Source organism: Gymnogyps californianus, chromosome 12 (genome assembly GCF_018139145.2).
Source record: "Gymnogyps californianus isolate 813 chromosome 12, ASM1813914v2, whole genome shotgun sequence".
NCBI classification, from domain to species: Eukaryota; Metazoa; Chordata; class Aves; order Accipitriformes; family Cathartidae; genus Gymnogyps; species Gymnogyps californianus.
The window spans coordinates 16,114,046-16,258,224 of NC_059482.1; the positions used below are offsets into that span (position 1 = coordinate 16,114,046).

Consider the following 144,179-nt stretch of genomic DNA (forward strand, 5'->3'; position numbering starts at 1 on the left):
GCATCTTTGCATTTGTTCTTTCTGCACATCCCAACATCCTCAAATGGCTTGAGAGGGCTGTTCAATATATGTGGCTTGGCAAAAAATAAAAGATAGGAAAGAAGATATGATGCTCTCTCTTTCCAAGATAGCGCTGGGTCAACCTCTACACTTGCTCAGTCAGGTTTTTTTCTACACACCTTCCACTTGCAATCACCAGCCAGCACTCCGGCACCGTCAGGCTGTTCACCCATGCACTTGTGAGAGCAATTTCAGTGCACAGATTTAAAGGCTGCTTTTGAAAACAGGTCCGGCAAAACTGACATGTAATTTCCTCAGTAGGGCCAGGCAAAGCTCTTGCAAGCTACTGACAAGCACAAGCATTAGGCTAAATACCTTACAAACACAATTTATATACATCAGGGTTTCTGTGCAAGAAGATGGCGCTGGAGCACAAAGGGCACGAAAGCCAGAGGTGGACACAGCCCACAAGCTTTGTATCTACACAATGCCCCACTCCCTGCGGAGGAGACCAAATTCATTTCACCTCCACACAGCTCTGGGAAGCCGGCTCTGATGGTATTAACGTTGTCCACAGACAAGGCTGGGTCCCCTCACTCCCTGGTGGCGCAGGGCAGCAGCCAGCAAGCGCCGAGGGAGTGAGAGGGTGCGGGTCCAGCCCCAGCCATGCTCTCGGTTCAACAGCTGGCATTTCCTTCGGCAGGAGTGAGGTGAGACTTTTGAAAAGGAGCTTGAAGGAGGTGAGGGGAGCCCCAGACATGGCCCCATCCCTGCTGAGCAACGTGAGTGGAGAAGTCAGCAGCGTGGTACAGCTGTCAGCAGCAGCAACGCCAGGCACCAGCACAACCGCCCACCCACCATGAACTGCAGAAGTCCAGAGGAGAACAGCAAAAACCATGAGCAGCTTAAAAACACGACCTAGGAGGACAGGTTTAATGGTATGACTGTATTTGGTCTACAGGAGAAGAGGTTCGGGGAGGACACACTTACAATCTCCCTGGAGGTAAAGGGTTTTGCAAAGAGGAGCAAACCACTCCTGCTCCAGGTCCAGGGCAAGGACGATGCACTGTAACAGCAGCAGGGGAGATTCGAGCCTGGCATTGAGGAAGAATTTTTCCATTAGAAGCGCAGGAACAAGCCATCTCCAGAGACACTCCAGTCCTTTTCTCTTTATCTGTTTTTCCCTACCAGGTGAGCCAAGGAGCTAGCAATAGTCTAGGTACACCTGGTCCTGTGTCACAGCGGGGAGCCGGACTGAGCTGTTCCCAAGATCCGCTCCAAATCTGCACTCCTGCAGTTATCTGGTCCTAAAGCTTCCCAAATCCTTTCATGTCAAATTTTATCAACACAACTGTTTGACTTTTAAGTGGATAATCCGCTCAGCCCTGCCAAGCAAAGTAGCACATTTGAGAGAGTTACAGGCTCCTCATTCAGGAGTTTTTGAGACTTGCATGTTCATGTGCTTTCTGCATAAGCAGGGTGGCAAAGACAGACAGCACTGTGACGTGAGGGCATTGCCAGCAACGAGCTCCAGAGCTCACCTCACACAATTTACATTTCCCTGCAAAATTCAGGTGCTGCCCCAGGTAGCCAGAGCACCCCACTACCACTGCCTGCCAGGAGCCAAGGCTTCACGAAAGGAAGGGATCCCAAGGTGGCTGGGAGGTCGCATGTGCTCACAGGCGACAGGCAAACATGACAAATCTGGAACAGAGCTGATAAATCTTCCTCTGCATAGACAGCACAGTTTTCTGTTTTGCCTTTGCAAGCTCCAGTAGACCGCCTCTCACATACAGTATAAATGAGTCTGCTTTTTGGGGAGGATCACTGCAAATGAGCTGAGCATCTGGAGCTCCCATGACAGTCAATGGCAATCACAGGCACTTAGCTTCTCTGGAAACGGACGGCGTTTTACCTTTCCTCTCTTAATGGCAAGAAGTTAACAGGGAAACCAAGAGGATAGTCCTTACACCCTCCAAAGTGCATTTACAACCTGATCGACAGGTAGTGGACAGAGAGGACTCCCAGCCCCTGGGTGCCTCCAGCCCCCGGGTACTGGCAGAGGAGGTGCCGCAGCCGTTACTGCCAGCAGTCTTGCTGCAGGAGGGGAGGGCACGCTGCCCACCTGACCCAGTATTTCTCATGGCATGTCACGTTGCCGCTGTTAGCAACCCAGCCCCTGGGCCAGCACGGCCATAGACCTATTGGGCACATCCTGCAGCTTCTTCTAGCTGTGACAGATCTGTTCTAAAAACACATTTCCTCCTTACAGAACTGTTTAGCGGTTCTGAGTAATTATTCCCTGTGATACTATTTTCCATACTTTTAAGAGCCAGTGATTTATTTTACTGCTGTCCATCTATTAGATTTTAATCTCCTCAGGAACACAAGTGCCGAGAAAGGAGATGGTGTAGACTCCCTGTGATTGTACATGAAGCATCGGCAATAAAAACTTGCAGCAAGTTTTCATTTTCTGCTTTCTTGAGCTAAGTTTCTGGAGAACTGACATCCATTTGTCACAAGGCATTATTATGAAGCGATACCTATGAGCGCTGATATTGACTTACTGTCTCTGTGAAATTTCTTCTCCTCTCTTTCTAACAGAGCTGAACACAAAGCTGGCACCGTCTCCAGGGAGCAATTCAAATAAACTTTTAAGCTAGTACCAATGCACCATGCACTTCCCTCCAGGACTGGCAAGACTTCAAGAAACTCGCCAGGAAGAGCTGCGCAAGTGCCACTGTGGAGAGCTGTGAGATGCACTCCCCTCTGATCCAGAGGGGACGATGCTCCGGGGGCCATCATATGATGTCTGGGTGGTGGTCACCCAGGGGATGAGTTATCGCTTTCACCCACATGCAGATCTCCCAGGAAACAGCAAAACACCCTCTGCAGCACAAAAGCATCCTCTAAATTAAGAAATTGAGCTGAAAAAGGGACATAGCATTTTCAGGACATGAAGCCAAAGGAGGCAATTACGCAGCAGAGGGCAGGGCTGGCTCACAGCACACAGATGTGTATTTCCCCCCTTTTTGTATTCGGCAACCCAATGCCTCGGCAGAGGAACAGAAAGCCGAGAGTGGGGCAAACCTAAGCTTGCCATCTGCTCTGGGCAGGCCGGGCTAATTCGGGTGTGTAATGCCCTGTGTCTCCTGCCATGTCCTTCGCGCGGCTAGGCTGCCGTCCCCGGCAGGCAGTGGCCAGGAGCCAGCACACCCGTGCACCAAGAGCCTGTATTATGGAAATGGCAGTCTGCGATCATAGGCAGTCTCCTGCCACAGGGGCGGGAAAAGTTTTGGCTGTCTTTTTCCCTTGTCATCTCTGCCTGCCGTTATCCCTCCTTGTGCTGGAATAAGGAGGTCAGCCAGACCCACACAATTAGAGGAAATTGTATAAGGTTGACCTTGTACCCTGCCAGGTCCTTTCAAGCGTGGGCAGTCTTTATCAGTAGCAGCACAGAAAACACAGAAGAGATGTGCTTATAGGTGGGAGAATGAGATTGTTAAGACATTTTTTCCCCTCACTCTCTACAAACTAAGATAGTACCTCTGCCACTTGGGTGAACTTAGGTTATTCCCACTCATATCTGGCAGCCCATGGTTTCCTCCTTCATCTTGACTTCTGCTATTTTCATTCTGTGATGTCTGTACTTTTGCACTATTGGGAGTGGATTGTGTGTGGATCACTAACTTTTGGACAGGTCAGCTATCTCAGCCTGAGCACCACTAGATGGATACTAATAAGAGGAAACGAATACATCAAAGAAAATTCTCTCTTTTTCTCCTCATATCCCTCTCCCAGGCACGCTGCTTTCTTCTGCTCTTGTTGTTGCTGCCCTTTCTCGCTCTGCGTTTATGCTCTGATTTCTGCAGATGGTGCTGTACCAAGAGGTGAAGATTGACTTTTTAGGTCTGCTGGAACTACACGAATGAGCCCGTGTGGAGCCTCCTCTTCAAAAGGGACGATGTAAAAGAGATAATGGATGCTACAAACTGCACACAAAATTTAACAAAACAATAAGAGCTGTGGCTGTTAGGAGACAAGTGACAGCGCTGCGGGGAATGCATCGGTGGAGTGTGGAAGTGGCTGTTTGAAGGAGAGATCTAAACCCTGGAGCGCATAGGGGCCTCCAGTTCAATTAAGTCATTTGACAGCTGGACGTGGCTGTAGCTAATATTTGGCCCAGATGGATCTAGATAAGCATACCATGTTCGTCACCTCCTTGGCAGAAGATGAGGTGCAGGAGCCCTGTAAGAGCTGAGCAAACACTCCTTCATTTTGTACAGCTTTAGGAGACCAGAGAATGGAATCCTGGAGGGTCGCTGTGGTTGCTACAACAGTTTTTCTGAGGACATTGTCCAAACGTAAGATCAATTCCCCTTTAAGTAGTGGAAGCTGGTACAGGGCATGACTGACCATTATGTCCATAACAACTGCATACTTGCCCTACCTGCCAACAGACTGTATGTAACTCAACCCAGTGACACTAGTGAGTTGGTTATGCAGAAGCGTTGGGGACCAGAGTCTCTCTGGCCACACTCATTGCAACTGGAGACATGCACGTGTCTCAGCTGCATTGGCATCGTGGTCTCTGAGGGCCTAATTTGGCTGGCAAAATCTTTGCTACCAATGGCAGTCCCTGAAAAGGAATCGCTCCAGCCTGACTGCCCGGCTGGCTCACAATGGCCACAGTTAGGAAAACACATCCCTTTACCAGTAAAAGGAGTAAATCGGATTTGGAATCAGCAAGATACAATAAACCTGGATTCCCAAAACCCTGTTTCTGCAGTGCCGGCACTTTGAGGACTTCCAGGGCAAAAAGCAAGTATCTCCCACGGCAGAAGGACTGCGCTGGGTGAGAGCTCCTGTTTCTGCTGCACTGGCAGATTACAGGAGACCAGGCTCTAAAGCTGAGAAATTTGGTGGTTTGGACCTGTGAATTCAAAGTAGTTGGGCCCTGGGAGCTTTGTGGAAGTCTACCTGCATCGGGACCCAGGATGCTTTCCTAAAGCAGTTTGGTTACCTTCTTTGGAAATACATGAAGCCAAAAATTCCCCACATGGCAAAGGTCTGCCAGGCCACCGAGCATTTGGTATGGCCTGGGGAGAAGGGTGGCAAACCTGCTGATTTCCAGCAGCAGAGTCAGTTTGTGGGGTAGTTAAGGACGCACAGAACACTTGCCTAACCCCTTCCTGATCTCCTGGCTTTTGCTTTTTCTTTTTTTTTTTTTCCTTCCCCAATTTAAGCATCAGCCGTAAGAACAGTGGTGTGGCACAAGGAATAAAGATACATGAACTCCACCCAGACCAACCCAAAGTGCTCACCCTGCCTTGGCCACATTATTAACAGGCCTAGGCACAGCAAGCAGTTGCTGGGAGGTGCTGTGATCTGCAAAGGAGCCCTGAGACATGGCCCACATCAGAGAGATCTTCCCAAGCTTGTGATTAGACACAGTGGAGAGAAGCAAACCAGAAGTGCATGACAAATTAATGGCTTTGCAATTTGTCACTACAGCAATGAGAGTTTGGGTATGCAGACCAGGCTGCCTGGTACCAGCCTCAAGGCACTCTGGGCAGATAATGTGTGCAACATGTTCTTGAAAGACACAGACTTTCAGAAATAGCTTTCAGATCTGTTTTCAAAAACTGTAAGCCCTTATTAAACTAATTCTTCTTCTAATTAATTAAGCATCATTTGTATTATCTTAGCAAACAAGTGAGTGCAGAAACACCAAGGTTCAGTGACTAGTTGCTTCCTAAGCTCCTTTATGCACAGGGTATTTGTTTAAAGCTGTTTTAATGGCCACACCTGCCTGTGCTAAGTAAAACGGAATGATCCTTCCATTAGTGCAACTCGGAGATGCCATCTCACTTGTGGTTTCCGTTTTTCAGATGCATTAATAACTACAGCCCATATTAAATCCCAGCATCAAGGACTCGCTCCAGGTCCGGTTATTAACAAGCCAGTGGGAAGCTCTGCCGACTCCTGCAAAGACAGCCTGACCCCTGCACATGGAGGCAGCGGGAGATGCACCCAGGACTGGTCCATGCAGCCCTGTGCCCCTGGGCCACTGCTGGGGATGGGAGCTGGCTGTCTGCTGGGGCAAGCTCGGGCATCTCCTCCCAGGGCTGCACATCACCTTACAGATATCAACAGGCAGCATGTATATAATTCTATATACACGGGTCAAATGCACGTGTGACCTGCGGCAGCGCAGGCTGGCAGGGGCACGGTCGCGGGTCAGGGCACCAGCTGCACTCCCAAGGAGGACACTGCCAGCACATCCCGTGGCTGTACGCTGGTACATCCGAAAACCTCATGCCCGTGCTGAGGCTGGCCAAGCAGCCAGTCACCAGCTCATGCTGCGGCCGCCTGCCATCACCCACTTCAGCACAACAGCCCAGCAGCCCCAACCTTTGCTCCGTGCTCTCGGCTCATGTTTGGGTTTCCAAATACATGTTTCATGCAGTATTTCAAAGACTAAACACCAGCCACCTCTGACACCGCTTGTCTTTAAAACCTCATTTGATATTTGTATGTGGGGCTGTATTTTCCCTGGTGGTTGTACCGAGAAATTACGGTAGATTTAAATTTTTCCAACGCAATTATTTTCCTGAATGTTTTCTGCTAGCTGAAAAGTAGTACGTGGGGAAAAAAGCAACAACAAAAAAATCAAAATCCTAAAGACACTGGGTCAGGAAACATCCTCCCGCATGGAAGGGTGGTCCCACCCTTGTGCTGAGGAGCACACAACCACCCACCCACAGCAGATGTCTCAGCCCATCCATCTTCCTTCGGTCGTGATCTAACACTGCTATTGCACCAAGTGTGAAATTGGGATACCACCGTTTGCTGAAGGTGATGCCCAACTTTGTCAACAGCACTGGCGAAAATGTTTCCACCTCCAAAATTTTTCTGTGCACATCAATCCTTCCTGCCCAAAGCAGGGAGGTCCATGCTGTTTTCCAAACATCTCTGGGGAGAGATGAGGCAGGTAGAGATGTGCAACCTGAAATGATTTTGGTGCAGGTGCCAGGGAGACCTTATGAGGACTGGACCTCAGATGAAGAACCGTCTCTGATCCCCGCAGTACCCGCAGGAAGCATGGCTGGCCTCAGCTGTCACCATGCCGCCAGGACAGGCTGCCAGCCACCACAGTCCCTCATTGCTCAGGCAGAGACAAGCCAAAACTGATGAAAACTAACCCAGACCACTTTGCCCCAAAGCAGCATGGGAACACTCATACATTCCTGTACGCCATTGGGGCCCCTCTGGGGGAGTGAAGGGACATCAAGGAGTAGGAACATTGTCCCCACTGCAAGGAGATGTCAGCTGGGATTTGCCCCCATCCTACCAAGCCATAGCTCACCATTTCTAGCAGTCGTTTTTGGACGAATTGGCCATCTTGGGGCTGCCCGCAGCAAGCCCCTGCATCCTGCCGAGCCCCCGCGGTGGTACAGCCCTCCTGCCGGCCCATGCTTGGCCACCCCCGCGTCTCCGAGCTCTCTCCGTTTGCTAACATCCCCATTAGCTGGTAATGACTAACATTTAGAAAACATATTTCCTCCCACATGGTTCCAGAGGGGTTTGCAAACTGAGCGACAAGAGCTCGGCGCAGGGACTGCTCTGCTCTCTGGGGCGAAGTGCCGCGGCAGCTCCAGGGTGCACCACAGCCCAGGAGAAGCCCCACGCACCAGCACTGCTGTGGGACAGTGCTGATGCCAGCAAGGGGCTTGGCACCAGGGACAGATTCCTGCATGCAGAGCCACCCCTGCAGGGGACATAGCCCCCAGATCAGGCCAGCATCTCCCAGGCATCAGCGGTCACTTGTGTCCCCAGGCAGCACTGCATGCCGGCATGGTCAGTTCCCAGTGGGTGAAGGCTGCCCAGGGACCACCAGCACCATGGGGGGCTTTGCACCACCGGCACCCACTGCCCCACACCTGCCGTGGGGGCTGGGAAAGCTGGTGAGACAACAACTGTGACAAACTTCTGCTACTTTCCTAATTTTCTAAATGTTTGGCCATTAAGCGTTTATTTCAAATTCCTTGCCACGGAGTCATTACGCATTCAGGTGGAGAGGAAAGTGAGCTCCGCAGGAGGCTGACAGTAATTCTGCATTAGTTAAGCATTAGCTGACAGATGTATAAAGCAAAGCCATTACTCCCGTCAGCCGCTCTGCCCCAACTCCTGTCCCTATTGTGGGGCTCCTCCAACCAAAAGCTCCAGAGTGCCACATAAACACGGGGACGAAAGCCTGGCAAGAGGGGGGGTCAGTCGTAATTAGAGGTGAATGAAAGTGAGGGGAAGGATTTTGTCTGGAACACAGTTTGGCAAAGTGTTACTGTTGCATTTATTTATTTCAATGCTTTTTGGCTGAAGCAATGTTGCGGATATAAACCTTTCTGAATGCACACGGGCCATTTAGAGTGGGCATGCCAGAAGTGATGCTTACATAGACTTCAGGTTGCTAAATATTAAACAAATTTGAGTTTTTGAAATTGAGCCCATTAGTAATGATACTGTAAAACCGCAAGAACTCCCTAGAAAATTTCGCCTCCAAATAGCTTTGACTAAATCACTTACTACATACTAATCATTAAGTACTATTAATAGGAAAAGAAATACATGAAGAGATCACTGGGTACAGCCAGGATCCAGAATTGTATAAAAGATCAATGCTGCTTTTCTGCAGAGTAAACTTTAAAAAACATTAAATATGTAGATAATTAATGCAAATTACAATTCCCTATGATTACTGTTGTTGGGTGCAAAATCAAAGATAAATGGAGTAAAAAATTAATTCTCTGTGGTATTTCTGTACCCCTCCATCATCAGCCTGTCTGAGCCCTGCACAAGCCTGAGCACTGTCCCGTCACCAGAGACAGAGACCCTGCAGTTAAGAAACATGCTGAGGGCTATCAGGAAGAAATTTCCAGGGCGGTAGAAAATCAAACTGGTGTCTCAGACAAGTCCTTGTCTGACAGGCAGACCAAGTCTTAGACAAGTCCTTCCTATCGCATGCTATTTAATACAAAATTATGTCCAGGAACCTAAATAGCATGTTATGAAGTGCTTAAAGATATAATAAGACAAAAAAACCCCACAGCCCTCTATTCTTGCTCTTTACCAGATGATGTCCATGTTAAAAGCTTTTGAACAAGCAAGTGCAAAGATACAGTGGGAACAGGACCCACACTCCCTGTGTGTCAGTCTGTGTGAGGTCCCCTCCAAGCACAGAAAATAAGGTTCAGGAAGAATTAAAATTTACCACTCTCTATGATCCTGATGAGACTCAGCTGAATACTTATTTTCAAACATCTGAACAAGATCTGCTGAAGTTTCAGTGCAATTAATTCCTCCTGGTACGAGTTCTTGCTATTTTTGCCCCCAATACTGTCACTGCTGTGCAGTTTCAGTCCTTTCCCTCTCTGTGGACAGACAGTGTCAGCAGTGAAGATGTTTCCCTTTAACGCACCTCAGAATAGCTTTTGTCTGCTTTTAGTTTCTTCCACAAATGGGCCATACGACAAGAGGGAAGCGAGGATGGCGGGCGCAGCACGCGAGCGGGTGGCGTCTCGGTGGCTGCGTGTGCCTGAGCCCCCCAACAGCGCCCGGCCGCCTGCAGGGCTGCTTTGGGGGTGTTCTGCCCCAAGTCCAGCAGCTCAAGCCAAAACAAACCCTTTCTGTGAACTAATAGCAGAGGAGAAAAGAATAGTGAATTTTGAGAACCAGAAACCTCCTATTGTATCTCTTCAGTTTTAAGTTTAAATCTAACTCACAGATGAAAGATCCTATAAGCCCATCGTTCCCTTTCGGATCTGCATGGAAAGGCACAGAACAAAGTTCACACCTGCTGGACTTTCTAACAGTCCTGCAGTGCTTCTTGCCCAACACACGAAGCCTGTCTTACCTTCTCTCTCTCCCACCCCACCTTTAACTACTTGGACATCACCCACCTTTTAATGACCGGCTTCAATATTTTATTGCCCTGTACTGCTTTCTGTTAAGCCATCCTTTATCATTTCCCTCCTGCCCGTTAGATGCTCCTCCTTAATAAATTATTAAAGCATGTATTTAGATCACAGAAGCAAAGAAATTAGATTACATTGATCCACAGCAATTTGCTCCCACACTGTTTCTTCATAACAGAACATCCCTGCCATGCTTCATTCACATCAGACCTCACCTCACCTCCTCACTCTCACCTCCAACATTTTCATCAGCTCAGCGTGTGGGTAACCTGGGAGCCAGGGTGGGCACAGGGCAGGGGGCACCCTGTGTGGCGGGGATGCTCAGGGGCTGGCATGGCCATGTCCCCGCTGGGTGGGTGCTTTGCAGGATGAAAGGAGGCCCCCACAGAGGGGTTATCAAACTTGAGAAGGGGTATTTCCTCTTTCTTGCATTCCTTTTCTCTTTGGCAGCGTTTTTCTTAAGGAGACCAGATGGATTTTTAATTATTTTCAAGACTTTCGTGAAATACCAATGTCTCCATACAGCCCTGCGCTGGCACGGGCAGCTGCGGTACCCTCCCAGGGACAGTGTGCCACTGCAGGCCTGTGATGGTGGCAGCATAACCATGTCCCACAGCACTGCGGTGGGGACAGGCAGCTGTGGAAGGGGCTCCCAAATGCAAATGTGTCAGGAAGAGATTGTAAGGAAACTTCTATCCATTTTTATCCATAGACAAAAAATTTTTAACCCCCCTCCCTGCCCCTCCCAAACCTGTTCCTTCTCCAAAACACTCCAGTTATCCTGCTGTGTCACTTTTTTGACACAACAATTTACTTTCAAACGGAAACCAGCAAAACAGCCAGAGAAGTGTCACCTGCAGGGTACCACAGATAAACACCACCAGTACCAAAACCAGCCTGCGCCTCCAGGGAGCTTGTAGTTCTGCCATCAGGAGGGGTCGAGGTACCCCATCCCATGGGGAAAGGCTGTGACAGGCAGGCAGGGGCGACCACCGGAGCCCCCCGGCTCTTCCTACACAGGACTGGGGTCCGCACAGAAGCTGAGGAGCACAGCTGAGCCCAGCACTGGCTCCCGAGTGGGGCACTGCCCTGCTGGCTAATTGCAGACAACACACAACACAGGCAAAACCCACTTAGCTTAAACAACTTGCCTCTGTGGGGAAATTCATCTGGATCCAGCTCAGTGTATTCAAAGCAGAATAGCTATTTCTAACCAACTGAATCCATTATCAACCTTATTCCAAGCTCTAAAATTAGCCCAGGCTGAAAGTACAAATGAAGACTAACATTAATCAGGTAACTCGGTTTGTGTCTAAGCACAGGAGGTGACTTTGCACACCAGTGAGACAGAGGATTGTTTTCCACAGTGAAAAACTATTGCACTTCTGAGGGGATGCAGTTTCCCAGGGCAGACAGAGCCAGGACATTGGCATGAGGCACCCTGCTCTGCCCAGGCCAGCACATGGTACACCAGCAGCATAGGAAGGTCCTGCCTTTGTGGGACTGTGGTGCCAGGTCTTGGCCCTTTGCAAGGGGGATGCTGGATGTGTCAACCTCCCCAGCAGCCCCGGTGCACCCCTCGGCCAGGTGACCTCCCAGCCACAGCCATGCTCCACCCTGTAGAGAAAGAAGCAGGTATTTTTCTCCTAAGACTTCTCAGTTCCCCAATAAGATATTAAAAGGGATCAGTTTCGTTATCAAAATTGGCAAGAATAATCGCACAGTTCTACAAAATAGCAGCAGCCAGGGCACCTCGCTTGCACAGAGCCTAGCACCATGTGGCTGGCTGCCCTGCACAGCACTCACGCTGCAGAGCCTGATAACACTAATTTTGTTAGCTTCCCATATCAAAAAAATGAAACTAAACTCTTTCCTTCAGAGTCTCATTTGAGGCTTGCAAGCAAAGAGTTTTCAAGTCTGCTTTGTCGCTGTGGGAAGGCAGGAGAGCGCCCAATGTGCAAAGGGGACTTTTCTAACTCAGGGAAGTTTGGAAAAAAAAACCAGCTGTTTAAGTGCTGTCACATTTATCAAATCTTTCAGTAGCATATTTGGGAGATTGTGAATAGACAAGCCAGCCCGTGTTTGCTACGTATTATCATTGCAAATCAAAGTAACACACAATTTTCTACAGGTTCTGTAATGTCTAGGTGGGTGCAGTGCTTTTTGCACAGGAGGTGTTATGCTCCTGGATACCCACCGGTTGGTCCCACTGCCCCTAAACACGGGGGTCGCCCCTCCGGGGCAGGCTGGGGCAGCGGGCAGAGGCAGGGGTGTTTGTTTCTGATTTTGAGGCATTTTTGTCTGCTTGTTTCTCAAACTCAGAGGCAGCTGGCAGAGAGCATTCCCCTTTCTGACCCAAATCCATGTCAATGTTTGAATGGAAATTTCCACCTTTTTAACCAAATTTTTCATTTCATTACATGTTCTTGTTTATAAACATTCCAGGTAGGAAGCAGAACAAAGAAACAGCAAGGAAACCCAGAAACAACTTTCTGCCCCTCTCCTCCCCAGTTCAGCTACGCAAGCTTTCAGTGGCAGAACAGAGACGGAGGACAGATGCAGAGATAGACGACCTTTAATTTTCCCCAGATAAAACAACTTTAAATCAAAACTCCAGTTTTAATCGAGTGAGGGCTGGTGACTCTCCTAGCCTCGTGGTATTACTGAGCCTTCCTGCGCCTCTTGCTGCCGAAGCACGGGTGCGGGCTGCTGCAGGAGCACAGCCTCCGCAAAGCTGCTCCTCTGTGCCCTGCCTGAAGGCTGCGGCCCCCGTCCAGCTCTCGCCCATCGCACCCCTGACCCACCACGCACAGCCCCGGCTGTTCGGATTGCTGCTTTCCAACATACAGGAAGGGGACTGTGCGAGATACCGCTCAGTCTGGGGAAGAAAGTGCTGTCATGCAGCTCTACTTTTCCTTTCTGTTCTTTTCCTCAATCATCTGCCAGAACAGGCTTCATACTGAATGGATAAAAATACTGTACAATACAGTACTTATACAAATCGGTATCAGTGAAATGATCAAGAAGAGCATATTTTTCTGACATAAACATCCCGACCTACATGACAGCCATCCCGACCTAGCTGAGCAAGACTCAAATGCATTACTTTAATTTCTCTCCTTGCTTCCCCCCCGCCTTCCCCTTTTTGAAAGCTTCCAGAAGCAACTCCGACCTACAACGCCAGGGTCCCACCCGTCTGCCGCCAGCACGGGTCTTGCTGAGCCTGCCTTCCCCGCGCCCTGTGCTGGCCTGGCCAACCCCCGCCCGCGCGGACACCCTTCGAACAGTCCTGCCGGGAAAAATAAGGTCTTAACACGCGGGATTTAAAGCCACGCCGGCAGCGCGGCCCTGGGCCCCCCCCGCTGCCGCCGGCGCGACCGCCCCGCTGCCGCCCGCACCCCGCGGCGGCTCCGCCCCCCCGCCCCGCCGCGCGCTCCCCGGTGCGCCGCTGCCCCCTGGCGGCCAGAGGCGGCACCGCCGCAGCGCTCCCCGCGGAGGCAGCGCTGGCGGAGGGGCCGTGGGGCGCTGGGGAAAGAGGGGGGATTAACGCTGCGAACACCGGCACTGCTCGGCCCGTCCAGGGCCAGGCCTGGGAAGAGGCTTGCGGGGCCAGGGAAGGAGGCACAGGGAGCGGGGTTCTCCTCTTTGTCCAGCTGTGAGGGGACTTCCCCCTTCCCCAGGGCTGCATCCGCGGGCTCTGGAGAGCCAGTACACCCACGCACGGATCTCTGAGGACACGGGTGGTCTCTGGGTTTCATGCAGGTATCTGTCTCCACCAGCAACAGCTGAGGCAACTCAGCATCTCTGGGCTTTCTCAAACCCCTGAGGTAAAGCCGAGCCCACACAGGTGCTGCTCCAGCCTGGGAATGCCTATCAAAAACTTTTAAAATAACCCTCAAGCTTCCCATTTGTCCTTACAAGCCACTCACATCTCTCATTCGCTTTAAAGTCACAGCTTTCCTAACGCTCACAGCCCCTTCCCACAAAGCTGGAAAACTGGTACCAGGGCCCCTGCAAGCAGGTCAGCCAGAGGAAGCAGAGCACAGAGAGGTACGTTTGTGGGTGAACAACTTAAAAAGTCACGGAGCAGAGTCTGGTGTAGAAAGGGCTATTTTTCCCTTCCCTCACCCCTTACATCACTGCTTTAGGACTCAAGGCATGTGGCATCACTTTGAAGGAAAGGCTCAGCACTGAAGAAAACAAAGGCACTGAAGGAACTGATCAGCAAGCTCAGGAGAGGTGCAACAACCCTGACAGGAAAGGCAGGAGCTGCAGGCAGAGGCACTAGCTGTGATGGCTAACCAATGGCAGGAGTAATTAATAACACCACCTCAGCTATTGCCAGGGATGTAAACCCAGAATTGTTGGATTATTTACTCTGCCCATTCTTCTAGATGACTTCTCTAAAGCAATTAACCCCTTGGAGCTCTAAACTGTAGAAAAAGCATCAGAGAAACCAATGTACCAACAGTGGTTTTGCGAAGCCCCTACAAGGACAGAAGAAAAAAAAAAAAAAGAAAAAAGTTGTTGATTCAATGGGTAAACCTCTGGAACTTGGGGCACATTATATCCTTGTCAGCAAGGGTAAAAAGCTTCCCAGTTATTAGATGTTTTTCCTCTGCCAAGGTACCTGGACACTCATATCACATCCAATCATCTTTTTGTGAGAAAAATCAATCTCTTAAAACTTAACAGCACAAGGCTTGTTTTCACAGCCACAGCTCATTTCTGTGGTCTCTAATAGGCTCCCAATGTATCTCCAAACCCTCCCTAAAACATGAACTCAAACCAGGCAATTCTAGTATTTTTTCTCCGAAAACAGCACCAGTAAAAGTGTTCTCCCTTCTGCTAATGGAACCAAAAGAAAAATAAGCCATGCAAGGATTGTATTTATTTCTTTCACTGCAGCACAGCACTAAGTCTTCCAGCTGCAGCTCCAAAGCACCATCTCCCACCTGAAACAAAACTTGCCTTCTTCGTACCCAGATGTGCGGCAAGAGCCAGCTCTTGCCTGTGGCTGTGTTTGCTGATTGAGTCCACTTAGCCAACCGAGTCAGACAGAAACAAAGTCTTTGTTATTTACTACCTTGCTGCTTCGCTGTTTGAAAGTTTTGCCAGAAAAAGGGTTTCTATCACTTAGAAGTGCTCGATCTACAGCAGACAGGCTGTGCTTGGCTTGACAAACCAGCTCATCCTGCCCACAGCCTGTCTCTGCATCCAGCCTTTCCACACAGTTGTCAGTAGCAGAAATTTCAGTAAGATTTAACCCAAGAGCCCAAATACTTGCAGCGAAAGATGAAGAGGATTGAAACCTCACAGCTTCCATGAGAAACAAGTTATCTGCTGTTGCAATTTCAGTGTAGCTCACAAGAGGCAGCAGATACATTTCCAAGAAGAGTTTCTACTTCATTCATCCCATTTGCATTAAGTGTCTTGCATCAACGCATCTAATTAGTTCACATAAATTACACAATCTAGCGCTCTTCCCTCCAAAAGTCAGAGAGAAGACCCAAGCAGACGTTACTAAACTGTTCCACAGCTGGTTTGCACTGAACTGCATAGGAAATTGCTACTAAAGTAACACAGTAAAGCAATACTGCTACTAAATAAAGCAATACAAAGATGCTTCTGTTTGCTTTTCATACCCTAGGAAGCCTCACAAAGCTTTATGGATGCAGAACAAAGTGTTCAGGCATTAGGACATGTCTGAGTTGAAGGTGTATGGTCCACCACGAGGTCTCTCCAACACTCATGTGTAGTATGGCACATCCTCCGATTACAAGATTGCATTTTTAAATAAAGACATACCACTCCTCTAATTGAGTGACTCTGATACGGAGCAATGCATCATTTTATTTACCATCAGGGTGGGTTTTGCTTTTTTACTACAGGGAGTATAACTGAGGGAGTGCCTTTGGTTACCACCCAGCATTTAGCACACACTGCACGCAGCCTCCTGTTTCCCTCCAACTTTTCTCTGACATTTGTCCCTTGACACTGAGGTTTGTGGTACCCATTGCCAGCATACCAAATTGGGTACTCAAAATAAAGAATCTTTACACAAACAGGACCCAGTTACAGAAACCTTTTACACAGTTTGCCTAAAGTTATACGGACAGGCAAGAAACTCCAGGAAGAGCATTGTGATTTTTGTGATCTCTCAGCTCTCAGGTTTAACACAGCCTTAGAGGATTAGAGTTTGTTGCTGACTTTTACCTATGAGGAGCCTTCCAACTTCTGCAACACCCTCTGCCTTTATTACATAAGGCAGCTTTGATTTTAAAACACTCCAGATATATTGGGACAAACATCCCGCGCAAATAAGTGAACAATGATCAAACACAACAGAGGACAACCATAGCTAAGGAATACAGCCTAATCATCATACACATCAGGGATGGGATTGAACTGGAGCCTCAGTTCAGCGTCTTCTAAATTTTTGATATTGCAGCTTTAGCATTGTTAATGTAGCCCAAATACATAAAACCAGCACTAAACACAGGTTACATACCTTAAATCAATCAGAACTCAACAGTTTTCAGTTACTGATAGTTGAGTCTAAGATTTACCCAAGAAATCAGGAATTATAATTAAAGGATGCTAGAATTTGGCAGTAAGCATTTCTGAATGATTAGCTCTCACTGAAGGGATATTAAGAAGCTGCTAAGGCATCAAAGTAGCTTAAGTACTGTCCAGCCAATGCTATATATCATTTCATTCATAACAGACCTGAGAACAGAAGTTTTCTTCCCTCCACACGTTCCACTTACATCCCCAACAGTGTTACACCCCATTAAACACTATAAAAGGATGATGAGGAAGAAGTACCAAAGAGGAAAATACCCAATAAAATATATACTTTTACAAACATCATCAGAAAGTTTACAACACACAAATGAGCACAAAAGAAAGGATAAAGGCTTTAGGCTCACACCATTTATTCAGCCCACAGACCAAGGAAAACCAAGCACCATGTAAATAACTTATTATCACAAGAGGAAACATCTTCCCTAGTGCTCACACAGCATTCATCTTTAGCAAAACTCATTTAAAAAAGCAAACTAAAAACATGTCAAAGTATTTGTGTATGCCCAACCCTAAGTATCACAGGTAACCATGAAAAAAAGTTTGAGAAAGAATACAGAATTAGTAAATGCTTAAGAACTATCTGAAAACATTAAAATAGTTAATCATCAATCTTCCATCAACATGCACTCAGACAGTAAAGCAACAGCACTCATCACTCAGCAATTAACAAGCCAACCAATATTTGTATTTTTCAACACATCTGTTACTACGACCAAAGTTTATTGCCACTGTACCAGTCAGATACATAACCCCTAGCCTTCCTACTCACGCTCTGCATTTGAAGAACACTAGAAGCCACCTTCATAAACCAATAACTTTTCTTTCTCAATCCCACAGCTCGTGTGAGTGCTTGAGGGGGACTGAGCAGACAGGTATCCCCACAGCCCACCCAGGATTCACACCATGCCTGGGCACCACAAGGCACAGAAACAGCTAAGCTCACTGTGCCCAGGTTTTACACACAGCCTTTTAACAATATGCAGAAGCAAAACTGCATTAATTGAAGCCTGCTTTTGCAGTTTATAGATTACTTTAGACAAATGTATCATGAAGAAGCTCTTACCTGCAGCAGGACCCTCCTCCCGACACACTGCCAGCAGCAGGCAGACCTGCCAGGTGGAGCAGGTGAGCTGCCCGGCCCTGGCACAAGGCTCACCTGCCCACCACTAGCTGCCAGCTGGTGAAGCAACAGGATAAAAGAAAACACAGGCAAAGGGAGCAGTGCACTTTCCTCCCCGGTCTGCAGTGGGTAGAGAGCAGGCCACACTGGTTTTGCCCATGGAAGTAAAAGGCAAAGCGAGGGCACTGTTTCCTCCCCCTCAGCTGGGCTGCAGCAGCTCCTGGGCTCTCTGTGGCACTTTGATCTGCTCAGGCAGGAAAGCAGCTTCAGATGCCTCTTCGCCCTCCACGATTTGTGTTCAGTTCCCAGGCTCCTGGTGAAGGACTGGCAGCAAGAGCTGTTTTCCCCCCCTCAGCAGCTCTGACCAGCAAGGCACAGTGCAGCCGCCAGCCAGGGAGCTGGGCAGCCTCCTGCTCCCTTCACCAACGCTCCTCTTCCCGCCTCTGTTGCCTTAGGTGCATGGCACAAGGGAAAGTATCAGACTGAAACACAGCCACGATGTTGGTACACCACAAAAAGGTTATAGGCCCCAAAATACATATTCTAAATGAGGAACTCACTTTCTCTTACCTTGGTTATTCAAACTTTGCCAGACCTCTGCCGAACGACTACAGCTCAACGTTTTCATTTACTCCAGATACAACATTTAAGTTCAAAAGCAGGTCAGAGTAGCACCGGTGTTTGAAAAATACTTTAAATCCAAGTTTTCTGTCAGAAAAGTAAATCCAGCTAAAGATGTAAGAGCGCAAGATGAAAAATACAGTGCCTTTAAAATATATCACCACACGAGCCCTGAGGACATCTAAATCAACCGTAGTACTGGTGATATGAAAAGCATTCAATAATTCAAGCACTCTGGGCCACATGTCAGCCTTAACTACAGATGAAAGTTATCTTTCCTTTTTCTACTTGATCACTGGAGCAGGATTCTGGTTAAAATCTCATCTGATATGTTTTCTTCTTTGTAAAACACGACATAGGCCTCAAGTGACTACTGCACAACTAAGCAGTTCAGAAAATAAACAGCAGATTGATGAAAGGATGCATTGAGAGTGATTTGGTGTCCACAACACCCCTCCTGTGGGCCTCTGATGCCAGCCACGCTTTGTATTTATTCCCATCCTCAGGTGCAATATGAAGTTTTGAAGACCAGGAGACAGACAACTGGTAAAGTTTGTCTTCTCCACCCCTGGCCTCAGCAAGCCGGCTGTTTCATGTAGCCCTACATTCCACACACAACCAGTAGCTCTGAGAACAGACACACCTCCAGAAACTCACAGGTGACTAAAAAATGAGCAGCAAAAGCAGTTAAGTGGGAATTCAAACTCACAGCCAGCAGCCTAACTCTGTACTGGAGCGGTTGTTCTCCCACACCTGAGGAGGCCCCTCCCCTCTGGGCTACACTGCATGGCGGCAGCAGGCAGCATCCACCCCTGCCAAGGGACTCATGCTTCGCCTGCATGGCGGCCAGCTCTGGGACACTGGTTCAGTTCAGTAACAGAGACAGATCGACTGGCTCCCCTACACCATGCCTCAACGACTGGGCCACTACTTCTGTAAGGGAAGCAGTATCAGCTGTTTTAAAATGCAGTAGACTTAAATATTTACCTGTTCAAGGTTCAGTTTGCCTTTTTCTTTACTCACCTGTATGGTGCTGCACATCATCACTCTGTTCTTGCACGCTCCTCAGTACTGTGAACATTTGTTAAGGACCATTGGCCTTTTTAACTAGTTTAAAATTAAGCATACCTCAACCCAAACACGTCATTGAAGGAGAAACAAGCATTTTTATTTGTCTGTAATAAAGTTTAAGACCACTTCCGAGAGTCTGCAAATAGCAGGTCAATGAAAGGAGTAAACTACTTTAAGCTGCTCAGAAGTTTCCTCAGGAAAATAAAGTCAAAGTTCACAACTCATTTAGTTGACAACATTCTACAAGGCTTGGGTTTGGGTTTGTGTTTTGCGGGGGGAGGGGGTTTGTTTTTGCTGTTTGTTTTGGGTTGGTTTGGTTTTTTGCTGTATTTAAATGAGTGAAGTTTCAAACATGATTTCCTTTGTGCACAGGCATGCTGAGTTTAGAACTTTTGGGTTTTATTTTTCTCTAATTTTACATCAGTAAGACTACTAACTTAAACCTAATTCTCTTAAAAAGTAAACATCCACAGAAATGCCCCACTTGTATCCAAATGGAGGTGTAAACTGGTTTTGCCTTGGTTAGCTCCCTTAAATTTCCTTTTCACACATGAAGTCAGAGGCTCAAGCCGACTCCTAAAATGGCAACATAGGACCCCTTTTCACATGCCTCATTTCTGTTCTTCACAGTGCAGGTACGTACCTCTTTCACTCTTTATTCCTTTAGGATATTTAGTTTTAGCACCTTCCCCGTGACACAGAGGGATTAGGGTTTATGTGCACAAGGTACCAGCTCTCCATTCATGGCTGGAGCCCACCACAGGGCCAGCAGGACCTGATCAGTCCCTGCATATGCCAGAGCAGCACTGCAACTTCCCACTCCCTGCCTTTGAAAAGAGAGATTTTACACCATGACAGGCAACTCTTTAGCAAAGTTCACCTCAAAACCTCAACCTCAAGTGTTAAAAAAGAAAAACCCTTAAATGATACAAGTTATTACATTTAATCCCATTGGGAGAAGTGGGGAATGATTTTGTGATTAAGGACCTACTGTGGGGCTCAAGAGAATTAGTTCAATTCTAGGCTCCAAAACAAGCTTCCAGGTTCCCGTGGGAAAGCCTATGCAATCTCCTATCTCACATGGACACTGGCAGGGTAATTTGTAAGCGCATGCAGCCCTCGAACACTGTAGCATCAACAGCCAAATAAATGCATAGGTAGGAGTTAAGTGGGTTGCAATCATTTTGAGGACTAGTTAGCTATCCAAAGAGGGCACTATCATTAGACTATCACTTACCACAGAAGTCATACTTACTTTTTTTAAAAACAGATATAGGGAGTCTTGAAAAAATAGTAAGTTATATTATTACTTACTCTTTGGCTGACAGCTAGTTTCTAATGGTTTTAGCTAATATATTAAGTGAATGAAAAAAGCTGCAAGATAAAAACAAGTTGGCAGGTCTTGCAGAAAGACACTGCTTAGTTGTCAAGCACAGGACTATTTTCCACAATTTGCACTGCAGGGAAATTTTGCTCAATTAAGATCTATAATTGGTATTGTTTCTTGGCAAAATTAAATTTATGAATTGATTTAATTCATAGAATGAACAAATTCAATAATGAAAACTCATCTGACAACATGAGTTATGATAGAGCAAATCAAGCAAGCGCTATCAGAAAAACATAATACTGAAGTCACTGTGTAACCTTCTAGACAGCAAAGTGCTCCACTACACAATCCACAGGGAAAGCATTAGACAGCCTGTCTTGCAAAAAGAACAAAAAGATTTACTCTGATATACTGATAAGCACACATATTAGTCAGTTCTTCGCTATTCACTACCAGCAGAAATTTTCCCCTACAATTATGAAAAGCAGCTGTCATACACACCAGAAGTATATAAAATAGAAACTACTTCCCATTATAAGACATTGCAATCATTTAAAAATTTTACTCCTTTCTGAAAAAGTATTGTGCCTATTATGGTTGCAAGTAATACCTATGATGTATTTAATACATTACAGAAGTTACTTTCAGTAACTTAATGTGTGCTTCATATACATCTAAACTATTTCCTCCATGAAAGTAACTGCCTGTTTCAGAAGGTGGAAAAATGCACATAAAGTTTCAAGATCAGTGTTTCTGGTACTGTTTCTTTATGCTCAATCTATAAGCAATAATTTAACCTTGATATTAAGTACTTTTGCAGAGCATCTACCATTTATTTTGCATGTATTAAATCCAAGTATACTTGATATTTCTGCAGAATGGCTGTTAAAAATATTTTTTAAATCTGGTATTTGATTGGCTTGTATGTAACTACAGATTAAGGTGGTTCTTCATACTAATTTACTTGACTGCTTTTCTAACTACAATTATCTCAATAGTTTCCTTGATTTTTCCAGTGTTATAACAGAAGTGAAAACAGTTGAAATACAAAACAACCCAATCCCAAGCAAATTCAATATTCAAGAGATGAATATAAAACTGTTTCAAAGCTGTCAGTTATTAGGTGAGCAAGTAACACCAACAATCCTGGTTGAGGCTAAAGTCAGTTCTTTCACCTTCATCTCTTTGTAAGGTAAAATGCAAAAACAACTGATGGACTTCCATGAATCTAGAGAAATTCCATCCATCCAACATGCACTGAAAGCCAGGTCTGACCAGACCTGCCCATTCTAACTTGAATAGTCAGATAAAGTTCAACCACAAAATGAAACTGGTGACAACTGTGTAGAACAGGTAACTTTATTTTGTGACTGTTTAGCAGCTTCTAATTTAAAATTACAAAGCTACAACACTGACACTTAAACATTTGTTTTAATAGAAAAGCTTTCTTAAATTTTTCAGAAGTTCTCACAGGCTGGAGTGCGATAGAAGGTGCAATGCACATGTGATTACAGGACTTCCACTGTTGCCAATGTTGTCAGCAGTGTCTTCTTAGTTAAGCTCCCCATTGGTGCTGTACTGGTTTAACATGAATAGCTGTGACAAAATACAACAAATACTGTAAGACGGTTGTAGTTTCTGTATCTGGTCACCCTCCACACATCTACTTATATCTAAAAATCAATTCCCCTCTATCAGTGAAAGGCTAATTGCCATCTCAACATTTCATTTTACTGTATTATCAAACTTCATGATTTGCTGTAAACTTTTGATTGTTCCTTGTCCTCAAAACATCTAACTTCTCACTTTAATGCAAAATATAGTCCAATATCCTATTCCTTTTAAGTATCCTGCATACCTGAATCAGGTTTCAGGCGAGGGCCCACTGCAAAGCTAACATACTCCTCCAGCTGATATTGTGCTGCAGAACATTAAAATGAAGAGGTATGTCCTGTCCTAATGTCTGATGCAGAATCATGTATACCTGTTTTACCACTGATAGGTGCATGTCTCAATTCTTGTTCCTGTCCAGGCAATACATTTCAATATTAACTGGCCACACACTTCTTCCTCACATATAACCTAAATCTTTATCACAAATTAAACCAATTATTATTCTATTTACAACACACACAGAAAAGTTGTCCTCTTTATAACCTTGAAAGAATCAACCCATACTCTTGAAAGAATCAACCCATGCCAAGAAGAGCTCTGAAAAAACACGATTCCTCTAATAATCTTTTATAGTTCTGATAACACCTTTCAGATTATGTCAGCTCACACCTACTGCGCACTCTCAGATAACCCCATAGCACTGTATGCTTAATAAGCAGTAAAAACATCCACTTCCATTTCACAACTAGAAAAGCACATCAGTACATTTTTTATATTATATTTTATATGTTTATAAAATACAGGGATGGCCAATTACTCACACATTTAACCATCATGCTTGGTTATTACTGTAACTCCTACCAAGGAGGAAAACCTTCACTCCTTAAAAAGGCTGAAAAATACACTCAAAGCAACAATCAGCTTGCCTTGCAAATCAAATCAATGTGAAATGTCACTTGTCTACTCCTCTCTAAGCACTGGCTTTCTACTGAGTACAAGCTCAAGCTAACTCTAAGCCCCTTCCTTCCTCTCCCTCCCCTTGTGACCATGGCTGCTCCAAAACCTCTTTTCTAACACAGCAGCCAAATTATTGACCAACACCAAGAAGCTCACAAGTACAGAAAGCAGCTGACAGGCACTGTAGCTAGATTACCAGAAACCATTACCTGCAAGAGACAGTCACCATGGGTCTAATCCCCTTTTAAATTAGTAGAGAAAATTGCTTTCAGTGTCTCATTTTCCTTTCCCCACCCCCCCATGTCTACAAAAACAAAGGCAAAGCCCTACAGAAAAGCTAGCTAGCCTTCCTACAGGCCAGAAGGTATTTCCCTCTCAAGGTCTGCAACCCTGCAAGCAGGGCACATAACAGCTTAGAGTCATTAAGTACTTCATTTAAACTGATTGTGATCTACCTTTTCAAATCTACTCTCAGTGAACTATGGGGATCCAGAAAGTGATTTTTTTTCCACTCTGGAAGAGTTTAAAATGAGAACTTTAAACTCAAATGGTGATGTAAGAGAATTATTTATTTCCAGTTTAGCTTTCATTTGTTTCTCCAACTGTCTTAGAAATCAAGCTTTCTTTTTCTCTCCCAATAAAAAAATATTTAAATCAGGAAGTACACTTTTTATACCTACAGCAATATCTAATAATTTTTTCTACCTATTTTAAATTCTAAATACTCTAATTATAAATTACATTATTGTATTTCTACTGTGAATAACATTTCATTTTGCTTGGATGACAACAGTAACAACCACACAGGCATCTGTGTGGTAAGTACTCTGGTTACTATGAAAATGCCAAAGAAACCCACTGGACTTGTATGCTTTTGAAATAATTAGATACTGCTTTCCATATAGAAACAGTATCCTTCAGGCTGAGACTGGCTTGAAGAAAGATGGCCATTGTTTTCATTATTTAAATGAAATAAAGTTCTCCAGCTAGAATAGATGTATTGTTGTCAGCATCATGAAGGTTTTAACCAGAAATGATTTACAGTTATTAAACCAAACAGCTACAGAACTTTGTCACTCTCACCTGGCATTAGCAAAAGGCCAGGTGTCCCTCCAAGCAGTGGCCATTTTGCAGGTTGATGTCAAGAATATCCCAGAAGTCCACATCCCTTAGTAGGTGCTAAAAGAAGAGGTGGAAGATTATCCTTTGCATCCGACAGTCCTGTTTGGAAATGGTTTTTGGTTTTTTTTGTCAACTGTTTTAAAACAAACAGTAAAATCTGCTTTTGCTTGCACAGGACACTCTTAACTGTAAGGGTCTAAAAACACCAGGCTTAAGAAATGCCAGTTACCTATCTGAAAGCAGGTATAGAAACATATAGAAACAAGCACTGCAGACAAAGCAGTGACACCACACACCAACAGCTACAAATGCCTTAGCCTTTATCATTCATAGTGCCCTACTTTAAAAGATGTACAACCACTGAGCTACAAGTATAACCTTCCTGTACGCATTTAACAGAGCACACTGACTTGCAGTGTTACTAATCTTAGCATGAGCACACTACAAAGTAAAACTCCCTGATATTAACGTTAACCTGCACACGCAAATCAAAACGAACTGACAAATGAAGTACAATTGGTATGGAAAGTTAAAGCTAGATTTTATTTCTGAGTGATTTTGTCATGACAAACATATTAGATGTTATCTGAGGCTGGTTCTAAGCAAGGATTTAATCCACAACCATAATGTACATCACTAGTTTTGATAGTTTGTGCCTAGTATTCATTCCAAGGAATCAGACTCAGCACTAACATTGATAGCTGTCAACAGTGTACATGTGGTTTCTTTTTACACTACCATTTAATAAAAGAAAATAATCCAATTAAGCAGATGTCAATATTTTTTGCTGACTTCTCTATTTCAATCATTAAAGTAGTATTTAATTTACAACAAAGCACCATACTCTAATCCTATGCATCCAAGAATATTCATGTTTAAAACCTGAACCGCCCTCGCCGTTTCTGCTGTCCCTTTGGTTTTCAATGAGCTTCAGTAACTCAAAAGAATTGCAACCAACTTGGTAACCAAAAAAGAAAGCTTTGTAGAATGGGAAAAGTTCACACCAGGGGAGGAAAAAAAGCCTTTCTAAAATAGCCAGGTGTTCACCTCAACCCATACCAACTTCAAACAGATGCAAGGACAGTAGTTGAATCTGATTTCAGACTAAGGACATGAAAGACAAGCTTTATATTCTTACGCTTTTATAATGTTAGAACGAATTCATTTTTAGATAAAGAATAGTATACTCCCCTACTCTCCTATTCTTTCACATAAAGTTTGCTCTGAAAATAGCATGGCTGAGTTCCAGTCTTTCAACTACTATTTGATCACTGCTAAATATTTGCAAGTTCAGATTTTTCCACATCCCACCCATCTACTTGATTGTGGTTCACGTAGTATCTACTATGTTTTGTTCTACTTTTGAGTAAATGTACTGCGGCAAGTGATCAAGTCAGTCATGAAAACAGAATGAATTACTTTGAAATACAGAACTGAAATAGTATTGGAAGAAGAGCCCCTGACAGTCTATCACCCAAATGAAGGTTTCACCTGAGGAAGGGGTGACTGGCCTAAGAGAGCAACCCTGCTTGGCAGCAGCAGAGGTGGAGGTTTACTTAAGATATGGATGGCAATGCTTGTACATGGTCTTGCATCCTCATGACACTTTGTCTTCAACTTCAGCTGAAGGATCAGTTTGTTCAACAAGGCTTAGTCTAAATGAACAAAAGTGATAAGCAATTCTTCAAAAGACATTAAGAGCACAAGTAGAAGCCTGCAAGAATCTCACTATCCCCTTATCACAAGGGGATCCAAGAATTTTCCGTAGAATAGCTCTTAAGATCAAAATGGCACAGATATTCCAAGTCTATAATTTACATATGTGGCTGGGTTTGTTTTTTTCTTTTAGAGATGTTCTGCTGGGTTTTAAACTTTAATTAAAATAAGTTTATACACCATTATATTACTGAATTCTGTTAAACCAAGGGTTGCATTCTGCTTAATGGACTGATGGATAACACTAACTTAAATGCCTTTATGTGTACAGTGTTATTAAAACTCAAAAACTCAACAGTATTAGCAGATGATTAAATACTCACTTTGCAACCATAACCTATGAGAGTACAATTGCCCATTAGGGGACTTGTGTGTATGTCCTTGTAACATGTCTAGTTCTGTGAAGAATATATGCACCCTACTTCAGCATGCACATGCCCATTAATACACACACTGGCATCTTATACATGAACTTCTGATCTCTAGTGCCTATCATTTATTTACAGATTATTTGTGGAATGTACCCAAGCTTATTTATATCAGATTGAAGAGATGCCTGGAGTTGTATTTCAGTGGGAAAAAATATTAATACCTTCAATCATATCTTTTCTGGTTTTTGCATAGTCACTTACTGAGTTCAACTCCACCCAATCCAAGTATTTCCCTGCACTTAACAGAAATATGTCTAATGCCCAGAGGCACACTGTACATCTCAGCTCCCATGCTAGGCAGTCATCTACCAGATCAGCTGCCTCATGTGAAGCCCTGGTACACTCCTGTTGCTCACGCTCAGCAAATAGATTCCCAAAAGCTTTAACTATGAGAGCCAATGCATCCTCCACAGACATGTTATGATGCACTACAGAGAAGAGATAGCTGGCTTTATCAAGCCTGTGTTTTCATCTACTTCACACATTTACAAAAAGATAGAAAAATATAGATGTTAAGTCTGTGCAATATAACTGAGAGATTTTTAGAGCCTTCAGTTCAGTATTGATATAGCCCTCCTGTAGCTGCAGAGGTTAGTTTTGATTTAGCACCAGTATCTGAATTTCATTTGAAACAAATGAAAAGTTGTAATTTCTTCTTCTCACTGTCAAAACACTATTGGCCATTCATGATCTAAAGCTAAAACTGAGATAAAGATTCCCAATTCCATACAAAGACTTTCACAAACAACTACACCTGAAATAGGATTAGTACAGATTTTCTTAATTTCAGAATATTTTTTACCTAACTAGAGAACAGGGCAGTTACTTTCCCTCCAGGAGAAACTGCCTTTTTACCATTGTGTTCTTGATACAAGAAAAGATGCAAAATTTACAATAAAAAGTTCTGAAACAAATACAGATAAAAACTTCAAGCATTTTGATTCATTTACATAGAATCAATGCAAGAAAGTAAAGTTTTAATTAAGCAATTTCTATATAACTTCCTATCATTCATTATTATGTGTGACAGTTTGTTGCATGCATTTTATGGCATTTAAGCAGCAATCCAGGACAGATTTTTAATCACTCCATGTATTATGAATTATTAGAAATTCAGTGAACTATTTCAAAGCTGTCTCATTTTAACTAGGTCAAATTCTGTTACCCAGAAGTGCAATGAATCAGCATTTAAAATTTTAATGGGTTGAAAGAAACTTAAACTGCAGTTCTGAATGGGGACTATTTTAAGTGACATCTCTCATGCTAGACTTTCTTTTGATAGAATAATGAAGCATGATTACAGTGCAAGAGGAAAGTGCTACATTGGGCTGTTCGAGAATACAAAACTGTAATTTTTAACTTCTTGGAGTGCATGTGTGAGATCTGACTTATGTAAGGTATATTATTTCCACCACGAGACCAGGTTCTTGTAACTGATTGCCTATAACTAGCATATTCCCCTGAAAAGAAAAGTTGGTTATGTACAAATAAAAGTCTGTTTCCCATTGCTGTGCTGTTGTTGCCATCTTGTATGTGCCAGAAGCCACAACTTAAGTCCAGTGTTGTGAGGTGTAAAACACCCACAAAACAGTGTGTTCATTGATCAGATACACTTTCTACAATATCAGAAAGTAACTGTCATCTCTATTTTAAGCCACACAGAAAAATTTGAAATTATTTGTCAAAGTATAGTAGGAAGCTATAATACACATAAAAGGTAGTTTTTTAGTTAGTGATTCCTGCTTGGTCATGCTTTAGTGCTAGATTTGAGTGAAATACACTAATTATTGAAATTATTTATATTCAGCATTTGATTTTATCTCATCATCCTAGTATACTGGGAAATATTAAACTGAAAAGAATATAGTCTATTATGAACTATTACAGTGGCATTAGTGTAATTTTGTTAGTAGCCTGTTTTTTGAAAAAATACTGAAGATAGAGGGCACAAAAATTAAGAGTAGTGATCCATATGTTCTGAGGATAGATGCTAAACATTATCCTTTAAGAACTTTACTGATATCTTGATTTTAGTCTTTCAGACTTGGAAGATCACGTTTCTTACTGATAGCAATATGGAGAGATGAGAGTCACAAGCTCCATTGCTTCACCAACACAAAAGCTTGCTAACACTGATCCTGAAATTACCAATGGGACAGTAGACAGTCAAGGAAGAACTATGGTTTACTTTTCATATACTGTAGTACACCTACTTTTTTTAAACAGTTCTAAAAGTGTTCCATTTACATATTAAAGCAACATATTTGGGCTTAAAACAACTGAAAACAAATTGATTTGTCAGCTTCAATTATTTTTAGTTGTTTCAAAAAAATTAGAAGTCAATTTACAGCCTGCTCTGATTAACCCAGGTGCAGCAGCTGTAGTTCTTCCTATCTGGATTTCAAGTCTCTACTACTGACTAAACATTTCAATAGACCACTAAACCATGCTAGTGGCAGAGAATTTCCAACTTACATTTGAAGAGATTATGTACCACTACACTTCTGCAACACTCCATGAACAGAAAATCTCTGGTGTATTCCCAATCATATTTGAGTATCAGAAGGGGATGCATCAAATATGGAGGTCAGTGAGGAGAAAGGGAATTAAATATCACATTTACAGCACCAGAATTCAATACAAAGAAAAGCAACTGTCTCAGCTTAAAATAATTGTTGATTCTGTTATTAGATGTGTGAAGGCAGAATATATGGTCTACATTTCCTGTAAGTTTCATATGGATTAAATACATAGGAAAGTGATACCAATAACAAATTTGATATAAAATACTTTGCTACAGGGAGGAAGAGAGAAATGAAAGTTAGAATATCAAAGCAGCAATAAGGAATTTGAAGGAGCTACAGTTTAGATTTCCAGTTCTCTAGATAGTCCACTTACAAGAAGAATTAATTCTGTGTATTTGAGTGGTTAAGATCTCCATACTCAAGTTGACCCAGCTCGCCTCCAGAAGATGAACAGCAATATAATGAAAACTAACTCTTTTCCAGGATTAGACACACTTGTGATAGAAGTTTGTCTTCTGTTTAACAGAATGGTACTCTAAGAATTCATTTTTCCGAAGTGTTCTTCTAGTTTTGTTCAAGTACTAAGAACTAGAGACTAGACAAAATAAAGTTCTGTGCACTTGAAAGTCCTTTTTATATAGCCAACTTCCATTTTTCCTTCTGTTCGCAACTGTGAAAGGAATCTTTCAAATTAGAAAGGTATCTGACATGCATCAAAACCTGCAAAGATTACTCAGGCAAAAATACTATCTGAAGCTACCTTTAGTACATCTAGATTAAGAGACCAAAATCCAACAAATGCTGCAAAGTGGTGTTTAAAACAGAAAAGAGAAATTAAGATTGGACTAAAATCAGAGTTAATTCTCAAGTAATTTTTAAGCACCTAGACAAGTCCCTCATGGCTGTCATACTCCAAAGCCTGGGAGATGCATAAGAAATTTTAGGACTAACTAGAAGTATAAAGGAGATCCAGAAACATTAAATAGGCATAATCTTCAAACATTATCTACATATTTGCAGGGTCATATTTCTGAACTGGGTTACACTTACCTATGTCATTACCATCTCTGTAATAGAAGTAGCTGAAAAATCTTAATAGAAACCTACTTTTGCTCCTTGCTGATGGCAACAATGACAGTCAGAAGGTGTCTCATTCTTTCTGCATCTGTTGGTAAAACTGCAGGTATAGCTTCTCTCTACAATCATTCTTGGTGCAGTCATCTGCAACCAAGTGAAAAAATCAATTAAGCAACAGCACAGACTGCAAAACTGTATTAGAACATCACTAAGTCTTCACTACTTTACCATTTAACAATACTGTCAAAAATGATAAACACAGTTCTTTGAAGCAAGGGGGTTCTTTTCCCCTTTGCCTTTTCCCTGAGGAAATTTGTTACAGACATGCAAGAAGGCATAAGAAACATGGTTAAACTTGGCTGCAGACTTCTCAGAATTAATCTACTGAGAACAACCCATTAATCTATTCCAACCCACAGAGGATTATTTTTGTCCCATTGTCTCCAGAACTTTCTTCCATTTTGATGCTGGGACTCAAATCTCACTCCAAGGGAAGGCAGTGAGAGACTAGGAAAAGCCACCAGACTGCTTTTTTTTGCTATAGCCAGACACCAGGAGCTAAACTGGAACATTTTTCAGCTGTGTTACAGAACATCTCACCTAAATACTTTAAGAGCCATGTTGAAAAAATACCCACACTGGACACACACCAATGGAGGAGTCACCAGAAATGAGCTTGCTTGCCTATCTCCAATATATAGCCACCTTCCAATTTTTTTGGATCTGCAAAATATACACACAGTTCTTCCTCACAGGATGTTTTGCACTCCCTAAATAACTCAAGAGATTTTTGTGGGTAAACATTAATTCTCCTCTCTTGAGCTGAATGTAGCATGTTCACATCACTAATTCTCAAACACAAACCACTTCTAGCTCCTGGTTCCCAGTCACATCACATCTCACAGCCCCACCTCAAATAAATGGACACTCATGAGCTGAAGCCCTGAGAAATAAGCCCTGCTGTCACAGCCTGCTCTACAGCCTCAGTGCCAGATAAACCCACTGACTGTCAGAAGAGATGATACTGTAAACAAATCTTTCAGAATTTTGCTTTGGTGCAAGGTGGTAGTAATACAGACCATCTACTGCCTATTGTAATACACACCTTCCACTTCTGCTCCTTTCAATAACTGGCTGAATTTTTCAAATGCTGAACATGGATATACAGCATTTTATTGGCATGACTGCGTCAAAACAAATTAAGAGCCAAAAACACCAGGAAAAACAGTAATTGTCACATTCTGCTAAACATTTATCTGGAATTATTAGTCTTCACAACCTTCCTAGCAGTCTTAAAGGAGGAATAAAGCAATGAATATAATTCCAGGTCTATTGCTTACTGACTTGCCTGTGCAAAAAACCAGGTAGTTAATCAAGCAATATCCCTCTTGTACCTTCTTGGAAGAACTCACAGACTGAGCACACGTAAATCCATAAGTGATCCTGCAATTCAGTTAGCAATTATTCCTCACACAGATCTTCCCGCATGCTACAACACTCACACCATTTACTAACTTGTCCTAGATATCATGGGATTAATAACTTCTTTAGATAGTGACAGATAACTCTTTCATAAATATTCTTCTCTACCCTGAAGGGAAGTGCCTATGTATTTTTGCCATTGAGTTCTATCAGGGATTAAACTTATTTCTCACATTCCTACACTCAGCTTCTTTCTATTATCCCAGTTCCCTTTTATTGGGCAGATCTCCCCATACAGCTAATGCAAATATGGGTCTGTCAAAACCTTTTTTCCCTCCACCACAGGTATCTATAGTAAGCAACATGAATTCTTAAAGTATCTGCCTTCCCTGAAGTTCCAGCATAATGGCCTGTGATAAACATCGACCTGGTCTGCTGGGAACCCAAGAAACCCCTGGTGATACACAAAACTGCTGCAGTAGAAAACCAGACCAGAGATCTTTCACCTAATCCTAGCATAGTCTGTAATGCTAGCTCCCCAGTAATGGGCTCCTGCCATACTCCCACATTTTATAAATTTGCTGGATTGCATCCACATATTTGAATGCAACTCATTTTCTCAAGTGTGCTGCTATACCTGGATATACCTGCCAGCTTTCCCCAGGACATGGTACTCTGTCCTACTGGCCATGACAGCTTTTTTGCTACACTAAGAATGAATCTTTCTATCAGCTTTCAGAGGCCACAAAGCAGAAACATGCTTATTCAATAATCTACACAATTTTTGTGAGCATCATTCAGCAATTCAAGCCTCAACATGTATCCCAGATTCACCAAAGAGTGGTAACTCCTGAAGATAACCAGAGTTACGATTTTTCCATAGTGATTTAAGGCTACCACCACTAGACCTTGAAGAGACACCAACAGATATGAACTTGTCTGTCAACTATAGACAGAAGTGCATGCTCTAAGGAGGAACAGGAGCTAGTTAAAATTCTTACCTTTTTAGGAGTACTTGTATCTCATACTGATCTTCTTTCCCTGTTGAATGCTCATATTGCTGCCCAAATATCTCTTCAAAGCTAAGGAGAAAACATGTTTTGAACACTCTTCTCCAAGTTAAAATAAAAGGTCAGTTCATGCAAAATATTTTTTCTTCCATGCTTATGGGGGCATTTAAATAAATCAGACATATCAATTTTCAAAACACTAAGTGTAAGCGAATGCTACTAATTGAATGTATGTTTCACCAAAACTGAACCAATGCAGAAGACTGTTCCCCACAACTCATACAAGCTCATTTTGCATTATCAGCTAGTTGCTTTTCTTGCTATTCTGCATTTTCTGTTCCTCCTGGCATCTCCAGTTATCTCGCCACATAAGTTCTCCATAGTTCATGGGGATATAAAGCATCCTTTCACTAAATACAGACCAGGCTAATAAAATTATGTTATTTAAATTTATTTTGCACTTTCCTAGAAGGGCAAAAGGCACATAAGCCTGGCACAATGTTTTAACCCCAGATTTTACATAATTTAGTGTTCTTTAGAAGACTACCTTCTTCAGCATTGAAACTTTTCTTTTAGCTTAAAAATTCAGAGACTTAATCAAAACGAGAATATTTAAAACAACTGGCAAAATCATTAGCTGCACTTCTAGAAAACTATTTTGGCAAGAGAGATTAATCCAACACACCACCTACATCAGACATTCATGGACTAGCCAGTTAAATTGCTAAAGAGAGTCTATATCTTAGTAAGGTCCTTTTGCTCTTGAAATTAAGTATCCTATTTTGAAAACCACTCTCATACTTTGGATTGTAAGCACCTGCAAGATCTTTGGTAAACAAAGAAGACAGAATGGGTGAAATAAAGCCTTATATTATATCCCTATTTTTTATATCCGTGTATTTTTATTCCTATTCTACAGACTGGAAAATAATCAGCAGTAGTTGATGGTTATTTGTTGTAACTATTTGTAATAGTCACAAAAATGGACAGGTATTTCATTTCATATGGTTATTCTTATATTTAAAGTTAAATTTTGAGTAACAATTTAAGCCAAGAAAACCCATTTGGAGATGTAAAATCAAAAGAATAATACTTAATATCACAGGTTAGAGATCAAGTTGCAAATAGAACGCCAACCTGTTAAAATTAGGCCAAATGCAAGTTAGTTTTGTCAAGCTGCATATCTCATTCTTTTAAATAACTCCCTAGTAGTTCATTAAAAACCCTCACCTTCCTACAACAGTCACTATAACAAAGGTTCTTAAGGGACCACATCACCTAATCCCATTCCAACGTTTTTCTGAACTGTATGAATAACAAATTAATAACATGAAATTCACTTAACCATAGCTTGACCTGAGTTGGATGTTAAAACTCTTGAGAACTTTTCAAGCTTATTTTTAGAAGTATAACTATGAAAACCAAAGAGTTAGAAAATAGTAATTTCCAGGCAATTTGATTATGCACTCAGCATCTTCTATATAGCTCGATTTAATCTCTGGTGGAGAGTAAGCTTCTCTTACTACTAATAGAAAGAAAAGAATTATTTAAGGAAAGAAGTAACTTAATGACAAAATCCTCAAAAATTGCAGGATGACTCCAGAGCAGATAATATGCACATATACATTCTGAAAAAGAACAGGAGAAAAGCCCTGTTGGCTCCTGAAACAAAGTATAATATGGGACAAACTTTTCAAAAAGTATCTAGAATCAAGCCTGTACACCTTAAAAGTTGTCAGTTCAAATCATTATAAGAACATCCACTCTTTTTGCCAACGACTTAAATTCAGTAGCCAGGTACCTGTAACAGACAGCACTTTGGAATTCAATCTTGAAGAGCAGAGTCTAGAATTGGTAGGCTTCGAGACATGAGATATTTTTTAGATATTTTATCTATTTATATGACCAGATTACTATTAAAATTAATGTATATTCCTGCTATAGCATTACAAATATTTTTCTGTTAAACACATAGGATGTTCAAAGCCTTAGAATAATTTCTATTTATGCTACTGAAAGTTTCTTACCTATTCAGATCTTCAAAATCCTTTGAATAATCATCTGGGAAGAATGACTCTTCTAACATGATTTGTGAGGATTTATACTAAAAGAGGTAAGAATATGAAGTTAGGTATATGTTACCAGAAAAGTCTTTTAAAAGCTAGAATAATCCAAAGTGTTAAACAATGATAAAATAAGCACATTTAATAGATCTTCATGCTACATTTGTTTTTTAAAGAGTGTCATTATATCAAACAGAAGTGATGTACTATTTGTCCTTCATCACTCTTTCATTAACAAACTCTAGGGAGATGTGAAAAGGTCATGTTTCCTTGTTTGGGTTTGCCTAACCTACTGAATGCCTTATGATACACTATACAGCAGCTCAGTCAGTTCCTCCCGACATTGTTTAAAGAAAGCCTAAAAAAAGTACACTGATATCACAACAGTCATTGCAAAAATTTGCAGCCAATGTGGGACATTTTAAGCCAAGATTTCTGCTTACACAAGATCCTTCTAAAACTTTTGCTTCATCCATTTTCCCTTGAGTAAAGAGGTACTGAACAGTTTACAGTAGTGCCTTCGTTAAGCATCAGCAACCTACAGGATCTAAAGTGACTTATGTTAATATTTTGTTTATTTGCTTCTCATAATAAGATGTGGTACTTGTATATCACATTCTAAATTAAGCATGTTTTTCAATTACAGTAGACTTTACTGAAAAGCTACATCCTGAACTCACCATATAAGCTTGCCGTAAGACAAACCTGTACATACTTGCTTACTTTGGCCTGTACGAAGAGATGTCTTTCATGAGTACAGCTTTGTTAGGAAAGAAGTCAGTTTTATTTTTTTGTTTTCCCTCCTCTTTTTGTGTTTCTATTGCAGTGGTTATAAGGCTTCTCCAAAACAGAGCTGGAATATGTTCCATTCTATTTGTACTAATTGCTGGACTTCCCAAAGATCCTATGTTCTAAGACAAGAGACATACAGAGGATGGTGCAGAGGAAGATTATCTGATGCATGTATTAACACAAACATATGATAGCCCTAGGGGTGTGTGTTTTGTTTGGTTTTGTTTTTTAAAGGTACTGATAACCTAACTGAGCATAGATAAAGACAATCCATTTAGCTTCTGTATTTTGTCTAGAAACATTGTTGTTTTCCTCAAAAGGTGATTAACCAAAAGCCTCAAGAGACATTATCTCCCACTTCTCTGGTGTAACTGCAATACTAGAGGGAAGAGCAAGGAAAGTTCACTTAACAGAGGGATTGTAATATTATTTCAGAATATGCTCTTTTGGAAGCAGGTATGGGATGGAGCAATGTGAGAGAAAACCATAACCAGACTTGTGTGCTTGTGGTTATTTTGTTTGTTTTTAATGAGCAGCACTTATGCTTGGAAGGAATCGCTGTTTTGCAAAAGTAGTATCAAACATTAACAGTACAGGACAAGCAGACAGCTGAATGCAAACAGCCCTCAAAGCAGCTGCTGTGAACAGGATCTCAGGCCGAACAAAAAAATGCCCAAAACCATGGTTGAAAACAACAAGAAATACAGCATATACAGCTGGCAAGCCAACAGGGTATATGGCTTATCCTTTCAAAAGCCAACAAACTTCCTACTCCCATGTCTAGCACAAAGCAGACGCAGCAGAAGAGTTCAAGCAAGTGATCAGATGCCAGCTTTCAGGAAGCTGTCAGCCATATGAATGTAGCTGTAACAGCACCACAACCTGTCCTACTGTGCTCTGCACCCATCGCAGCTGGTATTAACACCTTTAGGCTACACGACTCAGCAGTGGCAGCTGCCAGCCAGGGAGGGAGGTGGGGACATACCCATGGGGAATGACCAGGCAGATAGGAACAGTGGCCTCACCACCTCTCAAGGTCTGTCTACCCACAGCAAGGATATGACACTGCTATAGCCAAAAGGAAAGAAACAAGCTCTGCTTTCAGTCTTGGGTTCTCTACATTGTTAATAACAAACAGTTTGGTTTTCCTATGAGCCTTTATTATTATGGTGCAATATCTTTGCCATAAATCTAAGATTTCAAAGTAAAATATCCTCGTTCTCAACACATAACTTGCAACCTGAAAGTCAATAAAAGAAAACAACTTTATCACTCAATAGTATCATATGAGGAAAGACATTTGAAGAACTAAGGTACCCCTCAAACCAAGGAAAAAGCAGAAGAATACATCTCTTCCCTGTCAGCTTTTTAGAAAACCAAATACAGAGTGTGGGAGATCATGAGGAATGACAGAAGAGGCTGAGAAGACACTACTTGGGAATTAAATGGGAAGGACTAGGAACTGGAAGAGCTGAATACACATGACTCAAGGCTGAACAAGAATCCTATCCTAATACAAAAAACATGACAAAAAGTGAATAAGAAGTTGCTGAGGGAGTTTTGTTTAATTTAATATTCTATGCCCAATATTCAAAGATTCACTTTTTTCCTAAACTGCTTCATAGCAACATTTTTGTTACATATTATTCACTTCAGAAGACATGGAGTCTACCTAGATCTATGCCTGGGCTGAAAGTCAAGAAAGTTTGGAGATTAATATTGAAGACAAACAGCAAAGAACAGTCACCACAGATTAATAAAACACTGTGCTAATTAGAACACAGGACTTGCACAACATTCTTTTAGGCTACCCTAAAATGTGTTAAGAGGAACAATGAACTAAAAAGGAATTAAGTTATCTTGGATATAAGAAGCCTGTCTTCTTAAGTGCTCTAAGGAATAAGAAGGTGAGTTTTACTACCCCTGTCCTAAGTACCTAAAAGTACATAACATCACTTGCTTCAGTTGCAGAAAAAGAGCAGAGGAAGACAAATTAGCTTTACAGACTACCAAAATTCAAACCACTTCTAGCATCTCAAGCCATAACTTATCACATTTAGTGTGGCAGAACAAGTTTCATACTACTATTCTAAGTGAAAAATCAATCTTCTATTACATCAAGACACAAGCAAAATGTGTATTTCTACACTATGCATACATTGTGTAGAGATGATCCTGTGGATTTTGCTCAGATGTCCAACAAAAGGCTTTCTCTTTTCTACTGAAGATGCTGCTAGTTGATAAAGCCTGTCTTCCAGGATAAACTTTGAAATATTTTCTATAGGCCTGCTACAAAGAAATGTAATGGAGCAAAAAAATTTTCTGACCAGAATTTTTTTGTTGTCTAAACCAAGAAGTCCTGAATATGGATCTCCTTACAGAAAAACCCCAGTAGTTCTGTGGATAAATAACACATCTCAAGGAAAATGAGATGGAATGAAGAAAAAAAGAGGAGAGTTTCTCGGTAAGATCTTAAGCTTCCAAAATCTACTTAGAAAAGGAATATAAAGCATGTAAACACTATCCTTATATCATGTAAGTTACATAAATGTAAGTTGAGATAATACTCTTCAAACCTGGAAGGTAGTTATTATAATAAACAGATTTATAAAAATACAGAATTAGTAAATTCAAAAAGACTGAATTTTTAACAGCCTTAAACATTAACACAGTATCTCTGAAGTAACATGTTGCCTCAAGAAGGAGGGATTGTTTAGAGGAAAATGAGCAGAAGGGATTACGTAGACGAAAACGTGCAGGAGAAGGCTGGAAATGGAATCCAACTAAGAAACAAGTGACCCATCCTAATTATCTCTGATAGCAGATGCTGCTAACAGATGCTCTCACATTATGCTCAAAGTACAGCTGTGAGAACCAGAAATAGATACCAAAGATGCTAAACTCAAAGATGCATCCCTTGCACCTTGAAAAGAGATACCTGAGATATCATTCTAAGCTGACAAAGCACATTTCTTCCAATCACCTCTGCATTGTGAAGCAATCCAAATGTACCCTAAGCCCTTTTACTTAAGCTGTTAATTTTAAGGCTTCACAGGTGTTGGGAGAAAAAGATAAAGGATTATTAATGGATGCACTAACCCTAAGAAACAGTTTATTCACATCATAGTTGTAGTATGATAACAGTTACATTGTCTCATTTACCTTAGCTAGTCTCCATTCAGAATTGTACAGAAGACAGTAAAAGCTATTTGGAAAAAAAAAAATCAGGGAAATAAAAGCATTTTGAACAGCCCAAGAAGTTTTACATTACAAATAATAAAGGAATTATAATTTATTTAGATATCTCAAGGGTTATTGCTCTTGGAATTTTTTTCCTGGTGTAGGGTCAGCTTTTAAGCATCACAAATCATGAAAGCTTGAATAGAAGCCAGCTTTAAGATATCTGTATCTGTTCAGAAGTAAACCTAATAGCTAGAGCAAGATAAAAGAGATCAGCAGGAGATCTGCACATCAACAAACTCAGAGAAGTATAAATAGCCTACTGCAAATGACAACTTCCTGATACTTTCAGGATGAAAGAAATCTCCAAGGGCTATGCACAGCACACCATTTTTTCAGACCAGCATCTAACTTCTTGGGGTCTGATTAATTTAAGGTTCTACCAACTGGAAGAGTACAGTTGTAGTAAGGAAGAAAACATCTACTTCCCAGACTCCAGTCTTTTGATTCAGTGAAATATTCTAGTGCTAATATCTGATATAGTCTTTATCAACAGCCAGAAAAAACACCACTGAGGTGCTCAGCCTTTCCACATGGCTGACAGAATTCCAGCCACCACCAGTGGGAGTGTTTCTGTTGTGTCTACACTAGCAAAACCAGTGTAAACTAGCTAGGCAAAACTATAATAAGCTGGACTCAAACACTCTGAAGAAAATATTACGCCATCATCTACATTCAGTGGGCCATCACCAAAGCAAAAGTAACTTAAGACTTTCTAGAAGACGCAATTTTTTGTGATTACACTTAAAACCAATGAGAGCAAAATGACTACAAATCATATTTTCACAGCTTTTCAAGTTCCCTTTACGAAAGTCTTTGTACACAAGTAATGCCCTGTGCATGCTCCACAAAAGGAGAGAAATGATACCACATCCCGCCCCTGAGAGCACTGCAGTTCTCAGTGACTGTTTTGAGAGGACAGCAACACAAAACTCCTACTGGACCACAAAATACCAATCCAGCCTCCAATATCAGTTAGCTGAAAACAGATGGCAGTGCAAAGAGTCTTCGTCCCTGGAGAGCTTGCTAATCAAGTTATTCTAACTCAAAAAGCTTTCATTTAGGAAAAATAACAGCTCAGTTACCTCTGTATCCCAGCTGGGACAGCAGGGAACAGCAGTAACGGCCATGGGATTATGATGGCTGATCTCTGTACGTCCAATGGGACACTTACAACCTATAAAACCCCCCAACCTTTAAACGCTGCTTTCAGACACTCACTATTTCGGATGTTACCATCCCGCAGACGATAGTTACGGCCGAAGCACAGCTGGGACGAGCGGGACCCGGTCAGGTAGCACGGCAGAGGCCCCACCGACACGCTGCTGTTACGGCCCCCATCTAAAGGCCATTCCTCCGGTGCCACACTGCTCCCCGCCAGCAGGCGGAGGCGCAGCCGCCGCTTCAGGAAAACCCGCTCTTAAATAAAGCCGGGGGCGGGGAAGGGGCGACGTGTGGAGGCACTTCGCACCCCTTCTCCCGCCAGAGATAGGGGCCCCGCGCCCGGGGGCAGCGGCCCCGGGAGTGCCCAGGCGCTGCTGGGCTTGTGAGCCTCATGTCCTGAGGGGACCAAAACTCGGCAAAACCCCCAGAACTTCCCGCCACGCGCTACCGGCCCCGCCGGGCACTCACGGCCGCCCCGCTAGCAGCAGCAGCACCGCTACTCCCGAGCTCCGCACCGTGCCGCCGCCGCCCTCAAATGGCTGGAGCCACGCCCGAGCCACGCCCCTTCCCTCTCCGTAACCAATGTGGACCGCGCTTGCTGAAGGAGGCGTGGCGAGTGGGAGGCTGGCCAGTAGGGCGCGGTGTTGTTGCGGAGGCGGGGCTGGTCGGTGTGTGGGGCGGGCTGGGCGGCGGGCGGCCGGTGGCTGCGGGGCTGTGAGGGGCACGGCCGGCGCTCGCTGCCTCCGCCCGCCCGCCATGAACTCCCTGGACCAGGCTGAGGGTGAGTGCGGCGGCCCGGAGCTGCCTCTTCAGCGTGCTGGAAGCTTCCGGCTCCGCGCCTGGGCTGCCCGAGCGCGCTGTCTCGTCTCTCTGGAGCGGGCCTTATAGCGGTGCTGCACTGAGGGGGGTGAAGCGGCAGCGGGAGGCCTCGGCTCCCTCTCCACTGCGCTCCTGGGGCCGGCGCTCCTCCTCGGCCCAGACAGGCGAGCCGGGGCGGCGTCTCTGGGGCCACCTCCGCATCCTGAGGCTCGGGGGCGGGCTGCTGCTGCTCTCCGGCCGCCCCGCGGAGGCGGAGAGCGGGGCCCGCAGGGAAGGCCTGTGCCGAGGGGCTCCGTGTGCGGGCCTGCCAGCTGCCTTTCTCCCCTGGGAGGAGGGAGCTGCCCTGTGGGCTTTCCCTTTCGATGCCCCTTCTCGACAAAGCTTCTCGACCTTAGCTTATTAAAATCTGCTTGTGCTGCGGTAACTACTTCTCCGCTCACGGGTTTTTACGTGCAATGCATTTCTTACAGCTTTGAGTCCTATCTAGCACACTAGGCATTACAAAATGCCAAGGCTCCTCTTGCATTTGAAGAACGTGACCTCAAGTAGCCCTCTCTTGTCTGAGAACATCGATGGTTTGGGTTACAAGTTCTTTGAAGTTACAGTTTACAGGATGTCAGAACCTCGAAAGGAGTTTTTAGTGTCCAAAAATAAGACTGGTAGAGATTTTTAAAATGCATGTGTCTCAGACTTAGCAGGTGTTTTGTAGCAGATACTAGAGGTAGACATGTCAACAAAAAATTATAGTCCGGCATTGTCATGGCTTTGTTGCTATGTCTGTACAAGCTGTAGGGATCTAGGAAGTGTGCTTTGCTAGTTACGTCTGCCAGGTGCCAAAGTGATAAACTCAGAGAAGTTTCTTAGAATGTGGATATGCAAAAATAAGTTAAAGCTTTAAGTTCCTGTTTTGTGAAAGGGTTTTTTTTTTCCGGTTTTTTATTTTAATGCTGTCTACATTATACAAGTGTTTTCTTGAGGACTTTGTTATCAGTAGCTTGATTTTATGCCGACAGGGTGCTATTTCTCAAATAGCAGGTTTTCATGTGATGCCTCATATTCCCCCTCTCCAGTGACTAGTTGTAGGGGTTTGTGCTAGTCAGGGAACAGTTAATTAGCTTTAATTGCTAGCAGTGGCTTAGCTTCCCCAGAAGGGAGGTGGAGGACAGGCCATAACTACCGGACTGTTGGCGGTAATTAAGACTAGTTAGCTGTTTTGTGGCTAAAGTCAAGATGCTGTAATCTTCCCCCATGAATTCACCTGCAAACCACTTAGGAGTAAATTTACAGTTTGAAAAACTGCATTAGTAATGATCATAATCTCATTCTAATCTCTTCTAATGAGATCTCTTCTAATCTCATTCTCTTGTAATCTCATTCTCTAATTGCTTTATTATGGTAAATAATTTAGCAGTAGTTGCAAGTTGAAGGAAAAAAATTCCAGAGTGATGCTAACTGAAACACTTGAGCTGAAAGTTAAGTTTATGCTAAAAAAAGTTAACTCCAGGTAGAATTCTAGCTTTGACTGGAATGTTGTCAAATATTGACCTTGTTGAACAGAAGCTTAAATCTAACATAGACTTCAGGTGAAACAGCTCCTTGTAGACAAACATTAGGTAGTTGGCTAAGATTTTTTTTTTAAACAGATTAGGAGTATGAACTTGAAATGCTGCTTGGCATTTAACAGCAATTTCAATGGAAAGACCATGGGAGAATGAAGGCAATAAGAAGAAAGATCTATTTAAAGAAAAAAAGAATTAAAATAAGATCGTTGGGCTAGTGTTTGCTGTGTGTTTTTACATACGTGTGTGTGTATATATATCATGGCCCTAAAAATTTGTACAGAACAGTCAAAGCCACACTGCTACAAATAATCCCTTGAACAGCTGGCAAATGGCCAACTTTTTTTTTTTAATTACCATTATATAGATAATAGAACTTAATGGTTTCCTGATGTACTTAATACTCCAAAATGTGATACTTTTTTTCTGTGTGGAGGGGCTACTTAAGCTATTCTAAATCTAACTCTCAGTATTTTTAAAGATGTCTAAAATACTCTGATTTCTCAACTATATTGATTTTCTTTTCCGTAAGTGGGAGTGTTTCTTGCATTTAATGTAACTCCATCATTGTACTTTTTAGCTAAAATTGTGTGAAACTACTTCGACTGTGCTTTTATTACATCTAAATGATCATTGTATTGGTTTTCTCTGCCTGTTTAAGAAATGGGTGTGCACAGAGGAAAAGTGAATTCCTTTTATCTTTTATATTAAAATTTGATTAAATAGATGAAGATCTAATTATACTTGATATACATCCTCCCCAGATCTCAAAGCTTTTGAAAGAAGACTTACTGAATATATTGCATGTTTGCAACCAGCTACAGGACGTTGGAGAAGTAAGTTTGACGTTCCAAGGGATAAATATGATTTTCTCTTTCAAGCTTTTTAGATTTGCCAGTGTGTATCTTTGATTTATGTTTGCCCAAACAAAAATCTGTGCTTAAACTCTCTTTAAAATTTCTGTGGCATACATTCAAATGCTCTGCAACAAGACAATACAAGATACCAAACTAATACTTTAGCTGGAGTTAGAAAAATGAGGTCAACTTCGAATTAGTTCAAGGCTGAATTATTCTGGAAATAGTTGGGATAGGAAGTTGTTGCATTTGTTGCTGTTTTGGTTTGGTTTTTTGTTGTTGGTTGTTTTTGAAGGCTCAGACTTCCCAGACATTCACTATAATTACTTGAACTAAATATGATTGGGTGAGATAGTCCCTATAAAATTGAAGGTGAAAAAGTTACAGCAGTGTGCCTTAAGGGCAGAATATGTCCTCATCTCTGTTCTAACAGAAAAGTTTGAAGGAGGGGGGGAAGGCAAAAAATACCCCAGATATGCTGCCAACTTTGGGATCAGTAGTCCATGATGGAAACAGACTGCTTTTTTGTTCTAAGATTCTGCTGAAGTTTCCATACTCAAAGAATACAGACGTTATTTAGAACATATAAAATAGCATCTTTTCTCCTGAGAGGCCAAGACATTAATTTCAAATGAAGGAACTGGAGGAATGACTACTTAAAAAGCAAAACCAACAAAAAACCCCACCCCACCCCAAAACGCAACCAACGAAACACCACCACCCCAAACCCCCTTGTTTCAGAGCAATTGGGAGGCAAGCAGATATTTGTAAGTAGATCCATGCAACTTGTGCGCACCTACTGTAGGAATGCATTTGGCTTCCAGAATTGCTATTTACTGCCAGATATAATAATTAAAAAAAAAAAGTACTGGAAACTTCTAAGCATATTTAAATGAGGTTTGCATAACTAGCTAACTTTTTTTCTTAACTGCTTGTTTTGCTAGTTTTGTAATTCAAATAAAAGAGGGACTTTTTACTTTAATTATAATGGGGCATTTAACCCAATGTTAACTTTTCCTCCTGTTATCCTGGAAAAAAAGTATTTGTATAGAGAAGCAGCTCTATGCCTTTGATAGACCTTTTCCAACTGTCTTTTGAAAACATAACTTATTAGGGTTACTTTTTTATTTTGTTTTTAATTTTGTAGTATCAATAAGGAATATGCAACTCAATAGTAAATTATAGCAGTCTTACAAACCTGAAAGTAGTATTTCATGAATATGTGGGTTTTGTTTTCAGGTTCTTTCTTATGATCCTAAAGGCTGGTAACTCTGGGTCTTCTCTTTTTTTGTGTTGATTTTTGTTTTGCTTCCCCCCTCTCCCACCCTGTAAAAGACTTTATTTGCATCCAGAACTTCAGGCTCCACAGAAAACACTCAGGACTGCCAAATGTCTAATGAAAGCTACAAGGCTTTGTAGGTGTGCAATAGAATATGAGCTTTCTCTACCTTTATATTTGTTCTGTTTTCTTTTTCCATCAACCCGTGTTCCCCAACCCTTTGTAGTCTCTCAAAATCAGTCTAGTATCTTGTGTTACTCTAATAGGTATCTAGCATTATCCATTTACAGTGAATTGATTATTCTTCCTAAGCCATTCTGGACGTGTAGAGGTTTTTGTTAATCTCATGTGCTAAAGCTAACATGCCTTCTGACTCCTGTTTAAATTTTGTGGTTTTTTTCTCTGTGTTGGCTTTCCTTGCTTCTAATTGTGTTGATTGGGCTGGGGAAGCATAACACAACTTAGATGTGCCACTGAAACTGCTAGTGCTAATGCCTCAGGCTTTTCTTAGATAGAAGAGCTAGCAGGATAGAAGCTTTAGTTCTGCCCTGCAATTTAATGGTGCTGCATTTCTGTTGCCTAGACTGCATAAGCTCAAATAGCACACTGAACATTTGGTACAACTCTTACTCCAATATTCCAACTCATATTTGTGCTAGCCGTGTTATTTTAGAAACTTACATTTCTTCAAAGCATCAGGATGTTTTTACTTGAAAGAATTTAGATTTTGGTACCTACTTGTCCTGTCCCGAAAACTTGTACAGAATCTTTATGATTTCACACAATGGAAGTTTCTTTGCCTATTTTCATTTCTACCTTCCAGGTAGAAGCTTTTCCTCCCTCAGAAGTGGGAGAAGAAATAAATCCTTAAGAGCTGCTGATGAAAAAATAAATGCTTTTTAATAGGAGTGAGATATACTGTTTATGACTCTCGTTCTTTTCTTTATCAGTGATTCTGATAGTGGTATCAGTCTGCACAGCAACTGGTGCTTGGAACTGGTTAATAGACCCGGAGACACAAAAGGTAAAGATCATGCTAATCCTGAATGTAGTCTGTTTCATAGCTTGGTGTTGCAGTCAAGTGGTATAGTATATTGATAACCGAAAGGCTAAAGGTGGTTCTCCCATGAAACTGGGAGATCATTTTTAGTTAAGCTCTCAAGCTGTCTGGAATTGTTGTGGAATATGTCCTGGGACAATGCCTACCAAAATGCTACACCTTGAGTGCTTATCTAAAGAATTGTTCACAAGTACTGAGAAATGGCTAGGAGCAGTATTTCTTTTTAAATTAAGTGAACTAGGCAGCAACTTTGTATATGTTTTAGAAAGTATATAGTGGGACTAATTAATTTCTTTCCTAGGTGTCATTTTTCACATCACTTTGGAATCACCCTTTTTTCACAATTAGCTGTATTACCCTAATAGGCTTGTTCTTTGCTGGAATACATAAGAGAGTGGTGGCACCATCAATGTATCCTTCGATCGTGTTTGTCAGGTTAAAAGTGTTGTAGTTACGGCTGTTATCGAAGCCTATGCTAATACTGCTTTTTCAGTTTTTACTTACTCTGTGTACAAGTGTTAGCTGCTTTCCTTGACACAATCCACACAGTATAGCAGCCCGATGTCGAACTGTTTTGGCAGAATATAATATGTCCTGTGATGATGTAAGTGTTAGTGGTTCATTGCCTAAAACTTGTTTTTAAAAAAATGCAAATAATTTGAAAAGGCACACAGTTTTTTTTTTTTTTTTCCTGAACAGCACTTGTATACACCTTAACAAATTCTGTGTGTCTGTAAAACTGGAATGTAGAATACTTAATATTGTTCTGTGTGTCATTTTAAACAGCCTGTAAAATTGAACTTGAAGTGCAATTGTTGGGTTCAACTTTCAGAGTCTAAACTTTATTTTTTTTCTGTCTTGCAGACTGGAAAATTAATTTTGAAACCTAGGCCTCATGTTCAATAAGGGCTGTCTTCCTTCAGTTTTTTCCACTGCCATGGAAACCAAAAATGACCTTTTTTTAAGGTAGTATGACAGCAAAAAACCAAACAGGACTGGTTGTCACTGCCTGGGAGTGAAAGTCGTCTTACACAGTTGACAGTGAAAGTGTGCAATATTACTTTCTTGAATATTTATCCAAATTCTTTGTTACCATATTAACAGTGCTTTTGCTACTTCCGATTACCTCTTTTTCAGTATTAGTGTCACTTTTTTACTTCAGCTAGAACAGAACATACAGGTGAAGTATGTTAATCGGCTATGAAGTTGAACTTGAAAATCAAACCTCATTTGTGTTATGTGTCTTTGCAAGCTATTGTAAATAGCAGATGATGCCAATGTTCAGGAAAAGAAGTAATATTTGCTGTATGGATTTTTTTTGTTCTCATGAACAGTATTGAAAGGAACACTTACCATTCCTGTGATGTTTTATTAGCACACTTACTCATTACAGCTGTCCTTGTCTCCTGGTCACTCTTTTTTGGAACTGGTTGAAAGGCTTGCAGAAAGACTGTCTGTCTGTGCTGGAGAAAACTGGTCTTACTGTTTTAAGAACTTTGCAAATATATCAAGGATCATGTTTGTCGAATTGTATATATAGTGAACCAGTCACTTTCATTGTGGTCATATGTAGCTCCTTGTTTGATCTGGTTCACCACACTGCTATTTTAAGATTTTAATATTTTAAAAATTGTCTTAAATATGCTTGTATCTTCCCGATTGTAAGGTTGTACTGTACCTTAAGTCCACATGACCATTCTGAGTGGATTTTTATGCTGTGATAGTCTGAATATGAAACTAGTATTGCAAATATATAACTTCGGATTTGGTGAAGAAAATATAGTGCCACAATAAAATAACAAAATTTGTTATTCAGAGTGTTAAAAACAAGGTGTGGATGTTAGATGCATGAAGTGTAACTTTTGAATAGCTAACATTGTAAAGAGTTTTAAGAGTTTAAGTTGTTCAAGGTGCCTTTTTAAGTGTTTCAAACTCTTTTAATTGACTAAAACTGCAAAGCTGTTGCAACTTCAGTAACTCCTACTGCAAGGTAGACTGGCTTTTACAGGCAGCCTATTGATGTAACTTTGTCAGTTGAGACATTAAGAATTGTCTCCTCTAATTTTTCCAGTAAGTCTTCTGCCCATCCATTATTTTTAACTGCTGTATATTTTGTAGGTAAATGTGTATAAAAATAAATTCTTTGTATAAACAGATGTTATTTTCTTTTGTACTGTGCAAATACAGATCTCAAGTGAACACAGAAGAACTTCAGAAGTTTATAGCTGAAGTCTGTAGCTTTCATACCGGACCAACATTTCCTATATTTGATGTGGTTCTTGCAATCTAAGATACTGACACCAGAGAGAAAGTTCTTCCAGTTTTCCACCCTACAGGTCAATCCTGCCTCTGTAAGTGCTGTTCGAGGAAATTGTTTCATTCAACATTTACCTTGTTGGAGTTTTTGACCTGGGGAAACACCCAGAGTAGACATCATGTCCTCGAACACATGTAAGGGTACTGTTGGTGCTTGGGTTACAGGGCCGCTGGGGTGAGTTACGCCCGTTTCGCTGAGCACAGGTGGTGTTGCGCTGATCTTGCTGGCGGTGCTTGTCCGGTCGGTGACCCGGGCTGCGTGTGTGCCAAGGATGGCGTTGCCGCTTCGTTGTGTCTGTAAGGAGAAAACTCGTCCCCTGGCAGTAAGCAGGTCTTCGGCGAGGAGGGCTGCTGAGGAGCGGAGGCGAGGGCAGCCGCCCGGGCGGAGGGCGGGCCTGGCGGCGGGGCCGGGGCGCGGCGGGGCCGGAGCTGCGCCTGCGCGGCGGCGCACACGTGCGTGCGCCGGCGCCGAGCGGCGCGGCGGCCGCGGAGCCATGGGGAAGAGCCGGGCGCGGCGGTTCCGCAGGGCCCCCTTCTCCCCCGCCGGCGCCGAGCAGCGCCGCGACGGGGAGGGTGACCTCGAGGAAGAGCCGGCCGCGGAGCTGCTGGAGAAGGTGCGGGCGAGAAGCGGGGGCTGCCGCCGGCAGGGCGAGGGGGAGGGCGGGCTCGGCGCGACTCCCGCTCGGGACCGGGGCAGCCCCGGCAGCCGCGGCCCGGCAGGGCTGCGGGGCCGGCGAGGGCTGTGCCCGCCGCTGCGGGTGGGAGTGGGGCGAGGTCTCGGCTCCGAGGGACCGGCTGCGGTGCCGCCCGCCCGCCCGCCCTCGGGCGCGGGAAGGAGCCGTGCGGGGCGTCCCTCCTGCCGCCGCCCGTCCCTCCTGCCGCCGCCGCGTCGCTTCTCCGGCGTCACGGCTGCGCCCGCAGGCGGCTCGGCAGGGAGGGGCGGCGGCGGTCCTGCACCAGGCGGGCCGGCAGCTGCTGCCGCTCTCCCCTCGCCCCCGGGCGCGGCACCCCGTCCGGGCTGTCGTTCTCGCCTTCCTGACCGGTTCAGAGGAGCTGGGACAGGGCAGGAGGCTGCTCTGTGCCCCTCGTCCTAGGAGAGGCTTTGAAGGAGTTCTTGCAGTGCTTAGGTTCAGTCTACCCGACTGGAGAGTTTTCCTACAGGTAGCCAGAGCAATGAGTCCAAGATCCACACATAAGAAATAACTGATAGAAAATGCTGAAAAAGACTGGGTTTGGCCACTTGTTGGCCACATTCCTGGTTTTGGCTTAAGTGTTACAGATGAAAACTAGTTTAAACCTCCTCCTGCGCGTGTGACTTTAGAATCAGAAGTAAAAATCTGTTTTCCTTTAAGTAGATAAATCCCCTTTGTTCACTTCACCTAACTGAACTAATTGAACAAATTACTGCTTGATTATTCTTCTGGACTAACCTATTTAGTCTTAAAAAAAAAAAAAAGTAAAAAAAAGGTCTATAAATGCATAGGTGAGGATGAACTGAGAGACTTCTGTCAGTTTCAGTGAGGCAGGATCTGATGTACCATTCTTTTCCACTCTGCTCTTCAGCAGATGTTTATCTTTTCTGTTAGGTTTTCAACAAACTCCATGACTTTCCAGGATAGGCACTTCTGCTGTTTTATTGTTTTTATGATTTGCAATTCTTACATCTAACCTAAACCTCTGTTACAGCACAAGTCAGTGTCATCTTGTGGACATAGGGAATGCTTGCTCCTTGTCTTTAAGCAGATATTTTTAGTCTAAAGGCTATCGTGTTTTTTCATATTTTTTGATTCTTCAGTTTTTCTTTATGGTGGCATATGTTATGTCTGTTAAAATTCCTTTATGGTATTTTTGCCCCCACTTTTGTCCATTTTTTTTAAAACATGATAACTGAAAGTAGATACGAGGTCTCACCAGTGCCAGCTAGTGTCAAATCTGTGTCTGAACTATGGCTTTCTTGTTAAACACACAGAATAGTGTTTATCTAGTCATATAGTTAACACACATAACCTAGGCAAAGATTTATAAACTTCCATGGAAGTTAAAAGCTCTTGATTCCATTCAGGAGCAGTAAAACAGGAGCTACAGTGCTGGGCCTGCAAATCAAAAGGCAGATCAGTCTTTTCACTCAATAAAACATTCCAGCTACCTTTTGTCTCACCCCTAATCTGCCCTGTTTGTGTCTCCTCAGCTGCAGCATCCAAGTGCTGAAGTGAGAGAGTATGCCTGTGCCAGTATTTCCAAGCTGTTGCAGCAGAAGCATGTAATCCCAGCCTTTCTGCAGAGAGATGTTGTCCGGTGTTTAGGACCATTGTTGATGGATCACAGTTTAGCTGTTCGTGAGACAGCTGCAGGTGCTCTCCGGTAAGCAATTGTTAATATTCAGTTAGAATGAGGTACTCCTGGCATGGTAAAGAAAAGAGTGCGTTTTTGCTGTTAAAAGCTGTGAACTTGAATGCCAGCCTCTCTTGCTTTAACTGTGCTGTGAGTAAGTATGCCTATGTCAGTCAAAGTCCCCAAGAGAGGGGCTTTTCTTGCTCTAATAGGCTGCCATGAGACTTTAATGTCAGGAGCAGAGTTTAAGTTAGTTACTACCGTTTTATCTGCTCCCAGTGGAGTGCGCTGCTTTCCATCCTCATGTTAAGAACAAAAACCAACAGTAGTATGAAGAAATATAGAGAACTTGAATGCTGTTAGTATGACATTTTGTGTCTTGATTACACTGTAGGAGTGGTGGGTTAGTTAGAGAATGCACATAGCTGGCTTTTTGAGAAACTTGTAAATATTGAACAGTATCATTTTGAGTTGGCATTCTGCGGTCAGACCTACAGCTTGCTTTATTTGTACAAAAATGTAACGCTAATACTTGTTAACATTCATGTTGTATCTTACACTGAGTAATACCTGACAGCAGTCATGTTTTAGTACAGATAAGCTTTCTAGTTATGCTAGACAAGTAAGTGAAATTTTTTTTTTTTTTTCCTAACACCAAAGTTGTTCTTTTATGTTAGGAAGGTAGAAGACTGAAGTTACTGATTAAGCAGATTGATTTTAAAACAAAAAGTGCCATAACCTTTAGAGAAGAATACTGAATGCATGGGTTTTTTTTTTTTAAACAGTCCTGGAAAGTATTGTATCTGATACAAAGCATTTATTTTCTCAGAAATCTGAGTGCTTGTGGAGGATTTGAAGTCTGTGATGACATGGTGACAAAAGACATCATGACACCCCTTGTCGCACTTCTGAAAGAGGTGTGTTTATTTTTATTCTGATTTTAAAACTGATCTAGCCATTGAATTATCCCATTTTCAAAAATAGTTCAGTTCAATATCTTATCTTGATGATAGCTACAAGAAAGATGTTTTAAAAGAATGTTTCAGTAGGTTTAATAGTACAAAAATTATTCCAGAGATTTCGAACCACTTGCTTCTGCCTCCTGACCTGCTAACTTGGGTCTGTGGTGAGGTTAGCTGCCTAGGATCATTTTTGCATAAACGGTCTGGAGATTTTGGGTCTGGAACGTCAGTCAAGACAAGTCTATTCTGTCAGTCAAGATCCAGATCCAACATTTATGTTGCAACATTATTTTAGTGAGGTTTCTTTGGTAAACAATTTTGTCTAAGTGAAAGCTTGGATTTATAGTTGGGTAGTTACTGCTATTGTAGAATAATCTGTACTGAATACCTATTCTTTGTTTGGTCCAGGTGTTGCAGTGCAGTTTGGAAATTGCATTGAATTCTGTCACCTGCTGTCTTTGTATGAGCAGCCTTGAGCAATACCATCATTTTCTGTATGTTTCTTCCCCATTTTAAAATATGGGTAATAGCATTGTTGTAAAGCAGAGCAAGATATTAGCTGAATTAATCTTCGTAATTAGAAAGAACTGTTGAAAATTGCATATGGACTGTGTTAGCCAGAAACAGCATTTCAGGTTCTAAAATTGCTAAGTACTTCTTTATGAAAAAAAATGCTTCTGAAGACTATTGAATGCAAAGCAAGTACTGTAAGAGTCTTTCTACAAAAGAAAAAAAATTATCAATGATTCAATTCCATTGTGGCCCAGTTTTCATAGAGAATAGGAAACTAGTCAGGTTTTCTGGTAATAAACACTTCATGAGAGATCTCTTCATTTACTCTGCTGCTAATGTTTTACATTTCTGCTTTTCTTCTTGGCTTGTTTGTTTCCCAACCCTGGTTCTCTTGTTTGGTTGTAGTGTAGCACTGGACTAGATGCTAACCAGCTCTCTCCAAAGAAATGCAGAGAGATGAACAAAAATTATATTGAAGACATAGCCAATGAGGCTATTAATTTGCTGTGGAATGTATGGTAAGTGCTGTGTAAACACTGGCCTTTTAGAAGAGCTAAATTAAATTGTTCCTGAAAAAGAGCATGGTAATTGAGGCAGAAAAGAAATTACTGTCCTTACATGGGAAGATGTATTCAGTTGCTGATTCTGATTTCTGATTGTGTTGCTCCTACGTGTGCCTTGCTTAATAAATGTCAAGCCCTCATCTGATCTGAAATACACGTTTATCTTCTACCATAAATTACTTTTGTAAGTGAAGGATTCTAAAAGTGCGCAAAGTTGGTCATTAGTTTTAGGAGAGCGACAAAATTTTTTTTCTATTGGTTTTTCATCCTAAGTTCTGATACTGTTTTCTGGATGCGTTCTGTCATAGTCTCCTGTACAGTTTGGGTTGTGGGGTCTTGCATGCAGTTCCTGTAGATCCTTATCGTGTTACGGGAGAAAATTAAATTCTGATCAGTGGACTCCAGTGCTCTGGGAATATGAGGAGTTTTCGTGCTACTTCCTCCCTCTGCGGGTCATCCCAAAAGTTAATATGAAATGTTTGGACAAACTATCCCTTAGTGACTGAGGCACTCATACAAATCTACTTAACTATGTGAGAAAGAATGTGAGTTGTTCAATTAGTAGTTTACATTGGAAACACCAGGTGAAGGCAGAGAAACGGCAACACTATTAATACAGAAATGGCTATAAACATTGAAGCGATACAGACCTGTTCTGAAAGTTCTCCTTGAATTTTGTGTTGTTTCTCTTCTTTTTGTAACAGCTCCATGTCATTATACACTTTGGTCCATACAGAATTTTCTTTTGTACTGTACAGTATCTCAGTGGAGCTGCCTCTGTGTCTGTCTGTATGGTATGGCTGCTGGCTTGAGGCCTTATTTGTAAATTTTTTTTTTTTTTTTAGGGATTGGAATCTAGAACAGTACAGAAACTGCTTGCTCAGCATCTTATACAGAATATGTGACCCTTTGTAACTCTGACTCAGCAATGTTTTGTGTTCATTTTTTTAATTATTTTTGTAGACATAAGTGCTTTGGAACAGGAACTATAATCATTAAGCGTGCTATAAATCACTCCTGTATTTTGAACTCTGTGGCAATGACTGTGAACTGCTGACTTCATTGCTAAGTTTGGTACTGATAAAATTGGGGCTGGCATTGATGCTGAGACAATATTTTCGAAAGTAAATTTTTGAAGACCCTTGTAGCTAGTTAGGTCTCATGCTTTTTTAGTTTGAATTGGTCTTGTATCAATATATTAGTTTAAAAATGGGAATAGCTGTGAAAACTTGAAGAAACACAAATCCCACTGTTAGATAATTAAAGTACATGTCACATTTAGCATTGATTTAGCATGCATTTCTGAATGTTAAGAGCAGTCATTTTCTGGAATAAGCGCATATTGATGTGAGGCAACAGCCTGCTCTGTCAGTGGGTTTGTGGATGAAGTCTTCCATGTCTGCAGAAAGCCCTGGGCTGGCTTGTAGCCCACAGCTATAAGCTGCCTTTCACGCTCTGGCTGGCTCTGTCCGCGTGAGACTGTGCTTAGGCTCCCAAATAAACTCCCAAATACTGTGTGTGAGGAAGGAGCTGGCAGAAGCCAGTTTTCCTCAAAGGTGTCCAGGGTATTGCAGCTTCTCTTTCTCCATTTTATATAGAGTTGATCATAACCTTGATAACGAAGGATACCTCTTTGACTAATGTATAATTCTTAGGTAGGTTTTTAAAATGTGAGTAATAGTGAGTACATGTTACTTAAAATGTTGTTACTGTGATTTTTTCCTGGGAAGAGTGTTTTATTAATCTTTCTTATGCATTAGTGAATGCAACAATACCGCAGTGTACATATTCAATAAAGAAGGATGTCTGGAGGCTGTGTTACATTACATGAAGAAATTTTCCACGAATGTGGATCTGGCTATTTCAGTAGGTAAGTGGTAAAAAGAGAAGATAAGGACTTAAAGATACTTTTTTTCTGTATTGTATGAATGTAACACTGATGTCACATCCATTGCATAATGCAGCTGCCTCAGCATTACTTAAACTTTACACTGAATATAAGACTTTGAATTCCTTTCTGAACAGCACATCATTCAGAAGTTGACATCTGTTGTGCTTGTTTTCAGTCCAAAGGAGAATGGCTTATTGGTGGTTACATGGGAGGAAAAATTTTGTGGAAGGAAAGCTCTAGACGGAGGCTGTGTTTTTCATTTCATTTTCTGGTTTTGGTAATGAAGGGTTTAATTTGTAGAGCAAAGGATGTAGTCCATCTAAAAAAACCCCAAACAACTCGTATCGCTTTCAACGTGGTTTTATTAATAGTATTGTTATTATAGTCTTATAATGGTTTTACAGGTGTATGTGCTCGCAACGTTTTTTGGTGTTGTCCCTAGTCAGTATACAATGGAAAAATTGAATTTTGAGTAGCTGAAATTAATACAGCTAGTCCCATGTCTGATGTGGTATTGTCCTCACCTGTTTTATGTACAGGTTTGCCATAGAATGTCTTTTAATCTAAAACACAGCTTGTGAAGGACAGTGTCATACCATTACAACATGATGCTGCATGAAATGTTTTTTGCTGTGTCTGTGTTTCATTACTCCAGCTTTCAGGAAAATAATGCTTTCTCATTAGGAGAGTGAAAGCTACTATTGGGTTTGTTAATTATCTTTGTTGTTGTTGTTGTTGTTGTTGTTGTTTGCTGCAGCAAACTGCTTGCAGGCAGTGACAGAAGATAATCCAGAGCTTCTTTCTTCATTTAATGCTTCTGCACAACAAGTATTGGAAACCGTGATGTTGTGTCCAGAGAGCACAATGAAGCATATCCTTTTGAGAACACTGATAGCAGGTAGATGCTCAAGGGCGTTCATTGCTTTGTGATGGAGAGCATGGCAGGTAAAGGAGGGTGGGAAGGACAGAAGGCTTAGTCTTCTCTGCTGTAGTATGGACATCTGATCATCAAAGCCTGTGTAGATGGTTCATGAGGTTATTTCTGCCTTTTGGGATTGTGTTTTGGAGTGACCAGATATTTGCAACCAGTTTTAAAACTGTCTTAAATGCTTGATTCTGAATTCAGTACCTGCTCAGTGTGATAACCCATTTTAACTGTTCATTTGGTTTTCAACAGTGAAATGAGTCAATAATAAGTAGTAGGAATCATTTTGATCTTAATAGGCATAGATTTTTACCTCAGATTCTCTACCTTGCATTCTTCTTTCTACCTCAAATGCTCAACCATAGTGATTTTTGATACTGGAGTGTAATAAATTAATTTTGAGAATCCTTAGAAAATGGTTATCTTATGTGGATTTGTTATCGCAGGTAAGAAGTGTCATCAAGGTTGCTCCACATAAATATTCTGTGTATACTTACATGCTGAAATTTACTTGAGCTTAAGATGTGGGCATAACATAGTTATTACAGATGCGTATATGAAATGCTAAACAGAAAAAACTACAAGTCTGTAGAGAAAAGACTTAAATTCATACTGAAATATAAGCACTGAGTATTTTAAGTAGTGGAGGCTGTGTCCTTACAAAATATGTGGCTATTGCAGAGCTGGGAATTGAGTATTTTAATAATTTTTATATTTCAACTATCTCCTCTTTAGGCACTATCTGGAATATCAAGGATACCATTCCACCAGGCAGCCTGGGAAGCATGGTTAATGCAATCCTGAAGATTTTTTCAGAATCGTTAGCAATAGATGCTGGCGAAACGATTATTCGTATGAATGAAGCTGAAAAAAACAGGTTAAAACTTGCTGCGGAGGCAGAAACAGAGAAAAACATGAGTGATGTTATAGACAACTGTGTTTTGAGTGAAGATGATGACATGGAAGAAATACCAAAAGGAAAAGTCAGGAGAGAAAATGACATTTCAGATCTACTTCCAGTAAGTGTGGCTGGCTGGCTGGCTCTTGGACAGCTTAGTGCATTTGGCTGAGCATCTGACTGGTCTTGACTCAGCATTAGCCAGAGTAAACTACCTACAAGTGTTACTAATCCTAACTCCCAAATAGCTTGGCTATTTTAGCTAAAAATTCAAAGATGAGCATGGAGAATTTCAGCACAACTTGTTCCAATGTGGCCAAGTTGCACAGCACATCAGGAAGGCGCATTTTCATTTTTTTCCTCTAGTGGAAGGTATAGGCTTATCTGACACTTCTACCTGTAGCTACTGCAGGAAGTTCTGATTTCGGCATAAGGCGAGTGAGATTTTTTAATGGTTGTAACCATTCAGTAATGAGTAGAGATGGCTCAGAGGTTAACAAATGCATTCACTATTGCGTACATGGAAAGAAGAACAGAAATACATGTTTCTGTTAGGGCTTTAGCTAACATTAGGTAATCTTTTCTGTTACAACTTCAGTGCAGGTGGCGTTTCTTGAAGGTAAAATTTGTTGTGAAACATCCAACAGAAAGATGATAGATAATGCCTCTTGGTTTTGTGGGTTTTTTAAAATTTTGGTGTAGGATGAGAAGAGGAAATGGCTGGATTGTATTTTTAACTGACAACTTAGGTACTTTTACAAAATTAAATTTGGTTCATGTTTTTATTTTTCAGTCTGATAAGTGGGAACTGAAAGAAGTGACAGCTTTACTGATGGCTCAGCAGACTGCTTTGGAAATCATTGTTAATATGTGCTGCAGCGAAGGTTTGTAGGAATCTCTTTCATTGCAAGCGTTGTGGTGCATTTTGTTTCTGGAATAGGTCATGTTTAGTTTGCTGTGTTCTTAGCTTTTAAGGGCGAACGCACGTAGACTTATTGTCCCTGATACCCTCATCTGGGGGACAGATTGGATTGTAATTTCTATTACTAATTTAAGTGGCTTTTTCTCACTTAAGTAATTTCTGTTGCTTACATATTTTTTTGCTTTATACTACATGTGCCAACATTTAAGAACAATCAAAAAAGCACTTGTGCTGAAGAGATATTTCCTAAAAAGTATTACAGCAAATTCTTTGTTCAGTTAGAGCATGGTCTGAGTGTTCATCTGATACAATATGGGTGTGAATCTTATTGCAGGACGAGGGCATCAATTTTTTTAAGCAGATAAATCTTGTAGTTTTGATTTAGTTTTGATACTCCAAGTGTTGCAAAAGAAGGAGGAGAGACAGCTTTTGCATGCAACTCTGGCAACAATGGAGATTTAGGCTGTTCAGAGTTCCGCCTTTATGAGCTTTTCTGGAGGAGAAAGAAAGGCTGTTATTCTGGGGGGAGTAGGAAATAGATATTCTGTATCTTCTATGAACTCTGATACTCAGTTTTGATAGCTTTTCTCCTAATCTTCAGGAAAACAAGCGATTCTCAAATTCTGTTTAAAAAAACCAAAACAACCAAACAAAACTAGCCCCCCCCAAAACCCTCCAAAACCTGAAAACTGTAATTGCTACTACAGTTTGTAAGCCTGATGCAAAAGTAATTGTGCAGGAGAGAACTTTCTGAGTAAATCTTTCAGGTTCTAATAAAATCCACAGTAATACCCAGATATTCCCAATGGTGATTTTGTTTTCTCTTACAGCGCAAGGAAATTCTGCACCTAGTATATGAAGCTCCTTTCATAACTGCATTTCTCGTCTAATGAGCTGTAATTCATAAGCTCTCCCCTTTAATTGGAAAATCTCTTGTGGATAGACTGCATATTCTGCCATTCACTTAGTGTAATGTAAGGTTGATTGTGTTGTATTTCACTACAGTACTTTACCCATTCATGGGCAGACAGAAACATAGTCTGTAGAAATTAAGAGGAATCCAGAGGCAGCTGTTCATTTAATTTTCAAGTTATTTGAGGACTAAAATAGCTTTAGCTATTATGCTGAGTTCATAGAAACACTCAGCTTGCCACAGAACTGAGGGAAATAACCAGGCTGGCAAGAGACGTGTTTTACTGAATGCTGGCTGGCGTTTGGAAGAAGCAGAGTGCTCTCCCCTTAATGGGGACACGGGAAGGAAGCCAGGAGACTCCAGCATTGCTGTCTGGTGTGTGGTTCGTAGGTTACCAGTGCTAGTTAAGATGGGATTGCCGTTGGAAATGCTTCTGTATTTCCAAGAATGTTACAAGAAACCTGAACTTAGTTATGGGCTGATGTTCTAGAGCCCAGTTTCTGCTCTGCCTTGGTCACTCACTGTGAACATACGACGACTGTTGTCTTTGTTGTTGCTGAATTGCATGGTCAGCTCATATCGTTGTCATATAGTTTTCAAAGGAGATTTTTGTTTTCTTTGATTTGTAAAGATGCAGATGGAATTTTGTTTAGAAGAGGCAAGAGACTGACTGAAAGGGGGATGTGTGCTTTGTTTTCGTGCTTATTGCTGCTGTGGGTTGGTAAAGCATAAAGGACAACCATTTTCTCATGCAAAGGCTATTAACACCAGCGTATTATGGCTGTAGAATTAATTGGATATTACCATAAGCAAAAGAAGACGCCTGTATGATCACGTTGCTACAGCCTGATGAGTTACTTTGCATTGGATAAACAGCAGTCCTCACCTTCAAATAAATTCTTAAGCTGCTGCACAGTGCAGGTGAAATGCGTTCATTTAGACCTTTCTCGCTGTATTTTAAGTGAATGAATTTACCTTTTGCCACAGAAAAAGTGCATGGCTCTTACCGTAGTTACTAGACTACCTAGATCTCACGTGAATCTTGTGTTGTCAGACAAAATTACTTGGGGGTGAATATGGTATTTTTTCATCACAGTAGTTAAATATCCTGACCTACATATGCAGGCAGAGCTTTCACCTGTCAGTGAGGAGGATCAGTCCAACCTGCAGACTTAGGACTTGCATAAATGCCAGTGTCACACCAGTTAAAATGTAACCAGGTTTAAAACAACTTTAGATAAATAAATGTAAATCCTGTGGACGTAGATATATCAGTTTAAATATAAATGATGGACTTGGCTTGTGCTTGTCAGGCCAAGTCCGCCTTTGGCTATGGACAGATTATTCACTTTACAGTAGCTGTGCCCGTTGGTCATACGACCTCAACCCCTCTCACCATGTCTGCCCTTACAGATCTGCTAGTAGAGTAAATCATGTAAGTATACACCTAGTTCAGGTTTATGACTATAAACCTAGTTTAATTTACTTAAAATATGTTGCCTGAAATGGCTAACAGAGATGATCTGGCTTGCTTTGGCTTGTTTCGCTGTTGTCATTTCCTTTTAACTGGCCTTGCTGTGGAGACAGTAACATCTTCATCCAGCCCAGTTACTGCCCAGTCAGAGGACATCTGTCTGCGGCTTCAGGATTGCCAGAGAAAACAGTTGCCTTAAACTGACTGCAGTTAGTAAACAAGTTAAGTTAAACTGGTGTATTTGCATGCTTGAATCTACCTCAAAAAGTAAAATGGTACAATCCAAGTTAAAATCTTGGTAAATGCTTTATGAAATGTTTCTTCTATACCTTTTTTGATATCTTTAAGTGAAGCATAGTTAATATCAGAGAGTGAAGTACCCGTGTATGAAGAACCTCTCTCCTAAGAATACTTGTTGCCTGAGTGAATATAAAATAAATAAATAATTTTTAAAAATAAAACAAATAATTTAAACAAAAGTAGTATAATATTTAAAACTGTGGCTTAATGGCACGTGGTTTGTGTGGACTTCGTTAGAGCCCAAGAGCTTAAAGACTCCTAAACCAAGAGGTGGAGCCCAGTAAAATTGAGAAGTAGGATACCTATTGCATGAGTGCTGTTACATTTACAAGTCTGTGTTCTGTTCTCAGATCCCTCTGATGACGAATGGGAAGAACTCTCCAGCAGTGATGAAAGTGACTTGTTTATGGAAAACTCATACAATGAGGGGAGTGGGCTGCTAATGTCACCCCTGTGCCTCTCTGATGAGGTTAACTCAGCGTTTCTGAACAACCTCATTCCAAAGAAGGTATTGTCTTTTATTTTATTTCCAACACATGGTACAGTCCTTCCCTTGTGCCTGATTTGCATCCCAGGTTAGGCAAACAAATTATCCCAATCCATCTGGAGAAAAGGAATATTTTTTTAAATCAGTTTAGCTTCACTTTTTTTGGCCTAGAGGTGGAGCATCATCATATGAGCTTTCTTGACCTAAATAATTTCTTCATGTAAGTGGGAATAGAAGGTTCATGTGTTTCAGAAATCTGGTGTGGTTTTTTTTTTTTTTTTTTTTAATTTGGCTTTTCCAAAATACAAAGGTTGTTATTCCTTGATTTGGACATGAAAAAGATTACCTGCAAAACGAAAGGAAACTAAGTAGAAGCATGACTGCCAGATTTCCTTATTAGCTAAGTGAGGTGGAAGTAACATATGTGAATGGCAGTAGTCAGCACTGAAAAAGTGCAAGTTCCTCTTTCCCCCTGTTTTATACATAGTGTCTGAAGAACAATATTTGCCACTGACAAGAATTCAGATGTTCTTGTTTCAGAGTTGTTTTGCTCATTCTTATTTGGGGTTGTAAAGATGAAGTTCATCATTTGAATTGGTTATTATGGTGGCTGAGCAGCATTGTAGAATTCTGACCCAAGACATCAGGGTGCGAGATGAAAACATTCAAGGCTTTTTGTACTTAATAGCAAGCAGTCTAAGTTTCATGGCAAGGTCTTTTAGACTTTCAGCTGTCTGAAAATTCTGTAGCGGAATCTATAAGAAGAAAGATCTAAATAAAAAAGAATAGCAGAGACCTAGAAAATCACCTTTTGTTCTGTACAGTTGGATACTTAAAATATGCTATGCTAAACCCAGTGTATAATTGCACCATTTGAGTGATTGAGGAAGATTCTGGCATTTTTAGCAGGTGAGACACTTGCTACCTGGAAAGCTTTGAAATATGTAGTTTGAAGTGTCTGTTTGACATTAAGCTAAAATTTCAGTCTTCCCTCCAAACACACTAAAAAAAAAAAAAAAGGCGCTTTATTGCTAAACCTTTCTTTTTCACCTCCCCAGATTCTTGAAAAAACTGCTTTTCCGAACAGTGTTGCTCTAGACATCTGTATGCACAATCCGTCTTGGAAACCATTAATTAAAAAGTAGGAATTTCATTGTCTCTCTTACTATTTTTCATGTATATTCAGTTGTTTTAGAACTCTTAGAAGAATTGTCCATCTTTGGGTTACTTTTAAGATCTGGACAATGGCAGATCTGATATGTGATTTTGAATAAAGAGATACAAATGTTTCTGTAAACTGCACACCAGATCACAGCCTTACTTAATTCAAGATTCTTCTTTGTATTTTGACATCTGTTTTCAAAGAGATCTGCTAAGTGCATTTTTTTGTTTGTTTCAGACTGAATGCAGTGCAGTGTAGAGCTTTAACATGTCTTCATAGCATTTTGTTAGTGTCAGACGTGGATTGTCTTGGAGGAGCTTCAGCACTTCAGTCCCTTGCACAGCATCTCTCGCAGCTAGTCTTTTCTAAAATGGGTAAGATGTTTAGTAAATGGGGCTTGTTGACCCCCTTTGCTGATCATATAGATATAAAGTAGCCATGTACATTGTTACGTTTTAATGCCGTTTTATTACTAATTTTATCCCTTTGGCCTTTCAAAACAAGGATACTGAATGTTGGCAATGTGCTGACAAAACAGTGTATCCTGATAAGATGTGTTTATCCAAATTGCATCTTGAGCAAGTATGCTCCTAATGTAAGAATATGCTTTACATCTGTGTGAGCACGCAGAAAGTCCGTAAGTTAGTGGATGAATCCTGCCTTGCTGTGAGACCAGAACTGTTTGCTTGATCATATTTTTCATAGTGGCAGTTTTTCATCAATCAGACAAGCCATGAAGAAGATGGGACATTTTCTTTTTAAATGTGCTAACTAGCCTAAATAGACGTTTGAAAAAAAGGGTATTTAGCACAGTCTCTCACATCATTTTTTCTAGGAATCTTATGAAATTATGGAAAAGGTGGTGGTTGCAAAAATCTCCAGAATGTACATGCTTATTACAGTAGGAAAGAGAGCAGCCGCCTTGTCTCCAGGACATGCTTTATGCATATGACTGTATAGCTTTATTGAAAATATATTTGTAATAAGAAAATGTGCAAAGTTTTTATGACTAAATATTAAAGCTGCTCAACTTCCTGCTATGGTGGTGGTTCGATTTCAATGGAGAAGGCAATAAATTTCATTTTTCTAAAAATACTATTTTAGAATATCAGGTATATCCTGGTAAACACTAGAATGTATCCACTGTAGTTCCTCCAAGGCACGTTATTTCATGGAGATACTATGATGGTTTCCCCGTACATCTGCTAGTATCAGTATTATTGGACAGTGTAGTGTAGATATGCAGCAGTTAGCATTTCCAGCTACCTCCTGTAATCTTGTACATCAGATCAGCATCATTCCAGTAATACTGTTGGACCATTTACGGTATGATCTCTCTGTTACTGACACTAGAGAAGCTGAACTGAGATTAAAAAGAAGGCAAAAAACCCCCCTGGTTCCAAGCTGATGATCTGGTTCCCTGACAGACTGCTTCATTCAGACTATTCTGATAATCTGTTTTTGTTTTAAGGTCAGTGATGATGGCTTTTCAAAAAATAAGAGATATTCTTAGAGGCTGGAAAAGCCTGCCAATTCTCAAAATTGTCAGAAAACATTTTTCCTAAGACAGATCTGTTGAAGTCTAGCATATGCATGGCTTTGTCATTTCTTGTCTCTTAGAAGCTTGAGAAGCTTAGTTTTCTTCCCTTCCTTCAAGCATCTTCATTTGTAGCCACAAATGCAGTGTATATAGTTCTTATTTGCTGTAGTGTATAGTATGACACTACATTAACGCTTGAAAATGCATCTGCCTGCAAAACACTTTTTTCTCAATGTCATTAAAAGCATGTGATCAGTCTATGGGAACATTATTACTGAAAGTGTAGTGCTTGAAAAACTAAAATGCAGGAAATGAATACAAATATGAAGACATATGCAAGGAAGCTCGCGTAAAATATTTGTCTCGTGCTTGAAGAGCAGGACTTCTAAGTTTTCAGGGTCTACATGTTAAGCTTCACAATAGTCAGAAAGTTCTTAGATGAAACTGGAGAAGTGGCTAGCTGAAGACAGAGGGTGCTAATAAATTGGTTTAATGGCCCAGGTCCATTTTCGTTAACACAATATTTTTTTAATAGTTAAATACTATGTAATGTAAACTGCCAGATAGAGTTGATAACATACCAACATGTGGTTAGAAGGAATTCTGTGGTTTACAGGGTGAAAAAGAGGCATAAAGATCTAGTTGCTGACATGGGAAAGGAGGAGATATGCATGAAATAATCAAGAGGTTCTGCACCTAGAGTGGTCCAGAAAATAAGAACACATTAGAGGAAAATAAAAAGCTTCAAGAAATGCAGAACATGCATTGAAGATGATGGCTGGTATTGATGGATTTGTAGTTAAACAAGAATAATGCAGTGTTTGCATCATACTTTTCTGAAAGGTTATTAAACCACTGGGAAACATGCTCTTTATATGAATTAGAAAGAGTCCAGTGTTCTGGGCATCTAAAGAGCCTGCTTAGAAGACAGAAGAAAGGAGTTAAAGTATGCAGTCAGCTTCTGTAGTTTTCTCAGTTCCTGTACTATGGCCTCCATGTGATACCAGTTTTCAAGCTTCTGTTCTGACGGCAGTGGTTTATACCATACGTTAGGTCACACAAGTGTCTTAACCAGGGATGTGCCTGAAAATGAGGACCAACTGTAGTCTAACCTCCAGTTGCAATTAATACTGAATTCAAATCACTATGGTTACAACCTGCAAGGACCAGTCTCTGAAAATCTAGCTCTTCCTGTTTGTGGTAGTACCTGGAGGAACAATTACGGGATTAAGGAATTTATATTTCTTTGCTTCTTGTATCCTTCATCTTGCTGTTTGACTTTTCGCTCTGGGTTCAATTCTTTGACAGAACTCCCTACGGACACAGAATTCCTGGAAGCCATAACCAGCGCTTTGAGGGCTCTCCTCCAAACAATGGCATCAAAGAACATCTCCCAGGTAAAAGCTTTCAAACTCAAATGCTCTGGTAGGTTCAAATTCATGTGAGATTGTGCTGGAAAGTTTTTGAAACAAAACCATTTAAATGAAGTGCTAAATTTCAGCAACTGTGGACACTGAAAGAACAGATTTAATAGCATTCACTTTTTGTTTTTTTCATGGACCTTACAGGAATACTTTTTTTATATATCTCCTTCTTAGCATGTAAACAGATGAAAGGTATTTCAAAACCAAAATAGCAGTAAGCCACAGGTAGTATCTTTAGGAGATGGATATAATGACAAGCATTTAGTAAATTAGCACGTAAAAGTGTGGATTCTTTATTTCCTGATGTCATCTAGTTGAAGCTGATTGTCCTTCTAGAATCTTGGTTGGACATGAATTAGTGAGCTAAATATAGGAATGAAGCACAATAGTTTGTTATACAAGATGTAACACTAGATGGTCTGCTGGTACTTTCTGGCTTTAAGCTGAAAAATGAGCTTCTATCCTATAAGTTGTAATGAGTTGGAAATAGCTATTGAGCTAGGTAAATTTGTGAAAATCCTTTTGGGCTCAGAACTTTTTCCTTTGGCTTCATGACAGCCTTGGTTATGTTCTGGAAGAAGCATCTTAAGAAGTTGAAAGGGAGATGTCCTGGTTTTGGCTGGGACAGAGTTAACTCTCTTCTTAGTAGCTGGTACAGTGCTGTGTTTTGGATTTAGTGTGAGAATGATGTTGATAACACACTGATGTTTTAGTTGTTGCTAAGTAGCACTTATCTTAAGCCAAGGACTTTCCAGTTTCCCATGCTCTGCCAGCAAGCAGGTGTGCAAGAAGCTGGGAGGGAGCAGAGCCGGGGCAGCTGACCTGAACTAGCCAAAGGGGTATTCCATACCATGGAACGTCATGCCCACTAGATAAATGAGGGGGGATTTGGCCAGGAGGGGTGGATCGTGGCTCTGGCATCGGTCAGCAGGTGGTGAGCAATTGCATTGTGCATCACTGGTTCCCCCCCCTCCTTTTTTTTTTGTTATATTCCTTTTCATTACTATTATTACTATTATATTTCATTATTACTAGTGTTAGTATTATATTTTACTTTAGTTATTAAACTGTTCTTATCTCAGCCCACGAGTTTTACTTTTTTTCCCTTTCCTCCTCCTCACCCCACTGGGAGGGGGAAGCGGCTGCGTGGTGCTTAGTTGCTGACTGGGGGTTAAACCACGACAGGAGAGTTTAACTTTTTCTTGCTAATCACATTTTCAGAATTCATGTTGTTTTCATAATACAGGACTCTTTGTTTCTCGGTTATAAATTTGCCTGTGTTCTGTAAAAGCAAATGATCCAAATGTCATATCTGAAAATTCCATGAAAATGTAAATATGTCTATCTTCCTTCTTTTCTCCGCCCCGCCCCGCCCTGGCTAAACAGTGTATGACTCCTGAGCAGCTATTGGCTTTATGTGAAGCTGGTATTCACAGCAGCAATGCCAGTGTTAGAGTGAATGTAGTGAGCATCCTTGGAATTTCTGGCAGCGTCCTGGCAAAAGGACAAGATACAGCGGAAACACTAAAGGTGAAAAAGCAAACTTTGCATTGCAAGCCTAAAACAGTTTTGATACTTCTTTCAATTTTCTCAAGCATTGCTGGAAAAATAAATTTTTCTCTCATTTCAGATGATTGGAAAATTTCTTCTTGAGGTTGCTATGAAGGAATCTTCTCTTGTGGTAGCAGGAGAAGCCTTGGATGCACTTTTTGATGTATTTGCGGATGGTAAAGAAGCAGAAAAGGCAGCGGTACAGATCAAGTTGCTTCCAGCACTGAAAGAATTTCAGCCAGTGTTCAAAATGAGGGTAGGCATCAAATGCAGCCAGCTCAGGGTCTCAACACACCATGTGGGTTAAAGCTTTGAGATTTGGGCTGCTGGAAGAGATAATTAAGCAGGAATGTATGGCTTTATAAGATGACCAAAAAAGAAGAAAACAAATAATTGAATTAGTGATATTCTGCCTTAGAGGAAAGCAAATACACTTACCTTGCAGTTCATGGAACCATCAAGGTAACAGCGCAGCATCTGCTTTGCAGCATCTGCTTTGCAACATCTGCATTACATCGTCAGCATTATTGATGTCCAAATCACTGTATTGTTCTGAAACACTTGTTTAAAAAAAAAAAAAAATCCTGCAGATGTCTCTGGAGGAGAACGGCTAAATTGGTGGGAGGGAAGTCCCTTCTGAAGTTACGTTGACATCTTTTGTTTTTAACTTGCTGTAGTTGCAGGTGGACGTTTTTGTTCTGTTGTTGGTTAATTAAAATAGATCATGTATTCTGTATTTTCAAGAATCACAAGGCCAAACTTGTAAACTGTAATTCTAGGTACATCCTTGTCTTAAATAGAGAGTAACCTTCAATATGTTGTTTCTTTAGTCAGATGAAGCCTGAGGAGTGACTTTTGTAGTCTTAAAGCTAAGCGCTCTACACACAAAATACATACCTGACAGTGCTACAGTTGTTTGGTTAGTTAGATGTGCAAGGTCTTTCATATAAAAAGCTACAGAAAATAAGTGTACGTTTCAGATTTATGAGTGAAATAGCATGCCACTAGTAGTCTAGTTTTAGGCAGAGATGTATTATATTGCAGTAAATTGACTTGCAGAAATAATTGCTAGCTACACATGTGCACACGTGAACATGCTGCAGTTCTCAAAAGGCACGGGTAGCATGTCTTGATAGAAGACCTACATAGAATTACTATAAACTTTAGGTGATCTAATAGGAGAAACTTCTCCATTAGTAAAGTATGTATTTTTTGGTTTTACAGATGCGAAAAGAAGGCAAAGGACAATATAGTACAGATCAACTGTGTGTTCTTGACAATGTGAAGATGAATTTGAGAAGATTCATTGCATACCAGGAGACACTAGGGAAAACCCCAACTTGAAACATCGAGGAACTTTAAACTAAGGTTTCCCATATTGAATAATGTTTTCCAAAAATATAATCTTTTTGAACTTCTAAAATCTATTGAGCAGAGCAGTTTTGCTTTCATGTTAATGCTGCATTTTTTACATTCAGTGTTTTTATACTTTTGGGTTGATGCAATATGAAAGTCACATCAGCATAAAAAACCATAGCATACTTTGAGATTAACAGTTAGCAGTGATGGGAATGTGCTTTTGCAGTCCTGAGGTCTGTACATAGCACCACTGGCATTGTTTAGAAATCCTCACATATCCTGGTGGAAAACTATAATTGCATGAAAAAGTAATTTAGAGAATATTCTCAGTTATGTGCCAGATCAAGAAAAAAAATTTAAAAGCTCAAGATTTTTTTCAGGGAATCGAGCAGTGGCAGAATGTTCATATTTGCTATTTGCTCTTACCTATTTCTAGGATTGCACAGGCACTTATGGCAAACTTCCCAAGAGAAGTGTGTGACAAGCGTGTATGTTACTGTCAGCACTTGGATCTGTTACTTCATGAGGTTAATCAAAGAGAAAACTGTTTCAGATTCATTTATGATAAATTCAGTATGATAGCTTTTTGCTGTGGAAATCTGTAAGAGGATCCTACACTTATACGCAGCTCCCTGTTTTTACTTTATTTTGATTGGTATTTCTGAAAATCAAGTCTCCTGATTTACCTTTTTCCTTGTAATTCTACATCAGGATGAATTTGAATTCAGGGAAGTAGTAAACCTAATAAAAAGTATTTTTTTATACTGAGGTATTATCTACAGTAACTTTATAATTGCTTAAAATATCTTTTTCAAATAGAGATTTTTTTAAGCTGTAAAATACAGAAACTATTTAAAAAAAAAGTCACTGATTCATGAAGGTTGTAGGTGAACTTCCATATATCGAAAGCTTTGGTTTAGTTTCTGTGAATGAGGTCCTCTCACATACATTTTTCTAAGGAAAAGACCCCACAACCAAACACAAAAGCATTTTGTTATGCTGATTTTTGAAATGGGAGTTTTTTCCCTCTCTTCTCTTAACATGCTGCCTTAGCACAGGCATCTAGTTTTTTGGCAAAATTTTGCCTGTGGTGTTAGGCGTGGAACGTCAAAGACCAAATTTGCTCAATTTGTTAGATTTCAGTCTCTTAGATTGGACAGCAGGCTCAGGAACTGACCAGATAACTTGCAAGTGACTGACTTTATGAAATCCTGACATACAGTATTTTGACAAATGCAAGAGAAAGTGAAAAATGAGTTTAAGCAGCTATACTGCCTGGAAGTCCTGTTACTGTTACTACTTTACAGGAGTTGGATGAAATGTGTGGTGTGATGTGATGCGATGCCTGCTAATCAAATGAGTGAGTGAGAGTCGGGGATTGGGAGGGCTGAAGGGCCATTGAGCCTGGCCTGGAGAAGTCCAGGAGAAGTCCTGAGGACCACGGAGCGGTTGAGAGGTTATCCTGGGATTTGGAAGGGGCAGGCAGTGAAGAGGGCTGGAGTGTAACAGCTGAGGAAAGAGTAGCTAGGTGGATTATAGCATAAGACTGCACAGTGCGTGGATTTTAATCCTAGTGTTAGTTATCCTTGGTGTACGCTGAGGACAGTGTAATATTAGCCTGATAAAAAGTATTAATATTTGTTTGGAGCACTTAAAAGGACTTTCACGCAGAAAGTTCTGCTCTCATTTTCTGGGTGCTACATTGAATTGCAGGATGATCGAGGTTGGAAGGGATCTCTGGAGGTCTCTTAGTCCAGTCCCCTGCTCAAAGCAGGACTTACTTTGGAGTCACATATGTTGTTCTAGGCCTTGAGCATCTCCAAGGATGGAAATCCCACAACTCTGGACAGCCTTTTCCAGTGCTTGACTGCCCTCAATGTGAACACTTTTTTCTTTTTCCCTTTGTACCTAGTAGGACGTCCCCCTGCTGCCAAATGTGCCCCTTGTCCTTTGACTGCACACCACCAAGAAGAGTCTGGCTCCATCTCCTCTTAAAACCCCCATTTGGTAGTTGAAAACAATTATATTCCACTCCAGGCCAAATAAACGCAGCTCCTTCAGCCCTTCCTTGTACATCGTGTGCTCTAGCCCTCTAACCATCTTGGTGGCCTTCTGCTGGACCTGCCCTACTGTGTATTGCACTGGGGGCCCCAAAACTGGACACAGTACTCCAGATGTGATCTCATGAGTGCTGAATAGAGGGAAGTAATCAGTTTTCTTGACCTGCTGGCCATGCTCCTGCCAATGCAGCCCGTTATTTGTTAGCTGTCATCACTGCAAGGGTGCACTGCTGACTTCTCTTCAACTTATTATCCACCAGGACCCTTAGGTCCTTCTCTCCAAAGCTGCTCTTCAGTCATTCAGTCAAGAGCCTGCTCTGTTACATGGGATTACTCTGTCCCAAGTGTAGGACTTTGCTTTTTACATCAAGTGTAGCAGTCAGAATCTGTTTCCTGGGGTCTGTTAGAACAATGAGGTATGTTATTTTTTGTTTAGGGGTTTTTTTTTTTTAGGTTACTAATGAGAAGAAATGTTTCATCACAGCATCAACAGGGCTTCCACTAGAAAACCTGGTTTTCTTAATCTATGAGACCCTGGTTTTTTTCTTCACGTGAAAAGACAGACTGTCATTTAAATCTTAAACTATTCCAGCAGTAGGAATGTGTGGATTTTTTTTTTTGCTATGCACTAATCAGTTGAATGTCTTAAAAAAAAAAAAAAATTGTGTCATAATAAGATAGGTGCATAGTATGAACCGTATCGCTTGCAGAAGTGTATGATTTTTAGTGCTTAAAATATTTGCTTCTATCTTCTGGTACATATGCCATTTCTAGGTAATAGATGAAAGAGAAATGAGGACATGCAGAGGCATTTTGGTTTCTTGTGAGTTTGTAATAAAACCCTAACATACAAAAACTAAAATAATCCCTTCACCTTTGTTTCATCTGAGGAGACCAGAGCACTTTAGTGGGCCTGTTTGACTTAAGGCATGCAACACTGACAAGCTGGTGGCTCTGTCTCCAGCCCACCAGATGTGTTTGGGTTGATAGACAGGTAAGCTGTAGCTCTTGGGAGGTGTTTTTGTTGTTTTGTTAACCTCATCGCTAATATTAATGACACTTTTTATATGTGATTTCCTAACATCCCATGTTGCAAGATATTTGCTAAAGTCCATTGCCCTTACCAGTGGCCCATAGCAAATGGAGCCTTCATCTTCCTTTGGGGTTTCTATGATATTATAGTTATCTAATAATAATTAGCCAACTGCATATTTTGATGCCCATACTTTTATTTCTCTGAGAAAATCTTACTCTATCACCTGCCTAGCTACCAGTTTAGTGTAACTCGCTCTTGGTGTCTAATGGAGGGCTTGTGACTGAATGAGAGGTAATAATTTTGTATGTTAATTTAGACAGCATGTTCTGCTTGTAAGGGACAAGATAGAAGATAATAGGAGAAGCATGGAAGACTTTGGAAGACTTTTGTCTATGGAAGACAAGTTATCAGTGATTTAAAGAAGTGTCAGATCGAAGCCTAAAACCAGACGAGATTTGTAAGTACAGAAGAGCTAAGCTGTAAGATTGGGGCTATAAAAGTTGTTCTGACACAGTTAAGGAAAATTAAGGCAGCAGCAGAAGTGGTGATGTGGTGCAAATTAAATGTTTTGGGGCCTCTTTTGGCACTGGTTTATTTAAATAGGTTTAGGGTAAGCTTGAGACGAAGACAAGATCCTTGACAGCCTACAAAGGCAAAGCCAGATCTTGAAGATACTTTGAGGGTGGCAGAAATTGGACTGATCTAGACAGTGTGCAGCACAATAGATGCTAAATAGATGTAAATGATCTTCATCGGTTCATGTAATCACACGGATAAGACTGGTATCAAAACAGGTATCTGAAACTGAATTTGTTTGCTTATCCTGGTCCCTAAGGCGTCATCTGTCTGTGCTTCAATTAAAAACTGCAGTCCTTTGAAGGTATGGATTGCTGCTTTATTTGTCTCCCTGTCTGACACCTAGCACAACAGAATCTGGCTCTGAGTTGCGATTTTATACCAAAATAGGTGCTGAATTTAAGTCGGTCTATGGTATTAAGTGAAGAGTGTAAAGAAGGCTGTGGGCTCCCCACCCTGTTCAGAAGCAGTAGGACCAGTGGCATTTGCTGCTGCTTTGGCCTCTCTGCAGCCTGCAAAGTGTTGAATCCTCAACTGTGTAGATAAGGAGTTATCACTGCTATGTGGTTTCATTTTTGCTCTCTATGAAAAGAAACAAGTGGCAAGATTTAAATAAGCATTTGTTGTGAAGTACTTTTTATACATCATGCCTTGACATTCAGAAGATGGCTGTATACCACGTTATAGTCAATAGTTTAACTATTTGGGGTTTGTGGTGTGTGTTGAAGGTATTTTTTTTTTTGCACAGTATGTTTTTTTTAAAGGTTGTCATCTTGGAGGAACAAGAATAACTTTAACCAGTACTACGTGGCTTGGTTTTACGTTTGTATTTTGAGAGAAAATATTAAAAAAAATCAGAGCACAGTAAAATTACAAAATGAGAACTGTGTTGGAGAACAAATTAATTTAAAATCTGTTTGTAGCTTAAGTATTATAAATGAAATTTATATCTTGTGGAATATTAACATAAAACAACCAACCAAAAATGTGCATAAACTCAAGTTCTGTTTCCTTAGTAAGTAATTCTCAGTAGAAGCATTTCCAGAGGATTGGATAGAAATGTCTAGCCTTACATTTACTGTTGCAAATTCAAATTCAGGCAATGGTAGTGGTAATTGAAAATAATGTAATTGTTCCTTTCTGGCACAGATGAATTGAGCAAACAATCTAAATATAGTTTGCGCTGGACATACTGTTAGGTTATATAACACTAAGATAATTGGCAAAAGCTGAAAACTCTGACAGTCACAGCAGATTAAGGAACTTGAATTTTTTCCACAAGGGCTGAAACATGGTGAGCTGTTTGAAGAAGCTTTTACTTGAGTGGTGCGGGTTTTTTGTCTAATTTCCAAATAAATTCAAACTGTTAATTTTTGTACCTTCTGGGAAAACTAGCATGCATTTAAATCAATTCACTCTAATTTCATTTTGTTTCTGTATTATTTTCATAAGTTCCTTGTTTCTGTGAGAGGCATTTTGTCAGACATAATTCAGTGACCACATAAAAACATAGTTTGAGACTTGCACACAAAGGATATGGTAAGACGCTTTTTTTTCTTTCAAATCTGGGTGTCAGGAACTCCTTGCATTACTGTTATATTAAGGGCTTAAATCAAACTGCTTGTGAACTGAAGTAAGATACCATTGTAATAATCTGTATGCTGTTAGAATGATTTTAGCTGCTACGTGTTCTCAACACAACAGAGGGTCCCGAGGCAGCCCTGGGGTTGCGAGGTGCTCACGTAATACCTATACCACTTTTAAAGATGCATTGGGATGTCAGTATACCTTCTCCCAGTTTTGTGTTCCTTTTCTGACAAAAATCCCGGCAAGAATTCTTTGTTTTCTTTCTCCTCTGACGTGAATTTTTTTTTGAACTTTTAAGGAAAATTGCATTGGCCTCTTCCCTCCACCCCGCCCCTTGATGGAGAGTGAAAGGCACTTCCAGAATTTAACTGAAGAATGGCTGATTCAGCTAGAAAATGCATGATGTTTCTAAATAACCTTTTCTGGGAAGTTCTCTTTTTAGTAAGTAAAAGAGTTAAAGTTCAAAGTCATGATTAAAAAAATCACTTTGACCATACTCAAGTGGGGTTTTTGGGGGGGGGGGAGGAGGTGTGTGCCTTTTTTTTTTTTTTTTTTTTTTTTTTTTTTTTTTTAGTACCCCATAGGTATACTTCCTAATCTAAAGCCTTTGTGGTATTACACCACCTGTGTTATGTCCTGGCTTTATTTGCTTGGGACTAAGGTTGCTACTGAGGAATCCTGTAAATTAATAAACCTCAGTCCTACAACAAAACTTGTTTACATTTATGTTCTACGAGTGTAGAATAAATCGTTTTTTGCAGAATTAGCTTTTAAAAAAAAAAAAGGTATTTTTCTGTTACTCTTACTTCCTTAAGGATAACATGAAATCCTTTATTAGACTTATGCTCACTTTTCTGTGTTGTATTTAAAAAAAAAAGTTTATTAATTGAAACCTTTTTATTTGCATCTTTGATGTAAGAGGAACATCAGGCTAGTCATTTTCTAGTTACCTTTCTGTGGTATGCTTATAATTCTCAGAATAACTGAAGAATGTGGGTTTTGGAAAATAGGGTTATTCAGGGCGGCTTTTCTCCAATTCCAGTCTGTGCTTAAGTCCCACCAGTTTCCGCTTGGCTTTTGATGGTAGTTTTAGGTACAGTTCCTAATTCTCAAAGCAATTAAGTCTGTCAACTCAAAAACCAAATTTAACCCTACAGCTTCTTGCTGTAGTTGGGTTTCTCTTGGACAATGCAGATCAGACACCCTGTGACAGAAAAGAGAAGGGCTGAGGACAAAATGTCCTGCTCTGGGACGGTGGGGAGAAGCCAGAACTTTAGTCTTTGGTTGTCATCAGGAAGCGGTGCCGAGGCTACTTCTTTGCAAACTGTCCACCTCATGGAATACTTGGAATTTAAATGCAGCTTTTTAATTCCAAAACCTCCACCTCCATCTTTCTCTCCCATGCAGTTCTGAAACTGGGAAGTACCAGGCCCTCTGTGCAGTATGCTGGAAGCTTTCTGGCTGATATTAAAGATGTTTTAAGGCTGTAGTATGAAAACACTAAAAATAAAACTGAATCCAACCAGAACTTGTACTACTAAATGTTGCTGTTTACTGTGTTGTGTATGTAACATCTTTTTCCATCTGCAGAAGCGTTGGCTATACAAGTATGGCACCTAGGCTCTCTTTTCCTCTCCTTTGGAGCTGAATGAAAGGCAGGAAGACCTAGAAGTATCCGTAACCATCCCAAAAACAGTTGTAGGGGAGTGCAGAGGCAGCTGACAGTGTATGAGAAGGGTAATGCGACCGCAGAAGACGCCCTGTACCGCAGAGCGCTGGTACCGGTACGCCCGACGCCCTTATCTAATGTACACAGGCACTAGCCTTACGGGCTGACAGAAGCAGCACCCCGCACCCCCCACAGCGGCGCCGGACCCTGCGGCCGCTCGGGCGCCCTCCGCCGCCCCGGCCCGGGCCTCCCCCGCCGGCGGTGCTGCCCCCTGCCGCCCGCCGGGGCCTCCGCCCGCGGCCCCCGGCCGGCCCCGGCTGCACCTGCCGCCGGCGGGGCTGGGGGAGCCGGGGCGAGGGCCCGTCCCCCGAGCGCGGCCGCTCCCTGCCGCTGCCCCGCACCCCTGAAGCGTGGGGTCGGCGGGCTCCCGCCGGCGGGTGTCCCGGCAGCCTCCGCCCCGCCGAGGGCCGGGCCGCCCCGGGACCAGGACGGTTCTGCCGTGAGAGGAGCCGCCGCTCTTGCCCGAGAGGTGCCCGACCTCGGGGCTCCGCTCCCCAGCGCCCCGGCACAGCGGCAGAGGCGCGAGGGAAGGCCGGGGGCGCCCGGCGGGTCCGAGCCGGGGGCGGCGGGTGGCGGGCCTGGGGTGAGGCCGGGGCCCGTCCGGGGCGCCGCCCGCCCGGCCCGGCCCGGCCGCCGCCGCCGCCCCCCTTTATTGCGCGCGGCCCGTGTGCCGGCGGCCCAGCCGGGCCCCGCCTCGCCGCGCTCGCCAGGAGGGGCGGGGGCTGTGGAGCGACGGCAGCGAGCAGGCAGGCGCGGAGCTGCCCTTCCATAGGAGCCGCCATTAGCGCTGGGACCCGGTGACAGGGTCTCGGCGTCGGCGGCCGGCGCGGCGCGGGGAGCGGAGGCAGCCGGGGTGGGTCCCCGTTTGATGGATCCCCGGATCGCCTGGTTCCAGCCAGAGCAGCTCGGCCCCTCGAACCGCCTGTGGATGCAGATCTGGGAGACCACGCAGGGGGTCCGCAACCTCTACTTCCAGCAGCAGCAGCAGCAGGAGCAGCAGCAGCAGCAGAGCGCCCCTGCCGGGGCCGGCCCGGCCTCCCCGCCCGGCATGTACCGCGCCCCCCGCGCCGACCCCCAGCCCGACTTCCTGCCGCTTGAGAGCGCCAACAACCAGCACAACCGCAGCCACCACCAGGCCTCGCCGCCCCCGGGGGCCGCCGCCTGGGCCCGGCCCGCACGGGGGGGGCCGCCCGCCGCCGCCGCCGCCGCGGCCGCCAGCAACAAGAGGAAGCGCGACAACAAGGCCAGCACCTTCGGGCTCAACTACAGCCTCCTGCTGGGCCCCCCCGGGCAGGGCCGGGCCCCCGCCCTGGGGGACGAGCCAGCCTCCCGGGCCCAGGCCGGCCTGGCCGAGCCGCTCTACACCGGCACCCCCTGGAAGAAGAGGAACTACAGCCAGGGAGTCGTGGGGTGAGCGGCCGCGGCCGGAGGGCGGGCGGGCGGGCCGAGGGGGCGCCGGGCAGCGGCTAGCGCCGGGCCTGGCCCCGGCCCGGCCTCCGGAGGAGGCGGGGGCCGAGGCCCTCCCCGCCCCAGGGCCGGCGCGGGGAGCGCGGCCGCAACGCCGGGGCCGGGCAGCGGTAGCGGGGCGGCGCGGTGCCGCGCACGGGGCGCCCGCTGAGGTGCGGCGGTGGGGGACGCTGGGCCGCGACACCTGAGGCGGGGCGCGGCCCAGGCCCCGGCCCCGGCCCCGGCGGGTGGCGCAGGGTAGCCGGGCCGGGTCCGCGGGGCACGGCTCGCCGCCGGCGGGGGGAGACAGGGGCAGCGGGCGCCGGGCCGCTGCCCCGGCTGTCGGTGCCCGGCGCGGCGCGGGCCGCCGGGGAAGCGGCCCCGCGCACCCGCCGCCCGGCCCCGGTGGTGCCCGCCGGCCGAGCGGCCTGCGACGGGGCAGCCCCTTGCGTGCCGCGGCGCTTAGCGTCCTGCCCTCCGGGGCGAGCGGCGTCGGCTGGGCTGCGCCGCGCCGCCGGCCGGGGCGGTGACTCCCCGGGGAGGGGGGAATAAACGCATTTGGCGGCGGGGGCAGCGCCTGCCGCCGGTGCCCGGGTGCCCGTGTGCATGCTAATGGTGCGGGCACGCCTATCCGCAGGGGACGGGAGGTCCTCGCAGGCTCTTCTGCTGTCACCGCCGTGTGCACGTGGGGCGTGTTACACGCTCCTCGCCCGGTAACGTGCCTTGCTCCTCAAATACAAGTGTTCCGCTGTCATTCTCCTGCTCGCTTTGCGGTTATTCTGGTTTTTTTGTTGCTGTTGAGATGTCTGATACCATTGCTGCTCACGCACATGCTGCGGGGCTGGATGAGGCGCCTCACTCGGCTGTCGCTCAGGGTGGCTGAGCTGGGGGGAGGAAGGAGAACAGCAGGCAGCACGCTGTCAGCTGTGCAGCTCCTGCTCGCCTGCCCTCCGCAGCCACTGTCAAGCACACTTCTAAAGCTTTGTGCTGCATGTGGAACAAATGCATAGTAGGAACTATAACTTAAAAAAAAAAATCTGCTACTGTTAAAAGAAAGTGCATCGACTAGGTAATTACATGGGGAGTGTGTTTTCTAAGGCCTGACAGAGAAGGTATGCACACATGCTGGTACCCACTCTCAGAACTGAACTTGCATGCATGTATAGAGCATTATGGATTTCAGTATGGCATTATTAATGGTTTTCATGGATCTCTGACCGTGGAATGCATGTGCTGATCTGAGTATTTTGTCCGTAGTGTTTTTGTGTTAGCTTAGGTCTCATCGGTTGGTGTTGCACGAGCCCACGGAGATTGAGGGCAGGCAAACATGTATCTTCTGTTTACCTGAGAACTGTTTTGAGCCTTCCCTCCCCCCTTTTTAAACACGGGGATGGCTTTTGATATGGGCGATGCCCTGGATAAAAGCCATTTGGTAACTTCTGTGGCTCTTTTTTTTTTTTTTTTAAAGTTCATGCTTTTCAAAATACAACCTTTGCCTTGACCCATAGCATACCCCTCCTCCCCGCGGCAAGAGCACGTTGACGTGTATTTGACTTGTTAAGTATGGATTTCTGGTGTGGCGTATGCAGGTGTAATACCCTTTCCAATCCTGCTCCTTTTACAAACAAGTCTGGCTTCGTTCCAGGGTTCAGATGGCCGAGGTGTATGGTGACAGTCAAAGGCCCGGAAGAGCTCATTTTAGAAATCAGTAATGATTTGGGTGCGTCAGTTTTTGTGTGCCCAGCTTGTACCTCATGGTCCTTCAGCCCCCTCCCACTGCAAAGCGTTGACCTCTGCCTTCCGAAATCACCGTTCTGTAAGATTTGTCAAAATGACTATTCAAATTTGCTGGTCACTTTGGAAGACAAACTCTTACCACCTCTGGCTCCCTATTTTCTTGCCGGCTCCTATGTTGCCTTTACTGCTGGGGTTATAATAATTCATAAAATGACACTGCAGAAGTGTGCTATTTTAAGTTCTGTGGTCACTATACATGGGAACCTTCCGTAACTTTCTTCACACGACGTAAAAGTAATGTGTGCAAAACATACCAAGTACTGAGTTTTTCTAAGTTAGTTTTTGGACTCTGTTTATCTTCTACCTTGTCACTTATTTACTTGAAGGTTGAGGAATATTTTTAGAAGTGCCTTTCTCTCTCTCTGTCTTGTAAATCCACAAACCTTTTCCCTGTATTGAAGATATGGGGGGGAAAGAGTGAGCTTCAGCAAGAGATTAATAATTATAATAGTAATAACAATAGCTGTACCAAAGTATTCAAGGTGATGTCTGTTGCTAGAGTAGAATTTCGGTTGAATCAGTTTCAAACTCCAAGTGGAAGCACGTTATGGACTTTTTTTTTTTTAGTAGTATCAAAAAGTACTCAAATATGTTGGTCTACATTCGGCTTGACTGTCTAGTTTGTGGTGTATATTTACATGATGCTGAGGTTCTCTTTTAGCCTTTGTTTAAAGGAGAGTAAGGTAGAGTGTTTCTAAGGTACACCCCTACGTTGCTTTTCCTAAATTATGGGAGTCAGTGGTGTTTGCTTCTAAAAAACTATTTATTCCAAAGGTATTTAGAGGCAGTTGGCTAACAAATCTTGAATGAAAAATTGTGAAAACAATTTCTAAAAGGAGCTGAAGCCTCTTAGGAAAGCACAGAAAATGCTTAGGTCTTGTGAAGGTTGCAGCGTGACCAACTAGCTGCTGGCAAGGCCGCGTGAAGCCTCCCATGTAACTGCCCATGGTGTGCACTGAGGTGCTGCCATTGCTGCTGCATACAAGTTTCTTTTTAATAACTGTCTGTTGTAGGGCATCTGTCTCGGGTCTTGAGACATTGGACAGTAATGATGGATAGAGAGATTTGTAACCTAGCAAATGCGGTTGTTGCTAAAGTAAATATTTTAAATTAATTATTTCCATCATTAATTCCTAAATTTGTGTTGAGTAGTTCTAACAGTTATTGGGGAAAAAAGATATCTGCAGTTCTATTACGGCATTACTTGTGTGTTAACAGGTAGCTTTTTCATCCCTAATTGTTTCAATGCGAGTTGTGAAAAAATTGTAAAGGTTCTCAACACTTTTCCCTGTATACCATCCTGTAGTTTTGTTCAGTTAGTCACTTCAAATTTTGAGTCTTTTGAATAAGACAGTATTGTGAAACACTCTCATTTTCAGAAAGATTAGGCCTGACTTGCTGGCAAATGCAGTTGAAACCTGACATGTGGCATTCATATTTCCAGTGCAAGGATGTCACTTGTGTGTACGGCTGTGCAAAACCAGCTCTGAATATGCAGTTTATTGATCAGCTGTCTGGAAAAACAGTCCAATAATTTTTAGCTAGTTGGACAGTTCATGTAAACACATAACAGCGTGTAACTAGCTGTCTAAAGATTTAGGTACGGTAAACATGTTGAAATAGTAGAGATTTTGGTTAAAAGCTAAGTATCTGTTCAGTCAAATCTTTGAGTTTTTTCAGGTTTTTTATTTTTATTGAGAAACATACTTTCTTAGTTAATGCTACTGATATGTACAAAAAGATGACCAAATAATTAAAAAATAACCCACAGCAGTATTGTTTTTGATTTCAAGATAGATTTCTTACAAAGTGTGCACAATATTTGCTAACATTCACCAATGCTGAAATACTGATATTCAACACATGACCAGTTTTTACGCCCACAGAGTTAATGGTGCTATTGTACACATCGTATTCTGGCCTACCTTTGGTATTTTCCCTTATTCTAAGTTTTCAGACTTGCAGTTCTATCTAAATGTAGATGTTTGCATTACAGGTACTCTGCTTTGTTCTGGCACTCTTAACTTTGTGAATTCTGAAATATCACTGTAAATCAATTGTGTAGTACTGCCTGCAAGTTGCTTTGCACCAGTCGGATTCAGCTTGCCTGTCTTACATCCTCTGGAGACTTTGTCAACAGACAGCAGTGCTAAAAAGAACAGCTAACGCAGAAAACGAATGAAAAGTTTTACAGCATGTGTACGATGCTACTGTTGACTTAACACCTAACATACCTTTGAAAAGTTTAATTGGATTTGCCTTGACAGGGTACTTAGTAGCAAAACACAAGGCTGTAGAAGGATGTGTGGGTTGGGGTTTTTGAGGGGAGTGTGTGTGTGTGTGTATTTGTGTATTTTTGTATTTGTGTCCCAAGGGCAACAGTAAATAATGTTAGTAATGTCACAATTAAAAAGGGAGAAAAAGTATTTGGGATACTGAAATGGCTGTTCTAGAGCTTTCACTGAGTTTAGATTGAGCCTAGCTAAAAGATGACACAAGAAAAACTTCTTAAGCCAGAAGTCTTAAGGGTAACAGAACCCAAAAATAAAGACTTGTATGTAAGTTAGCCCTGTCTTCTCATAGGTTTCTGTGATTCTTGTGCCAAAGGAAAGAGTCCAGTTGCAGTTCCCAGGTAGGAGATGTGGATCTAGGGACTCTGTATGGAGCTGGTTAGTTTTCACAGGAATCTGCAGCCAAAGGCAAGAACCCAATTAATGTGTGAGTTTAAGGAGGAAAATTTGTCATGTGTACTCCTGAGGAGGAACCTGGGTTAAATAGAAAACAGTGCATTTTAAAATGCTGAATGCCCACTGTTTTGAAGTACTGATGGAAACTTTGCCATGCAAGGGAGAGAATGCTGTGACCCCCAGAGGAGGGGTGTGCAGACGGACGTGCACATACTCGCAGGGTGCTGAATTGGTTGGCACAGAATTGAGCAGGCTTCAGCTTATTTGATATAAGGGTTTCCAGCATGTTGCCCAGGATTACAGCAGATACCATGAAATAAAATCATAGCTACTTTAGGAATAAAATAGCTTAAACCCGTACGTCTTTGCTACAGAAATTCTATTATGATTTTTTTCACGTGAAGTTTGTCAGCTTCTCAGGTCTTTTAATCTCTTTTTGGAAAAAAGCTAAGTGCATTAAGGCAGGTGCAAGCTCATTCTTTGCAGGCTTTGAGCTGACCAGAAGACATGCAGCTACAGTAATGCAGCTGTCTGCCTGAGATAACTTACCCGGTGTCTCTTTAGCTCTTATTTGCTCAGGCCCTTGCATGGTATCCGCCACAGTAGCATGATTTCTACATGGGTTGGAGCATGAACAGAAAGAGCTGAGTGTAGCGTGAGCAGAGCAAGTATGTGTACGTGCAGCAAAACGTCTAGCCAGACTAAATGCCTAACTTAAGGAAATTTGGTAGAATCTTAATCAATTGTGGTGTTGTTCATCATGTACTCTTAAGTGCTTAAATCAAATGCATGGGTAGTGCTTGATTTGCTGTTGCATTACTCTATACATACAAATGCTTCACATAAGTGAAACAAGCACTTCTGTGCACAGATTTCTGATTTCTGGTGAAACAACAATGAGGTGTGTGCATGACTTCTTAATATATCTTCTGTTAGAGTAGTTGCATGTGTTTTGGATTTAGTGAAGACATGTATGTTAAAACATAGGTTGCAGTTGAATTCACTGTGTACGTAATTTGTAAAAATGAATTATTCAGGAGAAATTCATAGACACAAATCTGTTTGCTTCCCCAAAAAGCCTCTTAGAACAGTACTCTGTCCTCACTCTGTAGCTGCGTATGTAAGCTGTAAGGTAGAAGTGCAAGGATGTGACTTGAGTGCAAATCCTTTTCTTGTATCCGTCTGATAAGATCCACCGTTGCTCTCCGTCTCGTCCTGAGTCATGCCACAGCACAGTTCTGGCAGTACCCTTGTGACAGCTTGTGCAGCTCTTGAAGGCGGTCATCTGGGTTTTATGGAAGTGAAATCAGATATTTCCCCACAGCCTCCTGTAGTAAGAAATGACTTCTTTTGAAGGGGTTGGGAGAGAGGAACAAGTTTACTAGGGGATGAAGATGTTGGACTCAAGGCAGTTTGAGGAAACCTTTAGGAAATATACTGTAAATATTATATAACAGTATTGTTTGAGCTTGCAGAATTTTGGAATGGTGCCAAGTTTCGGCATGTTTTGTTTAAACAGTTTAAGGAGGACTTCAGAGGCCTGCTGGTTTCTACATGTGCAAGGAAACAGCATGTGAAAGTATTCTTGTGAACTGTTTTCTCCAATTCTTATCGTCTGTTTGGGACTTGGACACCTATTTACCTTGGAGTGGCTATATAAGGAACAGAAGTTTGGCGGACTTTTTTTGGTAGATAGAGATGTCTATATTAAGTAATAGGAAGAGTATGTCATTCCCTCTTGTGTGCTTGCTGATTCCCAAGAGCCAATACGTGCTTTCTGTGGCAGCATGCATTTGAAAAAAGAGCATCTGCTCACCCTGAATCTTTATTAGTATTGTATTGAACTGCGTTGGGGTTGTAGCTCTTATTTTTTAATTGGCAAACTGTTAGTATAAGGTCAGTTTTAGGAACCCTGAGATCATATTGTTGGTCGTATAGAACACAAATAGATGGAGACCTGTGTCATGAAAGCATAGTGTTGCTTTTTTCTCTCTTTCAAATTTTTTTTTTTTTAACCATCTTGCTGTTATACTTTGTTCCTGGGCAGTTTCTATTCACTTATTTAAAGTTGGAGTATGAGGTCTGTTTTTTACTTTGGGAATTTGCAAAACTTTGAAATGTAGTTTTGAAAAGTGTACATAACCTTACTATCAAAATAGGCAATAATATACATACTTCATGTATCTTTTTATTGACTTCATAATATGGTGATTCAGAATACATCTCTGAATATGGAATATGTGCTCGCAAAATAATGCATATGCCAAAATTTAAGAGCTGACTGTTGCTTCAATGTTTTTTATGTTGCATGTGATGTAAAACAGTGGTTCCTACGCTCTCTTTGCTGGATGTTGGAACTGGCAGCAGTAGCAGAATGCGGCCTAGAGCCAGCATAGGTGTTTTGTTGAGAGGCGTGTCTGCTGGTAGTGATATAACGACATAACCAGTGAAAATCTTGCATAATACATATTATAAGCAAATAAATACTGTTGCTGTTCTTAGTGAGCAGTTGGCATGCTAATTCATTATTTGAACATGCTGGGATTTCTTAAATTATGAATTATCTTTTTGGATGAACTGCTAAAGAGCGCTCAAGATGTCAGTGGTATTTGAATATTGCTTTCTGTCCCTTTGCCTAGAAATTGGCGCTGAAGAAAATATTCCTATAAGCAACAAAAAGAGAGGAAAACCAGCGAACTGGATGCAGGCTTCAGATATTTTTCATAGGCTGCAAATAGCTTTACAGAAGGAGCAATTTGAACTTTAATCATTTTGTAACTTTAACCTACAATAGATAACACAGCAGGAATTTTTTCCAGGAAAACTATGAACTTATGATGTCAAAGCAAGAGATAGACGTGGATTGAAGCAGCAGAACTCTTCTTTGTAAGTTTGTACAAAAACCTCTCCTACAGATCTCTAGAGCCTGTTTAAATCTTTTCAATAACTTTGTATTGGTGATACTCATGTGTTGTATCATGATCATGCAATTAATGTATTAGTATTGCTGCATTCAGTATAGGTCTTTTGATACTACCTGTCCCTGATGGTTGTCTTTCTGACCCTTAAAGCTGTGTCACAAAATTTGTGTGAGACTGAGGAGCACAGCCCATGAGCTGATTGTGTACCATGGCTGTCTACGGGGCCACAAAGCTCTGAGGGTAGGTCACAGGTAGGAGGCAGCTGCTCCAGGGCAGTTCTAGCACATCAGCTCAGTGTGAGGATGAACTGGCTGCATGACTGGGTCTGAGGATGTCTTATGCTGGTACATCAGCAACATCTGTTAATTTTCTTCCTCCCATGGTGACAATTAAGATTATTTGGCAGCCCTCATTCCAGATCAGCCTCTCTGACAGTCTCGTAATGTCCTCCATGGCATGAGAACTACATCTGAATTATTCAAAAGCGATGTGCAGCTGAAGAGGCACAGTCTCACTACGATTGCTTGAGAAGGCTTTATGGTGTGGAATTCTGCATCACCATACTGTATTGCTTACATCTTGCAGGTTTTTTTTTTGCATTGCATTTTACAGGATTTTTACTGGGAAGCAATGGTAGCAGAGGCTGAAATAAGCAGAGGCTTAGGATCAAAGTAAGTGTCTGCGCATCTCCACTCTTCCATCTTGTCGGCGTGATTTATTAGGGGGGAAATAGCCAACACTACATTGAAAATGTTGTTAGACAGCATGAAGGAAATAGTGTTGTGATTCTACAAGTAATGGGATATAACAGTGGGCAAATGGAAGCATTAAAGTCCTCTAGAAACTTCCAAGTCAGAGAAATGAAGGTAGTAGAGGAAGAGGTGAGTAGGTGAGTAGGAACATTGGCTCAACATCTTCACTCAGTGTAGATTTACTTCCAGGTAGATTTAAGTACACACATTTAAAGTGTCATATACTTTTTTACAATTACTTTATTTATGGACCCAGTAAAATCTGAAAGAACTTGCATTAACCTGTCACAAATATCAAATATAGATAAGCCCTTCATATAATGTCATACTGTAATTAGAGTAAGACTACCGCTAAAATACAGCATGCAGGAATAGCTTGCTGTAGTCTGATGACTAAGGTGTTGATCTTACTGTTAATGTGTCGATGTGTAGTCTGAAGATAACAAGTCCTTAATGAAAGCTTGTTGACCTTGCCTGACCTCTTGATGTTGTGATTGATCTAGACTGAGGAAGTGTGATAACATAACTTCTTCTTTTCTTAAGTTTTTGTCTCACTGTGTTAATTTTAGAGCTATTCACTTCCTCTGTTACTTTAGGAACAGCTGATATTTTCTTATGTATTACAAAAAGCAAAAGTTTTTTTTGTTCTGGTTTTGGGGTTTTTTTGTTTGTTTCATTTCAGGGGGATTGTTACAAAAAGCATACTCCTTTATATGTATTTACATTCCTCCCCCTTCTCCCTCAGTGATATATGGTCCTGAATCTAAAACTGTATGCATATCATTTTTTAAAATTGTGTGAAGTTTTACTCTGGACTTGCGCCTTGCACAATGGCTTTATCTCTTATGTATTCAGAGGTACTCCTGGTCGGCAAGCTTTCCAGAACTGTCAGTTAAAGTATTGAGTTAAACATAGTGCAGTGAAGGAACTATCTTGATCTCAATAATGATCATGATTGCAAATCACACAGTCTTGGGTCAATATTGAGCCGGGCTGAAAAAATGAGGTCCTTACAGTTTATTTTATTTAATTTTTGCTTTGTTATGTCACACTCTTCTTCAGTTGGGTGATTCAACTCACGTGCTTGATGATCTTCTATTTACTTAGCGTTCAGGTTGTGTTTTGGGCTCGGTGTCTTACTCTCATTCATCCATGGGGATTTTTCCTTGTAGTCATCATACTTGGCAGGTACTCACAGGAGAAAATTTTCATGTTGATATTTGCCTTGAAGAGCTAGTTCGTTATATGAGGTAAGCAGCTTCTTTACATGTACCTCTGCTTCCAGCGTCAGGTGGAAGAGAAGTTTGCCTCATTGAGCTGTTGGATTTCCTCTTACAGGATAGTTTTGGAGATGAGGCAGAAAGGACAGTACTGTCTTGCTTTTGTTGCTGTCTTGTAATTATATTATACATCAGCTGCAACCATTTTCTTAGCTAAAATCTGTCTAAATTTGAATTAACTAGTGATCTTCTGAAGCTGCTCTTGTTACAACTTGGCCAAATGTGACAGGGCATATACAGGTGGTAAAAGGTAATGTTTCAGTGGCAGTAAGTAGCAGTGTCAGCTCCCGGCATAACAGCACCTTGGAGCAAACGAGAGAATAACTGTGTAATAACAAACTTCCTCTCTCGTTTCTTGTATAATGTGGTATTTGCCTGTAGGCATCAAGTCACTGAACATTATATTCTGGAAAAGTTCACTTCAGCCTTTGCTCCTCTGAAGCATACCTGCTTCAGGCATGCTGAAACGTGCTCTTTCTAGTTGCTATTGATTCAGCAGTTTGTAGAACTCGAAGCGACCCTCTTACTCTTCTCTGATAGCTGGTCTCTCCTGCTGGTGGAGTGGTCTCCACTTTTTTGGTACACTAGACACATTTGCTTAATCTTCAAATTATTATTGAAATTATTTTGAGAGAGTGGTTTCAGTAAGTGACTTGGATGAATCTTGAGTGGGTTTCTGAGAGCTCTGCACAGCCCCTCGCTTTCCATTTGCTACTTTTGTCGGAAGACTGCGCACAAATGTGTTAATGCACGACATGTGGACGGCGTGAGGAGGTGTGCCATGCTGGGGATGTCCCATCCTAGAGTGGGTTCCAGTGTTCACCTGTGTGATATGAGGCCTGGGTCAACTGTGAGGATTTAACTCTCAAACCATTAGAAGTCCCTTTTTTCCACCATGTGCTGATTCTTTTGTCCTTATGTCCAAGCAGAACCCAGCAATTGAGGTAGTTGCATGAAATCTTTTATAAGTCATCTTTCAGCATATATTGGTGTCTCTGAATTTTAAGATTTTGGACTCATGGGAAGTATTTCAGTGAAGTATTTTCTAGGCTTATATTGGTGGTTTTCTGACAGATGTGCTAGCTGAAGCTTCAGGGGAGAGAAGAAGATAAAACCCATGATTTAATCCACAGGGTTAGTCAGAGACCGGCTTCTCCAGATACTTTGAAGGACGAGACCGGTCACCTACATTGGAGGAGGAAGCATTTCTTCCAGTTCCTGACATCGAAGCTCTTGAGTGTGCATCTCTATCACTGGGCTAATAGAGTTGACCCCAGGAAACATTTTTCTGTGATCTGCTTAGGCATTGTCCTTTTTTGACAGTTATTGTTTGTAGCTTTCTAGCCTGGAGTGATAAGCAGAGCGAGAGGAGGCTGGTGACTCTCCAAAATATTTTACAGGTTGAGTGCTACTGCCCATGGTTTTTCTGGTACCCGTGCATCCTGCCTTGCAAGTGGGAATATCTGAGCACAAGAGAACAAACCAGAATATGAACAAATAGTTTTTAATATATACCTTTAAGGGAGCATATTACTGCATCATGAGTCCCAAAATGAATACTGCGTTGTTTAATCTGAACATAGTTCCCTGTGCACACCCTTACTGTAAAGATAACAAATCATCAAAGTAAAAAGTTACCTGAAATGTTCCTTGTACCTTGCCATAGTATGTGTGATTGTTGTTCCTCCTCCTCCTCCTCCTTCAAAATGCACCTTCTCCAGTCATTTCTGAGCATTTGGAAGTGAGGGGGAGAACTACTTCTGGTATTTGAATTTTGCCTGGATATGACAGCAGCGTGTCTCAACTTGTATTAATATTGTAGCAGAGTGTCATCAAAGTGCAGTAACAAGGAATAAATGGGCGATAAGCTGGTTCTGAACATGTGCTAAACAGGTAAGTTGGAGTCACTGTCCATTTTGCTTGAAGAATATAAATTTAACATACAAACTTAAAACCTTGTGGTTTTAATAGTAAGTGTTAACTTCAAATCTTTTCATAAGAAGTTGTGAATACTTCTGACATAGGAGATGGGACAGAAGTGACTTGTGGCTTGCTTTTATGTTCCTTGAATATTCCAAAATGCTGTGCAAAATTCCCTCCTCTCAAAAAAAAAAAAAAAAAAGGCCACCCAAAACTGAATGTTAGAAAATGTTGGAAAGCTTTAGGAATCTGCGTTGACTTTCCAGGTGGCATACTGGCACTTCAGATTTAATTTGAAAATGTTCTTATGCTGGAGCTGAAAAGGTGTTAACAAACTGCAACTGTGGCTAGTTATTGGACTTAATATTTTTATATTAAGTCATTTTAAGTTTGATGTAATGTGTTACTGAAGCAGAGGTGTTCAGAGTTTTATTCTGTTCTTGGTTCTTCTTCCTACTTAGCAGCTAAAAAGCAGGCTTGCTGCACAGATGGACGTGAGGTGGCTTTCTGGAGTTAGCACAGTGCGTTACTGATTTGCAGGGACAAGTGTGTAAGCAGTACCGGCTGCTGGTAGGAACTCGGACTTTAAACAGCTTTTTGACTTGGCTTTGAGGTGAACAGTGTAAGCCTAGGATTGTGGTAGTGTCTCTCTTCCTTCTTAGGGACTGATACGGGCTTATTTGGGGTGGATGTTTGAAAGTTTAAATCAGCTCTGATGGAAGGAGACGGGAGTTAATAATTACATTGCTCTCCTTCCTTTCATTTAACTGATCTTTCAAGTCAAATAATTTATCAAATCATAAACAAGAAGAATATTTGTCAGGCAGAACCTGCTGTGTGTGTGAAAGTAGAGGACTTTTCTCTACTCTCTTCTGTGTCAGAAAACCCTGTTTTGAGCCCCGCGTGAGGCTTGCCTGGCTCAATGTTGGGTGACCCGCTGCACATGCGGCTGTTTACGTGGTGACAAAGGTCTGTGCTGCAAGGTTTTAGCTCCAATCAGAGTCTTCAGATGGAGATTTTTTTTCCGAGCACGTTGTCCATCGGAAGTGCTTGTCAGCCTGCAGGCAGTGTGTTAGTCTCGCCTCTGCCCAGATAGCATACGGTGTCATTTATTGGCAGGTCACAGATTGTTTGTTTATGTGATAATATTTACTACACTAACAAAATAGTAGCAATATACTGGTGATGTATAAAGAACCGTCCTGCTACCCTGGCTTTATGGAGGCAAGCAGAAAGGTGTATTAGCTGACCTGCTACATCCCTCTGTTCTGGTTTAATAGTAACACCACTGGTGATATTTGCAAAACTGATCTAATACGCTTTTGTTTTTTTAACTCCCTTCTCCTGCCTGTTGTGCTGGTACAGAAAGGGTCAGACCTACTCGCAAGCATTGCGGGGATTTGCTGGCTATAGCTTTTGTTACAATCCTAATGCAAACCCAGACATTACTGTATTATTGGGAAAGTTCAGCTAATACAAATTGAACTACTACTGATACTGATAGTTACTTTTACTTTTTGTTAAGCTCTTGTTTAAAAAAAACTAATAAACTGTTGTTTGATCTTCTTTAGTGAGAGTTTTTTAAGCAAGGGGAATTGGCAGGCTGAGGAATTACTAATTGCCCACTACAGGAAATAGATACCTTTAACTTCTCTGTGGTTTTAGCTGTTCGGAAATTTACCTCAAGTTGTAATTACAGAATGTATGAAGTGCATGCTAACAGTTGCACTTTAAACTTAAAGGCTTTTAAAAATATCTGTATTTTAAATTATGAGGTTGCAAACTGCATAGCTGGTCTGTGTATGTAACTGTTCCAACAGACTAGTACTTTTCTACAAGTGAGCTAAAGAAAAACCTTGTGGTAGTATTTTATAGGAGATGTTGGAATTACTGGTGTGTTTCAAGATAATTAGATATTACTAGAGTTGAAGCCTTTTTGTCATTACAAAATAAAACAGCTATTTCCCATCTCTGCTCTTCCCACTTTGTTTTTCCTGCACAAAACCTTTCTCTCCTGCTTCATCTTGTTCTTTTGTTAGTACTTTTTCTTTTGGCTCAGTAGAGGTAGCAGTTTCTCTCTCTCTCTCTCTCTCTTTTTTTTTTTTTTTTTTTTTTTTTTTTTTTTCCCCCCCCCACTCCTTTGTTAGCAAACCGCATGCATTACTTTGGCAACCCATTGCCTGGGAGAAGAGAAGCAGCAGACTCTCATAGCACTTGCTTACAGAGATGGGAAGGAGGAACGATATGTAGATACTTTCCAGGGAAGAAATAGAAGGTTATTCCCACATGTGTAGTTATTCAGCTAGATTGTTTTTATGTACAGTATGATTTAAAAAAAAACAAACAAACAAACAATGGGAAGTAAGGGTACTTCTCAAAATGGTCTTTCCAGTTGGCATTTGATGTTTTTGCTGGAAATGCTGTAAAAATAGAGAGCAAGAGTGAGTATGCATATGGCATGGGTTTAAAAGCCTGTGGATCAGTTGCAGAGTTATGCTTCAGATTGCTTATTGGTAGGACTAATTCAAGCATCTGATTTATGATTAAAGTTCAGTAGGACTTTTTTTCCTCTTAAAAGACAAATTTCTGTAGGCAGAATTCTAGTACATCTGAGTGTATTTTAGGAAGACAAAGCACACATTGCAATTTATAAACAGACAAAAAATGCTCCCTTCTACCTTAATAGGAAACAAGTGTCTCTTACATTACTTCTTGACTAAAGAATGTGCTTGGGAGTTTTAATTAGAAATAACTTGAATCAGTTTAAAGAAGATAACATTCATCCTGATTGAAGTAAAGAATCTATAAAATAAAAAAAAAAGAAAAGATGGAGATAACAGTTTAAATAATTGAAAAGAACTGCCCACATTGCTTCTTTCTCCTGTGTTTTAATATGTCTCTACTACACTTTGGCCGTTTCCATAAGGCACTGCTATTTTAGTGCCTTTTATGATGCAGTTAAACCCATAAGTTTATGTTAAATCCAGAATATAAATAAAAAACTACTTTAATTTGAGGGGTTTGGGCAGATGGGTGTTGACTGGGAGGAAGAAAGAGGGGACTGTGCTATATGCTTTCAAATATTTGCACAGCATAGAAATCGTAGGTCCTGTAATGTAAATTTAGTGGCATCTTTTTTTACTCCACAGCATTTGAAGAAATGTGCATAATCAGTCCACCATAAATTGTTGAAGTGAACAAACTAACTCCATTCAGAAAAGTGTTTTCAAACTTAGTATCAGAGTGATTAGATTAATCCTGAAAGACATTAGTCCTGAAAACAGGATCTGGATTCCTGAATCATTTACGTATTTGTGAAAATTTTGCCCTCCCTCAGTCCTAAAAGGCAATTCTGCGAATTACTCAGCAGATGACAAATGCTAGTCAGAAAGGTCAAGCTGTTCTTGGGTAAATACGGAAAGCTACTCAAATATCGCTTGGTTGCCGGAGGTGGTCTTCTGGATGTAGATGCCAGTTGAAGGTGTTTCTTCCACTGGCCTCTTTTCGCCTCTTGCCATCTGGGTGGAAGCGACTGCTGCTGCTGTCCTCGAGGGGTCCTCTTAGGGCTCCCCGCTATGCTTAGGCTGCTTTAGCTGAACTGATGAAGGTGGTGGGATTTAACTTGGCTAACTTTGTCTTAGATGGATTAGGGAGGCTTGTGTAATCCTGTTATAACAGACCTTGTCACTGGGAAGCCGGGGAGTGGTAACAAACACCTGGGCTATAATGGAAGGGGACAGAAATAAATCTCATTTGCCTAGCTCTCTGCAAAGTGAAATTCTCGATTTGCATCTTAGGAAACTGTTTATACAGTAGATATCCTGATTTTTAGTGATGTTTAGTAATCATATGGCAGTGGAATACCTGTTTTTTCTGCATGTCTGTTTTTAGGTAAACTGTGAAAAGATGGTCTGTGAAGCTATATTTCGAATGAGTGAACTGAACTGAAGAAAAATGTGTGATACCAAAAACCCAGCTCCTTTAGCTTTCCTGGTTTTGTCAGGTTACTGATACGGACATCTTTTGGGATGTTTCATTTTAAAGCTCCCATAGAGCATATGTGGCTCAAAATATGGTTACTATGTGACCTATAATATATTGATATGGTTCAGTAACTAAGGATGTAAAAAGCAATGGTCAAAGTCTCTGAGGCTTTTGAAAATTGTTTGCTTTATTATGCACAATTTTAGTTTCTTACGAGGTCTGATGTATCAGTCACCATCAAACTTAACTGCCTATTAAATCACTTGCAGGTGCAGTTAGGTGTTTTTTCAGTAGCTTAAAACAGCAAATATTAAAAGAATTTGTCTGCTACAGAGGCCCAGGTGGTAGGGAGAGGATGTCAGCAGATGCTTCATATTTACAGTTCCCTTCGCTACTCTAATGTTTGGTTTTACTTGAGTTTGTAGGTGGGAAAATAATTTGTGATCTTTACAGTGTCTGGTGCTGTTCCTGCTTCGTTGTTCAACACATGTAGAAGGTAATAGTAATCTAGAAATTATTTTATTAAGCTCAGGGGAGATTAATGTTAAAATTGAAAGTTAATTTGGGAAGCTGTTGGATTCCCCATCTTGTAGAGTGTCAACGTTGCTTTTGAAATAAATAATTTTTAAAAAACAGTTGTGAGGGGGAGAGGGAGGATTAGGCTCTCTGTGTCTTTCCTTTACCTTAGTTACAACTTTGTTCAAAACCACTTCAGGACCAAGTAGGTTGCCGATGGGAGAGGGAAGAGCTTTGTTTAGTTCATGAAGCTTCCGAAGGATCAGAATTTCCTGCCATAATTCTTTTTTTTTTTACAGTTGCAAAAACAGTACCATCTTTTTCTTAGTTAAACACCTTGGAAAGCTTCAAACTGAAGTTATTCTCTCTTCTCCTGTGCAATGCTAGCTTTCCTCTCGGGAGTGGAGGGATGGATGCAGTTAGGACTCTTTAAGTATTGATGCTTTCAAGAAGCTAAAATACCTCGGGTTCCTTCTTCACATTCTTCCCCAAAGAGAATTACAAACCTGAAATTCTACAATATTTCTCTTTGTTGCCTTTGTTTTTTTGTTTGTTTTTTTTTCCTCCAGAGGAGACTTAAAGTGGTAGGGGTAACTAAACACTGTCCTATGGGAATTATTCATCCAAAGAAAACTCGGGTACAAAAGGCTTATTTAGTGCTACAGGGGTACATTGCAAATATCCCATCCAAGTGTGGATATAAAATCAATAAACTCTTAAATCAGAAGTGATTCATAAAGCATAAGAGTTTGGGAAGGCAAAAGTCATCTGTGTTTTCATTGCTTACTTCTGCCCACCATCTGCAGAGGTTCTAAATAATTTAGATTTTCATCATTCTGAAAATGAAGCTTCCTTCAGAAAATCCTGCCAAAGAATAAATTGTAGTGCATGAGCACTATATGATTTCTTTGCGTATGGTTAATATCCATTGTTTTAAATTACCTTCAGTGATGTTGCAAATAGCATTTCCTGTGCAAATGAATACATATGCCCAAGGCAGAGGAAGCTCTTTGGGATGGATGAGCAGAATTTTTAACCCAGTCATTTTTAACAGTAGGAGCAGAACCTATGGGTAACACCCTGATGAGAGAAATTAGAACATGCATGCCTGCATAATTTCTCCTATGATATGAAGAGTGAAGAAGAGCCAGAGGAGAGTGGAAGTATAACACAATTCCAGAATGACAAAAGCAGGAAATTTTTCAATTACAGCTTATTACTCTGGTTAGTATAATACTGCATGTTGGCACACAAAGGCAACATTTAAGTGCTATCCTGTGATTAAGCAAAACCAGTCAGAATTATCTTTATCTCGCTGGCTGCTCTGCAGGACTGCACTCTGCTTCTCAGCTGCTCGAGGCAGGCAGGGAAGGTCCGTGGTATGGTCCCACTCGGGGCAGCCACTGGTGTGGCTGCCGAGCGCTGCGCGTTGGTTGTGTTGGGCTGGCTTCCTCCAAGCTGCTGAAATCTGTGAGCACAGTGGGCTAGTCATTTAGTCTGCATCAGGATCCTGGTGCAGAGAAGTGAACTTGTAGTATCTCCAGTTACGTTTCATAAAGCGACATGCCTCGCAGTATCACTCCTGGTTCCAGTTCTGGACTTACAGCAATAGCAAGTTGTGCTGCTTTATGTGTCAGGTAACTGAAGTGTTTGGTCAAGTGTATGTGCTTGTCCACGTATCTGTCTGTGCGCTGTGCATGTAAAGCAGAAATAACATTTTGTTCATACGTGATTTTTTTTTAATTGATAGCCAGAGGTGCAGTAAGATTGATACTCCAGAATAACGTCTTGGATATATGTAAACTAGTTAGAGAATCCTGAGTTGCACATTTAGAGCCCAAAGTTGTGCTACAGAATAAAGTAAGGTGTGATCAAACTAAGAAAGAAATGTAATGCACTGTGTTCCATAGTGCTTGCATCTGCACAAAAGCTGCGGCTTTTCACCTAAACGGCTTGCGTCTAAGCAGACTTGGGTTCCTCATGGTGCTATTCAGTGATGTTACGGTGGGAAGTCCTTCTTGTGATTACATCTTTTGCAGCCATAATTTATTTTTTAATGACGCATCACTGTCTCTGTCAGGTAAACATAACAGACACTATAATCCACTAAATTTAGTGGCTTCTCTTCTCTATAATTCTGTTCTGTCTGTGAAATTCTGATGGAATTGGCTTACCAGGCTTGAAAACAGGGTGTGATGCAGCTAGTACTTTGTTTTAAAACATACTCAGAGAAAGTGTAAGAGACTTTTTTTATTTTTCTTTTCCCCACATGTTAAGATTTCCTGAAGTACAGGACAAAGACCCACTTGTTTACTGCTATTTACTGTAATAAAAACAGTAAACTAATGCTCTTATGCATTGCAGAGAACTCTCTCCATGCATCCTAAGTAGGTCTTGGGTGTTGGTATGCTTCAGTATGACTATAAAGCCAAATGAAATATCTCTCCATAGTGAAATCAGGTTTATTACAGTGTAATTTCCTTCTAAAAACAAGTCTCCTTTTAAGGACTTTTATCTAAAATAACTAATGAATGTAATGGCATTAAATAATAAAATACTGTTATGATGCCAAAAATAACTTCTCAGTCTCTTTGATCTTCATTTCGGCTAAAGATATAAAATTCCACTAGAGACTCTTGTAAACAGACTCCATTAATCCAAACAAATTGTTTTGAAAAACAGCAACTATAATAGATGTTGATTAAGACAGTGAATAACCTTGAGTTTTAATTTTCAATACAGCTTGAGTTAACTCCACATTAATTGGAGTCACGCCTCTAAGTCATGTTGTACTGCTCTGAAATCTGCATGTGGCTACTTCTGTTTGTCTTGGCTTTAATTAATCATTCCCTTATTTCTTGGCAGCAGCCATTATTGGGCAGGGGAATACGGTTCCAGGTGTAGTCTTGAGCCTTTACGTCTTCTGCCTGCCTTCTGCATACTGTGGCTCTGTGCAGCACAGGCAGTCCTAGCAGTATGGAGTCTTGCAGCAGATAAAACGCAGATATGTCTGTAGTATTTCCAACTGGTGTGCTGATGGGAACTTTCTAGTAGTCTCTAAGCCTTTCTTCTGTCATTGAAAAAGTTCAGATTTCATTTTTTCTACATCTGCATTGTTTAGTAACATTCAGTGCATGTGTAATATAAGTTTCTGTGTGTTTGCATGCTGCTTAATTTTTTGTTTTGCCATAAAGCTTTACGTGACTACCTAAGAATAAGAAGGAACCCATTTAAGGAGGTGCAGACTTACGTCATTTATGTTTAGAAAAAGAAGTACATCTGGTTCTGACAACACATCATTATTTTATGTTCTTCTAAAGAACGCACCAATTGATATAATTATCTCGATTAAGAGTGTCAGTGGAGTTAATATACAGAAGTGCCTTGAGAACTGTAGCATCTATATGGCTTGGCCCTTTGTGTACTTGGGGGACCTCATTTCTGATTGCCTTGTTCTTTCAAAGTTCCCTTATGGGGCAGGGGAACAATTAACTCCTGTAAAGCAGAAGCCCAGAAGCAGCTGGGCCCACTAATGATGGGCAGTATGGATTTGTGCTGTGCCATACATTAATTTCTCCCCAGGGGATAGTCCCTTGGTAGTATCCCAGCACGTCTTGTGCCATTAAGTGCCCTCAGACAACGTGGTGCCACTCCTCATGGCATGGAGTGCATGCGTGCACTCAATCTTACGTTACTGAGAACATTGCTCTGGGGCAAATCTTGTGCCTTGTGGATGTAACCAGTCTGTTCCAGCTAGTCCAGAGGGGCAGAGGCAGAAATGGGGCTGTGTTGCTTGATCAATTCCCCAGAATGTAGCCCACAAAGAAAGTAAAGAGTTTGCCAGACATGATAGGAAACCTTAGGCTGACTCCCAGGTCTTCCTGTAAGCTGGTTCACCAAATTACAGTTGAAAAATAATTTGTGTTTTCTAGAGTTTGATTATCAGGTTTTTGCCTGTTTTCCTTGTTGCTCCTGTTTTAGAATGCTACCTTAATGGTCAAGCACTTGGAGACTAATTTAGCAATTCAGTATGTGTAGCTGGCAGTGGGGAGAGTGAACTTGATTGTTGGAGTGTTCAACTTCTCCTTTATCACGTACTTCTCACCGGAATTCAATTCTTGCAATGGGGGATGGCTGTAAGAAGGTTTAAGTGCCAACACGTTGAATAGCAGTGAAGAATAGAAGAGCAGGAGATGGCTGATAAGCCAAAGGCAGAGGAGTCAGTGCCTGTGTAAGGGATGGCGGTAGTTTGGAATGTGCACGTTAACCCCAGGTTGTAAGCTTCCAAGGAAAAGCAAGAAAACTGCCGGAGGAGGAGGTAAGAAATTTCCTAGTCATGTCAAAATAAATGCTGAAAACAGCATTTACCAGTATGAATATTGCAGCTGTGTTGTTCAGAACATCCTTGTGGTACCTGAGATGTTGTGCGTGAACAGGGTTTGGTGCCAGTGTGGCAGTAAGGAAGGGGAGAGGAGGGATATGGCACCTTGCATTTTTGCAGGAGATCTTTTGGGGCGGGGTTTAGTTTTTAGTTTCAGTGTTTGTAAGGCTCCTTCTGTAGGTCTCAAAGGAGGAGAAGCTTCTCCAAAGGTTGACTTAGAACAGCTAAATCAGGTATCTGTCTGGATATCCCTTTGGAGGAACTCTGTCAGAAGAGTTTTTCTCTTTGCGCTAGCTATAGAGAGCTGTGGTGATGGCCACCACAGGTTGCTAGGCTTTTATGGCTATTCCCTGAACCGTGTGTGTGGGAAATTCCAATAAATGCTCTGTGAAAAGTAATGTAAATATTTTATTCCTCTGTCTCTGAGAGAAAGAACCTTGTGTTGTTCATACCACTGCAGTACTGAAGAACATAATGCAGATGGTTTGAGTTCTGTCCCTACCCTGACTCTGTTAAATGCAACTTTCAGATATTTTAATCTGTTTTGTTGACATCCATATACAACTTCCAGTTATTAACATTTGATTTATTTAAGTGTGTGTGCAGTGGGGAAGTACTAGATTCCACATCTCATCTAAGGGCTTGCTTTTAATAAATTGCTCTCCTCTGATAGTCCCTCAGAGCTTTAAGGAGAAATGCAGTTGTACTTGGGAACTAGAAACAATACATTTAAAAAAAATAACTAGCTATTACTGTAATGGTCATTGCAGGAAACAAATGAAATTAATTCAGCTACTCTGTGGCTGGAATTAAAGGGTTGTGTCTGGTTTCTTTAAATACGTTATTAGTCAAGACAATGATGTGTTTATGATATTACAGAAGCATAGAAAGTTGTGGCACTGTATGAAGACATTTTTATTTCAGCTCTAATCATAGGCAATCTAAACATAACTTACTGACTGTGAGAAGCACATGTAGTATGGTAAACTGTCAAATACATGGGTTAACTGTCTGTCAATCACTTACTCTTCTGAGCCACCACTGCTGCATGTGTACTACTTACTTTCTTGTTATGGGGAGAGAGTGCATATTTAGTTATGCATCTTCTCTGAGCAGTAGAAGAAGCAGGTTTTTTAGCTTTAGTACTGGCACAATTACTATCAACTTTTTAAAAGCTTGGTACTGAATAGAGACTGATGCCTGAAACTCCCTAGCTGGTGCCAAGGGGCTGACTAGGAAGCGTTGGCTGAAAACCTCCTGTTTAAATTTTTGCGAAGTGTGTACTCAGAGCTTACACCTGCGTTCGTAGTTGAAGACTGAACCATTTCTGCGTTACGCTGGCATTAAAATACAGAGTGTGACTTTCAATGTGAATTGAAGGTGCTTCGATTTAGATTTGCTTCCACACTTTTAGCAAATGCAGTGCAATATTGACCTATGGCATAAGAAACTAACATGAAACTAAATGTTACTAAGTGTTGTGAATCTGGATTTTTTTTTTTAATTGCATGCTACTCTTAAACTGCCCCTTAACTAAATAGGTAACTAGGAGCTTAAAAAGCATGTTTGATTAGAGTAGTTGCTGTTTCATTCTCCTGTGAGTTTCTTCCTGACTTTCTGTTCTTTTTTTTTTTTTCTTAGTCTTCATGAAGAAATCATTGACTTTTATAAGTATATGTCTCCCAGACCTGAAGAAGAGAGAATGCGGATGGAAGTGGTGAACAGGATAGAAAACGTTATAAAAGAGCTCTGGCCTAATGCAGATGTGAGTAGGACACTGTTCTATTTGTTAATACATAAAAGCAACATTTTCTGCCTGTTTACTTTGTAAAGTATTGAATAATGAAAATACTGTTTATTTTTCCATATTTAAAAAACCTGAGGATTTCTGGTCAAATGAGAGAGATGATCTTTATTTCTAGAATAATACAGGTCAACATTTTCTGTCACACATAGGAACAAAGACAAGCTAGACCTACTGCAGTCAAAGAAAGGGCATAAGGTGTGGCAACATTTAGTCTCATTAATATTTATTTACTAAGATTAATGGGAACGTATCAGTCATGCATGCATGCTTGTAAAGTACTGTGTTTAAAAAAAAAAAAAAAAAATCTTCTGAAACTCATAGCTTCACTAGTAGCAGGGCTTCTAGTCCAGAGAGCTGTGGTCTTGAATAAGTCTATTAAGGTGGAATGCCAGCAATGCCACATTAAGTAGACCATGCTGGTTTTAATGGGCAGTTAAACTAAATTGACATATCTTACAAATTTAAGAGAACCAGGTTTTTGTACAGGAACAAACAAGTTTGTAGATCGGTGTATTGAGCTTAAAATCTGTAATGCCTCTTTCCACTGAAGATGGGTTTTTGTTAGTACTTCATTCAGTTGAAACAAAAGTTTCTCATATGCAGAGCTATGCTTTTTTTAATAAAGGTTGGATTAAAGAGAAGCCAGAGAAGTTGCTTTTACAACTCAAGATTGTTTTATGGGGACACGGTTGGATTTTTAGCATAATTTAATCTAGTTTAATTGTATTCCTCTACTAACATGGTGTTCATTTCCAGAATGCAGATTTGTAGCCGTAGTCATCTATCTGTAGATAACAGTAGCTGAAAATAAGGACTTTTTAGCCGGAATAGCAAACCAAATTTAGACAGCAGAATCTTTAGTTTAAGGAATCCTCTTTGATCCTGCCACAGTAAAAGATAGTGTTTTGACATGAGTGACTTAAATGCACTGTTCATTTCAGATCATCTTAACCTGTTTTTTGGAATGTGTTTTTAGAAATTGGCAGAATATGACAGAATATGAATTCTGTATAAGCTATATGTATGTGGTGTGTGGTTTTGTGTGTAAAATATACTTACATTTTCAAGGTGGTTCATGTTGTTACGGACAACGTATTAGTGCCGTATAGTACAGAAGGAGCACTCTCCACTCAGTGATAGCCACCTTTGCACAGTTATAGGGAGTTGATGGAGTCAGTACTACATGTGTCTGGTAATTTTCTCTTTGAGCAAAACCAATAAGCTTTCCAAGGGAACTGTGTAAGAGACTTCAGCATATCTCACAGCTGTTGTATAGCTCTCCCCTAACCCAGTGAAACAGTGTCATAGACCCTAATCAAGAGCAGGAGTAGTGGGCTGCCAGTCTGACAGGCAATAGTATAGGAAACAGTGCGGCTATGAAACAGTGCTTACTATGATACCGCCTGCCAAAGTCTTGTAGTAGGGGATTTCACCAAAATAACTGATTGCTTCAGCCTAGAGAAGATGCCGCTATTTCCTAGACAAGTTTGTGTGCAGCAGACTTAGCTGGTGTAATGGGATGAATGGATATATTACCAGGGGATCTTTCTTTGTTACCACTAACACTTTCAATGGGGCACAAGAACTTAGTGCTTCCAGAGGTACTCTGTAGGACGGACTTGATCTGTAAAAGCTAGGTCTTTTGTATTAAAATAATTTTTTATATATATATATATATATATGACTTTGGGGCCTTGAGAAAATAGTCTTTCTTTAAGCTACCGAAACTGTTTTTTGTAGCCATAATCTGTTTAAGAAGGCGAAGCAAATTACGAGCCCTACCATAAGTGACAGCTGACCACCGAGCTTAGCTGTAATGTGACTGAGAGGAAGCACACACCATGTAGTTGAAAAGTGAAGTTCACTTTTCAGTTAGTGCCAGTTAAAAGTGCCATGACCGTCTTTCTTCGCTGTTCTTGAAAATGTGAGAGAGCAAGAGCGTGCCAGTTCCTTTGTCTCAACTCAGTAACTGCTCTTCAAAGCCTAACTCTGCGTTTTCTCTGCTGTTGTTACATCAAGGAAGAATTCTTCTCTTGTATGCCCTTCTGTTTTCTGGAGGCTAGAAGGGAACTGAACGGTGACAACAGCATGCCAGGTTATAATCTGGAAATCAATGTAACATTATTTTTCTAATACTTACTTTACAGAGCTGCTTGGGAACTGAACTGCTGAACTCAACTGCGTTCAACTTTGACAGTCTTTTGTTGTAATTTTTCAGTCGTTTGAGTTAATCACTAACCTTTTGGAAATCTGTGTTGGTTTAGCTACTTGTAAGATTTAAGTTTTGAGTACATGCTCTGAGAAGGTGGAGTGTTATCTAGTCCAATGTCCTCAGCTTTAGCTGTAGTGTAAAGCGATAAGTTAATATTTAAGCTGTTCATTTTGAGTCATAGATGCAGCGAATCCAGCTAAAATAAACTTCTAAGTTAAACATACACATTTAGTTTGTAGTTTCTCACTAAACACGTAGGTAAGACATACTCTATAAAAATCAGATACCAAGAAAAGGAAAATCAGGCTTCATGAATCTAAATGTATAGAGAGCGTGTGGAATGTGTCTGTGCACATACTTTTTTTTTTTCCTGTTTCCTTAGGAAAAGGCTGAAAAAACAGATGGAGGGGGGGTAAAACTAGGTATCCTTAACTGTTACTTTATTTATAGAAGTTAGCAATTGTGTCATTTGCTCTCTTACTCAAGGGAATGTGCTTAGAAGGAAGCATTCCTAGTAAGTGAGAACTGTTCTTGGCATCAGCAAAGCTCTGACCATAAGAAAGGCTTTAATTACACTGAAACTGAGCAACCCAAAACATTAAACAAAAGCATTTTAAGACACAGTTTTTTGACCAGTTGAGTATGAAAATTTTACTATTGAACAAATAAGTACTTATACAGTGGAATTTAGGATACATTTGTCATAATGTCCTTAGCTTCGTGTCTGAGTATTATGTGGCCTTGTAGATCTGAAAAGAGGTAATGTTGCATACTTCATGCACTTCAGTTATGAAAATACTATGATTGGGAATGGAAGTAGAAAGATGAACTCTGTTTAGTTTGACAAACTTCAGAAAATTCTACTTAATGATGTAGAAGAAAGGGAAATTTAAATTGGCTATGGATAGATTTTTTTGTTTTGATGGAGGGATTTTGATAGCAAGGACTTTCCAAGCTTTTGTGGGTTTCCAAGTTCTGTTGTGCATAGTGGAGACATATTTCGACACCTACCGTAATTAAAGCTCCTTCAGGAACTTTGGAATTTAATATGAACAAGTTCACAGAAATGTAGGATAAATAGTAACAATAACATACAGGAGTAGGAGGAGTCCATTACAGTACTGTGAAGTCTTAAGTAATCTTATGAAATGCAAATACGTATCTCTGTCCACAGAGAATAAAAACATAATCAGCAGTGTTGGCACACCACAAAAACTAATGCTCACGTCTATCAAGTCATAATAGTGTCTTGTATTTGGGATGCTTTAAATATGTACATGGCTACAGAGCTTCAACAGTTTGAATTCCGATTCGATAATAAATCAAAATCCTTTAAAATTTCTGTTCCAATTTCCCCACTCTTCCTTCCATCTTTCCAGATTTGATGAGAGGAAGATTGAAGTGTGGGTGTGGGTTTCTTTTATGATAATTCAGTGTTTCTCATACTCCAAATTATTGTACAACAGCAGATGTTGTCTCATTCCTTTCGGTAAAGGTCATATATGTTGTATCAGTAAGTTTATGAATACTTTCAGGGTTGTTTATTCAATAAAGGCTCTCTTTGCTGTTCAGCTGAACACACTATTTTGTTTGATAATGTGAAAGCACATTTAGTTTTTTCCGAACCATCAGTGGTTGTTTTATTGTACAGAAGCACTTTTCAGATGTTTTTGGTGGTGAAATAATTCCTGGTTTGACTGAACCCGAACAGTTTCACAGAGGATGCTTTTACTATTATCCTGGATTAAAAATAGTAATAATTATTATTATTACATTCTTAGCTTTGTGATGCCTTTATGCTTTTGTCAAGATCTAGTACAATATTGATGCCAGTTCTGTGGCATCTCTTACAGTCTTTTCTAGTTTGAGAAGCTATGAACTTTCAACATTAAATTTACTGCCAGCTTGTGCTTTTTGTTGGGGTTGGGGGTGAGGGGGTAAAAAGAGTGCAGTGATATAAAATAATCAAGAGGAAGCACTTATACTGCTTCTTAGTCTACTGAAGTATCAAGACACTTACTTGCAAAACATCATCTTTTCCCATCTCCCCCTTTTTCTTGTCCCAAAGGGGAAAAACATAAAAAGTGGGTCACTTGACATACAAATAGGTGGCAATCAAGCTAGTGTATGAGACTCATTAAAGCAGAGTACGCAAATCTGTAAGGTGGCTCCAGGAAACGCATCAGAAGACTGTCTGGTTGAAAATTAGTCCAAACGTGTAGGTATTTTTACTTTGAAGTCTCACCAGTCCCCCCTTTGAGACTTAGCACATGAGTCTGACCTCCCTGCGAGGCTTGGCTAAGTTAATGAGAACATGGTTTCGGACAGCTTACAATGGAAACCTGATTATTTAAAGCTCCAGTGCTAGTAAAAATCCAGCATAATAAACTAAATCTGTGGGACGTGAAACTTTTGAAACTTTTTGTGTTTGTTGTTTAAGCAGAAGTAAACAGAGTTGTGCTAGTAATTCAGAAAAAAAAAATGGATTGTGATTTAATTACTTTTTTAAAAGTATGCAAAGCAACGGAAATATATTAAACTTAGAAAATGTGTTTAAAAACTGAAGGATATACTTTGAGATATGAAAGCAAAAAATAAATTGAACTGATACTGGTTTTTTTTTTAATGTTCTATTGTTCTTAAGTGTTTTAAAATCTTTTGGGTTATGAGTTTTTGCCACATTTGGTCATGGTGAAAATTTTTGCATTACAAAGAAGGTTTTGTAATAGAAGAGTCAAAGTTATTAATGTTTCGTGGGTAATAACAATGAAGATTAGCCGTTTATACTACACTGAAGAAGTAAATGCTTTAACAGAAAAAGAGTCCTTCTGTTCAGAATGTGCCTGTTAGCAATACCAAAATCTGCCAATGGAGGGTAGCAATAACCAGCCTTTACAGGCAACTTAATAGAACATGTTTGTCTTCTGAAGCCTGAAAATTTGTTTTCATATATCCTGTTCTTGTGTTTCAGGTCCAGATATTTGGAAGTTTTAAAACTGGTTTATATTTACCTACAAGGTTAGTAATTTTTCAGTGTAGATTCCGTACAAGAGAAAAGATAGCCTGTTGAACCTGTACCCCTGTAGTGATTTATCTGATCTCCCAATATTTGTGTTGCTTGTGTGTATACATGTTATATTAAGAAAGCGTTAAGCTATTAGTACTCTGCAAAGTGTACAGCAATACAGTAGTTAAGACTATTAACTATAATACATGTGTCTATATAGATTTTGGATGTATCGGTAAAAGATCTGAATTACCATGTTGTCAAAACCGGCTTATTTTGTGATTTAGCTTCATTAAATGACTGAACCAAAATAAGAGGTTGGCCTTAAAAGAAAAGCTAAATTTTATTTCCACAGACGATTAAATTGAAACATTTAACATTACCTTGTTAATGATAATGTTAGCACTGAAGAGATAAGATTACATACAGAATTACTTTTTTCTTTCAGTCTTTTGTGAAATCTGTACAATAGTCAGCATCTACCTTTTCCAAATTTATTACTAGTTTTCATAAAGAAAAGTCATTACTCAGTGATACTGGTATCTTCTGTGTAGAAATTGTAAGTATTTTGACGATTAAATAGAAATAGAATGAAAGGCTTAAATGGCTGTGGGGATAAACACATTTAAATAGCGTAAGTCTGAGGTTAACACTTGAATTGAGTTCCGTACTTTGGGAACATGAGGAATTAAAATCTAGTACTGACTGCAAGTAATGGATAGCCGAGTCATTGTTTCATCTCTTTTTGAAAAAGAAAGTATCTGACAGATGCTTTAGTATCTGCTTTAGTCTAAGGAGTTGCAGGAAACCTGAATTGCTCAGTTTCTGTTTGGAAAGTCAGAAGTAAGGTGTACAAATACACATTGTTTTCACATTTGGCCTCATTCTTGGCCTTTTTTTCATTGATTTTAAATAGGCTTGATTAAACTTGATTGGATGGTGATAATGCAAGAGAGAGATTCCTATCCACATGACTGATAGCAAGAGTTCTTTACTATATTTGCTTGATTGTTTTGAAACTGATGTAACAAAAACGCTTTGCTGCTGTCTATTTGATTTCATATACTGCCTTTCCTCCGTATTTGTTTCAGCTAAGTTTTTGGGGAAGAACAAATGCAGATATTTTAAACGCAGTACATAAACCCACAAAAAACCTTCTGTGGCGGTACTTGCCAAACTTTGAAAATAACCAGCGTTTGCTTGTTGGTAATTAATTCACTGTTGCCTTCTACCAAAGCTTCCCTTTGCCCTAGGTTTTCCCTACCTGTCAGTAACTGTATAGGTAATTTAGATTTCAGGTACTGGGATTCAGAAAGACCTACAGTGTGTTTTTAATTCTGTCACTCTGTGTTAGAATTTGCCTAATATCCTTTTACTTAAGCTGATACTGAAGGTTTGGGCACACGGTTGTTTAGCTGCTGGATCTCTCTGTTATTTTGCAGGCACTATCTATACTCAAGGTGAACAACAGAGCTGCTTTTTCTCTCTTGGTGTGCATCAGAAAAATGTCTGCCGTTGTTAACTGTCAGCATCAGTAGTGGGCTTAACACCAGTTTAGTTTAGAAGAGAAGTGTCCGGCGGCATTTCCTGCTCTCAAAGCAGGTTTTGAACATAGTTTTCTGAAACTGGCTGAGTGCTGCCTATCCTTGTCAGCTAAATGGTATGCAGCTGAACTGCTGCTGAACTTGCCTGCTGCCGACACGGCTTGTCAGCAAGAGAGATTTCATCTAATGCAGATGTAGTTTCTTTGAGATTGTTAAAGCAGTGTTGTTTGTGAATCAGCAGACCTGTAGAATCTATTGGGGGGGAAAAAGCATTCCTAAACTTTTTGATGCTTTCTGTTATGCAGTTCTCCACATCACTGAAGTGGCCTGCTAGTATAACTATAGGGTTATATGCTCGCCTCCTTTGTGTTCTCAGCTAAGCAGGGGAAATCAAAGAAGTTGGGGAGCAAAGAGGGAAAAGCTCAGGATCTCACAGTAGCCTTCACTGGCTTCAGTTTGGACACCAGTCACCTTTTGAATTTGAGTTTAGGCATTGATTATGGTTTTCGCTCCCCATGTAGTCAAATGAATGTGTATGTGCATAGGGAGGAAGTGTAGCGCGATGGAGACACCTCTTCAAGGAGGTTAATGAGGGAAGTTAATTAGATGGTTTGATCTTATTTAACAGCTTGTTGCTTCCTGAAGTCAAAGTTGCCACATTTTCCTCTCTCCTTCCCTGCTCCCTGTTCTTGGCACTACAGGCCAGCTGCTTACCATGTGCCCACTGGTGCTGTGATCACCCAGAAAACCAACTTTGAGATGCAAAGAGGCAGGAAATTACCCCAGAATGTGTCGTTGGTTTGGGGTTTTTTTTTGGGGGGGGGGGGGGGAAGTTGGTTTCTGCCAGGCCCATTGATACGTTGAATTGATTTGTTGTGGATTAGACAAACACCAGACCTAGAGCAAAGGAGGAGACAGGGCCATGCATCTGAGAGTAGAGGATGGGGAACAGGACTTTCCCTTTCAGTGACAGGCTGCTAAATCGGCATTACTGATTAATACAGCCCAGAGGTGGTGATTCACAAGTTAATTTCTTGCTCTGAATCACTGTGGAGAAGCTGATCCCTCTCTGCTGTCAGTATAGCCTGAGGAGACTAATCTCGGGTTTTGCAGCCCAATTGATTTGTGTGTGTGTCTGTCTCCTCCCCTTGGTAACCTGAAATGTTCTGTATTTCCCCAAGTGTAAGAGTTCATCCCCACCCCTTTCCTCAGAAAATTAAGAATAAATTATTTGGTTAAGCTACATTCTCTCAGCTTTATTCTAGTTATGGGTGGATGGCAGTTGTTTATCTTTTAAGTGTATTGGTCTTTTAATTTGAACAAATGTATATTTTCTTTCCATTTCAGTGATATTGATTTAGTTGTGTTTGGAAAATGGGAGACATTACCTCTTTGGACCCTGGAAGAAGCTCTTAGAAAGCACAATGTAGCAGATGAAAACTCAGTAAAGGTTTTAGATAAAGCAACTGTAAGTTTGGGGGAAGAGGGTATTTTCTTGTTCTAAGCTAAATTTCTAAAGAAAGATCTTGGTTAAAAGGATGAATTTTCATAAGCAGAAACTATTTTATATATAAATTTGAAACAGAACTGATAGAACTTCTTCATTTGGTACGATTTTTATTACTGACAAAATAATTGATAGTGCTCCAACAGAAGCATTTCTTCTGTTAGGGAAAATGATCTGATTTTCCATACTGCACAACATACACTTGCTTTTAAGTGAGATTATACTAGTCATTGTTGTGAATTAATGTGATTAGACTTGTGAATTTCTGGGCTGAGTTTGTACATAAGTAAATTATTTATTTTTTCTTATTGCAAGTAAGCAGACATAATACATTTTCACCTAGAAGTAGTAAGTACAGCCTTGTATAAATATGTAATGGTATGTCTTGTGCAGGATAGGATTAATTCCATTATAACTTCCTACATTTTGCTAATTGTAAGAGTATGTAAGAGTGTTGGGGTTTAAACAGGTGTCTAATTGATGGCTGTTATTAGTAGAGAGAGGTAATTTGGAAACCACTCAGGTGGAGATATGTCAGAGTGCTCTCAATATCTTGTGCTTCTTGTTTGACAATAATTTTGATGAGGAATCAATGACCCACAATGACACCAGTGTGTCTTCTTAAGAGTATCTATTACCATTTATCTTTATTTCTTAAGCATTTGTCTCCCTCTGGTGTTTGTTTTTCCCACTAGAACTATGCTTCTGCGTCAGGAACTGACTAAAAACAATTTAAAACGAATCACTTTGAAGATTAAGTGTTAAGTTCTGTTAAACAGGATAGTAAATTGAAAATAGCATTTATGAGTTATAAAAGCAAAGTTTATGTAAACAGATTGGCAAGGAGAGTGAGTTCATAAATAGACGGGAGTCCTGTTTTCTCTGTCTACCTCCTCTCTACAAATTCATAAAACGTTTCAGTGCATATAAGTATGAATGAAACCAAATGTGTCTTGGAAATCTGGATTGACTTAATCTGTCTTTCTTTTGCAGGTACCCATTATTAAACTGACAGATTCCTTCACTGAAGTAAAAGTTGATATAAGCTTTAATGTACAGAACGGGGTTAAAGCAGCCCAGCTCATCAAAGATTTTATCAAGGTTAGGCAACACTATAGTAGAACTACAGAGCTGAATATTTGATGATTTAATTTGATTTTCTGTTTTACTTTGACTGCATCCTTACTAGAGATGTGCTTTCACACTCTGTTTTTTTTTGTTGTCTGATACTACTATGTGATGTTCTTATGTTTTAGATTTATTACCCTACAAGGCATGAAGATAGTAAAATGTACAAAGAAAGTATGGAGAAGTTATAGTGGTACAATGACTAAGGAAAATGCATTAATACCTGTCTTAAATGTTCTGCTCTTCTAACTGTGGTTCCTTGAACTTAAAATTAGTAATAACCACACATTCCTGGGAAAGTAGGAATAATCTTGTTCTAGACTGAATATTGTTTCAGCATACAAATGCTAATTAAGTAGAATAAGTTAAATTTAGTAAGTTACTGTTCAGGGATTCACTAATACCTGTATCATAGATACATTACAGTTATTTTTTTTTAATATATGGGATCATTTTGTTAGGATTAATGCGCTTCTGTATTTAAAGTTTTGAAGTATCATTACACTATTTTCCTTTCCTTCCCTTCCCCTATTCAGTGCATTGGAGAGTCACAGTAAATGTCTCATAAAAGCAGTTAGAAAATTTTTCTTGGATTTTCATGTTCTGTGTAGGGAGATGAAGTGCAGTTCGGTCTCACTTAAGTGCTTAGGTATTATTGTTCTATGACTAACTGCTTTGGTTTTTTTAACCAAACTAATGGACAGCAGGAGAATCAAAGTATTTCAACAGCTAGACAAGTAAAGCTCCTTCAGAAAACTCCGTAAATCTGAGTCAAGCAAGCACTTTACTTTCAATCATAAGGCTTAGAAATCATGTACATCTGCTTTAATAATGTCATTGAGTTGCAAGAAGTCTTCTAAATTTTGGGGGATTTTCAGTTGCTGATGAGTTGAATGTATGGCCTTCAACTTGTTAATCTTCAGTTCCTTTATGTATGTTTAGTAGCAAGTATGAAAGTAGCTCAGTTTGCTTCTGCAGCATCTATTTCTTTAACCTGTAGAAGGACATAGGAGAAAAATCTCTGTCCTTAGTTTCAGTAGAATAGTCTGAGTTCTTGTCTGCGTAGTCTCACCTGTGTGCTTATATGAACCTTCTGCTTAAACCTTGTGCTGGTGAGGCCTTTTGCACCCTTGTTCAGAGTAAGAGAGAGACAAGAGAACCTGGTTGTGAAAGTACGTCATGTAGATGCTCACGTACCTAAGAGTTGGGCCACTGAAGAACGCCAAAACAATCAACAGGTAGACAAGGCCGCTAGGATTGAAGTAGCTCAGGTAGATCTGGATTGGCAGCATAAGGGTGAATTATTTATGGCTCGGTGGGCCCATAACACCTCAGGCGCATCAGGGAAGAGATGCAACATATAGATGGGCTCGTGATCGAGGGGTGGACCTGACCATGGACACTATCACACAGGTTATCCATGAATGTTGGATAGAGAGCTTTCTTCCCTCAGCCTCTATCTGATGAACAGAAGTCGATTGGTTGGCCAACTGTTTGCTGCTAAATCAAGATTGATAGCTTTGTGCTATGTAGCTCCTTGTTGGGGAAAGAAGTTGCCCAGATTCTCTGTTGTAAGACGCCTACCTGGAATTTGGTAGCTAACTTCAGTTTTTACATCCTGTGCATTGTTGCATTGCCTTGTGGTGGACAGGCAGTCCGTATTTGGCTTTCTGCCACAACACAGGGGCTGTACTTCTGTTACGCTCCACATATAAATTTATTTTTAGGTAAGTCCATAAAGCCCTGCATACTTGCCCAAAATTGCCTATGTGCTTCTTAATTTCAAGATGGGAGGTAGTCTTCTCTTGAGAGCCTGAAGGCATTTTTGTGTGCTTAAAAAAAGAAAAAAGCGTTAGTGTGTTCCTGTTGCCCAGGTTATTTGTAACCCTTTGGAGAGGCGGCTTTGGCCTTGGGTCAGGGCACGGCGAGAGTGGGCTGTGCCCCTGGGGAGAGAGCGGGAGCTGCATGTGTCAGGCAGGCAGGCACAGGGCAGGGGCCTTCCCCGCCAGGGTGCAGCCCCATGGTACCCCAACCTGAAGAGCAGAGCAGGTCTGGTGACAGTAGTCGGGGTCAGCTTGCAGTCCGGCCAGCAGCTGGCAGACAAGTCCCCAGTGAGGAGGTCGAGGCTGAGGACGCCAAGTCAGTGGTTAGGGTCCGGATCAGCATCAGTGCGCAGCAGCATGGCTCGGGCAGACACCCAGGGGAACAGCTGAGATGAAAAGCAGCTCTTGAGCGAAGTGGAGGGACTCCCAACAAGGCTTCTCACATGGCGCTTTCCCACACGGCTGTTTTCCCAGCAGCCCGAGCCAAGGCCGTGCAGCTGTGCCGCACCAGAGCTGGCCTTGAGCATGGGCGGCTGAGCCTGGTGTGGTGGGGGAGAGGTTGCGCTTGGCCCTGACACACAGCAGGTAATGGCTACGCTACTGTGGAGGGTCGTTTGTTTAACTTGGAGAAAACTTGATGTGTACTTGCCAAGTGACTTCATTGGTGTTCTTGAGGATCTGTCTGTAAAACACTTGCAGGGCATTCTCTTGGGTCTGATTTTGTCCCACATAACTTTGAATACCTAACTGAGGTGTCGTGTTCAGTATTACCCTTGGAAATGCCTATTTCTCTGCATCCAGCTTATTTAGGAAGTCTGAGGCAGCTGAAGCCTTAATGAAGGGTTTGCAGTTTCCTGCAAAAAATCCTGTCTTTGAATTTTGGTGTATACTGATATTCAGCACTTCAGCTTGTGACTGTAAGTTCTTAATAGTTCAAAAAAGTGATCTTGGGATCTTCGGTTAAATAGGGCTCCCAATACTCACCGTAAGACTCGTGCAGAGAAGTTCTTGGAGAAATTCTCCTTTCCCTTTAATCTTTTGCAATCACAGATACCATGATCCACATCTCTTCTCTTACACTAAGGAACTTTTTAGCTGTGTTGATGAAAGGAGTGACATTACTGAGCCTCTTTTGCCCCCTCCCCTGTGAGGGGGTGTACAGAGTGCAGGCATCGCCCCAGCCTCCACTGCTGTCCAAAAAGTCCATGTTCTCCACACGTGCAGCGTATGCACACCTCTAAGGGAATCCATGTGGACAAACCTATTGAAGGACCAGTTCCCCAAATGTAAGTATTTGGCTCCTTTGAGAATGTTATCTGGGTGTAGCAATTTTGAAGAACTGTTTTGAACTCTGGGCATCTGATGTACTTGAAAGCCAGAAGTCTCAGTCCACTTTGGGATATCACCTTGGTTGTAGCAGGAAGGTTTTGTTACAGACGTGGATATCTCCATAGTTCTTCCTTTGCTTTCCTTTTCGCTTGTATGAGAAAAGCAAATGTATTTCTATATTCAAACAAAATAATTCTGATTTTATGAGGTAATAACTTTTTTTCTATTGTTAATATCTGCCACCAGAGTTGAAGAGGTAAAATAACTGTATTGATCACAGGCAGAGCTCTTGGCTTCTCCCGTTACTAAAAATAAGAAGTTAGAATTATACTTAGCTTTGAGACTTAACATAACAGATAGCTTCAATCAGTTGTATAGCGTCAGTTGTATATATGTTGTATATATGCATCACAGTATCCTAACACCTTTGTTTTTCTCTTTCAGAAATATCCTGTATTACCGTATCTCGTTTTAGTATTGAAACAGTTCCTGTTGCAGAGGGACCTTAATGAAGTATTTACAGGTGGAATTGGTTCTTACAGTCTTTTTTTAATGGCTGTCAGTTTCCTTCAGGTAAGCTTAATGAAATCTATCGATGCCATTGGTGCAAAAGAATATTACATTAAGCAGGAATTTAATCAATCCTTAAATTTAATCATTTAAGCTATCCTGTTTGTGGTTTTGCGCCCCCTTTTCATTTAAAAATAGGCACAGCCCACCTTGTCTTCTGTTTTTTCTCCCGTACTGGTACTTTTGGTATTAGAGGTGTTTGGAACATCCGTTGGTGTATCAATACCAGGCACATGTGTCATTCATGGTAAAATAACTTGGCTATTGTGTAACTTATTTGGAACAACCTGTGTAGGTTAGTGTTAGGTGCAGCTGTCCTTTATAACACTTGTTTTCCAGGTCATACACCCTGTATGTGCTTTAATGAATGCAACAGAATTTTGCTTGTTTGTCTAGGTTTTTAAGCTGATATCAAATAAACATGTTTTACAACTTAAAACTTTCTCTTAAATCTAAGAGAACAAAATGCATGAGCTAAATCTGTATTGTGCCTGGGGGGAGAAAAATATTGTGGAAAGATGAAGTAGCCGAGTTCTGGCTTTATCAACCTCGTTCTTTTTCTTGTACTAAATGTTATTGTATAACTCTGTGTGTGTGTATGTGTACGTCTGTACTTTTCCAGATTGTAGTTACTTTTAAACCTGAGCCTTGAACTGGAGCTTGGTGTTTGCTGAGTGCTAGTGCAGTTGCCTGCTGAGCACAAAAGAAATGAAGGCAACAGGCATATCTTTTTGAAAGAAATCACAATCTCTCTCAACCCCAATTTTTTCTTATATCGACTAATAGCATTTCCATTTGCTCCTGCAAAAAAAGAAGTCAGGTTTTGTATCTGTTACAATTATGAACTGGTTTTGTTCTGTTCATAATCTCTCAGGCTGCATACTTAACAGCAGAGGGGATCATTTATGTAGCTGTGCACATTAGAAGCCTGTATTTGTATTGCAAACCTAGGTTTGTGAAGTGCAAATATCTTTGCTTTTTACAAGAACCCTGCCATTAGTGTTGGAAGTTCACTTATTGAACTGAAAGTTCAAATACAAAACATTAATACTTGACAGCCTTATTTTTAAGAGGTAATTAGTTTATAAAAGTTTTGATAGCATCTTGTTTTAAAGATGCAGAACTGCTTTATCAAGGAAAAATACTGTATTTAGACACGTTTGCTTTATATATTATGTTTTATTATTATTTATTATTGTATTTAGACATGTTTGCTCTGAAAAAGAAAAGGCACTTAAAGGCACTTGAAGCTTGAAGTCTTAATAAAATGATTTTTTTTCTCTCTTCTTAATAGCTGCATCCCAGGGAAGATGCCTGTATGCCCAATGCCAACTACGGTGTTCTTTTAATAGAGTTTTTTGAGTTATATGGACGTCACTTCAATTATCTGAAGACTGGAATCCGAATAAAGGATGGTGGCTCTTATGTTGCCAAGGATGAAGTGCAAAAAAGCATGCTGGATGGCTACAGACCATCAATGCTGTATATCGAAGATCCGTTACAGCCAGGTATCCTCATAAACCAAGATTTAACATTGACTAAGAAAAAAAGTTAGGGGCATGCTTAATCCAGAGGAGTTAAATCAAAGAATAGCATAGAATGACCACCAGATACCAAATGGAAACGCCTCATTCACATCTATGAACACAAGATGCACTCAGAACACAATGATTTTCTTTAAGATGTGTTCCCAGCAAAAGTTACTGTGTCATCCAAGAGCATGCCTGTACTGCAGTCAGGAGGTAGGGTATGAGAAGGCATGCCAAACAACTGTCACGTGCTCTGTGGTAACAGCAATAAAGCTACAGCAGCATGGGCCTGAGTGGGGACTAGATGTACCTGTATGTACACATGGTCCCTTTCAAGCTTGTGCTTGCCTGTATTACAGTTGCACTTGATAATGTACGTGCACTCTTAGGCACACTCTCCTGTTTGATTCTGTAAAGTCACCTAAATACATAGTGGTTTCATTCTGTACTGTTACCTTTACATTAAGGTTGCTTGTTGACTTAAATGGGTGGCTTCTGAAATGGTGAGTCAAGTGCTGTTCATGGAAAAGAGTTAATATATTTCTGATCTAGAAAAACGTCATCCAGGACAGCACTGTTATATGTGTAATATATGCAGTACAGGATTTTTTGTTGTTGTTGTTCATGTATTGCACTTTTACCCAGAGAATTGCCATTTTGGACTTCTGTGCATGAAAATATCTATAGGTCTTTTAAGCTCTTTCAAATGTTTATGCTTCAGTAATCCTATTCTACAAGAGGTAACTGCAGTGAGTTGGGACTTAAGGGCAATTTTTAAAAACTATTGCTGTCTCCTGTCTGAAAGGAGATAACCACAGTTTCAATCTTACTTATTTATTTAATTATATTCTTATTTTAAGGTAATGATGTTGGGAGGAGTTCCTATGGTGCCATGCAAGTGAAACAGGCTTTTGATTATGCCTATGTTGTTTTGAGCCATGCGGTTTCCCCAATAGCTAAATATTATCCTAACAACGAAACGGAAAGGTAAATTTTATGAGTCTAAATCTCAGACATTAATTGCTTCTATTTTTGTGCATCTGAAAATTAATTGTGGTGATGGTTTTGGTTTTTTCCTGGTTTACAGTATATTAGGTAGAATAATTAGAGTAACGCAAGAAGTGGCCACGTACAGAGACTGGATATCAAAGCAGTGGGGAATGCAAAGTAGGACAGAGTCGTCGTGTAATGGTAAGTTTTGACTAAGCATGGCTGATAGTGGGAAACTTCCTGCATGTTTTGATCACATAGATTTTGTTGTTGCTTTTGCCTCATATAAGGAAATGTATGCATCTTAATATTAATTTACTTTTTTGGTCAGTAGTGATGGACTTTTTCTTGTGTTCTCATCCAGAAAATTTGGATTTGTACAAGAGTAAAAAGGCTATACCACATCTTTATTCTACTGTGATAGATTGGGTCAGCATAGAGGTCTGTAAAGAGTGCTGGCTTGCAAAAGGAGACTTCTGAAAAACTTCCAATTTAAATTACACGTGTTGCTACTATCACGCTTCCTTTGTCCTTTCAATGTGGACAAGGTTTTAAAAAAAATTACTGGGAATGCTAGTTTAAATCTAAATCCTTACCATCTGTTGTTCTTTTATTTTTCATTTTAAAGTTTAACATATTGTATGTGTATGGAAGCAATTTTTAAACCAGGATTGACCATATAAGTGGAATAAGTCTTTTAAACAGAAAAATCCTGAAATACCAATCATAATTCTTGTTACTAACAAATGGAAACACACAAAATCTAGCCAGAGAACTTGCTGAAAATGTCCTTTAAAATCATCTTTATTTTCATTGCCCATCTTCTGATTTCACCAGCCAGTTGCCACCCTCTTTCAGTGTAGGTGTGTCCACTGGCTGGAGGTTTTCAAATTAAAATTAGTTTTAATACTCTCCAATTCATTTTAGAATGTTGCCTACTAGAAGTCTTCTCTTGTTAGGGATTAATCAGAGAAGATGACAAAACTACCCAGTCTTTAGGCTAGGTTGGGATTTTGTTTATTTGTTTTTAAAGCTTTTGTTAGTGATTTCCCTCACTGTCCTTGTAAATTGAATGTGCTTCTGGGCCATTCATGTTTTATCAATCTGTAGACCCCTGTGGCACTGCCGTACCCCCTGTAATGGCAGACAACCACGGTTCAGTCCCGCAAGCTCCAGAGTAATATTTAGCTACCTGTTGTGATGTATGTATTAAACTCTATATACAAATACAGCTAGTGGGGCAACAAATGTATATTATATAAATCAGAGGTAACTCCTAGGTGTCTTATGTGACATAAAACAGTAATTAAAAAAATAGAAATAATCCTGTATCAGGAAGATAATGGTGACAGTTACAGTGGTCGCCTTGTAAATTTAGTTTAGATTTAAGTTCCGATTTTTTTTTTTTTTAAATTAAGGTAGAAGTTAGTGAGATATGAGAGTTCTGTATCTCATATTTTCAGTGTAGGCTATCATACCAAGGAACCAGACTTACTCGGAGTTCTTATGACCCTAGCAGCTCCAGCAGAAGAAAAATGGGAGTTGCTGAGTATTGGGCATATAGGAACAGAATTTAAACCTATGTATGTGAGTGCTGTTGAAATGTATCATGAAACAATCTTATTTAGCAGCACATCTGAACTTTGTTACTACCTTCTTCCATGTCTTATCTCTCTAATTTCCATCTTGAACTGTGGGTAATGCTTGGTGGTTTTCATAGCATACATTAATGGATCTTGTCAGGAAACCATCACACTCTGCAAGGTGTTGGCTTGCTGCACGCAGTACATACACACAAACACATGCACACATGTGTCTGCATGTATTAAAAGTACATATGTGTGCAGATGTCTGTACACGTCCTGCTGGATATAATAGAAATATAATACCTGAGTGAGTATATTTAAAAAAAAAAAGGCGGGGCAACATATTTTAGCAGTTCATGTGTGGTGATGCTTCTGTTTTGTTTTTAATAGGTAATGGAGTAACCTTGATAGTAGATACTCAGCAGCTAGACAAATGCAACAATAATCTTACTGAAGAGAATGAAGCACTGGGAAAACCTAGAAATAAAACTTCAGAAACACTTAGTAAACATTCTTCAAATTCTTCATCAGGTCCTTTATCGTCATCATCGTCTACGCTGTCCAGCTCTAGTGATGTAGTAAGTACTGGAGGTTTTCCGACTTCGTTTTTTCAGATTCTTTGGGTTTTTTCCCTGATTTGTATTGCCACAGAATACATTTTGAAAGTTTGGAATCCTAGTTAGTTATTTCATCCAGAATCCTAACTTGCATAAGATGTTACGTCTTATGCAATTTCTACACAAGTAAGTTGCAGTGTGTTTTTGACACAACACATGTAGAAAGTGAATACAGTAGATACAAAGTTACATAGCCCTCTTTTCTCTGGGAAAACTGTATTTCAAAAAAAAGACTGGTAGTCCTAAGCCACATGCTTTTTTTAAAAAAAAAAAGCAGCCTTAAAAAAAACTGTTTGGGAATTCTATGTAAAAACCAAAGGACAAATCCCAAAATCAGAATCATGCAGCAATATATTTTTAAATCTGTCCGTTTTACTCAGTAAGAACTCTAGATTGAAAGAATTTTAATATCTAATAAAATAAATAAGTTTAAAGTTTTGTCCACTGCTAGCTTTATTTTTAAGGGAAAACTCACTTGTAGAAAAACTCACTTACTCTTAAGAAAAACTCACTAATACTTTACATTTTCCTGAAGGATTCTGATGGAACACCTTGCAAAACCTCTAAACAATTGAGTTGTCGTCAGTCTACCACAAACAGAGTGGGGTCACAAGAAGTGTCACTGGAATCCTCCCAGTCAAGTGGGAAAACACAAAATAGCCAAACAGCCAATACATCCAGCAACACGAACAAATCTCAGGTTTGTGAAATGTTTGGAAACAACAACTGTGTAGATCATATGAATATTACACATGTCCTCCATGGAAGGGTAGCTTGTTCTGGAAAGGAAACACTGTTTTTCACCCCCCCTTTACCCCACTAAAAAGCTTTGAGCACTGATTGTATCTAAAATCACCTGGTTCTGTGTTTAGCTTACACAGATGAGTTTGCAACAGTGGCTTTCCCAGCCTTAAACCAGAGGAAACTGGATTGACTTTATTTTGGGAAATCTAGATTTGCCAGAAGTGTAGAGCTGTGTTGCACCCATTGCCTTTTTGCAAAAAGCACATCAGTCCAGTCTTTATTGCAGAATTTGAGAACTAATGAGGCTTGCGTACACTTAGTGAAAAACAGTTAGCAAAAGCGTATGTTTAAAACTATGACTGGTTGCTCTGTTAGCTGTTGATACTTGTTGAACTGCCTTTCATCAAGGGAGATGAAGATTCCTTGCTGATTCCTGAAATTCCCTCTCATTTCCCCCTAAAGACAAATATCTTTATGATGAGACCTGCCAGAGCTTATGCATTTAGGGGATTTCTCATGTTGAGGAATGCTTCTATGACAACTCAGTAATCTGGAAATATTATATGCCTCTATATACAGTATACTTTGGATATATGCAGTTTAAATTTTTATACTTTTTCAGAATTTAGGACTTCTTTAATATATGAAGAATAGTCTGAAATATTCTGGAATATTACTCCTGAAAAGTAGTTCTGAAGACTTGCCTGCTACTTGCTGACAATCTCTCTCTAGCTAGTAATGAGACAGTTTACAAACTAGGCCTTGGATATACCATGAATGTGTGTTTGTGTTATTACACAGAGCTAATTCTGGTGCTGGAATGTGATTATGCACAATCTGAGATATTCTACATCTGTAAAAAGATGTGGTATAAAATTAGTCCTGGTCTTAAAAGAATGTTGTCTTAATTTTGCACAGAAGATGAGATTTGAGCAGTCTTCATCTGTGGTCTGGGATTATGGTCTTATGTTTCTGTAAAACACTTTTTTGATGGTTGCAAAACGGGAGCGATAGAACAGTTCTATCCTTTTCAGAATTCAGAGTGCTCTGCTCTTCTCTCTTGACCTGCCTGGTTTTGGGTCTAGAGATGAACATTTGTTTGCGGCCACCAAAGTGAAAGATTCCTGGTACTGTGCCGCTGTCTAAGCAATGGCCTAGCTTCTTTTGCCATATCAATTTTTTCAAGTGTAACACTTTCATGAGTTAACGTCCTCATTATCCAGAAATAGGGTTGTGTAATTGCCACACTTTTTTCTTTTTAGCACTGATCTACCACGTTCTCTTTCTTTTACAGCATGGATCTGCACGGTTATTTCGCTCTTCTAACAAAGGCTTCCAAGGTCCAACAAACTCAAGCCACGGTACCTCAGTCACAAACAAACAACATCAAGGCAGCAAATCACACCATCAGTTTTTCCACGGCAAAAAGAGGAAACACAAGAGGGATGTGACCCTTTCAGACCTTTGTAGATAGTTACCTATTTTATGACTGTTCTTCTGTGTGCAATGATCTCATGCTACAGGATAGTTTGATAGTGACTCCTTGGATCTCTTCCGGAGCTTCAGACTGTTCAGACATTGATTAGCAACTGCATTTTTTTTTCCCAGCTCGCCACGGAACGGATCATGAAGATTGATCACTGAAAAAAAAAAAAAAAAAAAAAAAAAAATTTAAAAGGAAAAAAAAATAAAAAAAAAGAGGAAAAAGGCTGCTCATTTGATAAGTCATATGCTACAACAGGGTCATTTAGGATATAAAAGCTTGAATGTAAAATAAATGTATTTCCCATCAGCTCATGCTGACCTGTAGAGGTAGTGCTCAGTGTGTCTAGGGGGTGGTAACATACAAATAAAACACAAAAAAAATAGGAAAAAAAGGCAAAAAATTGTATTTTGAGGGAAACCCAGCCTTTAAAGGTGAAAGTAATTTGTGCATGATTTTTTTTATTATTTTTGCATATACTTACCATTTTATTGTGTATATATAGATGACCATATAGGAAAACTGACATTTGTAATAGTGGATTTGTTAATACTTTTTACATAACATTACTGTTTAAATTGTAAACATAAATTTTTCTCAGGATTAGTTTGGAAAATAATCTGAATTGTCATCTTAACATCCATATAAAGAGACGTTACTAGTTATATTGCTCAGAATTTCTTTTCTTGGCATTTAAAAGATTTAATAGAACATTTGATCTACAAAAGCTGTTCCTCTGAAAGAAAGGTTTATGGTGGCAAATGAAGTTTTTCATTTGTATAAAGTGTACATGTACTTTGTGTAGACACTGAGCTTGTCATCTCGGAGAAGTAACCTTCACCTCGTTTTCTAGAGTGCCATCATTTCAGGCAATGGGGTTTTATAGTTGCATCCTTCTCTTCCTCCCCTTAGTGGTCTCTCCCCGATCCTTGCTTTTTTTTAAAGAAATGTAAAGCCACTTGGGGGTTTTTTGTTTGGTTGGTGGTGGTGATTGTTTTCTTCTTTTTGTTTGTTTTTTTTTTTTTTAAAAAAACGAACAACAAAACTCAGTTTGTTACAGACGTTTGCATTCCTGGGCTGCTTTAATCCCATGCCTCTTTGTTTGTGCCTTCCCTCCCCCTTCCAGGTCTGGGTTTTTTTGTCTTTTATATTTTTGCTAACTCCTGTAGGAGATGATAACTGTTGAAGCTTTAAGTAAATTTTACAATTAAAGTATTTTTTCTCACTCCCCTCTTAGGCATTTTAATATTTACACTTAATTATTTAAAAAAAAAACAAAACAACTTCAAATAATGAAATATATTTTGTATTGCCTTAAAGACCCAAACCTTTCGTATCTCATAGTATTTCTTCATTGACCTAGTTATCATTTAATTTAAACTCCACATTTGTCTGGTTCAGTCACATTACAAGTGTAGGTTGCAGTAACTTTGGTGCCATGAATGCGAATTAAATGTGTAACTACACTCACAGGCATAGCTTGGAACAGGAGTTGGGACGCTTCAATGGTAGAAAGTTAAGTGGCATTTACTTTCACGTATTTCTTTAAAGAGGAAAGTCTGTACTCGGCATACGTGGCTGTATTTAATGCAGCTGTTCTGGAGATGATGCTTTTATAAAAAGTACTATTAGCTTTTAGAAACTTTTTTTTATATACATTTACAGAATACTACAGACCAACCTGACCTTTAATGGGCACTAATGAGTGCAATGATTTTTAAAGTAAAATAATGCTAAAAAAAGACCAGAACTGATGTCATCACTTAAATTAATAAACATTTTCAATGTGTTAAAGTGTTTTACTTCAAAAAGGAAAATATATATATTCCAAAAATATGGAAAGTCATAACATTTACTCAAACACTAAGCTTTAGTGATGTTAATTTGACAATGTTTGTTTTTTTTTTTAATTTTTAGATTCATATTTTAATTTGATCAGATAATTTTATCAACAAGATGTTGAGCTTTTGTTCATAGAAACTAGTAAAAGTTGTACCACATTATGCATAATCACAGTATTTATTTTGTTTTAGATTATTGTGAATGTGTAGACTTATGTTCACCGCTTAGGGAACAATTATTTATAAATTATATTAATCCAGTATTGTTAGCTGCTATTAGCAAAACTGTTCCAAAACTTAATACTTGCAAAGATCTGTATCGCATTTACCACACTGAAGTGTTTTTAAAAGAATCACCCTCATCGTTGAAAGCAAATGTACTCTTAGGGTGCAGATATTAGTGTTCCAATAAGCATGTGATAATTTTAAGGTGGTGGTAGCGGGAAGATAATCTTGATTCCATTGGGAATCTTAGGTTTGCCTCAATTTATGGTTTTCATAAATTTAATGGAAAATAGCTTTTCCTGGACTGCTCAAGTTTCTTTTTGGTAAACAGTAACTTTCTAAAAGAAAAAAAAAAAAAAAGAAAAAAAAAAGCATGAAGGAAAAATTGAGGTATTTTACATTGCCTCAAATGACCAGCATTGTATTCATAAAATACTGTATATCTTGCAAATCTTTATTTAAACAGAACAGTTGAACTGTTCGTTTTTCAATCTGAAGTAAAATACTTTCAAGACCTTTTAGTTTGCCTGCTCATTTGTCTTGTACATTTCATCTCTGTATTTGACTCGAGTCTAATTCCTTTTTGAGTTTCAATACTTTTGTGAAGATTTTGTGAATATATGAAAAATAAATGTTTAATCTAACTTACTGCAGTTTATCACCGTTCTTGACACTTACCCTGTTTTTTCCTTCACAGTACTGTGGAAAGAGCAGACTACTCAAGGCGCTTTGTAACATTTTTTGTGGTATCTGGGTGCTTCCCCCGCTGAACGCTGGGCCCCTCTGCCTGGAATTTGGAAGCTTATTTTGTTCAAGTGGGCCTGGTCTGCCGTGTTTCCTTCCAGAACAGCTGAAGCAGAGTCTGTATGCCTGAGAATAAGTGGAAGAATATACATGTATCAAGGGTTCTTAATGTATTCTTTTTCTCTAACTTTCCCCTGCACTATACATAGGAAACTTGTGCAAGGATCCGTTTTCTTTGCCTTCCGAACTTGGCTGAGGGGTAGTGTTCCAGCTGTAGGACAGAAGGTTTTCAAAGCTGCCACGCCAAGGAGGGCGTTGTAGAGAAATGCGAAAGTTAATTTGAGTTACCTTCAGCTAGAAACCGTGTTTAGCATAGTTCCTGAAGCACGGTTGATATTACTGAAGTATGTTCTTAACTTTGGTTATCTTCCTTCCTTGCATAGATCAGTAGGGAGACATACACGTACTGTAAGTTCTTGTAGTCTTGCCGCTGGTAGTCTACCAAAGACCATCTGAAATACATAAATAAGCTTAAATGTTTATATATCTTCCTGTTTGACATTAGATTAATTTGTTAAGGTTGTTTTTACTTTTTTTTAAAGAATAGTTCAAATGGTGTTTATAGTTACAAGCTGCGTTGTCGTTAACTCTGTCCCAGCCGAAACCAGGACGTGTATTTATTAATTTGTTTTTAATTGTCAGTTGTCTACCTTGTGGCAGAAAAGAAGCTGAAATGTAAGTAAATCTTCCTGTTGGTGAGACATGATGTGATTCTGTTTACTGACCTCAATGTTCTGTGCAGCTTCCTCAGAATTTACAGCTCAGGTTTTTAAATGTTTATAATAAACTTGTTTTCCTAGAACTTAATCTTTACAAAATAGTTAGTAGTCCAATGGCTGGTGGCAACTTTTTTTATGTACTTTCAAAATGGACTTTTTATATCTGGAGTCATCGTGACTGCATCCTAAATATAACGTGAGCAACTGATTAGAAAATAGTCGCATCTTGAAAATGTATTGTAAATAAAAGCAGCCAGCTATTCGACGTCTTGATAGATGTTAAAACTGAATGTGTGACTCCAACTTTATTTCCTGAAGAGTAAAAGCTATAGGAGATTACAAAGTATGTAATTACTCAAGAAGGGAGTATATTTACCTATTTAGGGGCTGTAACAAAAAATACATTTAATTATTCCAGCTACTGCTGAAGTGCAAAAAGTAGTGATTATTTGTTCTGCTGATGCCTAGCACTTGATTCTTTTGCTTAACGATGCAAAATAATTTCCTAAGAATGAAGTTTACTGTGTCTTGAAACTGTTTGTCTTGAAAGTGCAGAATTTGAGAGCTTTATTTTCTAGCTTATTTGTAGTGTTTCCACAAGTTTTCCTCAAAAATGTTTTCCAGGTGCAGTGACCTAAATGTAAATGTGTCTTGACTATATTTCCATGAGTCATTTACCAGCAGTTCTGACAGATAGGTATTCATGGTTTCACCGATGAGTTGAAACCAGCTTTGCAGTTCTTATGGTGCTTAATTACATCACGGTTGTAGATTTTCCTGTGCCAAAGTTACTGAGCTCTTCCCCGTAGTAATTTGCTCTGAGCCTAATTAACTAATCTTCAAAAGTTGATTGATAGGATGTTTGAGATGATCCCAGAGAAATTACCCAACACCAAGAATCCTTTGCAAGTTGCTTAATGAACAATGTCCTGAGTAACACAGGAATTAAATTCAAATAGCCTTATTGGGTCTTTACAAGCCTGAAGTTTGTAAAGTGTCAAGTGTCTGCTTGAAAAGGAAATAGGAATAAAAGAGCCAGAAAGTGGCTGTTACTTGTGCATTTTAGCATGGTAGTGCTAGATCAAATTAATTTACATTTCAGATTACTCTAAAATTTAGATCAGTTAATTTTGAACAGCTTTTATTTTAATTCTTAGTATATTTAGTGATTTCCCCACCATGACCGTTTTATCGATTTGTGGACTCCAAAAACTTCTAATGGAAGTGTGGTGCCTTTTTTAGACACCTTGACCATACAGTTCAGTAGGCCTCTCTGTTGGCAGTAGCTAGCTTAAAAATTGTCTGTTCCCATTTGCTCCTTCCTGTAGCAGTCAACCAGTGGTGAACTTGGATACGTATGAAACTGGGGGGAATCGTGGATCTTTAGTTTGCTGTAAATTAATTGGTAAAAACGGATGGGATCCTGCAAATCGCTTATGTACACAAATAAGTAAGGGAAGATGAAGAAATCTTGGAGATCCTCCATGTAAAAGCCATTTGGAGGAATGCCGTCTTTCTGCCTTCCAAGATGCATGAGCAATGAGGTGCTGCGAGTCTTCTGGTGAGTCAGTTTGCTCAGACATTACTTCTTGTTGGATACTGAATGACCTGGGCAGTGAATCTGCTCGCCATTGAAGTATGTTGAAGGTTTCTACGTTCTGCAGCAGGTTTAAATAGCTGCAAAGGTGTTTATCGGCAATTAGACTGATACTGGTATGTCTTGGTTCTGTTCTCTCCTGCTAGGAGTCCTTCAAAAGATATCTTTTTAATCCTTGATGGCTCTTGATACTTTAAACTTGCTGAATTGAGTCTCCTAATCCTTTTTTAACTCTGAGTCCACCCTTTGTTTTTTGTGGCCCAGGGATTTGGTGGTGAATATGGCATTTATCAAATCCTGTCCAACAGGCTATAGCGAAGCAGGAAGGGGATGGAGATTGATAGTGTTTAAAAAGAGTATTTACTGCTGCTACAGCTACTTTTTAAAGAAAAAAAAAAAACACCACCTCATTAATTGAGCAGGCTGAAGTAGGAATATGTCCCCCTAGCCCTCAGACATCCATATTTGAAGCTAGTTTCTGTGCCAGTTATTCAACGATCTAATGTTTGGATGCTAGGCTGATTTTTTAATTTTTTTTTTTAAATCCTTCTGTATAATGAAGTCCTAATTTCCCGTAGTACAAAACACCTGAGGAAGAAACCACTTGGCTGTATGCAAGAGCTGGCTTGTAAAGAATGCATTTGTGTGGTGGTGGAGGAGGTCTGAGGAACCATGGGTGGAGATTTGGTGAGTGTGTTGCTTGTTTAATAAAAATGCTCTTGTACAGGTATATAAAACTACTTTTGCTTACGTATGAAGCAATGTTTGACTCTGGCGCTGAAAGATCATTAAGCAATCAAATGCTTCTGAATAGCTATTAGAGCAAGTAAGCTGTGCTCTCAGCTGCATTTTCCCAGGTCTAAAGTTCATTCACTGTACCAGATTTGGTGACAGTGAAATCTGAAACCTGGTTCAAATTGCTTGTTTATGCTGCCTGGCAATGTAACACAGCAATATCTGTTCTGAACTTCAAGCTCCCATCTTAAAAAAAAAAAACAAAACAAAACAAATCCAACTTGCTGGTCTGTATACAACAGATTTTTGCACCAGGAGTATGAAGAAATATTTTTCTTACACCAATAACATTATGTGGTTTAGGTGAAATATGCATTCATGGTTGCTGTTTGCATTTCCCTCCTGTGGCCTATTTCCAAGCAAGACTGTTGTTCATTCTTAAAATAAATAGGGGACTGATTAAGGCTGGGTTGGTTTTTTTTTCCTTTTCACTAAAGTGGATCTTGAACTAAACTCATTTGTGGTTGCCTCATAATCAGTAACTATGAAAAGACCATTCTCAGACAGAAAAATCAATAGCTAACCCAACAGCAGGTAGAAATCTTTCATATTGTCTTCCTTCAATGCTAGCTTGTTTGCTTTTTCTTTTCAAGGTTTTGACAGTGCAAGGGAGGAATAACTTATGAAAGAATGTAATCTTTTCTATAAGATTTTTATTCATCCTAAAACATGTCTTACTAAATCTATGTTATGATACCAACTTTTATCCATCAGATAACATCATAAAGCAGTCTGCTGAAAACTTCAAGTATCTCTGAGCTGGAGCGTGTGCCATCTAGTGAATCACTTTTGTGCAGTGTCTAAGCAACATACTCCAACTACAAAAGGTAGTTTGAAGGCTTCTGTTTTATGATGTTGTTTGTATGCAGACAATAGCACCTTCAGGTGGTAGTAACTGATCTGGTATTGCTGAGCTACTGCCTGCACTTATGCATCCTAAATCCCACAGAATCCCACTACTCTAAGGGTATAGCTGAGAAAACTGAATTTTATTGCCTAAAAAAAAAGTTTAAACAATATTAGTAGGGTCAAAAGCCAAGGGAGTAAGAGCAGTACCTGCTACTAGAAAGAGGAGCCGGTGCAGCGGGTTGCCCTGGCACCTCCGGTTTGCAGACAGGCAGCCTTCGCCTCCTCCAGCAAAATGGGCCAGACACCACCATGGCCAGCTCTTGCTGTCCCGGACCTGCTTTCCTACGCAAAGGGCTTTATATAAACACATTTAACAATTAAGTACTTCTGAATTCCTCAGAACGAAGTCACGTGAGGGTCTACCAAAACCAGAACAAACTTCTCTGAGAGTATAGGCAAATACAGAAGTTGGGAATCTGGAAGCTGAAGCATTAACATAAAAGGGAAGGAACCCAACTTTTGCAGTTAAGGAGAGCGCTGGTCTGGTAACTTTACCGTGCATGGATAGTCTGATTTAAAAAAACCCAAACAAACCAAAACAACCCCTAAATCTTCAAATGGCATTACTGCACTTTATTGAAAAAAGTAATATTTTAGATTACAGTGGTGATTTCAGAGTGTTTTTGAAGTAAAAGCAATAGAAAACGAGTCATGAAATAATGCTAGTTCTATAGTTTCTGTATTATGTACTTTTTTCTAGTATCAACACTTAGACACAATACGAAAAACAGTAGTTGTGAACTCTAATTACTGTATTTGTACATTTGGGAGAGTCTGAATGTTCTGGTGCTGCTTAGTAAGGGAAACCTACAATTAACAATTGTGATGAGCTGGTGCAATACTAAAAGGACATAAATTAGAACTGATGTTTACTTTTCTGATGTTGTCATTAGAAAGTTATTTATTTGCATTTCTTGTTTTGTGCCCTCATCAATGTCTCAATTTTTATATACCTTTTCTACCTTTTGTGCCTCATCTGGCCTGCATAGGAAACCACAGCTGTCCTGTGTCCTAGCTGGCTGCTGGCATCGGTTAAGACTTAATTTTATGAACTGGATGGATCACTGTTAAAGAACAGCAAGTATCCATTTTGGATACAGTTGTGTTAGAAGCTAGCTTGAGTTTCTCCCCTGTTCGGTAGTCTATCTACGTGGAAAAAAATTACCATAACAATACCAGTACAACCCACTATCATGTGGACATGCTAAAGCACTAGAGAATCCTTATCCTGAAATTAATCACTTCCCAGCTGATTTCAGTTAATAGTGTGTTGTACTGGAATAGTGAAGATGCAGTATGAACACCATTTTCAGGTTACTATATCAATAAAAATTCCTAGATTTTATTGCAAAGGAGAGAAACCTTTGCTGTTGCAAATTTGAGGTTACTCATTTGCCTTACTCTTAAGACTTACCACTAAAAGCCTGGTTCTGTTGAATTTAAGGGGAGTTTTCCTACTGATTTCAGTGAGATCAATTTTATCCTGTTTTTTCTCTGATTTTTCAATCTCTTGATTTCAGAGCTTCAAAGACTTTTAACTTTTTTTAGGCAAAAGCAAATGTATATGCATCAGTAGAGTGATTAGAACTATGCATACATCTTGCTCAGTTCTAGACCACCCATTAACACTTAGTGACTTGTCTTCAATGAAAGTTTATTTAGAAGACAACAGCCGAAATGTCAGAAACGATGCCAGTCAACAAAGTAACTGTGCACAGGTTGTGGCTTCCTGGAGGGGGGTGGGTGAAGGAGAAGGTGGTGCTAGAGGCCCTTCCTCCGGCTCCCGGTGAATGGGGAAGGACTTCCAGTACCACAGACTCCACCAGGAATGGGGTCCCAGGGACTAGACCGTGTTTGCCTTCACAAACTAGATGAACCAGTTGCCTGCTGTTTGATCTACTGAGGCGAGACAGACTCTTAAAACCTCCTTGCCCCATATTTAATAGCATCATGATGTCTGGTGGTACCAGGATGCTTTTTGATATTGGTCATTTAATTGGAGCAATTAAATGACACCACCCATCACTGCTGCAGCAGAACTCTGTGATTTCAGGATAGTAAGAAACGAAAGCATTTCCCATCTTAGGCCCTCTCAGCTTTGGGATAGTTATTATATCGGTTTGTTTGAAAATAGCAACTACTTGGAGGAAAACACAGTCCATTTCTCAGCGTAAAGGAAAATAAAGGGAGGGCTATGCTCTTGCTCTGTATTGTCTCTTTTAAAATCACCATTGCAATCTAAATAAACTAATCTTCAAGAAGTCAGCTACTTCCTTAAGCTCAGTAAGTTAATATAAAAGGCTAGGTCCTCAGGTAACATAAATAATTTTTATTCTAATGGCTTCAATACGATAGGGCTATGTTGATTTAATCAGCTGAAGTTTGTCCACACACTTTTAAAATTGCTTTGTAACAGACACTTCTTTTTTTTTTTTTTTTTTTAATTAAATCCACGTTTCTTAGTGGATTCTCTAAGAACTTTCAGTTCTAGAATTGTATTCCGATTTACGTAAAAGCATTTTTCCCTAATAATATACATGGTCCATTTGTTCCTTACTGATTTTTCCAAAGTATTCTTTTCTTTCCAATATGCCCTCCTGGCTACTAACGCAAAGATATTGGAAGTGCAAATTGAAAACAGTTAGCTAAATAGTTTCATCATTCACTGTGAAAATAAAACGATCTGTTCTTTTCTGTATTCTTTAAATCAATAACATCTTCCATTTTGTTATAAACTCCACCTGCAGTGTTATAGTATCTAACAGAGAAATGGCCTTCCTTTCATTTATTTTCTTCCCTTACATAACTTACCAATTAACAAAAAGAAAGAGTGACCCCTCAGTAAGACCATCTAACAGTTTTCTAGGAAGTCACAGACCAGATCTTCTGTCACTCAACATTGCTGAGAGTAATTCAATTTCTAGAAGTAAATGTTCCATTTTAATACAGGTCAACTTGAGTATACAGAAAGATTTTAAAACAAGTCTGATCTATGGCCCTTAGTGCAGTCCAAATCACACCCACAAGTACAGGTAAAAGGCTTAAGCGATTAGCCAGGCGCTGATTTTTCAAGGCATAATGCATGTTCTCGCTGTGGAGAAAGAACTTTAAGCATGAGCAGGAGAGGAGATGGAGATATTTTTCTGATTCTTAATCCAAGAAGTCAAACAAAACCTCCTAGCCCAGGCTCTGGAGCTGCAGGCAGTGGGACTTGAATTCCTAAGTCCTTCAGTTCCTCTAGAAAACAACATGTTAGCCCCTCAGGCACATACTTTTTTGGACTGTTGGTACTTTTCCCAATTTATTCTATCATTTCACAGTGCTGTGAGTTTGCATTGGGCTTGAAGTTTTCTTTGGAGAAATTACTGTCATAGAATTAAGTCCCATTGACTTTCACAAAATTTGGAATGCTAGAAAATATGATCGTCGTTCCAAGTCAGTTAGACTGTTAGACAACTTTAAAAGAAATAACAAATAGGACAACAGACCTGAATAGCTTTTCACTTCCCTAAAGAAACATGTATGGCATTTATTGCTTTATTTACAGAAAAGCAGCAAATGATTCCCAAAAGCTTGTTCGTTTGATCCGAGGGCCTAGAAATGCAAACTACATTAACAGCAGTGAAACTCTACCTTCTCTTTAGCCTGGCTGATGCAGTAAGATACTCCCGCACTTAATAGCGTAAACTTAATGGTCTTCAGCAATTTATTCTAATATTGTCCTGTAAATGAGGGTGATAGCAATGTAGCAGCTCAAAATAATTTCTCATTACATCCTTCCTAAGCCTGTACTGCCTAGTACTTTGGGATTGTTGTATTATTAGATATCTTTGAACTCATAAATTTACAGGAAATAGCAAATAATTTACTCAAGTTATTTGTCTCATTCTCTAAATTGATCAGCGGCCAAAGAGAGTAGTGTGTGTGTGTGCGCGCGCACTGGTAAATAGATGCTAAATGTCATCCAAAACAAAATATTGTTCTAATAAATGCTTCCTATTGTAGTGTTCATTAAAGACAACATTTTACTCCTGGCTTTCTGAATCAGAATCATGAAACTTGTGAAAAAAAGCAGAAGTTAAGGTTGTCTTGGTCACTGTTTCTGGATCTTTGAGGAACTGCAAAAAGGCAGCATGGTAAAGCATGCTTTCCTAAATGCTATCTGCTGTGGTATTGCAGGGTGTCAAAGGAATATTTAAAAGGAGTGAATATACTTAAAAGTCTACCTGCTAATTTTAAAAGTACTACTTAACATATTGTGCTACTTAAGATTATACTACGTCTAACCCTCAAAATAGTCTACTGTATATTAATTTTCAAATTATTCCTAAGGATTTAAAAGAATATTATCTGAGGTTATAACTATATTTCTGATTTGCTTTTGTCACATATTTATTTGGTCAGCAACCATCGTCTGAGTCCTAGCTGACTCATTTATGGGAGCCACTGAAAAATCTGCATGTTGAAACATTTTGCAAATAAAATGATTTAGAAGTAACTTGCTGGGTCGAAATGCTGTCATCCCCTTGACTACTGTGAATTGTACAAGCATGCATATACTGAAGGCAGATTCAACCCACAATGACTTGCTAAGAGGAAAATGTAACCCCCCACACGAGAATTATACTTGAAGATTACTATGTTTGTCTATTTCTGCTTCTTTTAAAAATAGTGATCTTTCTTTCCTTATTTCATAATGATTCATGGCACTGGGTACTGTGGCAATTTACATTGAAGCACACATCTGAATTGTACAAAACCGACTTCTGTAATGCTCTGTAACTCAGTTTGTAAATGACGCTGCAAGCAGGTTTGGTATAAACACCCTATCTACAAATAATTTAAATAAAAAATGGAAAAACAGTTTGAATTTTATTTTATTAGATTTTTATCAGCTAATGTGTTGCATTTTATTTTAACTAAAAATCTAAAATTATTTATGATAGATTATAGTTATCCAATTCAATCTTTGGGAAGATTAGATTTGTGTGTTTAATACTCTGGTTTTATACATTCAATATGTACATATTGTAGAGCTGCTGGAATTTTTTTCTAAGCAAGAGCTTGAAAATAATGCTTGCTTGTCTATGAAGAACACTTCCACAGAAGCAAATAAAACCCTAGGGATTGCTGTATTCTAATTTGGACAACGTCATTTCAGATGGACCTTCGATTAAGGGCTACATTTTCACAATATCAAACATTTGCGGCTATCGCATACATATAGGAAATTTATTTTAGATCAATCTATAGGTGCAAAAGACAAGCTATTAAAATGACAGGTTAGGTGCTATCACTTTTTCTCACCCAGGACAGAACCTTACACTTGGGTAGTCGCATTGAGCAGGGCTCCCAGCAATGTCAGGTGCTCTCCAGTAAGGGGTGGTAGCAACTGCGTTGTGAAAATCAGCCCTGACGGTACTTCAGCTGCGAAAAAGAAAAGGGGAAGTCGATACGTAACATATGCAGGAGCCAATTAACTGGATATTAATTTCCATATTTTGCTTTTTTCCTTTTACATCCATTTTGCTAAAAATGTGTTATAGTAATTACCAGTAGTTTAAGAGTGATCTGCACAACAGTGTACATACAGCACTTAGAGTGTTTTGGAACTGCTGCTGTTAAAAAAAAAACCTACAATGTTGGTCGCATTGAATCATGCAGGAATTTTAGATCTTACTCTGGGATAGCAAATATTTGCGGGTATACAGAAATGACGTTAAGCAGTCTGTGTACTCGGAAGGTCCACAAAATTTTGATGAAGTGGTAAATGGAGTCCATCTGTTCTGAAACGACTCCATTTATGATCTCAGCAGAACAATGTATTTTCCATTTCCTGCAGTTTTTAAATCTTGTTATCTAATCCAGCTTTCAGTGAAGACAAGGAATTCTTTTTAACAATCATATTACTGGGAGATCCTTTTTCTTCTCTCACCTAAGAAATGGTCTGAATATCCTATGCACTGCTTCCATCTGAATGCTCCAATAATTTCCTAGTGCTTTTCAGATACACGATGTCCAAAACAGGAACGGGAAGACCTAGCTAAGATTAAGTAACTTGCTCAAGACTACGCGTAAAAGTGTTGCAGGGCAGGGAACAGAGGAGCGGAGTCCAGCTCACTTGCTGCCCACTCCTGTGCCTCAGGTACATAACCACTTCTTCTCCGGCTGTATTCCTTATATACTTGTCCCAAATTGCTGAAACTGGATTTAAATTCCTTTCCAAGATTCCCAGTCCTAACAGCCCAAAAGCATTCTAATGGCTGGGCAGTCTCAGAAAATACAACATTTCCTATTTGCCCACCAATGTTCAAACAGGAGCTTAGAGAGTCGAATGAAGCTGTCATGCTTGTGGTGTGGCGCTGAACTGCTGCTCCCTCCGAGAGGGTTAATTCAAGCACGCAGCTCAGGCCTACAGAGTGTAGAAAATACCAGCTGGCTAGCAGTACACAAATAAAAATCGTTGTATTTAGTTACCAACGTATTATTGCAGTAATGGTACGACCGTGGATGACTAACGCATGGTTGTAGCTGCAGGTAGCCGGGCACATGCCTGCCTGCCACGGGCTGCATGTGGTCACCTGTGACTAACACCTCCCCAGATAAACTTAATCCAAAAATCCACGGGAATCAGCGTTTCTTTCTATTGCCTGCAATGAGCTTTGGATCAGACTTATGTGTGGTAGAGCCAGGCTTGGTCTGAATTAGTGGCCAGATGTTCAAGGCTTGATACACTGAGGAATCATTGCCAGTCCAGTGAAACTCACCCAAAACATACTGAGAGGACTGAAGCACTAAGTAAATGGAGGCACGGGAAACTGGTGCCGTGGGATGGCTGCAGTGATGGCCTGTGAGGGTCAGGTCCCTCATCCCCAGGTGCAGCCTGGCTGCGGGGAAGTTGAGAGTCCTGCCAAAAGCACCCCGGCAGTGGCCAGATTTTAAAAAGCTGGCTGCAAACCTTCATATTTTTTAGGGTTCCGGGCAGAAGTTTGTTTCCACACCTCTACAGTGTAGATGCCGATGGTTATTCACTCTCCCCCCATGAATCGAGTGGGGGGGACGCGGACACCCCCCAAGTCCTCGCAAGCTGTGAGGGACGGGGTGCTGCAGAGCCTGCCGGAGGCCAGGAGGGTGTTAAAGGCCAGTGACCGAAGCCAGGCTGAGGCGATCCCGCCCGGGCGCCTGACGAGCGGCCGCCGTTAGCTGCGCGGCGGGGTCCCGCGTCCCTCACGGCCGCCGCTGAGGGGCCGGCGGCGGCCCCGCCACCCGCCAGGGGGCAGGAGGGGCGCTGCCGCCGCGCGCGTCCTGCCCTCATCGCGCCGGGGAGGCTCCCCGGGCCCCAGAGACACCTCAGGCGGCGGCGGCGGCGGAGGAGGAGGCGGCGGCGGCGGAGGCGGAGCGCCCGGCCCCAGCCCTGACCCGCTGCCCCGCCGCCCCGCCGCCGCCTGCTCCTCTTCCGCCGGCCGCAGGTGAGTAGACCGCGACGGGAGGGGAGGTGCCGGGAGGGTGAGGGCCGGGGGGTCGCAGCCCGCTCTCGCGGAGGGGGGCCGCGGGGGCCCCGCTCCGCGGAGCACGAAATTAAAAGCGCCGAAAACTTGATCGGTTTCTTGTATAATGGTTATTTTCTGCCCCTTATTAGACCGCTTGATACACTTGGGAACAGCGAACAAATTTTCAGGCCCGTAAACCTTTCTCCAAGTTTATTTTGCTTGGAAAAGGCAGATTTGGTAAGCTGTGAGCCCTGATAACGTACGTGTGTTTCTGCACACCGGATGAATGGAGAAGTTATTTGCTGGGTTTGTCTTTTGCGTAGTAATGTGCTTGAAAGCCAAAAGCTGACTGTTCTGTTACAGAGTATTTTGCATCCTTTTTTGCTTGTACTTTTTTAGCACAATAGGGCTTTAAATTGCTGAAAGAGGTACTTAAATATCCAGGGAAAACTTGAAATATCTGCAGAAGGTTGGTTCGTGTCTTTTTACTGCTGAATAGGTAAGTCACTTCTAATCTTGGTAGGACGTGTTATGGCATTTCTATAACAAGCGAGCACTCTGTATTAATAAAGGGATTAAAATGCTTTAATACATATAGTACAGCATTTGATCATTATTGCTAGGATCTTATGTTTGCTGGTGGCAGATAAAGTGTATCGTATAGCAGGGGCATATTGTCACCAACGACACAGGACCATACTAAAATCCGTTGAACCTGAGGGCTTCTTTTATGACCAGTAAGGATGTGGTCAGCAGAAGTGCTGAAGACTGGCAAAGACACTCTGAAAGCGTTTTTGGACGCGCAAAGTAAATATGCGGTGTAATGTTTGAATTTGGTTCAGCATAGAAGCCTGTTTTTCGCCTGTTGGATGTGTTATATTTTATTTGTATTGCTGTGTGCCTGACATGCTTGGTTGTGGCCCAAGACCACACTGTGCGAAGTGCTGTGCAAATATAAGGTGGGAGAAATCCATGCAAATGCATCTAAAAACTGTGGGTTTGATTCTGAGGGAGGTGGTTGTGATTTATTATAGGAAATAAAGTGTACTGTGCTGGACACTGCAATAGGAAAATTTCTTCATGGTGGGAAATAGGATGTAACTGTACCTGCATTAGTGACCTTATTGCTTTGTGCTAAGATTCATGATGCAGGGGTTTGTTTGGCTGGTTTTTTTTAAAAAAACAAAAAAAAAAAAAGGGAGGGGGAGCTAGGAACTTTAAAAGTAAGTCTCCTTTAAAAAAAAAAAAGAACTTGTTTACTTTATGTCTAAAAAGGAAAAGTACCATAAAGAAATTCTATAGCTATTGTATATTTTGAGGATAAATAAGAATAATATGGTGGTGTAATTTTTTTTATTATTATTATTTTTAAGCAAGCAGGATTCCAGGAGAGAAAGAGGAAGTTTCTAGGAGGGTTTAATGATTGTGTCTAGGTCAGAAATAAATAAATAAACAAACTGTGGTGGAGTGGTTGTGTGTGTGTTGGGGGGGTTCATTTGTTTGTTTAGGAATCCTGACCTTTCAAATGCTCAAGTCTTGATCTGGAAGTTTTTATATGATCCCCTATAGGTGGAAGAAGAATGTATTGCAGGTCTATGTTAAGACCTGTGATAGTGTACTCATGGTATGTTTGTGTGTATACTAAGTACTTTTGAAAAAAAATCTTCATTGCAGTGGTTGACATTAAAACCAGTATTTGCCAACGTCACCAACACATTGACAGTTTCCCCCTATCCAGAAATGTAAAATGGAAAATGAGGAGTATGTGGAATACCACTCTGAAAATAGTAAGCCAATACTGACTTCTAATAGCCATTACACCATGTTATTTATGCTTCTAGAAGCCATTACTAGCAGTAATTAGGGTCATTGGGAGTTCTTGTAAAGCAGCCATTAAACTTCTTAATTTTTTTCTTAATGAAGCTAATGTCAACACCATTAAGAGTAAACAGGGAAGATACTTCATTCCCTAATGTATGTGGATATTTATGTTCTCATGGTTTGTGCTAAGTGAAAGAGCAGGTGCTGGTTGAGAGCTAATTAGTTTAGGTGTTAGCCTAGAGACAGATGATCATTGTCTTCTGTTAATGTGGGTGTAATTGCCAGTTGCTCTTAGATTAAAAACAGAAAAAGACAATATCCCCCGTGGAATTACAAAAAAATATTTGAATTGCATTCTTAGATTTATTCTTGGGTTACATCTTTGACTTGCATTTAACATTACAGAATTTATCAAAATGACCCATTCTGATTTTAATTTATTGTGAAGGCTTTAAAACATAGGCTGAAATACTTCACCCAGCAATTGCTCCCTCAGTCTCATGGTTTCTGTTGAAGCTACATTTTATCTTTCTGGAAAAGGATCCAGTCTACCTGGATTTGTTTGGTGTTTTGGATTAATAAAATGTCATAGTCAAACTGCACTAAGCATCTGCAGGGCTTTGTACTGAATGTGTCATTTGGGACTTTTTCTATATAGAAATATTTTTTTTTGTCTAAATCAAACATTGTTTTATTATCGTAAGAAATCAACCTGGGAATTGAGGGTTTGAGAGCAGATAGCCAATGGAATTGGTGATGTCCTCTAGGTTACAAAGAGTTGTCTGCTTCAGTGCTGCTTTGACTTACCAAAGTGTGAGGATCTGTATTCACTAGCAGTGAGCGTGCGTTGGCTGCTGTCTGCGCTACTCGCTGGTTTCTGCTGTTCTTTCGGGCCGGATTTGATGCTCTGTATGAGAAGCATCTTTGTTCACAGGCAGTTCCAAATATTTAGGCATACTGTTAAAGTGGAGTTACAGACCTTACTTAAACCAAAAAGGTTTTTCAGGTGAAAACTGGGACCTGGCCCAGCCAAAGATCGCTCTTTCTTCTCTGATTAAAGCCCAGTCAGTATTCAAATTCTTAAATGCGGTCTCTGTAAAGCACCATTTGAGGAGCTAACTGGTTCTTTGAAAGACTGAATACTGCGTAAATAGGGAGATAATCTATTAAACTAGCATCTGCAAAGTTTCAAGATGATTATTTGCTAAGCTGACAGGATGTTACAGTGTGAAATAATTTGTAACCACTGTGCAGTTAGATCATCTTGTATTAAAATAAGGAAGTGCAGCTTCTTCCTGAGATCATTATGGTATACTTCATGAATAGCCAATGTCTTGTGCTTGCTGAAAAACATATTTTATATTTTACATTTTGAAAACAGTAAAGACATTGATCTGGGATTTCCTTATACTCTTATTTAAAAAACCACAACATTTTCACCTGGAAAAAATGCTGTCTTTAAAAAAACAGGAGTTTTAGAACACTTTTATCTCATAATAAAAATCGTTATCATTGTTATCTCCAGAGACTTGCAAATCACTTTAAATAACTATTGCTGTTGCTTGCCTTTTGCCTCTTATACCATCCTATCTTCCTGAGTCACCTCGAGTAGGATCCAGGCTCTGTCTTGCAGTGCTAAGCAGCAGGGTAGTCCATATATGCAGGCAGAGGAGCAAGCAATACATTTGATCTTTCCTTTGGAAGTGTTTTTCTTTGACTTGATAAGCATAACATACAATAGCGTAAATATGCTGTAATAATATTTCCTGCACTTCATGTGTAGGTGGCTACTGCTGAGTGTTCTCTCTTCAGTTAGTAAAATCAAGGTGTAATAGGTGAAATAATTTTGTCTAGGTTACTCAAAGATAAATGGCAAAATTTAAGTAGAACATGGGGCTGGTGTTCCTTTTCTAATCAAGGCATTGCTTTACCTCGGTAGCTTGGAGTTATGACATGAGTTGTGTCAAAATGTATCCTTCAAACTTATTTTGTGTAGCCTGTTTTCAGTAGCATTTTTATAAAAATCAAATAAAACACCTCTTCTGTGGCAACCAGGCTGCTGTTTTATTTTCACAGCACAGGCCCTGCAGTTCAGAGGTTTCAGGTCTGTTGGTGCTTTAAAGACGAAACAAAGTCAAAGCTGGCTTTCATGTGACACGGGGCCGCACATACCACTTTTCCTAAGAGCTTCCTTCACAGCTAATGGCCAAAATGTTCCTTTCTTTAACAGCTGTTCTGTAATTCTCATTTCAGCATTGAAAGTAGCTTCTGGTCTGTAATTAGAGAGAAGGAACAAACAGGGTGTGTTTAACTTCTGTTTCTGGGCATAAAACTGAGTAAGTAACGCATTCTAGTTAAAAACAGAAATAACAAAGATTACCAGGGCTGTAACTAATGGCATAAGTCAGAGAAAGGTGACAAGTTTCTTTCAATACTGCTGGCTGTTTCTGGCAACTTCTCCCTGAAGTGCCCCAGTGCTATGCATATGTCTGTGTTCACTGTAGTGTATATACGTTTGCTCTGCTCAGGCAGCTTGTGGAGCCTTCTGGTAAAGAAAATTGAACGAGATAATTTTCAGACTCGTTCTCCTGTGTCATGCATCGCAGTTTGCTTAAGAGTAGTGATAGGGCTTTGTACCCTCTTCTGTTCTGTGTGACGCAGAAACAAGTACTGTTTGACATGTGAGTTGTCATTCAGCCCACAACAAAAGGAATGTGTTTTTCTGAGATGCTCAGCAAGTATAGCAATATTTTTTTTTTTTTTTATAATGCTGCCTTGTAGATGTCTGGTTATAAAGCTACAAGCATACTCTTGTAACATAATCAATATGAAAATGTTTTAAAAGGACTTTGATTAAGTTGTAAGGTCTTAAGAGTGCATGCTTTATTTCAAGGAAGGAGACAATATAGTGTTTTATATGTAGATAAATGTAGAAATAGTTTACACGTGACTGTGTAACTTTGTTTTTAATTTGTTGAAGTTTTGTTATGACTAATAATGATTAGTTAGCATTTCAGTGAGTTGAATAAAATATTTCAGTAAGACGCTCTTCATTTGTAATATAGCCTGGGGTTTAGTCATTATTTACTTAATGTCCAATCTCTGATGTTAAGTTTTCTGCTTTATTTATGTAAAAATATAATACATTCATACTAGGGGGTTCTTTTAAAGAACTAGTTGATGATCAAACCATCTAGCAGTGACTAATTCTTACTCAGATACTGTTTTCCATCCAAGTAACCAAAATGGTGAGGAAACAAGGGTGCCAATAGAATGACAAAGCGCATGGAAGGGCTGGGTAATGAGTGCAGCTGGGAAGGAGCCATCAAAGGTGGATTCAAGCAGACTGAGCTCACTGAGGTTTTTCAAAGTCAGCTGACATGAATGGAAATGGGCAATAAAACTCTGATCATTTAAATGCCAGATATTCTTAGTACGTGGCTCATGTCAACCTGAGTCCATCTGTTATGGTATTTCAAGCAGGACCTGCTTGCTGAAACAAGCTCAAAGTTAGGCTGTGGGGGGAAAAAAAACCAGATTGGGTCAAGTTGAGAGAGGATGAACTTTGTACTGGGGGTTTTCTGTGTGTCTACATCTTTTTCTCTGTTATTGCTGCTGAACGTATGTGGGACTAAATCAAAAAATAAATTCCAGTAGCAGAACAGAATTTCGGTTTCAATTTCCTCATTTGAAAGGAAGCTGGGGCTACGGCTATCAAAACTTTCTCACTTCCTGACACTTTCTGCCTGATCTTCTGCTCCTCCTTTGCTGGCAGTTTCAGCCTGCTGCCATGAAGGCCACTGTTGTTTTAATGCCAAGGAAACAAACATTTATATATTTGTGAGATACACATTTATTGGAATAAACTAAAATAAATGACAGAAGACATGAGAAATGTATGTAGTCATTACTACTACATTTTAATTGGGAACTGGGTTTTGAGGTGAAAATGCTTTAAAAATTCTTATCATGGACAAAGCCAATGAATCAATTCTGATACTTTAATTGTGCAAGTTCTTACTGTCCTGCTTATTCTATGTGTAGTACATATACTAGTGTATGTAGGCCCTGTGCAGTTTATTAGAAGACAGGAGAAGAATAGAGGCAAAGAATACTTCTGTGGATTTATAACTTGTAGGTTATTGACCTGATTTATTTCAGTCCGCCATCAGAAGGGAGAGTAGGTGTTGTGGGCTGTGTGAGCGTTTTCCCCCGTGTTGGGTCAGAGGAGCATCTGCAGTTCTGCTCGCAAGGGGGGAAAACAAGCAGGCGCATCTCGTAGCCTAAAGCTGTGATCCTGAGGTGCACCCTGTCTCCGCACTCGGCAATGGTCAGCACCAGGCAGGTGGGGGTAAATGTGCCCCCTTGGTTTGACTGTCCAGACAGCTGTACGGCTGGAGCTCTGGTGGAGCCTGGCTGGGTGTGAGAAGAGCCCTGAAGGTCTCTCCTCAGGTGTGAACCCTCTGGCAGTGGACTTCTAACCCCAAAAATCTTTTTTCTTCCTCTAGAATTGACATAATCTGCCAGTCACTTTGCAATCTTGTGAGCTGATTGAGGTTTGGGTTTTTTGGGCCCAATTTTGCTCTGTTGTGAAGTATCCGTGTAGTTCATTAATTTAAATTTTTTTTTTCAGCAAGGGCTTGTGTATGTACAGGAGGGCACAGCTTCTTTTGGGAATGTCCTAGGAACTTTAAATTCCTTTCTGCTCACGAGTTATGTAAAAATGACTAATGATGGCTGTGTAAAATACTATTTTTTCTAGAAATATTCTTATACGACTTTGAATATAAACACAGGAGTAAATGCAACGAAGAGTGTGATTTTTATGGTGTAGCTAAGCTGGGTCAAGGAGCAGCTGTCACTAAAAGTGGGCAGTGCTGCTCGCTTCCTTCCCCTGTTCTTCTACCCCTCCCTGAAGTCAGCACTGGTGCTCATCTGACGCGCTGGTGAGCTGGTTCATGGAACTAAATGGGCAAAAAGCTATTTTTTTAATAGGATAAGCATTTTTTTAAGTCTGTGGGGTTTTTTTTTTCCTTCTCTCTGTAGGAACAAGAACAGCCAGGCTAGAGGAAGTGGCAGGAACGTATTGCTGAACTTCTGGAGAGACAGGCAGGGACAGTTCCCTCCTCTTCAGCAGTGGCTGTACTGTAAAACTGTGTGCCTAGTTATCCAATTAGTAAGTTATACTTCTGCAGACATGCTGGAAAAGTGACCTGGACTGCATTTTGATTTGAGGTGTTGCCAATTGAATTGTTAGCCCAATTTCAGTACTTCATAAGAAAGAGCTCTGCTCCTCTGCTTTACTTGTACAGCAGGAAATGAATGTGAAAATATTTCTCTGTAGTACTTTTAAAAAGTCACCTATAGTTTTTTGCAAGTTCCTGAGGAGTATCCTGTTTTGGACTCAGTAGTTTTTACTTTTTATTTTTAGTCTGCTAATTCTAATACAATGACAGTTACAAGCCCCCCACTCCCTTTTTCCTCAGGATGCTACACTTCCAAAATAAGGCAGAAGATGCATTGCAGCACTATAGCCACAGTTGTGTTGGCATATATTGTGACTTGGTTAAGAAAGTGCAGTGTAATTGCACATAACATAATAACAGAAAGTCACAGCTGTTGGAAGGTAGTCAAAGGTAGGAGTTGCTCTGAGAAAGTGAGAATTTAATTTGATAACAGTATAAACACCATGTTTAGCTTTCAAAGAAATAGGAAAAAAACCAGTATTGTTACTTTGCAAAAATTATTTGATGCAGTTCTTTCAGTGCCACAATAGGCAAAATTCCACACAGGCAGTTTATTTTCCCCGGAGAGCTGACGTGTTGATTACTTGCATGTTCAGAGCTCACTTGCAGAGTTGTAGAACATGATTTAGTGACACAGGTTGTCAGTGTGAGCAGAACTGCATGTGGGTGTTAATTGCTTCTGGTCAGGTGCAGACCAATAAATTAACAATGTTGCTAGATAAAGGAGATTAAATTGCAATTGATGAATAATATATTGGAAGAATAAAGGGGGAATTTTTGTTTTTCAAGATTCTGGGCAGATTTAGGCAAGAATTAAGAGTTGTTCTTTTCTTATATTGGCTGTGTGTTCCATAACTGTTTATCAAGCATGTTTACACAGGGAATTTGGATGCAGTTGTAGCTAAAGTGGTTTACCAGAGTAGCGTTAAACACTTGTTTTACATGTTGAATTAATTTTTGTCCTACATTTATGCAGACTGTTGTATTTAGAAATGCATTCTGCTGTACTTATTTTGAACTGCATTGAAATATGGATCCTTAATCAGTGATAGTTAGGCTTCTCTTGGAGTTGTCTCTGCTGCCAATAAAATATGTATATGTATATATAAAGATACATGTATATGTATAAATAAAGAAAACTAGCTAAAGTGTCATGTCTGGAGGCTACAGAATCTAAAAGATACTGTGCTTGTTTCGTTTTGTCTTTCTGGATGGCTTCTCATCATGTTCTGTGTATCAGTATCCCAGGCATCATTCTTTGGGCTTGTGCATTTACAAATGGATAAGCAATGTTTTAAGAAGCACTTGCCAAAAAAACCCCAGACAACCAAACTTATTAATTGTTGGTACATCTGGAGTGTTGGCAATAGAAAGTATGGGAAATCTGGGAATCAGAAAGCTGGGAATCAGTTAATTTGCTTTCTCATTTAAACCAAGGCAAGAAGTGAGGCAGCACTTCTCCAGTGCAGTGTATTCAGCATAGCTTTCAGCATGCTGAATAACATAGTGTTTAGTTGGAGTAGTTGGAAAGAGGGTGAGGTGTTGCAGTTCTTACATGCTATAAAAACATTCTCACTAGAAATAGAGGTGCTTTCAAGAGGGGAAAAAAGTGAGGTGAGGGGGGAGGAGGAAGGATTTCTTTAACTGTGGCACTGCCATCACAGAAATGGGATAACTGTAGGTTGCAGGCAGAGGAGACCTAATTATATTGTGTAACAATACTATAGTGGACCTGGGAAAAACTTGCCCTGATCCAGAGTCAGGCTAGGTTAATGGTAACATTGAGATGGGGACTCTGGAGATACCAAAAGGGGGAAGGCAGCGTATGTCTTCTGGAAACCTAGTGTGTTTTAAAAGCACTTTTGCATGCAGCTGTCTAACGCATTGGAGATCAAATTGTCCAGAAATATTTTTTAGTTGCTGTGACCTGAGCCCCGCTGTCAGAGCAGTGGCCTAGCAGTGGGCAGGGGAAGTGTGCAGACTCTGAGTGGAGAACAACTCCATCCCTCTTTTCAATGCCGTGGTTGAATTTTAATAAGTTCTCTTCTTACGCGCTAGTTAGTGGTGTTATCACTCTGATTCATGCCTTCTCTGCAAGACGCCAGCTAGCTGTATTTGTGTCCACCCCATATATGAGTGCTTTAAGCACCTTGGGGTTCTGGGTGCTGCCCCTCTGGGCTTGCTTGCTGAGCCTGGACCTTGGGAACAACTGCCCTGGACCTTAAAATCACTGCTGACTCTCTGTATGTTTGGACTAAACTTCTCCCGAGTCCCATCTGCTAGGAACACTTAACTCTTGGAGGCATGAGGTAGCTGACAGTCACAAAGACGCATAGCTAATTGTGGGGGGAATTTTTAAAGCAGTTTTCCAGGTGATGCTGGAGATTGCTGGTCAGTACAAAACAAACTATACTGCATGCTGTTCCCTGAATCTCCCTTCTTTGGAGTGGTGTTTGGGATTTGGTCGATGCTCTCCAGGGTTTCCGTGTCCCTGTTCCTGTACTTGGCACACCCAGCGCAGGCTTTCATTTGCTCCATGAGAAGGATCCAAGCAGACTCCGATTCTCTTGCCGTTCCCTCTGCTGCTGTGTGACCCTCTGGTCAGTTGCAAATCCTTGGGTGGTCTGTTGCGTGGTTACCACACAATTTGAGTTCAGACCTGAAAAACTGGTTTTTATAGGCACTAACCACCTGTTCTGCTAGGGAATAGCCCAGATAATTGTGGATGGTCTTTAATGATGTCTTGTTCAGCAGCGGAGGCTGAGCTCTGCTCCTCCCTCTGTGCAATGCCATACAACCAGCCCTTCCTAACGGTGTTCCCCTTCTTGAACAAAAAAATGTTACGTTTAAAGAGCATTAGTAATGTCCAGCTGAACTTCAGAATAGGTATGTGGGTTCCTGTGATAGTCATAAGGAATTTGTGATTACAGAGCAGAGCTGCTTATGATAGCATTATTTCCTCAACCACTCCAGAAGTGTATGCAGTCAGGCTGTGTGTATATCTTCTAACATAAACGTATATTCTTACATCAGGGGAGCAACTCTGTAATTACGGCCACGCTAGTTTTTAGACAAAAGTTGGGCAGGTAACAGGTCTGCATTCTAACTGAAGAGGGTGATTGCACAAAACATTGCCAGGGAACAAGCTAAAATGCCTTAGTTATTACTCATGTATAATGTTATCCTACATAAGGTAGATGTGAGACAGGTTATTCTGCTTGCCTTTACAGGAGACTATGAGTTTGTACATTGGCAGTTACTATGGGAGATTTTACATGCTATTAATCCTCATGTTTTAATCGATCTACTAATAATTTATTTGTGTAACTAGGTAGGTAGTTTTCTTTACCATGGTAGCGTTTTAAAAAAAAAAATCTTTAAAATCTGGATAATTTGATAATTTGGACAGACCGTTTGTAGAACACAAACTGTGTTGTATGCCTTTTCATTGGAAATAATACCTGTGTCAGAATGATCCCAAGATGTAGTTTTATGTAGTTGTAAGCTGCTTGGGATGTTTGTCTGTATTCCCATAAACCATTCATTATTGTTAATTCTCTTCTATGTTGATATATAGCTAACAGGATGGAAAGGTAGGCAACAGTGATTTTTACCCACCTGCCCTTTCTCTGTTTAAAAAAAACCCAAGCCTTTTTTTACAAGGTAGTAACCTGGGGGGAGCACTCTCCTTGCAATATTGCCAAACAGCTTTTGGTTATGAGTCGTTCAAAAAAAAAAAAAAGAAAAAAGGCATTTCAAAACTGTAAGGCTCATCTTTCACTTGCCTTACGAATTTTGATCTATTTTTGGCCTAAGTTGAGTTTTTCTCTGCAGTCAAGTGCTGAAAGCTTTGTTTAAAACACAACTTTGTGATTTAGTGTCTGCTAAAAATGTCTGCTATCATTAATATTCTGATAAAGCACTAACCTTGTGAGCCAGCAGGCTAAATCATTCTTATAACTTCCTTCCTGTCTTAGTGGAGAAGTCAGCAAACTTTTAAGCACTTTCCTTGGGCCTAAGACTTACATTTTTACTCGTATTTCCCTATAATGAAATATTAATTTTAGATTTCAAGCACACTAAATGAAGGAATATATGGCTAAGATTATATGCTATGCTTCTGGAATATGCCCTGTGGTTTTGTATTGATGCAGTTACCTTGGTTTTGTACATTACTATAGCTTGTTAGTGCAAGAGACTAATTTCTGAACAAGAACTTAGAGGTACAGCCTTCTCAAACTAGGAGTACTGACACAAACATCTACTTTTATTGATAAGCTTCCTGACTTTTCTTTTGTTTTACTTCTGCCAGAATGAGAATATACCTTTCCTTATTTGGGATTTCTTGACCTGGATTTACCATGCTGTCTGAGTTTCGTGATGCGTCATTCACTGAATCATCCCTATTCCTTAGACTGACCTCTTGGTCATTTCTGTAGGGTCATGAAAGGAGGGAAAACTGGGAAAGTCTCTCAAGTGCTCCTCCTCAAGGAGGAGCAGTCATCAGGCCAAGTGCTGCTCCCTGTCTGTAAGGGGGGAGGATCAGACCTCTGGTCCAGTCTGTATCGGCTCTGGGTAGGTCACGCACGGCCATGATCAGAGTTCCTCAGGAGTGGGGAGGGCTCCACCACAGTGCCGCAATCTGCCTTCAAGGTATAAACTGCAGGAAGAAATATTAGAATTACACATATATGTAGCGGTACTTAATTCAGCATTTTTTTCTCACAGTTATGACTTTTGTGTATTGCTTTTTGTTTAAATGATAGGTTTCTAAACACATTTTTGTGCTAGCTTCCATATAATTTTCTGTAAATCTTAATATTTGTTTATTGTGGGTGACTTGAGTCCTTGCTCTATATTCATGGTACAGATTTACTTCCAGCTGTGATGTTGATAAAGCAGACATCTAGTATTCATAGTTCATGTAAAATATCTCTTGTACTTGGGATGCTTGATTTGCAGCTTTGATTTTACTACTTTTGTGTGTCATCCTGTTTAAGAATTCAGGATTTCATAAATCAGTGTTTTGAGTGGAGAGTTCAGTGAATGTTAGTTTCTGTGTTCATTGTCCCTAGCTATTGTCTAAATATAAAAACTTTTTCTTAATGCTTTCTTAATTTGTGCTTGATGTCTGCTACTGACAGCGGACAATTTGTTTCCCAATGGGATGCTTTTTTCTGTTACCCCACTGATTTTTTTGGAACATCACTCAAACTGTTAGTACCTTTCTTTCAAATCTGCT

General features: G+C 40.6%; 3 protein-coding genes and 1 pseudogene across 9 annotated transcripts; 3 read left to right on the forward strand and 1 right to left on the reverse strand.

Annotated features, from left to right (window-relative positions):
• Positions 1-22,121: 22,121 nt before the first annotated feature.
• LOC127021301 (uncharacterized) lies at positions 22,122-35,354 on the reverse strand (annotated as a pseudogene).
• A 5,207-nt stretch (positions 35,355-40,561) lies between these two features.
• On the forward strand, positions 40,562-47,616 carry CNEP1R1 (CTD nuclear envelope phosphatase 1 regulatory subunit 1). 2 transcript variants are annotated; one of them, XR_007767144.1, is made up of 7 exons: positions 40,562-40,618; positions 42,980-43,051; positions 45,302-45,375; positions 45,713-45,822; positions 45,961-46,015; positions 46,276-46,377; positions 47,599-47,616. XR_007767144.1 is itself a non-coding variant. In XM_050903792.1 (6 exons), exons 1-6 carry the CDS (start codon positions 40,594-40,596, stop codon positions 46,315-46,317), a joined length of 378 nt encoding a protein of 125 aa, XP_050759749.1. In that variant the 5' UTR covers positions 40,562-40,593; the 3' UTR covers positions 46,318-46,909. The 2 variants fall into 2 exon arrangements, 1 of the variants encoding a protein (XP_050759749.1); XM_050903792.1 differs by lacking the exon at positions 47,599-47,616 and having other exon boundaries at positions 46,276-46,909.
• On the forward strand, positions 47,617-73,718 carry HEATR3 (HEAT repeat containing 3). 5 transcript variants are annotated; one of them, XR_007767143.1, is made up of 17 exons: positions 48,222-48,341; positions 49,916-50,088; positions 50,888-50,975; positions 51,939-52,051; positions 53,857-53,966; positions 54,745-54,885; positions 55,648-55,931; positions 56,604-56,694; positions 59,770-59,927; positions 60,965-61,047; positions 61,306-61,442; positions 63,917-64,005; positions 65,419-65,562; positions 65,663-65,839; positions 66,808-66,951; positions 72,500-72,642; positions 73,609-73,718. XR_007767143.1 is itself a non-coding variant. In XM_050903789.1 (16 exons), the coding sequence occupies exons 1-15, from the start codon at positions 48,222-48,224 to the stop codon at positions 66,925-66,927; spliced, it is 2,028 nt and encodes a 675-aa protein (XP_050759746.1). In that variant the 3' UTR covers positions 66,928-66,951; positions 72,500-72,686. The 5 variants fall into 5 exon arrangements, 4 of the variants coding, with proteins under 4 accessions (XP_050759747.1, XP_050759746.1, XP_050759745.1 ...); XM_050903789.1 differs by lacking the exon at positions 73,609-73,718 and having other exon boundaries at positions 72,500-72,686; XM_050903790.1 differs by lacking the exons at positions 48,222-48,341; positions 72,500-72,642; positions 73,609-73,718 and adding an exon at positions 47,617-47,762 and having other exon boundaries at positions 66,808-67,733.
• Positions 73,719-74,798: 1,080 nt separating this feature from the next.
• On the forward strand, positions 74,799-117,651 carry TENT4B (terminal nucleotidyltransferase 4B). 2 transcript variants are annotated; one of them, XM_050903894.1, is made up of 12 exons: positions 74,799-75,340; positions 97,256-97,379; positions 102,605-102,651; positions 105,532-105,652; positions 106,685-106,792; positions 110,416-110,544; positions 111,836-112,049; positions 112,931-113,057; positions 113,158-113,261; positions 115,037-115,224; positions 115,799-115,963; positions 117,302-117,651. In XM_050903894.1, exons 1-12 carry the CDS (start codon positions 74,799-74,801, stop codon positions 117,479-117,481), a joined length of 2,049 nt encoding a protein of 682 aa, XP_050759851.1. In that variant the 3' UTR covers positions 117,482-117,651. The 2 variants fall into 2 exon arrangements, with proteins under 2 accessions (XP_050759851.1, XP_050759852.1); XM_050903895.1 differs by having other exon boundaries at positions 115,178-115,224.
• Positions 117,652-144,179: the final 26,528 nt, after the last annotated feature.

Bases quoted from the DNA above. Each gene is read 5' to 3' on its own strand.
- CNEP1R1 (XM_050903792.1), top strand. From the start codon at position 40,594: ATGAACTCCCTGGACCAGGCTGAGG. The intron at 45,376-45,712 runs GTAAAGATCATG...TTTCTTTCCTAG, and splicing joins TAGACCCGGAGACACAAAAG to GTGTCATTTTTCACATCACT. The intron at 45,823-45,960 runs GTATCCTTCGAT...CAATCCACACAG, and splicing joins AGAGTGGTGGCACCATCAAT to TATAGCAGCCCGATGTCGAA.
- HEATR3 (XM_050903789.1), top strand. From the start codon at position 48,222: ATGGGGAAGAGCCGGGCGCGGCGGTTCCGCAGGGCCCCCTTCTCCCCC. The intron at 56,695-59,769 runs GTTTGTAGGAAT...TTCTGTTCTCAG, and splicing joins TAATATGTGCTGCAGCGAAG to ATCCCTCTGATGACGAATGG. The intron at 61,048-61,305 runs GTAGGAATTTCA...TGTTTGTTTCAG, and splicing joins TGGAAACCATTAATTAAAAA to ACTGAATGCAGTGCAGTGTA.
- TENT4B (XM_050903894.1), top strand. From the start codon at position 74,799: ATGGATCCCCGGATCGCCTGGTTCCAGCCAGAGCAGCTCGGCCCCTCG. The intron at 110,545-111,835 runs GTAAGCTTAATG...TCTTCTTAATAG, and splicing joins TGGCTGTCAGTTTCCTTCAG to CTGCATCCCAGGGAAGATGC. The intron at 112,050-112,930 runs GTATCCTCATAA...TCTTATTTTAAG, and splicing joins CGAAGATCCGTTACAGCCAG to GTAATGATGTTGGGAGGAGT.